The sequence below is a fragment of the Mixophyes fleayi genome, chromosome 2, assembly GCF_038048845.1.
Source record: "Mixophyes fleayi isolate aMixFle1 chromosome 2, aMixFle1.hap1, whole genome shotgun sequence".
NCBI lineage: Eukaryota > Metazoa > Chordata > Amphibia > Anura > Limnodynastidae > Mixophyes > Mixophyes fleayi.
In genome coordinates, this window is record NC_134403.1 from 152303086 (window position 1) to 152447264 (window position 144179).

General features: G+C 40.1%; 2 protein-coding genes and 1 long non-coding RNA gene across 10 annotated transcripts in view; 2 read left to right on the forward strand and 1 right to left on the reverse strand.

Annotated features, from left to right (window-relative positions):
* Positions 1-2989: 2989 nt before the first annotated feature.
* On the forward strand, positions 2990-64499 carry GCC2 (GRIP and coiled-coil domain containing 2). 2 transcript variants are annotated; one of them, XM_075200256.1, is made up of 23 exons: positions 2990-3048; positions 7519-7575; positions 12460-12544; positions 14081-14148; positions 14509-14613; positions 16292-19042; positions 21364-21436; positions 24169-24269; positions 27366-27464; positions 37847-37966; positions 38949-39113; positions 40560-40664; positions 40897-41059; positions 42348-42448; positions 42527-42604; positions 42973-43110; positions 51955-52076; positions 52434-52610; positions 53709-53926; positions 59305-59487; positions 61628-61791; positions 61979-62180; positions 62351-64499. In XM_075200256.1, exons 1-23 carry the CDS (start codon positions 3043-3045, stop codon positions 62419-62421), a joined length of 5352 nt encoding a protein of 1783 aa, XP_075056357.1. In that variant the 5' UTR covers positions 2990-3042; the 3' UTR covers positions 62422-64499. The 2 variants fall into 2 exon arrangements, with proteins under 2 accessions (XP_075056357.1, XP_075056359.1); XM_075200258.1 differs by having other exon boundaries at positions 61646-61791.
* A 30405-nt stretch (positions 64500-94904) lies between these two features.
* LIMS1 (LIM zinc finger domain containing 1) overlaps positions 94905-144179 on the forward strand; it is a 63217-nt gene continuing 13942 nt past the window's right edge. Inside the window, exon 1 of one of the 6 annotated variants that reach the window (XM_075200261.1) lies at positions 94905-95037. In XM_075200261.1, the coding sequence (XP_075056362.1) occupies positions 95009-95037 (29 nt within the window). In that variant the 5' untranslated portion in view covers positions 94905-95008. Of the gene's footprint in view, positions 95038-117519; positions 117621-117651; positions 117749-127686; positions 127934-140062; positions 140397-144179 lie in introns of those variants that run through there. The other 5 variants (XM_075200263.1, XM_075200262.1, XM_075200260.1 and 2 more) reach the window with 5 other exon arrangements.
* On the reverse strand, positions 105038-134228 carry LOC142141611 (uncharacterized). Of its 2 annotated transcripts, XR_012688693.1 has the most exons (3): positions 133832-134228; positions 106272-106326; positions 105038-105566 (listed from the first exon to the last, which is right to left on the reverse strand). It is a non-coding gene; the product is annotated as an uncharacterized LOC142141611 (long non-coding RNA). The 2 variants fall into 2 exon arrangements; XR_012688692.1 differs by having other exon boundaries at positions 105038-106326.

Consider the following 144179-nt stretch of genomic DNA (forward strand, 5'->3'; position numbering starts at 1 on the left):
CAAATAATGTTTTAATCAACCCATTGAATGTGACCCTTTTATTTTTAAAAAAAAAAACAGAGAAAAAAATTCTTGATACAAATTAATATGGGTCTATATATTTTGTACAATACATAATAATGGTCAATGCTTCTCCCAAGGACACTGGCCAGGATGTAGTTTTATCACCTGCTACTCCAGGAGCAGGCATGCCTAAGGTAAACACATTATTGTTTGTTTTGTATATTGCTTTACAGGTCTAACTGGAACTTATGCTCTTCCCTTAAGGTACTTTGTGTCAACTGATGAAATCCATAATTGTCAGCGACAGCAAAGCACATCTGGATATCAGGATTACCTCATACAAGAAACTTAATTTGTTTCAAAATAACACTTGTGTGTTTTAAAGAATAATATAAGTAAAAATAAATTATTAGTCACTAAAGAGTTCTGCATTGACTTGTGCTTATAGGTGTTTATAAAAATACCTGGTGGCATTTGATATACAGTTGGGGGTGCATTAATCCCGTTACATATACCCTAATAAGTAAAGGCACAGCACACTATATCATGTATATTGCTTAAAGCATACCTACCACCTGTATGCAAAAATGTGTACTAAGAAAATGGGTCTGTGGCTGGATGACTTATAAATAACTTATTGCAATAATATATTTCAATTATTAGCACAGTTTGCCAATTTATATAGTTGCAAATGTACTGATTCTTTATACTGTGTATTGGAAATATACTTATTTTACTATATTGTGTGGCACTTTGTATATGAAATGCATTCATTTCTAAAGTTTGATGCAATAAGCATTTGTTGAGGAAATCTGTGTGTAGCTTCAAAAGGAAGTCTGTGTTAAGGCTAATTAAGTCTATTCATGTGAGTAACCAACATGTCCTTTTTTAGTCTAAATGCACCACAGGAGGTCATTACTGTGTGGTCTTTTGTCCAGAGTGTTAGAACCTCTCTGAACATTATAAACAGCATGTGAAGTAGGATATCACAGATAAGTGTAAATTTTGTTAAGTATAAATTGCATCTAAATCCATGTTTGGGGAAACACATTGCATTCTGATACTAAAAATAACTTAGACTTCAGGGGGCTGGCTTACCCACTGGGAGGCTGTGTCCAAAACTGTATAAAACAGTACTGGTGTGAACCGAAATGTATCATTCTTGTTTCTTCTGACCTCTTGATTACTGGTACCTTAAAACAGTGTGAAAGCAAATAAACATCACTTGCTCCAAAGACCTGCTTGACAACTTGTCCAATACTGAAATTCATGTGACCTACAGATTAGACCCAACTCTAATCCATTCCCGGCTGTACTGAGGTGTGGACCCAGCTTTCCGGTACCACCGCTCTGCCCGCTACCCAACAGCTCTGGCCAGTGTGATAGGCCAGAGGGGATCCATTTACAGCAACCCTGATCCAGGGGCGGATCTAGACATTTGTCCTACCTGGGGCGATTTTAGGGGAAGGGGCGATTTAGGCCCCGCCCCCTTTCTGATGTCTAATGCTGCCGGCGGCTGCACAGTATGTGCAGGTCCATCCAGCAGTGGCAGTGTGCTGTCCCGCTGCTCTGATTGTGTTTAAAACACAATCAGAGAAGCCACAGTGTGCAGCTGTCGGCAGCAAGCCCCTGCTAGGGGGGGCGATCGCCCCCCCCCCCCCCCCCCCCCCCCCTGGATCTGCCACTGCCCTGATCTATAGGACGAGGTCAGGGGTACCAGCCCAGGTACACCGGCAAGAGGTTACCCTAGCAACGACAGTTACCCAGAAGGAACGCGGTTCTGGATGCCGTGAAGGAGTCCAGTGGGTGCAGCATTTGTAAGCCCCTCCTAATGCGGTTCAGTTAGAGGGCTCATTTGGGATAACGAAAGGGAACAGTGGCAACGAAAGCCCAGTCGTTTCCCAGCAACCACAGACAGGGTGGCATAAGCGGTCCATCCTGTCACAGTCTCCCATCCATATTCCTGCAGCCTTAACAATTGTAGTTATCTAACTGTCTTTCTGTCCCTCCTCCAGCTTCACTGATGTCATACTTCATCTCCCAAGAAAAGGGTGAAAATCTGACATTACTGGAACTGGCATAATTCTGTAATCATTAATACTGGCAGGCATTAGGTACAATTTAAAAACACCAATTGTGATTGCTAGCATGCTTTTTTTGGAAACCATACATAATCTTTAGGCTACTAGATCAGCCATGTAAATAAAGACATAACTGAATCACACATTCCTGTGGATTATTTTATTTTTTTACTATGCATGCAGGCAGGCAACAAAGCCCCTAATTCCACTAGCCCAGAGGTGCTCAAACCCAATCCTCAAGAGCTACCAACAGTTCATGTTTTCAGGATTTGTCTGTAGAAACAGGTGGGATAATTACTGACCCGGCAGGTAGAATAAGTCACCTATGTATGATTAAAGAAATCCTGAAAACATGAACTGTTGGTAGCTCTTGAGGACTGAGTTCGGGCATCTCTGCATTAGTCCTTTACCCGTTCCTCTTCTGGGTCTGATGTACAGATATGCATGGTTTACATGCATACAGATATATCTCCATTGGCATCGCCATGATATTATAAAACGTGTATCAATATGTGTTATATGGCTTTATGGTGTTTGTAACAGTGTTTTTCAGTCGCCCTGTATAAAATTTGCCATTCTCTTCTCTTATTAAATACATTTCCCTTTCACTAAACACTTTGGTTTTGTTGCCTCTATAAACAATTATAGATAAGGTGTGTAAACTGGAAGTTAAAAACGTAGGATACCATAACTGTTACAGTTCGGCCAAAGTAAAAAAAAAAAATAACCCATCGTGGAACTATGAAGCACATTACAAGGTCTCCGACATGTCCTGTAACAGTGTTGCTATAGATGTACATATAACAGCTCGCTGTTCTGGCCGTTTGGGTTCAAGAAGGGCGGAAGCGTGATGACGTCAGTGGATGGGCGTGGCTCTAGGGTACGTGCCGTGTGACGTGCGGCTGGTGACGGAGGCGGAAGTGCTGGGCATATTGCTGCTGTTGAGTATATTGTCTACATGGAGGTGAGATTCCCGGGGATATAGGAGATATTATTGAGCTGTGTACCTCAGCTGGAGGCGCAGCACGGGGGAGTTACGTGTTTCCAGGCTTATATTGTTCATCTATGTGGAAGAATAACACTACTGCCATGTACTTGTCTCCTGCTCACTAGTAACACTTGAGTTTTTTGTGTACAGGGTAAACGTGACTGGTGTGATGTGCTTCAGTATTCTGCTGGGACATATTATATATATATATATATATATATATATATATATATATATATATATATATAATTTCGTGTGATGGATGCTGTTTATTTAGGTTTTATTCCATGTAATTGTTACATTCATTTTTTTTGTGTGTGTTTGTAATGGGTATGTTTATACTGATGATTGCTTATGTGTTGAAATGTTTTTAGTTGGTGTGTACATTTTCTTTTTTTCCCCCAGAAAATAGCACTTTGGAAAACTTGATATATTGCTTCTGTTAATCATTGAGGGGTCTAAGCATCAACAAGATGTAGTGCTCCTAAATATGCATTGCTGCAAACCAGGGTGATGCATATATATATGCTCCATGCTGGGGCTACTATGGACCCCCGGTGAAGTGACGTCTATGCTGCACTCTTTTTTACCAATTTACTAATACGCTCAGCATTTCCACTGTACTGGATTCTGTGAAGTCAGAGAGTCTTAAGCAGAATCTCATAGGAAAAGACAGGTAACCTGAGATGACGTTACCTGTCTGCACAATGCAAAGCTTTATGCATTGCAGAACATCGGACTCTCCATAGTAATCTATGGGGACTGCGATGCTGAATGGTATTTGCTTAAATGGAGATTTCTGTGAAATCTCCTCCGATAGGCAGTTAATGCATGGCAAGCATACGGAAAGAGCAGTTTTAAGTGTTAAAAAAGTTGATGGATAGACTCCTTAGTTTTTAGTTAAAGCTTATTTTGAGAAAGCAACCATGACAAGATTTTGTTTGTCAGAATCTGATTTGTTTAAGGGGAAATTAGTGTGTTAACTGAGTAACAAATCATTATTTTATAAAGAATTGTGACCAAACCAGTTGTCGACATTGGCGGATGTACAATTGTATGTCATATTGCCACTTCTACTGCTTCTAAATTTCCAGTTCAACTTGAATATTCTTTTCAGATGTCTGCACAGGACTTATGTGAATTAAACACAAAGTAGAATAACAATACATTAAATTCATTTTAATATTTAAATCTCCATTTTCTTTACAGATACATTGTGTTTGAATATTAAAAAAATATGTTGCAGATAATTAATAAAGAAAAAAGAATGAGGCCAATTCTTTGTATAAATGAGTGGTTATTTTCCTCACTTTTAGAACCATATATACCTTGTGCATATGCATGAAACAAATTCTATGTATGGAGGATATTGCGCATTCACAATGTGGATATCGGCAAACTACTTATAGGGCTATCCTTATATAGAGATAAAATATGCCCAGTTTGTATATGTATATCTATGCTAATACCATCATTTGCTATGTAATAGATATTGGGTGCCAGACTAAATGACTTAATATAGATGTTATATAATATAACACACTGCACTATAGCAGAATCACATATGTGGAATAATTTAAAGATGAAAGAGAGGAGAAATTGGACATTTTTATATATACATGTTTGATTTACCATTAGTAAAACAACAAAAAACTCTCTCCCATTATTGGACCTACTACAGAGTTGAAAATATATATATATATATAAAGTGAAAAGACAAACAGGCGCTTAGTGAACAATCAGAAATATCACGTGACCGTGTGATTAATAATTAATATATCACATACAGTAGGCAGCTCCGCTATAACATCAGATTGCAGATGTAATACCTAAATAGAAACGACACAAAAAGAGAAGCGCCAAACATAGTGTGATAACATCAAAAAAATTAGTCACATCCAGACATTCCAGAGTTAAGAGAATATAATGATTCGTATATCAGAGGTTAATTTCCTCAAAATTTCAACACCTGATTTCAATAAGTTCCTCCACCTCAATAATAAGTGGCATTTAGACTCCAAATAATAGATAAAATAAGTATAGTGCGTGCATAGTAGAAACAACCAATTCAGAGGATAGTACAATGATTAGCCTCTCAAGGGTATGATTCCCCAGGATTACAATAGCTGCTTAAACGTAAATTACACAGCAAGACTCAATATAAATAGAGGCAATAGTAAGCGCATAGAAGACAGGCTTATTAAAGGATATAATCCATTTTAATTACAGCCTAAATCCATAAAAAACAATAAAATGCGGCTTTTGAAATAGCCCCTTTTATATAAATGTATTAATCTACCTCTTTTTGTCTTTTTTTGTCTCCCCTTTTCTATGTTCTGCATTTTTTTACCTCATGTGAGGTTATGTATATACATCCTAGGATGTTTGGCGTAAATATGTGAACTTTAATTGTCTAGTTTTTGCTGTTAGACCCTATATTCTATTTATCTGATTGGGTTGCTCATTGTTATTAATTACGGTATTGTTCGATTAATGTATGTACTGTTAAGATATTTACCTTGGGTGATTATTGGGGGGTTTGTTATTGGGGAAGTAGGATATATTGTATATCTCTGCTAATTGTCCCTAGCTCGTATTGGGCTTTATTACATATTTAGTAGCTTGTGGCTTATTGGCCTTGATTGGGTTGCTATATTTTTTTACTCTATTTTGAAGGGTTCTTTATTGGTGTATGTACCGCCCAGCTAATTGACTCCTTTACTTTTGGGCGGAGATATACAATTTTACTGCTGACTGTTTGTCTAGTAATTTATCGTTAGTGTAGTGTGTATGTATTAGTGTTCTGTACTACAGTATATTCCTGCTGGGCTTGTCATTTGACATCTGTCCCGGAGCTTATAGCGGAGGTGATGTCGTCTTCCGTAAACAGGAAGTGATGCGGATAGTCGTTGTGGGCGGAAGTACGACTATGGAACTTTTGCCCATACCTGATGTCATGCGATTTCCGGTGAGACGGACACAGATTGTATGCGAGCGCTAATGTGGACTATAAAAGGATGAACTGTCCACCTTTGAACATATACCCTTTTGATAAAGTCTCGTTTGAGACAAAACGCGTCAGTGGTTTTAAGGGGGGCCTGTACTGTGGTGGAAGCAGAGGCGAGGAGGTTCCTGTTGCCAGCTCCAGAGAGTCATTCTGAGAGGACCCCTGCAAGCGTTTTCTATACAGATAAGCTTGTTTTAATGTACCCGATGTACGGGCATTTTATTGTTTTTTATGGATTTAGGCTGTAATTAAAATAATGGATTATATCCTTTAATAAGCCTGTCTTCTATGCGTTTACTATTGACTCTATGTATATTGAGTCTTGCTGTGTAATTTACGTTTAAGCAGCTATTGTAATCCTGGGGAATCATACCCTTGAGAGGCTAATCATTGTGCTATCCTCTGAATTGGTTGTTTCTACTATGCACGCACTATACTTATTTTATCTATTATTTGGAGTCTAAATGCCACTTATTATTGAGGAGGTGGAACTTATTGAAATCAGGTGTTGAAATTTTGAGGAAATTAACCTCTGATATACGAATCATTATATTCTCTTAACTCTGGAATGTCTGGATGTGACTAATTTTTTTGATGTTATCACACTATGTTTGGCGCTTCTCTTTTTGTGTCGTGTGTGTGTGTGTGTATATATATATATATATATATATATATATATATATATATATATATATATATATATATATATATTTTATTTTTTTTTCAGTAGGGCACTCAAAATACATTGTCAATAATCCAGTCAATCTATACAACAACTATTTACAGAGCAGGGGAAGGTGCGCAGTGTTCCCCAATTGAGTAAGAGAAATCTTCTTTTCTTAGTTACCTCAGGTGTAATTGAAGTAGATCTTTACAAATTAGAACCATAAATTAAAGAACCTTGTAAAAGAGTATCCTCCTTGAGCAAAGGTCTTTAAAATCTCAGCTCGTAATTCAATATCCATATATAATATGCAATAACGTCTCAGCCTTCCTAATTGTCCCATTGGAATATTGTTCACCCATGGTTTGTAGCTGCCACAATTGTAGTGTAGATAAATTAATGGAGTCTACTGGTTTGTTGTAATTAGTGGAGATGATATCTTTGAGCAATGTATTTTTCTGTGCCACACATTCTGCGTTTTATTAGTAAACGTTTTTTTTTTTTATGTTTAGTGTGGGGGAATTTTATAGTGTCTGAGTCAATTTATGTTGATTTCATATACATAATATCAGATAGTAAATACTTATTGTCTTACAAATGTGTCATATGGGCAAAAATTTGAATTCCATGGGATTTGTTTTCATGGAATATGACAATTTTTTTTGTTTTTTGTTTTTTTGTTTGTTTTTAAATAAAAGTAACTTCTTGATAGAAATTAATATGGGTCTGTATATTTTTTGTACAATACATAATAATGGTCAGTGCTTCTCCTTAGGACACTGGTCAGGATGGAGTTGCATCACCTGCTACTTCAGGAGCAGGCAAGTCTAAGGTAAACACATTTTTGTTTGTTTTGTCAATTGTTTCAAAAAGTTTAACAGAGCTTTGGATTTTGTGTTGTTTCTGTATACACTCAATATCATGGAAACTGGCTGGTTGTCTTTAATGGAATGTGTACAGCTTTTCTATGCACCACTATCATCACTGTGAGTAACCACATTCCTTTTCATATGATTGTATTTTAATTGTTGTGCTGCAGTCATCTGTCTACTAACAATCCTTAATTTTCTAGACATAGGTGTAGCAAATTGACATTTATCGCATCACATGCCATTGAAATGAATAGGTTATGATGTATTAAATGTCAGTTTAAAGTTTGCTAATCCTGTATTGTGTATTTAATAATTTTACTTTCATGCTGCAATGTTTTTGGAAACATCAGTTTTGTTTTTAAACCACTTTTTTTTTTTTTTTAATGAAACATTAAGTACATAATACATAGGTACAATATACATTGCATATTGCTGAAATGTTTAATAATCATATTAGTAGTTAAATTTCTTAACACTATTGAAAACATCTTTCAGATATGTTACTACAAGTTTGTGAAAACTATTTCCAAGGGAAAAATAAACATTCACAATGCATAACAGCAAACAATGTTAAGCATGTTATCCTGATTATTTTGAATGTATATTTTCTTTAATAAGCCAAATGTTTAAACTCATATAGACCTTATTTCTAGCTTGCTTAGAGATAAAAACTGCAATGTTTAGGAGTCGCTCACCCTTTCAGTAGAAATTCTACACAATGCAAGTGTCATAGAAGTATTTGGTGGATATTGTGCACATAAACGTGAAAATAGACCAAAACCTGTACTTTTATGAGTACAAGGAGAACATCAACAAAACCCCCATATTTTAAAACTCTTTTGCATCTGTTTTTCCTTTTGTAGTGAAGCTTACAGCCATCTATATGAAATACATGGAAACGTTTCTTCTGGAATAGCGTTAGAGATGGAGGACCGTTCTGGATTCTCCTCCGGGGCATGCTTTTTCTTACGGAAGTAGATAGAGATAGTTTAAGGGTTTTTTTTTGCCATCTTTTGAGATTCTGGTACCCCAAGGTAAAATGCTAAATATTGCCCATTCCGGGGAGAGAGGGAGATAATTAACTAGATGTTCATTGACAAATCTGCAGACTATGGTCCAGAAGTGTTTGATCTGCTGGCAGCCCCATAAACATTGGGTACGATCCACCACCATGGAGTATCCACGATTTCCGATTTCATTCGCCAGTCCAATTGTAAATCTGTGGTGCGGGGGATAAGTAAGCCCTGTGATAAATGTTTAGAAATGTTTCCACATATGTCACTGCTGGGAGAATTGATTCTGCTAATTATCAAAGTTAAAAACAAAATCTATGGACAACATTAGGAAAGACTTCCTGTATTGTGACATTCCCAATTCTTTGTCAGTCAAATTGCTAATGCATGAAATTGTAAATGGAGCAAAATGAATTTGTGTTTGTAGCTTATTAGATGAAACTGTGCAGGGCATTGTGAAAGTATCTTTGTCACACTGCTGGCATAATGTTGGGCCAAAAAAAGGCCAGGCTAAATGGCCTAATGGTTTAGTGTGTGTCCTGTGCCTGTGGGAATGTCAAGGGTTTCTTAGCTAATATATATAATTTTTGTCCAATAGACTTAATTCCTGTATTCCACCAAAGAATAAAAGGGTAGGCTGCCACTACCATCTTTAGAATTTGGGCTTCTTAAAAGAGGAGGGTGTGTAGTTATATTGGGGTTAAGCTTGTATCAGTGTCTAAAAACGTGCTAAACCTTTCTCTTGGTCTGTAAGAGAGTGTTATGGAGGTTCTGTGTGGGTACTCCATGATCATGTAAGTGAAAAAAGGCAATTTAAACTCATTTGGGGTAAAAAAAAAAAATGTTTTAAAGTTGTATTAGCATGAGTATGTTTGCTGTGCAGCCAGTCTCTAAGGTAACTCAGCTATGCTGCTTGATTCTTACAATGCTACGTTCCTCCATCTGATTTGGCTGAAGCCTTATAACTTATTCTAGGTTTTTGGTTTTTTTTCTCCCCGCAAATAAACTTAAGAAATATAGAGACTATGCTTGAGATGCCCTCAAGCGCTGGTTGGCAAACTTTAGCCCAGAGGGTGAGACTCCACTTAGCAGCCTATTAGGAACATTTTAAAGGAAAGAAAAAAATGCAGGAAGCCCAGTGACCCAGCCCAAAGTTGCCCACTATGGGACGGTGCTGGAGGCAGATGCTGCCCTGCCCCCAGCCCAGCCCCTGAATTTTCACATGTGTTAATACTATTGGTAATATTTTGAGGGGGGTGTTAGTAATCTAGGCAAATAATTTTAACAAGATTCACCCTAATCAGCAAGGAAGTGATAGGTGTATCACAGAAAAATCTTATCAGGCCAGTAAACGCTTTGCCAAAGACAGTCAAGTATTTCATTAAGATATGGCCATGAAATCGTACTAAAAGCTTGCACGTCTAGGTTAAGGCAAATGTTGGCTTATGCAGTTTGTAAAGATGATGCTACTGCTGCAATTGCCATGAAGATGCCCCTCACCGAGTGACAACCGCATTCAAAAACTAACAGGTGTGCTGAAAGAGAGGGAGGATGGTCCGAAGCTCTCTGGCCATGATTTTAGCCAATATTTTGAAGTCCAAGTTAAGAATGGTGATTGGACGATATGATGTTGATATGGGATTTTTACCTATCGTAAGTTTAAAATGGTATATGCTTTGTTAAAATCTGGGTGACGCTGTCTCAGGCTGTGAATTATTTAGTAAAAGTTTGAGCAGTGTGGGAATAATTTCTTGTTGTAAACTTTTATAATATTTAGATGTAAGACAATACAGATAGATTTATTTATTTGCATGCCTGAAATAGCTAATTCCCGAGATGTTCTCTATCTGCCTCAAGCATGTGAGTGTTCATATTGATTGCTACAGTGTGATTTTTGTGTTTCACAACTTTTGTCATATGGACCAGGAGTTTTCTGGCATGGTTTTCCCACCTGTAAAATTTATTTTTGATATAATCTAATTTAGTTTTGTGTTTGGGATAGCTGTCCTCTAGCAGACATGCATGAGTATATTTTTCCAAAGACTCCTTTATTGGGTTAGAAGTGTACACATTATAACCGCTCGAGATATCCTGTTTCAGGGTTCTATATTTATCCTCTTCTCTTTATTATGATTAAATACATAATTTATATTATGGCCGGGGTAACAGCTTTTGATCCAAAAGGGAATTTTGCTGTCCCAATGCTCTATATTGTTGTCCAAGTATTATGTCCATTTGTTCTTGCTGTACTGTTGGAAATGCTTGGATCAGGGTCGGTAAGAGGGAAATCTCCAGAGACAAACATGTACAACAGTCAAGGGCATTCAAATTTCAACAAATGTTAGGGCATGAACTGATATTAGGATGTTATCTATTCTTCTTCTTTTTTTTTTTTGTATATGTTTGCTATTTTCTATACCACTTCTCATGGAAAACTAATAAGCTTCTTTGGAATTTAGTATCATCTCTATCCAGGTGATACACAAATTTATCCTATCCTGATCTCTCATCATCTGTGTTGTCTCACATGACTGTCTTTCTGCCGTTTCATCTTGGATGTCCTCTCGCCAACTCAAACTCAAGCTTTCAAAAACAGAAATAATATTCCCACCCAACAATAGAAACTTCCTGCCCGACATCTCTATTTCTGTTGACAACATGACCATAAATCCCACCCCGCAAGCTCGCTGCCTAGGTATAATCCTTGCCTCACAAATATCCTTTGTTCCCCACATTGACTTTATATTTAAATCATGCTGCATACATCTAAAAATCATTTCCTGAATACTTGCATAGCTCACACAAGACATTGAAAAATCTTTAGTTCATGCACTCATCATCTCCTGCATTGACCATTGCAATTCCCTCCTTACTGGTGGTATTCCCAAAATCGGACTCTAGCCCCTACAATCTATTTTGCACACAGCGGCTTCATTGATTTTCCTTGCAAATCATTCTTCCTCTGCTGAGCCACTCTGTCAGTCTCTACATTGGTTGCCTGTTTTTCAACGAATCCAATATAAAATTCTTCTAACATACAAGGCCATCAACAAAATTGCACCAACATACATTTCCTCACTTGTCTCAAAATATCTCCCACCTCGACACCATCCTTCTGCACAAGATCTACGTCTCTCTTCCACTCTCATCTCATACTTCTATTCTCGGTTACAGGACTTTTTTTGGGCTGCACCCACTTTGTGGATTTCATTCTCTCACACAATAAGACTTTCCTCTAGTCTTCAAACCTTTTAAGCGTTCTTTGAAAACTCCCCTCTTCAGGGAAGCTTATAATATTACTCTTACACCCTCTTAATCTCCCTAGGTTACCCTATTACCACCCTCTACACAGCTAACACAAAACAATAACCCTCTCGCCAACAAAGTTGTGTGACTGAACATACAGCCCACTAATTACTTTTAACCTTTTGTGTTCTAACTGGACAAATATGCAATATGATGTAGCACTTACCCTTGTGTATCAAACCATTGTCCCATAGATTGTAAGCTTACTAGCAGGGCCCTCTTACCTCTCTGTATGTATTACCCAGTATTGTTTTATTACTGTTCATTGCCAGTTGTAAAGTGATATGGTATCTGCTGGCACTATATAAATAAATGTTGATGCTGAGCTTATCATCTATTGGCAAAACACATTTTAATATGGTGGAAGATCCACGTTAATGTACGCAATCTACACCTAATCTCGGCAGGGAATTGCTTCACAAGTTGCCTTCAGCGCATTTTTGTAAATATGTAGGTTGTTATCCCTGCAGTTGTCGGTAACATTGTTTTGGTAATTAAATTTAATGTGTCATTGGTGTTTTACAGCTGGATTCGCTGCCTAAAGAAGATCTCATCAAATTTGCTAAAAAGCAGTTGATGCTTATTCAGAAAGTAAAATCAAGGTGTACAGGTATAAATGCAGTGTTCCATGTAGCATACTGAATGAAATGAAAACAGTAATTGTTTGCATATTCTTGATATGTTTAGACATACTTTAATCTCTCTACAACTGTCAGGTTTTAGTCTTGGGTTCATAGGGTGACAAACCCTCTATCTTATGATGATTCTAGTTTATGTGTATATCCCACTCACTAAAAATATTTTGGGGCATTTAGGTTATTGTTCCATGTTTCACATATTAATGCCCTATGTTTTGTGTGATTGGTTGCAAAGTCTCTTGTATAAAACAGTACTCTGTACATACTGCAAATTAGTGGATTTATACACAGGAGCATTGTCAGAGATGTCACAGCAAGCATAACATGTATACAATGCTTTATTATTTTTTATCCTAGAAACATTCTTCGCAATGTAGCGTCTGCTATATAGCATTATGCAGCAGAGAGGAATGAAATACATTTAATTAAATATAACTTTAAAAAAAAAATTGCAGGGGAAAGTCAGCTTGTGACTGAACATTGTATTTAAAGTGGATGCACAACCCTTCCCTAATATAACGTAGTGAGCTACGCTCATCCTGCATCCTGGGGAGTTGCAAGTACTACAATAAGTATATAGCTCATCAGTAGAGCGGTGTTGACGTAGTTTTGAAGACGTGTGACTGGATTAAGCTCTTCAGCATGTGCCAGCTCTGCTACAGGCACCAGGAGGGACTTTCCTGCTTGCCATACAGGGAAGACCTTTTTTATTGTCGTAAATCACTCTGGTTTTCTGTAAAAAGTTACATGATGGTGATTTATTTTGCTTTTCTTTAAGCTGCTTTTGAGGGTTTTCAGTTTCCCAAGTGTCATGTAACTACCATGGCAACAGTTGTGTAGTGAGCAGAGAGGTTTGAGAATACCCTTCTTAACAGCATGCTCATTGTCCGGACAATCGGCCGTCCTGTACATGGAGGGAGGAATCAGGCGATTCTCTTCTCAGTAGCAAGCTTGAGTGCTGAAACTCAAATGTGTTCTTGCTGAGAGACTTTACAGCATTCTAAATCTCACACAGAGAGAGCTTTTGCAATGGGTAGGTGGAATTGTAGGAGGACATTGTAGATTTTTGTAAAACAGGTACAATAATTTGCTTTAAATAAATAATAAAAATGTATAGAGTATGTGTGACTGCAGCTTTAAAGTCGGGTTATCCTCAAATAGGTAACCCCTTTAAATGTTATACACTTGCTTATATGTAAAAGGTAAAGTTTGTCTTTTAGAACAAGTAATTTAGCTTTGCATTTTTTTCATCCCCCTCCCCCCCCCCCCCAATTCCTTGTACATACGGTTAACCGCAATATTTTTAAATTATAGAAACATTTAAATATTTAGAATTTTATGAGAATAGTAGTTTAGTTTAGTTTTTTATCTGTGATTTTCCCTTCTACTTGCATTGTCTTTAAGAATACAGTTTACACCATGCAAAGAGTTGATGAATCCTTTATTTCTTCATCTGCTTTGATTCTGTAAGGTTTTCACTCACTGCTTAAATATTTATATTTTTTCAGATTTAGAGAAAGAAATCGAAACCTTGAAATCAAGACCAATTACCAGAGAGACAGATGACGTAGTACAGGTAATATATCATTTGTTGTAAGCTGTTCATACAGCGCTGCTGAAATCTTGTTGCACCTTATAAGTAAACGATGATAATATCATAAGTATATTACGGTAGATCAAACAGTCATTTTTTTTATTTGTTCTAGCTATTATATTCAACCTGCCTTTTTAGTAATAACCATTTTATCAGGACACTTCTTCGGACACCGTAAACTAGGAATTTTGACCTACTTATTTAAGACTAATCTTGCTTTAAAAGTAACCGTGTGTAAACCATTCGTAAAGTGATATCCTGGAAAACTAAGCTCAGGTTCACAATGCTGATGTCATCTTGTGGTGCTGAATAGAAACCATAATATGTTTCTCTCTCTTTTAGGCGCTCACTGAAAGACTGGACGCTGTTCTTTTAGAAAAGGCAGAAACTCAACAGCAGTTGGTCTCTCTGAAGAAAGAGTATGCTAAAACAAAAGAAGATGCTCAGGTAATCCACTGCTTTCTTCATCTAAATAAATAGTATATTTCAGGTATTTCAATTAAATATCGACTAAATATATACATCATGTACTTTTTACTTCTCTGCAGATACCATTTTTAGGGGTGGGAGGCCTGTGTTACTGAGCAGACACAGTGTGATGAACAGCCATGCAGTCTTGCTGTGCTGAAATACACTGTCTGGAGTGGTGAATTAATATAACTGGCAGTGTTGTGTGTTGGTTGTGGCGTTAGATTTCTGCAATGGAGTGGGGTGGTAATACTCTAGTTTAATAGAGTGAGCTACAGTGGATTGTCATGTTTTATATATTTTAATCAAATAGATTTTTTGTGTGTCAGTTGGTAAACATTTTCCCTTTCTTGAAAGGACCACTAAACCTAAAATACAAGCTGCCGTTCGCATTCGCAAATATTCTTATAAAAAAATCTCCATACCTTAACAGATCTGGAGGTGTTTGGCATTTTGTTTTCATTACATTTTCTGGGCAGTTGTTAACAAGCTATTGTTTTTGTCTGTTAATTTCTGACAAACATGGTTAATATTCTGTCTATATCCTTCAAAGGTGATACTGACAGGAAGTCTTGAAAATGTTCCCCGCGTTCTGATAAGTTCTTGAAATGTTTGCATATTTATAAATGTTATTAGTAGACCTGTTTTATAAGCCACCTTTAGGTTTATTGGGTCTCTTACCATGAGTGCTGCTCTAGTGGGAACACTGTACCAAGTCTCTGATATGTAGTAGTACAAGCGCAGTAGTGAGTGCAAATCCTGTATCCAATTTTCACTTTCATTCATACATTTATGACTTCGTGCTGTCCTTTTTCACAAAGGTGAGCTTCAGTTTTGTCAGATTCCATTTAAAAATGAGTGAATACAACAGACTCCACATAAGTTGTTTAGGATGGCATCTTAATGCACACACTATTCGTTTATTGCTTTTGTATTTTTAAACTTTAAAATATGGTAAGACTCTACCTCTTAATAACTGGAATAGATAACCCTCTTATATATAAAATGGAGCAATATTAAGTAGTGGCTATTATTCACACAAATGCGCAATACATATGAGTAAGTAGCTCAATCTCAAAACAATTTGGTGGATATTCCCCTAAGCCTTTGTGTGCTTGACTTTAGGGAGTATAATAGTTAGTGTTTCTTTTGTACCACTCTTTTAGAGCACTAGATCTAATTGTGTAAAGTGCTTCGATAATGCTCTGTGGAAATTGGTATGTATTTCTAATAATTGGGATTCTTGAGTGGATTGATGCACTACTGCTGTACTTAACACTTCCCGAAATTTGTTACCAAGAGGGGTAGTGATGATCGATTCATTAACCAAATTTAAACTTTGAATTGTTGAATTGATCCCTTTCTTACAAAAAATGGCATTTCTATCTATAATTATTATGAGGCATTACTGGGATGATTGATCCATAGAATTACATCCAGTTACCATTTATGGAGCCCGGAAGGATTTCTTACCCCTACTGTGAGGGCAAATTGGCAGCTGCTTTGCTGGGGTTCTGTTTTGACTTTTTCTGGCTCAACATTGGTAGAACATATAAGAATATGTTGAACCTAATGTTCATTTTTTCCAACTTTTCATGCTATATATAATCAAAATAAAAAGTTCATGTGATCACACTTTGTGTTTTATATTTTGTAGGATGCTGCCAATAAAGCTGCTGAACTACAACAACATTTGGAGCATTCAAGTAATGATTTTGTAAAGGAAATTGAAGTATTAAAGAATGAACTGGTGCAGACTGGGGACAATCATAAAGAAGATGTGGATACTTTAAAACGAGAACTGCAAGATGCACTCCTGAAACAGAAAGAGCTGACTGATAGACTGGGCTTGCAGGAAAACCAAGCTACATTAATGAAAAAACTGGAGGAACAGCTGCAGCTTATCCCACAAGGCTATGAAGACAAGATATCTAGTTTACAGGAAGAATTACAAGCTGCCGCTGAAGAGAAAAAACGCAAAATAGCGAAGTACAAGGATGCTCAGGCAGCTTCAGATCAGTACTGTTGTGAGATCCAAGATCTTCAGGACAAAATTCTGAAAATACAGAATATGCACAAAGATGACGAATTAAGTCTACAGCATCAGTTTGAAAATTCCATGAAAGAGTGGGAACAAGAGAAAAAGGTATTGCAAGACTTAATAAACCGGTATGTGGAAAAAGAGAATAGGTGGCATGAGGAAATCAATGCAAATAATGAGAAGAATGGGGAAGAAATTGAACTTCTCCGAAAACAGTTGACAGAAAACTGTAGTGTGCATGATGCACAAAACAGCTCACTTCAAAGGGATGATGGTAAAGTCCAACAATTAAAAAGTCTTGTGACGGAGTTGGAGTCTCAGCAAAGCCTGTTAAAAGATGAACTAACCTATATAAACCATTTGAAGATCAATCTCGAAAAAGAGGTTCAACATCTAAAAAGTGACTATTTCCATGAACGAGAGGAATTAGAATTTAAGATAAATGAACTTCAGCTTGCCATAGAAGAATATAATGGTCTTATAGAAAAACTAAAGACAGAGCTTCAATGTTCGAAAATAGACTATGAACAGCTGGCACAACAAAAAAGTGATGATATTCAAGCTATTAAAGATCAGCACAAGAAAGAAATGTTTGAGCTGAAACAAGTCATGGCATCACACTTTGAAAATGAGAGATTGTCTTCTGTGCACGAAATACAACTTTTAAAAGAGCAGTGTAACAAACTTCATCAAGAAAAAGAGGAAGCTGTGAACAGTTATGAGAGTTTGCGGGAAACATTTGTTAGCCTTCAGGTGGAACTTGGAGAGTCTGCTGGCAAGATCAGCCGGGAATTTGAAGTGATGAAGCAGCAGCAGGCCACAGATGTCCATGAACTGCAGCTAAAACTACGCACTGCATACAAGAACAAGAATGACCTTCATGAAACTGTGAATCAGCTCCAAGGTGAAATCGAATTGTTGTCCTCCAAACAAAGTGAATGTGAAGAATTTCAACTTAGGATTGTTCAGTTGCAACAGAAGAATGAAGAATTTATGGCATCTTTGCATCAGAAAGAGGAGCAGATAAAGGATCTGCATTTGCAAGTGAGTGAAAATGCCACTGAGATATCTTCTACTGTCAACGAGGAGATCCAGAAGCTGCAAGAAATGTGCAAAACTGAGCAAGCCAAGGCACTGATGTTACAGGAAAAAGCCGACAGCCTGGCTCTGCATAATGCACAATTGAAGCAAACTGTTGAAGGACTGACACAAACGCTCCAAGAATCTACGGTACCATTCAAACAGAGCGATTATGAAGATCTTCAACATCAGATTGCTCAATTGCAGCTAAAAAATGAAGATTTTATCATATTTCTACATGAAAAAGATGAGTTACTAAAAGATCTCCAGATTAAAATAGCAGAGACAGCCATGGAAAATGCTGTGATATCTTCTAGCATAGAATGTTCAAGTGAAGAACTTCAAAAATTACAGGAAATGCTGAAAAGTGAGCAGGCCAAGGCTTTTACTTTCCAACTAGAATGTCAAGGCCATGCTAAGCTTAATGTGCAGCTGGAGCAAACCGTGGAGTGCCTGACACACCAACTACAAGAATCTGTGAGCAGTAGGGACCAAAGCCTTGGGGAAATGAGAAGTCTCCAGCAACAAGTAGACATGCTTATTCTTGACAACCAGAAGCTACAGACAGACTCAAGAAAGTGGCAAGATGAAGTGTCAAGACTTGATGAAGAAAAGGATATAATTTCTAGAGATTTTGATAGGCTTATGTCTGAGCACAAGGGTTGTCTAGCTTTTAATGAGGAGCTAGGTGAATTAAGAATGGAATTACAACTGGTAGCAAAAGGTAAAGATGAAGTAACAGGTCTGCTTGAGCATAAAGAACGCCATTTAGAAGAATTAAAAATTCAGCTTTTTGTTCTCCTGGACATACTGGCAGTAGAGTGCACAAGCCAGGATATCATTACCGTGCTTCAAGATATTAATAAAGCTGTACTCCAGTTAAAAGAAGAAAAGCAAAATGTGATGTTACAGAGAGAAGAGACATCTGTGCAGTTTGAGGGGCTACAGGAAGAGTTTGAGATACAGGGCTCAGAACTAAGAGCTCTCTTGAGTGACTACTCTAAGGAAAAGGTGCTTTTGAAAGGAGAATTGGAGGAAACACTTAGAGACAAAGAAGCGCTGCAAAGAGACCTGCTAGAGATGAAAAATATACTTGAAAAATCAAAACTGGATAATCAAGACTTACTTTCTCATATCGAAAATGTAACTTCAGAACTGAATGTATTAAAGATAGAAAAAAAAAATGATATAGAATCTACCAAGCAAGCACAAGAAGATTTACAAATTGTGACGGAAAACAAGGAGTTGCCTATTGATGCTCTAACACTAGAACTTCATTCTGCTCAGGTGAGGCATTACTAACTTAAGCTTTGGTTACATGCATATTGTGTCATTTAAGTTGATGGGTTCAATGCATGTTTGAGGTGTGAGTGAAGTGCATAACAAATGAAAAAGCATGTTAAGCAGTTTCTCTGTGCTCTTAATTGCACATTTTTATAGGCATACATTCAGTTCAATTTTAACACCTCGTCATATGTGTCCATATACATTATTTGTTTTCCCTGAATGCAAATAGTAAAGTTGATATTAAGTGGGGAACAAATTGGTTAGGAGTACAAATCAATAAAATGAATATATGTGTATATGTATGTGTATTTATATGTGTGGCTGTGTGTGTAATATATATATATATATATATATAAAGTGTTAACCCGTGCATGATACTCATGCTTTCTAGTCAAATCAAGCTACTTAAGATCTTAAAAAGGTTCTTGTCATGTATTTGGGCCTAGCCCAGGCCTCCTCAGGGGAAGAGCGTTACTTCCCGACGCAAGCGCCCTTTTTAATGTGTGTTCATGAGGTAAAATTACCTCACGAAAATGAGTTTGAGCCCTCAACTCGTAAATTTAGCCTTTACTACCCCTCCCACGGGGGGAAGGGGGGATGATGGAAGTTAACTGACTTCACTATTCTAATTTTTTTGTCAAATATCAGTATACAAATTTCAGGTCAATTGGATGAGCCCTTTCTGAGAAAATAGTTTTTTCCACACACACACACACACACACACACACACACACACACACTAAGACACGCCGCTAGGCTTTTACTTTTATATATTAGACGTGTTAACCCGTGCATGATACTCATGCTTTCTAGTCAAATCAAGCTACTTAAGGTGTTAAAAAGGTTCTTGTCATGCATTTGGGCCTAGCCCAGGCCTCCTCAGGGGAAGAGCGTTACTTCCCGACGCAAGCGCCCCTTTTTTTAACGTGGTTTTGTCCACATTTCACCACCTCATCATTTATCTCCATCACCTCATCCTTCATCTTTATCGCCACATCTATCCAGATGTCTATTCAGACACAGGGATCTCTCTCAGCGGTCCTGAGTATCACACTCCTCTCGCTCTGTCACCCCTGGCATCCACCAACCACTCCCAACTGTCACTTCTCCTTCAAGAAATATATATATATTTTTTTAAAATCTTTATAAACACTTTTAACAATTAACAAATTAAAAACATCTTAGTAGACCAAATTTCAGCCCTTTCTGAGGTTTTTTTTCCACACACTAAGAATTTAGTAGGTCAGTGTATAACTTCGCCCAGCAGGTGGCGCTGGAGCTTGTTTTTTGTTTTTTTTTTTCCACACACGCCACTAGGCTTTTATATAGTAGATAATGCTAAGAATTTAGTAGGTCAGTGTATAACTCCGCACAGCAGGTGGCGCTGCATCTTGTTTTGTTTTTTTCCACACACAGACTAACACACGCCGCTAGGCTTATATATATTATATATTTGATGCCATTTTAAATAGGACCGGTTCGTATTTTAAATGTACTCATTGTTGTTCTTGTTTGTTTAGTGCCAGTTATATTACACAGCACTGTACAAAGAGTTTTTAGTTATTCATTTTTGTTAGAAGTCAGTTACCCTTCCAGGATATTTTTTGGACTGTGGGAGATGAAACCCACATAAGTTTGGGGAGAATATACAAACCTGCACAGATAAGGCAGATAAGTTGGAATGCAACCCATGACCCTCTGCACTGTGAGACAGCAATGTTAACCACTATGCCACCATGTAGCTCATATGTTCAGGTGATTGTGTCCAATATTTGGATGAATGCAGTCACCAACCTGTGTTCTGTACTAGGTTATAGTCACAGAGAAAAACACTCCCTGGTCTATTACTACTAACACCTTCCAGGAACCGTTCACATGTATTTTTAGTAGCTCTTCTGTATGAAGAAACATGATGAAAGCTTTAGTGCTTTATTAATGTTAACTAGCCTTCTGCTGCAGTACTTTCCTGTCATCTGACTTTTTTTCATGATGAGAACACACTGTTTATTGATTGCATCTACAAGGAAAAGAACGTGAGTGACATGTACATTTTGAACTTAGTCTTTCTACAAATATGCTTTTCAGTTTTTGCTCTGCCACTTATTACAAATATAAATCCCTTACATATACACTAAGAACTTAAGTACTTAATGCATCCTCAACAATTAAGAGCTTTAGATTAAATGTTTACCGTATATTGCGAAATCTGAGTGTTAATGGGTTTTTACGCTGTGAAAGGCAATAGAAAGCTACACACACTTTAACACCTGGTTGTGTATCTTAAAAACTGTAATTAAGATTGTACTTATTTTTCATTTTAGGATTTGCTTTCAAAATCAAAAGCATTGGAACTTCAGCAGCAAACTCTTATATTAGACCTTCAAAAGAAAATAGGTACAGTAATTATGTCAAATGTCATCTTGCTATGTTCAATTTATATCTTGCAGCTTCATTTATTTAACGTCCCTATTTTTATTGGACCTGTCGCTAAAATCTTACCATGATATTCCAAACATTGAGATTTTAGTAGTGTATTTTTGTATTGAACAAGGTTGATAAGTTCCTTCTTTAAGGAATGCCTTTGTTATATCAGCTCTGTCCCCAATCTTTTATCTGTATGGTGGGAGTCCCTCCTCAGGGGCTCCGGTCTAGATGTATCTGAAAAGAATACATTGATCCACCCCGAAGGAACCATGTTACACACAGCTTTTACATATTGCTGCATACAATGCTCCAGTATATGCCCCTCTATATTTGAGGGAGGGCATTAATATACATTTAACTAAAAAAAATAGTTGTTGCAAGTTAGATATGTATAGTAGATTCAGTTGTAAGTGGAAACAATACTAGTTTCAGTCCTTAAGAAATCCTTATATTAAAAATATCCATTTGTGAACAATAAGGGACATTATTTTTTGTAATTGACTCATTTGATAAAATCGTTATATTAGACCCATTCTTTGCTTAATAAATGGTATTTTCTTATGTCTAGAATTGTACAAAATGTAATTTATGTTCTGAGTAAGAGTCGACCATGTTTCTCATATAACAGTGCATTTTTCCATACTTCCTAGCTGTTGCACATGTGTATTCATTATGACATACTGTATATTAACATATTCACAACTGGTACTAATTATTTCATATGATTTTGTGAGAAGACCTGGAAAACATGCGTCTGACAGGATGGACCGCCCATGCCACACTGTCTGTTGCTGCTTGGAACCGGCTTGGCTTACTTTGCCATTGTTCCCTTTCGTTATCCCAAATGCGCCCTCTTGCCACAGTAGGAGGGGCTTAGAAATGTTGCCACCACTGGACTCCTTACCGGCATCCAGTACCAGGTTTCTTCTGGGTAACTGACACTGTGAGTGTACCCCGTTACTGGGCTGGTACTCCTGACCTATTACTATGGATCAGGGGTGCAGTGGTTGGATCCCCCCCCTGGCCTATCACACTGACTAGAGCTGCAGAGTAGCAGCCAGAGCGGTGGTACCGGCAAAGCTGGGTCCAACCTCAGAAACAGCCGTAGAACGAATTAGATTTAGGGTCTAATCTGCAGGTCAAAGGAATACAGCAATATTGAAGATGTTTCAAGCAGGTCTTTGAAGCAAGTGATGTTTATTTGCTCTCACACTGGTTGAAGGTACCAGTGACCAGGTCAGATGAAACAAGAAGAACATTTCAATGTTGGACCTACACACATCAAAAGATCATGCGATTAGCATGGAGCCCCTCTTCAGACAGTCCAGAATACACATTCCCAAAGAAAGATACAAACCCCAAACAAGCCACTTCCCCCACATCACAACACACAAAAGACTTCCATCCACAAAGGCTTATTGTATCTGTTATATACCTTAAGAAATAATGCATCGCCTCTAGCAAGGTTGAACAAGAAACAAATTTCTCCTCCTGGTCTCAAAAATTAAAGAATTCCCTTACCAAAATATACACAATATCAAAATAAGTGCATGTGCAATTATATAAATAAGTGCCCTGCGCTATTTCCTTTAAATAAATTTATACCGGAAGTTATTTATCAGTGATCCAGTCACAATGCGCTGTTAGCGAATCCTGAGGACTGGATTTGACAAACACTGATCTTTAGTATGACTAATACAAGATAAAAGAAATATTTAATATTATTTCTCTATTATCCATTTGGGATATAGAGCCTCATTCAAGAGTTAGTCACTTAATTTGAAATCTGCACAAATGTTGAAGTCTCTTCCCCCTCCATCCCCTCCCATTAGGAAACTTCTGTGTAGTCTAAGGGCCTAAAGGAGTAGGGTTGTTCTGCACCAGTACTGCATCCGGCAGCTTCAATTAATAACTTTTATCATTTATTGGCTTATTTAATTTTCAGTTACCAGTCCTCTCCCACTGCTACTGTCAGCTGTTCATTATTATGCAGGGTATGGTGAAGTACAGAGCGGACTGAGAAAGTGCCGTTTCTGGCACCTCCAGACGTGGACTGGTCATTACCGCTGCAGGTAGTGACTGGGGAACCCTTGGTGCTGTGTCATACAGACATCTGAGCGATTTACTGAGGCGCACTGCTGTATGGAGCGCAGCTGAGTGGCTGAACCAACCTTGACTAGCACAGCTTTCTAAGCTCACTACACATCGCAAGTTAGGTGAGCAAGTGTATTCCTTTTTGTACTTCCCATGCTGAAATCTCAGGAAATAATCCTCTCCATAATAGGATGCTTTCCCATTGGTCTTCAGCCGTTGTACTATTTAGCAATGGCACCAGACGAGCCAGTCTGAGCACAGGGCCTGGCAAAATAGATGTAGGACTTGGTACAAGCTTCCTCCCATTGCTTGGTAAATAACTAGTTCACTGAGGGAAGGGGATATAGAGAGGGGAGTCTTCAGAATTTGTGCAGATTTCAAATGAAGTGCTTAACTTCTAGATGAGTCTGTACACCTCAAGGTTGCAGTGTATCCCAATGGCATCGGAGAAAAGGATTTAATGTAGAAAAATCCTGTGTTTCCTGTTTGGTGAGAATCTTATGTGTGCAGTATGCTAAATTACCTTTTAACATGTCACATTGGCATACTGGATACTCCAGTTCTCTTTGTCACATGTAACAGTTTTGGTTCTCTGATTTCCATAATAGAAAAGCTAGAAAGAGAATCTAAAGAAAAAGAAGAAAAATGTAACAAAATTAAAGGAGTTGCTGTTAAAGCAAAGAAAGAACTGGACGCTAATAAAAAAGAGGTAAGACATTCTTTAAAGTTGCTCATTTTTGATCTTGTTATGAAAGCTTTTATGTGCTATACTGAAAAGCATTGACTGGTGCTATTTGTGAATCATTGTGTTGAACAGAAATCCTTTTATATCTTGGTGACAAAGAACAGCATTCCACAAATCTAAACCAATTACTAGCACTTAGCTACGCACCTTAATGTGGCAGGTTCATAAACTAATAATTAACACCATTAAACATATGAATAAATTATCTTAAGAACTGCATATAAGGTGAATTATGGATATGTTTCATAACATAAGCACGCCAAACATTGGGTTTAATAACAAATAAAATTGTGTGCTGCTCTGGAGCAAAGCATAATGGTTTCTTTAAACTGGTCTTTACATCAAGTTGGGCCATATGGCATTCTTAGAGACAAATACTCTAATTGTTTTAATGTAACGTTTCCGTACAACAACCTGTCTGTTTGCATAGCCATCAGTATATGTCTATGGACAGTTCTAGTGGTTACTCCATAATATTTTTGGGAATCCAAACATGGTCAATTTCGTTGTCATGGTGATTGTGATAATTTCAGAAATCACTGTTGATGGCAGCTAAAACATGCCCCTGGTGACCATGACATGTACCTTCCAAGCTTCTCCCACACAGGAAGCCAAAAGAGAATGCTTGACTATAGGGTGGCAGGGCAGCACTTCATAGCACTGTACATCAGAAGCGTATTCGCTGGCAATTAAACTTGGTGAGCGACAGAGGTTGGCAAAGTGAGCAATGGTGGGCCCAGGCTGCATGGTGCTGTATGATGTTTGGGATAATTATATTCAAACCATTATTAAGTATGATGCTAACTAACCTGCCATCATGCTTCATCACACCCTGAAAAATGTTTGTGTTGCTCACAAATTGTTACAAAATTGCATTTGTCAAACATTTTGTACAGGTGCGTATCTATCATTTGCATCAGAGTGGCTAATGAAATTTAACTACAGTGATAGTTTTGCCAGGTGATTATTGTTTTTTTACATATCCTGCAGTATGTGATTTGAAGCAGAAGTGCAAGACTCCTTTTGTTGTGGCCGCTGCACAACTTATTGAGGCCCAGTTTTGTGCCTGTTGGCATCCATGTTAATTTATACCCAGAACAGATATTTAATAAACAATCACTAAAATATCCTTTAAATACATCATCTATTTCTCTAGCTATGAATGGGAGGAGGTTTATGGTGGTCTCATAGATGGTGCAAGAAAGCTTGCATTCTTTTGAGCTTTTTGATGTGAGACCTGAACTTCATCTTCACCAGCACTATTGCTCACTGGTCTTCCATGATGTTAAAACTTTAGTTGCACAAATAGTGTCCTTGTATTTATTTAATTGATTCGGTTTCATTCTGTGTGCTAGACTTGCCTCAACTTGGCTGTATGAGTTGGTTTATTGTTCTTTACACTTTAAAGAATAGCAAGAGAATTACTTAAAGGATTTTAAGGAATGCGACTTTCATTTTCCTTAAATGGGTTATATTTTGAAATAGCATTTTGTTCCTCCAATGAATTTCTTTTCTTTTCCATTGCTCTGTTCTTTATGGTACGTGGGCGTTATAACAGTCTCACTATTATTCTGAGTGCTCTTAAAATGTTGACCTCTAACCCCCCACTTAAATCACATTTGTAACTAAAATCTCAAATAAGGACTTATATTATTTGACTTTGTATCAGCCTCCAGTAGCACTTTTTTATTTCTAGAATGTCTACTGATTCAGCCTCCTCCCCCTCATTTGTAATTCCACTGGCAGCAGTAAAAGAGGACAGGGATAGATGACACTGTGCATAACTAAAATGTTACATTTTCTGGAATAAATTTCTAGCATGAGAAATAACTAATTTTTGAAGTGCTGTTGAATCAGGTTAGAAATGTTGGTGCTTAATCCACTTTAAAGAGGAACCTTCTTGCCTTTTTTTGAGTTGTTAGATCAGGTTCATTCGATAACTGGAACTGAAAGGAATTGCTACGCACATACATAATGTACCCACACAAGCTGGGATCCCGAGTCCAAAACATGCACCTGTACCGAATGTTCATACATAATAAATGTGCTGTTTTAAACATAATGTGCACCTGAAAACCAAACGAAAGAAGAAAAACAAACTAAATCTTCATTCCATCCATTTCCATTTCAAAACATTTAGTGTTATACTAGAATTATACCCCAAAAAATGATTATTTGACTTTTTTTTTATTTGACATTTTACTTTAATAGCGATACCAATATGGTCACTATATTAAATGTTTTCTGTACTTTTATGGGCCATAATATGTATGTGTATTCAGGAAAAAAATAAATTTCTAGAGGCCCAATGCTTCCTGTCAGCCGATTAGAATTTAACATTTGGTCTGATCAGAATGCTGTCAGAATATGATATAGATTGTAAGATTACGAGCAGGGCCCTCTTACCTCTCTATCTGTATATTTTACCCAGTATTTTATTAATGTTTGATCCCAATTGTAAAGCGCTACGGAATTTGCTGGTGCTATATAAATAAATGGTGATGATGCATGGGTCTACATGCAGTGATTTTAGACCAAATTGCCCACATTTATCTTCCTTAATATCCCTTAGGACTAGATTCAGATTTAGGTTTGTACACTTCTGGAAGGATCACATCACATTATATAAATGTATCAGTTTGAATCTTACATTTAGTCCACTTATTTTGGCTCCATTTCACAAAAAGTAAAATTGAAAGCACAAACTGGAAATTATTTGCAATACTTAAGCAAAAATGTGTAAAGTTGGACTTTTGTAAATTTAGAATCGCTACTTTATTTTGTAGATTTGTTTTCCGCAGTGGTATATATTTGTTTGTGATAACATTTTCTAACTTTTGAATAAGCCTGATATAAAAACTTTAAATACTGATAAATCCCTTTTGTATACTAAATCGGGTGTATATTGAAACAATATCTTTCTATTCAAGCTCCAGTGCATTGGCATAAATTTATACAAGCAAATGTGTCTAGGCATTTCTCTTCGAGAAAACAAGTAGCCAGATTGCTTTAGTCCCTTATTTTTCTCTTTTCTCACAATCATCTCTGACTTCCGTTAAGGTCCAGTCAGTAAGAGAGGAGTTGGAGCGGGTAAGAGCAGAAAAGGTCCAGTTGATGTCTTCTACGAAGGACCTTGTTCAAGGTGCAGAAAGCTATCAGGTACAGAATATTATTTTTCTGAGGAAACTTAGGGGTTGAATCGAATTGTGTGCAGAGTGCCGCCGGATCCTCGTGTGATGGTCTCCTGCGTGCACTTCTGGGTATTACTGTCAGTAAAGCATCCCAAATTTTTGCCCACACTTTAGAGATGCAAGCAAAGATCAGCAATGATTTAGCACTGTAACATCCCGCTGAGCCTCATAACGCAACACAAGAGAATTCCCCCTTTAGTTTCATGATAATACTTTATTTCAGAAAAAAATAAAGATTTTTCCTACCATTGGGGACACTGCGAGACATTGGGGTATAGTAGTGGGTCTAATAGTTTAGGCACTTATCAACTTCTTTGATATTCACTCTCCTCCCCTACTATGCCCCACCTCTACTGTAGATACCTCAGTTTTTTTTGTTTTTTTTTAAAGTGCCTAGGAGATAGGACACGTTGATATAGGCTCCTGCCTATTCTTAGTTTACTTATAGGTTTTTACATGTTTGTTTATTTTATTTTCCCTTTCAGGTGTTGCGATGGGATCGATCCAAAGACCCAGAGGAGTGAATAGCCTGTTGGTTCTATTCACCCTGGGTCTCTGCGATGGTAAGCAGCAGCATAAGCTCATTTACCTTGCGGCTCTTGACCTGCAGTCATCCCCTAGAAATGAGCTTATGGGGCCATATTTTGTATGCCTGCCATTAGGGCTTTAGGTGCCCCACAGAGGAAAAGGGCTGGTTTTTTCAAGCCCACTGTAAGTTAGTTGCGTGGGAAAGATGCAGAGATCCACCTCCCCTGCCTGATGGACATGCCGGCAAGTCCCTCCCCCTAGACTACGAGCGGTGCTGGGCAAGGTATCGATCGCGCTCCTTTGAAGGCAAATCGTATACTAAGGAGACACTGCCTGGGCACTGTAATTCTAGTGTGGATGCAATACACGCCGACAGGCATTTTCGGTGGCGGCCGTATTTGGGGGCAGTTCTGGAGGAGAAAACACACACACACACTCTTCCTACTTCATGTCACGGAAGTGGCCCTATTGGGACACAGAGATCTTCATGCTGCTCCTCTGCTCTGCCTCTTCATTTACTGGTATCGTTCCTTCTGTTTAATATTGTACTCCATAGAGACATATTGAATGCCTTTTTAAGCTTTGACAATCAGGACTATTGCTTCAGTGTCCGAGGATCGGTGTTTACTCAAGACTTTTGCCTATATGTATAAAGACTTGGTAAAAAATCTTGCTGTACTGTGTACAGACTTTAGTACTCAGACATTTTTTTTTTTCACAAAAAAATAAAAATACAGTGATATAAAGTGCAAAAACAATTGCAATAAATATGTTTAGCAGCCACCTATATAAATTGCTTCAATCCACCAGAGCAAAAGACCTATTGTAAAAAGATAGTGTGTGTGTATCTCTCTCTCTCTCTCTCTCTCTCTCTCTCTTATTCATATATATATATATATATATATATATATATATATATATATATATGTGTGAACGGCGCTCCACAATAATGAGTACGTGCAAAGACTAAATCACTTAGGATGTTAACTCAATGCCTCCCTTATGTGGGGGATTTTTGATGCATATATACATTGTAGATAAAGTCAGACTTATAGTGCTTCTTCTTAATAAAGGTTCTCCGTATGACAATACACATAAGGTTCCCGATGTATGTTCGGAGATTATTTTTATCTTCTCTCCCAAAGCGGTACACAGAATGGATCCGGAATTCATAAAAAACAAAGGACAAAATCATAGCGCAGACTGATGCGACATATTGTGTTATATAAAAAAAAATTAAGTGTCTTTTAAGCATGCAGCACCAAAAAATACCAGGTGTAATATCCACAACCCAAATGGAAAAATTCCCCTCAAAGGTATGCACTTACAAGAAGGTGAATGCACGTAATATTGGAAATGTATTCTTTTGCTGTTAATTCCTTCTATCGACACAGCTTTCATATGATAAACCAGGTGAACTCCAGAGTTAGAAAATGGATCACCAGCCTGTGGAATGTTTCCTTACTTTTCACTCCTATCGGTTTAGAAGTTCAGAATGGAGTCTCTTCGGACGGTCATCGCCGGAATGGAGCAGGGAGAGTTTCTGACTTTCATAGACATCAAAGATGCCTACCTGCATGTTCCTATATGGAGGGGGCACCATTGCCTTCTCTGCTTTGCAGTAGGAAATTCCCACTTTCAGTGCAGGGCCCTACCTTTCGGCCTAGCCAAGATCATGGCGGGCTCCTGCGACAGAAGGGAGTCACAATAGTGCCCTATTTAGATGATCTCTTTCTGAAAGCACCGTAGGCATCGCTCTTCTTAACTCTCCACATTCAGACCACTATGCAGTTTCTGGAAGCTCATGGGTGGTTTCTGAATTTACCCAAATCATCTCTCATTCCGGCACAGCGAATGCGCTTCCCGGGTCCCATGTTTGACACAGTGACCCAGAGAGTCTATTTACCGTAAAACAAGGTCCTCGCCCTCTTGCACAGAACCAGGACCCTACTTGTGTGGAACGAGGTATCTCTCCTCAGCTGCATGAAACTCCTGGAAACCATGGTTTCAGTGTTCGAGGCCGTGCCCTTTGCACAATTCCACTCTCGCCCACTTCAACAGGAAATTCTTTGAAGGTGGTAGGGATCTCAGAAGCATTTAGACAGGCAGATTATTTGCCTGTCGATACCCACTTGTCTTTTCCTGGCATGGTGGTTATCCAGACAAAATCTGAACAATGGTCAGACCCTTCACACCGGCCCATGGACCTTGGTTACCACAGACGCAAATCTGCTAGGCTGGGGAGGGGTAACTGGGTCCCTGAGATTTCATGGCCCCCAAGAGGCCACACTCTCGATCAATATCCTAGAACTCAGAGCAGTGTACAGGACATTGATAAAAGCTCAGAGATTTCTGGCAGGGAAGCCTCTTCAGATTCAATCAGACAATGCCACGGCCGTGGAATATCTGAATCACCAAGGGGGAACTCGCAGTATAGAGACCAGGCGGGAGACAGCCAAGATCAATACCGGAGATCGATCTCATGGCATCCAGGCTAAACCATCAAGTCCCCCTGTACTGTTCAAAGTCTCGATCCTCAGGCACATTTCATGGATGCCGTGACAGTTGCATGGCACTTCCGGCTGGTGTACCTGTTTCCTCCGATATCCATACTCACGGGTACCAAAAAAAGTAAAAAAGAGAGCAGGTTCCCTCTATTCTTGTAGCCCCTCATTGGCCATACAGGGCATGGTTTTCAGACATTCAGAGACTGGCAGCGGATCCACTCTTCTGCCTGCCAATGTGATCGGATATTCTTGTTCAAGGTCCTATTCTTTGCCACGATTTAGATCATCTAACGGCGTAGCTATTGAGACCTTCATTCTCGGGCCCAAGGGTTTCTCTCAAGAGGTTATTGGTACTGTGATCAAGGCCAGGAAATTGTCCTCCTCAGCCATATATCATCGAGTCTGGAATACATACATTCTTTGGTGTGAGGCCCAGGGTTTCCCCACATCCAGGTTTAGCCTTCCTAGGCTGCCGACCTTCCTGCAGGCTGGCCTAGATAAAGGGCTCTGTCTAGGGTCCCTTAAGGTTCAGGTCTTGGCGCTCCCCATTTATTTTCAGCGGAGGCTGGCGGTCGTCAGGGATGTTCAGACCTTCCTGCAGGGGGTCCTTCATGTGCAGCACCCCTTCATTCACCCGGTAGAGCCTTGGGACCTCAACCTGGTGCTCAATACGCTCATCCATACGCCGTTTGAATCTTCAGATTCGGTGGATTTGCACCATTTCAGTTAGAAAACGGTATTCCTCTTGGCTATTTCGTCAGCTCGTAGAGTGTCGGATTTAGCAGCGCTCTGCTGCACTTTTCCTTTCCTAATTTTCCACGAAGATAGAGCGGTTCTTCGCACCAAACCCTCCTTTGTTCTGAAGGTCGTGTACAGGTTCCACATCAGTCAAGAGATTGTGGTCCCGGCTTTCCGTCCTACGCCGCCTTCTTCGTCGTCCTCTTCTAATGACGACTTACTGTTGCTGGATGTGGTTCATGCTCTTTGGTGTTATATTGACCGCACGACCTCTGTCCGTGAGACCAAGGACCTTTTTATTCTTTACGATGCGTAAAAACAGGGTTGGCCGGCATCCAAGCACTCAATTGCCCGCTGGATCACTTCCACCATTAGACTGGCTTATGCTCGAGCATCACTGCTTGTCCCTATATTGTTGAAGGCTCACTCACTATCAGAGCTGTTGGAGCCTCTTGGGTGGCATGTCATGGGGCCTCGGAAACAGCTATGCAAAGCGGCTACATGGTCATCTGTCCATATATTCTCTAAATTCTACAGGTTGCAGGGCTTTGCATCCTCTGATGCGAGCTTTGGGCGCAAAGTATTACGTGCAGCCGTTCAAGATCATTCCTTTCCTTAGAGACAGCTTTGGTATGTCCCCAATGTCTCGCAGTGTCCGCCAATGGTAGGAAAGAGAAAAGAAGACTTTAACTCACCGTAAAATCGATTTCTCTTGCTCCATTGGGGGACACTGCGCGCCCTCCCTTGCTCTGTAAATAGTTCTGTTGTGTGAATTTTATGCTTACATTCTTTGCCCCTTTGGGCTCTCCTTCCTCATACGATTGGTTAGTCAAAGAAGTTCATAAGTGCTTAAACTCCTAGACTCACTACTATACCCCAATGTCTCGCAGTGTCTCCCAATGGAGTAAGAGAAATCGATTTTACTGTGAGTAAAAATCTTTTTTTTGCAGTTGTGTTTGTGTCAGAGAATTTTCTGAAGGTTATGATCATTATTATTTTGAATAATCTGCCATATATTGTTTATGATTTACAGCATTTTTTTATCCATTCTAAAAGAAATGTGTTCAAGTTTTTAGAGATTACTGTAATTGTATTAGGTAAAAAAAAAATACAAAACTGTTGAAGGTAGTTTCTGTAATCTTGATCTCCACTGTGCAATTATTTCAGTGAGAGCAGAAGGAGGAAACACTCAGTGCCTGACAGTATATTTTCTCTTTCATCCAGTCTGGGGGACACTGCTTACCATGGGTTGTGGAGGGAGCTTGGGGAGTTGGCACCTAACTAGTTTACTTTTAGTGCTGCCGACAGACCCCTCCCCTCTACAATCCCCCTGCCTCTTCCTCTTCCTGTCAGTTTTTTTCAGGTGCCCATGGAGTTGGGCAGTGTTTTTAGTGCTTAGTGTAATTTTATTACTTTTATTTTATTCTTTTAATTTTTACTTCATTTTTTCCCAGTAGCAGGCTGGAGTGTGTTCTAATATAGAGGACACACTCACAGCACAGCAGCGCAGACGCTCCCCTGTCAGATGAGAGCCAGCGGTTCTCCCTGACAGGGATGAGAAAGGAGATGAAGGAAAGGGTGTCTAAAATTGAGAGTGACAAGCGGTCTCATGGACCGCTGTCACTCCTGAGCCTTCCCGATAACCGGCGCTGCCATTGCAGGCATAGAGTGCTGGTTATCGGATATGTCAGTTTTGGATTTCGGGAAGGAGATCCTAGGAAGAAGGGGGCTATTCCTGGATCCCCCCTCATGCATAGGACGGGGCATCAGGTATTATCCACTGCGGAGACCTCCTCTGGAGGTCTCCATTACTCTGCTACAGAAAATTAATTTTTATTTTTTAATCGCTGCAGAAGCAGCACTACTGAAGGGGGGGAGTTAACACATAGAGCTCCCCCTCCTTCCTGAGAGAGATGGTCTGTCCCAGTCTTCTGGCGCCAAGGAGAAGCCCGGGAACAGAGAACAGATCTGAGGGAGCAGGCACCAGGATACTGCTGTTGGACTTCTCCCCTGTTTAGCCTATGGCTAAGTATCTGATTTATTTAAACACATATGCTGTATTGCTGTGTACAAGAGGGCCAGTAGGAGTTATATTATAGTTCTCCTACCTGCTTAAATATTAATTTGTGTTTAGAATATTACAAGTACAAATTTTTATCTAGATTAGTTGATTCTTGTAGTTACACTTCCCTCTATATATATATATATATATTCTCTCTCTCTCTCTCTCTCTCTCTCTCTCTCTCTCTCTCTCTCTCTCTCTCTCTCTCTCTTTCTCTCTCTTTCCCCCTCTAAAAGCCAATTTATTAACGATTTGGTTTTAACAGTAAGACAAGCGTTGGATCTCCCAGAACCGGAAGATCCGACTCCCAGAGACAGAAATCTTTTTAAGAAAGCCAAAAGAAGGGCTAGCCGTTTTCCCCCTTCTGTAGAACTTAGAGATATCTCAGAAGGAGCCTGGAAACAGCCGGAGAAAAGGTTCTCTGTTCCCAAAGGTTCTCTTCCCTGTATCCATTGCAGGAAGAGGATGTGGTTCGCTGGGAGAGCATTCCAAAAGTGGATATTCCTATAGCCTGATTGGCCAAGCACGCTTTACTCCCAGCCCCAGGTTCTGCATCCCTACAGGATGTCAATGACCACAGAGTGGAATCCCAGCTAAAATCTATATTTGCGGCTGCGGGTTCTTCCTCTAGGCCCACATTTGCGTCAGCTTGGGTTGCTAGAGCCATGGAAGCATGGGCAGACCAGCTGGCAGAGGCATTACAGGACTCTGATTTACTTCCCCTGGCTTTGCATTTGAAGGAGGCATCGGGGTACCTGTATAAGGCGGCCCAGTATACAGCGGCTGTATCCTCTTCTATTCAGGCTGCATCTATCTCAGCAAGAAGAAGTTATGGCTGAAATCATGGGAAGGAGATGCGGAATCAAAAAAGTCAGTGGAAACCATTCCTTTTTCAGTGGCAGGTTTGTTCGGCCCGGAATTGGATACCCTAATCTCTCAGGCAACCGGGGGCAAAAGCACTTCCTTGCCAGTATTCCCTAGCAGGAGCCGGAACCCTCGGGTCAGCTCTTTTTCGGCAGCCTTTTCGGGGGACCTCCTTTCCTAAAGGACAGTCCTTTAGAGGCAGACAGCCCAATTCTCGAGGCTCCTCTGCCAGGGGGAGATCCTCGTTTGCAGCTAGGCGCCAGGCCTCCATGTCCCAGGAGAAGCCTGCGTCATGACGACCACTCTGTTCTGCAGGGGGCGCCAGTGGGGGGACGTCTGTCTTTGTTTCAGGAACAGTGGGCAGCGTCCTCCTAAGATTCTTGGATTTGGGATATTATAGCAGAGGGGTACAGGATAGACCTATTGGGCCCCGCTCCACATCGTTTCTTCCAAACTCCGCTACCCCGAGATCCATCAAGAAGGCAGGCTATACAGGATGGGGTCGCCTCTCTTCTTTTTCAAAAAGTTATCTGCAGGGTTCCAGATTACCAGAAAGGGCAGGGGTTTTATTCAAACCTGTTTCTGGTCAAGAAACCGGACGGCTCCTTTCGTCCCATCCTAAATTTAAAAGGCCTCAATGTGCACTTAAGGGTGGACAAGTTTCGTATGGAATCCCTGAGGTCGGTGATAAACGGCTTAGAGAAGGATCAGTTTATGGCGTCCATAGACATAAAGGACGCATACCTCCATATTCCCATATGGATTCACCATCAGTCTCTCCTAAGATTCTTGGTGGGATCCTTCGTCGGGCCCTCCCCTTCGGCCTCTCAACAGCGCCAAGGGTTTTCACAAAGGTCATGTCAGTTATGGCAGCATGTCTTCACCTTCAGGGAGTTCAGGTCGTGCCTTATTTGGACGATCTGCTCATCAAATCCTCCTCAGTAGATTGCTTACGTCATCACTTGTCCCTCACCTTGGTGGTCCTCGAGGGCCACGGATGGCTGATTAATTTAAAGAAATCTTAGATGGTTCCGTGTCAACGCATGGTTTTCCTAGGCCTCATCATGGACACCAGCCAGCAAAAGGTGTTCCTGCCTGTGGAGAAGATCGCTTCAATTCAAAGCATAACATCCCAAGTCTTGTCTTCCCCCCCAGCCCCTCAATGCACTTGTGCATGCGGCTGCTGGGAAAGATGGTGGCCTCCTTCGAGACCATCCCCTTTGGTCGAGCCCATTCTCGTTGTTTCCAGTGGGATTTGTTGACAAAATGGTCAGGATCCCACCTTCGCTTAGATCTCCAGAGGATCTCTCTATCCCCGAGGACGAGACAATCCCTCCAGTGGTGGCTGATTCGGGATCACATGACGGTGGGCAGGTCCTTCGCTCCATGGTCATGGATCATAGCCACGACAGACGCCAGCCTGAAAGGTTGGGGGCGGTGATCCTACATCTCCGGCTCCAGGGCTTTTGGTCGGTTCAGGAGTCGACCCTTCAATAAACGTGCTGGAATTGAAGGCTATTCTTTTAGCCCTTCGGGGGCCCAGTCCCCCCTCCAGGACCACCCCGTCAGTCCGACAATGCCATGGCTGTGGCATATGTCAACAGACAGGGAGGAACCAGGAGTGTAGCTGCAATGAAGATTGCAACTCAAATCTTGATTTGGGCAAAACAATATGTTCCAGCAATATCGGCAGTATTCATTCCAGGAATAAGAAATTGGGAGGCCGACTACTTAAGTCGAAATCAGATGATGCCAGGAGAGTGGTCACTCCATCCAGAAGTGTTCCAGTCTCTGGCTCAGAGGTGGGGTCTTCCGGATATAGATCTCATGGCCTCCAGACACAACAGAAAGGTTCGAACATTTCGCGCAAGTGACCCCTTAGCGGTGGCAGTGGACGTAATGACGATGTCATGGGACTTCAGGTTGGGATACCTGTTCCCTCTGATTCCCATGCTTCCTCGTGTGCTCAGACGAGTAAAACAAGGTCTGCCAGTAATTCTGATAGCTCCCTCATGGCCGCGCCGAGTCTGGTACGCGGACATACTCTCTATGGCAGAAGGACCGGGGTTTCGTCTTCCATCTCGAGTCGATCTCCTTCTGCAGGGGTCCCTTCCGTTCGTTACCAGAATTACCTCAGATCAGTTAACGGCATGGCTGTGGAAGCCAGCCTCTGGAGGGCTAGAGGTTGTTTCCTCCAGTGTGGTGAACACTATGATGCGAGCCAGAAAGCCAGTCTCAGCTCGCATCTATCACCGGATTTGGAAAACCTATATCAGATGGTGTGAAAATAGGACATGTCACACGTCCTCTTTTCGTCTCCCTCGTTTATTGGCTTTTCTTCAGATGGCCTGGAAGCAGGGCTTCGTTTAGGTGCCCTAAAAGTTCAGGTTTCGGCTCTTTCAGTCTTTTTCCACCTGAAATTAGCGAACTTGGCAGACATTCGGACTTTCCTTCAGGGAGTCTTGCATATTCAGCCTCCCTATGTAGCGCCTACAGCGCCGTGGGATCTCAACCTGGTGCTGGACATGCTTAAAGGGCCTCCCTTTGAGCCTTTACTTGTGGCAGATTTGAAATGGTTGACATGGAGGGTCCTCTTTCTTTTGGCTATTGCATCTGCACGTAGGCTTTTAGAATTGGGAGCTCTGTCTTGTCGGGAACCATATTTGGTTTTCCACGAGGACAGAGCGGTGTTAAGAACCCTCCCTTCTTTCGTTCCTAAAGTAGTTTTGGTTTTTCCATCTGAACCAAGAAATTGTAGTTCTGTTCTTCTCATCTACTTCCCATTCGGATCAACAGTCTATGGAAAAGTTAGATGTGGTTAGGGCTCTCCGCATTTATGTCAAAAGAACTTCTCAGATCAGACGTACTGATTCTCTGTTTGTTCTTTATGATGCTAATAAGAGAGGCTGGCCAGCCTCAAAACAGTCCATTGCAAGATGGATTACGGCTACTATTAGGCAAGCTTACATAAGGCTAACCGTCCGGTGCCAGAGAGACCTGGTCCTCTGTCTACACCTTTACAAAATTTTACCAGTTTAATGTATTTGCATCCGCGGATGCAAATTTCGCTCGTAATGCTTTGCGAGCGGGATTTTCAGAGTAGTCCCACCCTTAGGGGGCTGCTTTAGAACGTCCCCATGGTAAGCAGTGTCCCCTAGACTGGATGAAAGAGAAAAGAGGATTTATGTACTTACGTTAAATCCGTTTCTCTGATTTCGTCTGGGGGACACTACGATCCCTCCCTTCTGCTTTTCTTCTGTGTGCTCTTGTCTGACTGCCCTTTTTTCTCCTTGGGCTTTTTAATTAACTGACAGGAAGAGGAAGAGGCAGGGGGATTGTAGAGGGGAGGGGTCTGTCGGCAGCACTAAAAGTTAACTAGTTAGGTGCCAACTCCCCAAGCTCCCTCCACAACCCATGGTAAGCCGTGTCCCCCAGACGGAATCAGAGAAACGGATTTAACGTAAGTACATAAATCCTCTTTTATTTGTGTAATATCAGTGACATGCTTACTTTCGGCACCCAAAATAATGTCCTGTCTTTCTGTTCATAGTTTAAAAGCCTCTGATGTATTAACTTAGAAATCAGAGTTGCTTTCAGTGGAGGGCTCAACATAGCATGTGCTACAGTTAATTGTTGGATTTGTTCTTGCAGAATCTCTTGTTAGAGTATGACAGACAAGTGGAACTGCTGGAAGGGGAGAAGGAGCGAGTCAGATCAACAGGCCACCAGTTAGAAGAGTTCTCTCGGCAACTGCGAGCTGCTACTCTTGAGGTAAATTTCTCCCACCATCAATCAAGCATTGTCCATGCCCATACAGGTCGTACTGGCCACTATAACTGGTTGATTTTATAGTGGTGTCTACATTTATTTTTTTTCTGTCCTCTACTTGTATCTAACTTGGTAATCAATAGGTTATTTTGCCCGAAACAGGTAAGGTCAAAAACTCTTGAAGTTATTACATTTATGTTCTAAATAACATTTAAAGCTAGTAAAAAATAAAGTAAGCTTCACTGTAAACAGTTATTATTTCATTTATTTTTTGTTGGTTTTTTTTTTTGTTTCCTTTTGGGGTTTTTTTGTTTTGGAGGGAGTGGGGGGGGTGTCACACCTCACCCAAACCCTTTATAGGCTAACTGTGGTATTATATATGCTGCCCACATGATATCTATGAAATAGTCTGCAGAAATTGACATTTGTGGATGTTTTCAGGATAGTATTTTTTAAATGTAATGTAAGCAGCCTTAAACAACCAGGAATAACATGCAGATTTTAGTACGATTGTAAAAATTCCTTTTATATCACAGAGATTCTTTGACCTCCCATCTATGTATTTTCCAAATGTTTTAAATTATTGTATATCCTCCAACATATAAAGTTAGTTTTTTTTTTTCTCAATTGACCGGACATATTCTTTATACTTTTGTTATCTGCATTTATGGTACATTTCCACCTCCTATGTATATCTAAAAATGGATATATTTTAATTTGATGTTACACCTATGATGTTGCAACTATGTGTAACTGTTAGAACATTCCTTTGACACAGCTGACTTCTGACCTTTCTAAGGGACTGATTTACTAAACTGAGCGGGATATTATAGAACTGATAAAATATTGTATTCACTAACCAGCAACTCTCTTACAGAGATAACCAGGAGAACATTTTGGATTCACACATTTAAACACATTATTAGAGTTCAGTGCTCCTTTAATGTCTTTTTGGTCACTTAAAGCAATGGGCATTGTATTTCAGCAAGAAAAGATGAACTCTGCCAATGAAGATCTGGTGACCCACATGGAAACATTGCAGTCTAACAACAAGCTAATTGAAGCACAGTTACTGGAAATGCAGCGAGCTAAAGTTGCATTGGAAAAAGACTTGGAGGCTGAAAAATTGATAAAAGAGCAAAAAATAAAGGTGATTTTTGTGGGTCCAGCTTTGACAAAATGTTATAAAAGTCGACATTTTCACATAATAAGATCGTATAGTAGTCTGTCACACTTTTCCTATTAAACAAATATGTCCAAAGGTTCCAATATGTGGTAAAGATTTTTCAACAACTGCAGACCTAAAAACGTTTAAGGCATCTTCACTAATCTTGCATATATATATATATATATATATATTCAGTGACTTTCTTTCTAGCTTGTACATTAATTTCAAGGTTATTTTTTTGGGTTTCGTATTTAGTTTAAACTATTATGTTTATGTATTTATTTATATTATGTTCAGTGTGGCAAATGCAGGGATATTTAAAATATTATACTCCACCCCCCAGCCTCTCCTACACACATTTTCAAACCCCTGGTAAGGTGATTGGTTGGTGTATCTAGTAAAGCGGCCTACTCTATTAACTCATGGGCCTAATGTGTGAGAGGATGGCCCTGTACAAATCCTCCAGCTGTTTTGTGCTAGAACCAATATAAATATATTAACTTAGTATTGTAGTACTTTATATTCTTTGATCCTAATGAACTTTTCCCTTAATTTCAAAGTGGTTGGAAACAGGATTTTGTTTACATTTGGTTTTCTAAAGTTGTTTTTTTTTTGCATATTTAAATGTTGAAGAGTTAGAGCTGCCATTTTGCTTGCTTAGCTGATGTAAAAGGAGATCTATAGACTCCAATGGAACAATGCCACACAGTAGTCAAATTATCATGACACATTGTAGAATACTTGCACATCTTTAACAAGCATAGCCTTTTGGAAAAAGTATATACTGGACATACCAATTCATGGATAATTTAGAAAAAGAGATGTATATAAAAAATTTTTTTTATCTGTGATGACTTGTTTGCTAAATCTCTTTGTAATGTACGTGAGATACTTTTAAAAGAAAAAACAACAAAAACGTGTATTTGATATTTTCCATGGATTCTTGAGTAATCCAAAGCTGGCCACACGTAGTGTCTGCATTGATCGATCTGGCTGTGGCCTGCGTGTGTATTTGCATTTTGTAAAATTGAGTCATTCAGTATTGTGTGATAATTTGCTGACCTGTTGCCACAGTTGGTTTTCCATATAGTGGAATACAGTAGGAGCTGTGTTAACATGACAAATTGGGCTAGTCCTGCCCTGCACAATAATATAAAGGTATGTTTATTATACAGTATCTGGCTAATAAGATATTGCCAACACAAAAAAAACATGAGACCAGGACTGTAGTTAGCTGTTACTCCTTAAGGCCACAAATATAGCCTGTGCACTTTCCACTCTGTCTTCCCTTTACTATATATTGTATGGATTTTATTGATGCATGGTGTCTAGAGCAGATCAGCCAGGAAATCAGAAGGTTGGAGAAATTGAATCTAAAGCAGTACTGTTGCTTACATGCTATCCTTACTGGAATCTCTTTAATTTTAGGATCATAATTATGCACTAAAACAGATTGAAGAACTTCAGTCGCAGCTGCAAAAAGAAAAAAAACAGATTCACAAAATCACTGAAGAGCTTGGACTAGTCAGGAAGGTAAAACACTAAAGTATCTACGTAGGAATGCTAAGTGGTATTATTAACAGGAAATATTCTTTGATGCCAATGTTTGCAGGTGTAAAGGACGCTGCTTACTTTACAATTATAAATACAGCATATTTAGGACTTTTCTGCTTAGACATGATATATTTCACAATTGGAAGCATTAGAGAGGTCTCTAGTCAACATATAAGTCTATGCCCTATCTTGACACGGATCTTTAATTTAGGATGCTCAGAAGAGCACGCTGATGGATATGGAAATGGCTGATTATGAACGCTTGGTCAAAGAACTCAACAAAAGCATTACCCATAAGAACAGTCAGCTGGAGGACTTGGAGCAGGAGATCAGTGTCCAGAAGCAGAAGCAGGAAATGATGCAAGAAGAAATATGTAAGACACGCATGTTAAATGTTATGTATGTTGGCTAGTGAAATTCCTCTACTGTTATTACAGGCCGTTCCCATTTAACCGTATGCACTGGGCAGTCAAGTTGTTTTTTTATGGGTGTAAAGTTTGCTTTACAAGACAGTTTATTATTTAGTGATAACTGTGTGAATAGTATAAGTTTCTGTATACTATACCAAATGCAATAAGATAATGATTTGTACCTTAGCGTCACCAATACAATTAAGTTTATAACATTTTACCTTTGCCAACTCTCCAGTTCATTTAAGTAAAGGAAAATCAAACCCACAAAGTTATTGCCATTGTGAAATGAACAGGGAATAATGTCATTATAGACTACATAAATCTCTAAAAAATAGAATTACACTACAAATAATGTATAATAACTAGTAATTTTCTACACTTTTATAGTATTCCATTGCAGTTTGAAGCCCGATTACAAATTGGTTTACTGCAGAAAATGAGTGAATAGATAACGAGATTTTTACCAGCTTTGTATATGCCTGCATTTTGTCCCACTGATTATAGTAGCACTGTGTCCCATTAATTATACCATTGTGTGTCCTCGCTGAATATTCCAGACTACGATTTCCTTCAGCTTCTAGTTACTACACTCCTAGTACGCACACTGCAGGAGGAAGCTCATATTGATCACATTACTCGCAGATTACAGGTCACTTCCTTTTTTGCCTCTTGGTATTAAGCTTAATGTTATATACAAATACTATGTTTTAGTGATACTACCACAACCAGGGGAGGGCTGGCAAATTTTAGCCTGGGGGGCAAAACTCGAATCAGCAGTCCATTATGGACATTTTAAAGGGGAAAAAATGCAGGTGACCCAGCCCAAGGCAGCCCACTATGGGACCGACGGGGGGGCAGAGCCCAGCTTGCCCCACTTGCCCCTGACCTGTTTAGTTCATGTGTGCTTTATGCTTTGTAAGACTATTCTGTAAGTGCTGCATGTTTTGTACTTGTACCTTACTATATGTGCTCTCCTTACACACACACACGGGGAGATTCAATACTAAAACAAAACTGTGCGCGGTGTCTCTGGAACAGCCGCAATACACCTTGTGCGGATTTGTTTTTCACAGAAATATGCCTTATTTTTGCTTGCGCTCCATATAGGTGTGAGCAAAAATTAACAGATATTTTTACCATATAAATGGTAAAAATGCTCAGCCGCCATGTTCCTTAGAACATCGCGGCCAGTTCAATTCCCCTCATAGAGTAAGAATTTAATCTCCATCTCCTATAATTCTCTGTCTAGCATTACTACAGACCACAGTGGAGCAGCATGAGGAGCGCAGCAGAAAGATGAAGCAATTGCTGATTAAGACCAAAAAGGAGCTGGCTGATTCCAAGCAGGCTGTGAGTGTACCGAGAGCTTTAGCCTGTTTCTTTCGCCATGTTCACCTTACTGATATACATGTTTGCTGTTCTTCTTAGGAATCGGATCACTTAATACTCCAGGCCTCATTGAAAGGGGAGTTGGAGGCAAATCAGCAACATGTGGAAGCTTATAAGGTATAAAGTAGAACCATGACTTGTTTTTCTTTTTAGGCTAAGATGTTCTTTGTTATGCTGTTACATTGTGCATTCTTTTTCTGTGTATAGCTGTATATTATTAGACTTCTGATAATTAAGAGAAACTAATCAACATGTCTTCTAATAAATTATTGGAAGACATAGTTTATGTAGTTCTTTTTATGATGGCAAATAAAACATTGTAGACGATACATTAAGGAGGTGGGGAGATGATAATTGCAGGTAGAGAATGGTTCACAATGTAAAGAGCAGTGGGTATATATTTATATACAAGGTTCATCATGTCTTTATACCTCTTTTGATGCCTTTTCTTTTTATATCACATGTTTTATCTTTGCTGTTTTTAGATCCAAGTTGCGGAACTGACTTCAGAGAAGCACAAAGTACAAGAGCAGCTCAGGACATTGACAGAACAGCATCAACGAGTATCAAACACGTACCAGCAGAAACTACTAGCTCTCCAGGAAGAGTGTACTGCTGCAAAGGTACCAAATCACTTCTGTGCTGCAGATTCTGTGTATGCCAGTGTTCACACTCGCACGCTGATCTGACACGAGCATATAATATTTGTCTATCCGGTAGAGTTCATCATCTTGGTTTCTATTTTAAGCACCTAAGAAGTCAAAACATTGTTTGCAGTTTCCTCTTGAGTGTTCTAAAGATCACTTGTGAGATGTGACAGTGGTAAATATTGCCTCAGTGTGCTGAATGTGTGCTGAGAAACTTTTTTTTATTTGTCTCTGGTCATTAGTTCTTAAGTTGCTGATGATGTTTAGCAACTCATAGTTTTCTATTTTGTCATGTTTCCAAATATCTCCCCCAGCCTAATAAATATATTGCACACTCCATCAATCCCTGGCAAAACTGATGTTGCTGCAAACATTAAATAAAACCAGGGAAAAAACAAGCCCGCCCTCGGTATATCCCATATTATATATGGTACCAGCTGCTTGGCAATAAGCCCGCGCTCTGTATATCCCATATTGTATATGGTACCAGATACGTGGCAATATAAATGCCCATATATGTATACAAAACAAAAAGATAGTTGTCAGCGCTTATCCTTCACACTGCATATCTGTGTGTGTCTAGCAAAATGAAAACCTGAGGTATTGGATCATATTTTGATCAAAACATTTTTTTTTCCTCTGGTTTTGTTTCAAAATATTGCCTTATTGTCATAGCAGCTGTCCATCAAGCCTATTTAAGGCACATTTGGGTGTGGCTCACAAGCAAGCCCTTGCTAGATGTAAACCCTTGTTAGATGTAAACCCTTGTACCTGGGAGGTGAGTGCATCTGGTTGTGAACTGCATTTTAATGGTGTTTAAGGCATATAGGTCAGTGCAGCACCTGCATATACTGAGGTGCTCTTGACGCTGGGATGCAGGCTTAAATGTTGAACGAACAACTCCTGTTTCTCTTTCATCCAGTCTGGGGGACACTGCTTACCATGGGTTGTGGAGGGAGCTTGGGGAGTTGGCACCTAACTAGTTAACTTTAGTACTGCCGACAGACCCCTCCCCTCTACTATCCCCCTGCCCCCTCTTGTTCAGTTTTTTTTAGGTGCCGCGTAGTTGGGCAGTGTTTTTTAGTGCTTAGTATAAATTTTATACTTTAATTTTATTCTTTTATTTTTAACTTTTTGTTACAGGTGGCAGTGCTGGAGTGTGTTCTACTATAGAGAACACACTCACAGATGAGCAGCGCAGGCACTCCCCTGTCAGATGAGAGCCAGCGGCTCTCACTGACAGGGACAGGAGGAACGGGTGTCTGAATTGGGAGTGACAAGCGGCCTCATGGACCGCTGTCACTCCTGGAGCCTCCCCGATAACCGGCGCTGCCACTGCAGGCATAGAGCGCCGGTTATCGGATGTTTCAGTTGGCGGCGGCCATCTTGGATTTCGGGAAGGCGATCCTAAGGAGAAGGGGGCTATACCTGGATCCCCCCTCATGCATAGGAGGGGGCATCAGGCATTATCCGCTGTGGAGACCTCCCCTGGAGGTCTCCACTACTCTGCTGCAGAAATACCTTTTATTTTTTTCATCGGCCACAGAATCGCTGCAGAAACAGCATTACTGAAGGGGGGGAGTTAACACAGAGCTCCCCCTCCTTCCTGAGAGACAGATGGTTTGTCCCAGTCTTCTGGCGCCAAGGAGAAGCCCGGGAACAGAGAACAGATCTGAGGGAGCAGGCACCAGGATACTGCTGTTGGACTTCTCCCCTATTTTGGCCTATGGGCTAAGTATCTGTTTTATTTAAACACATATTCTGTATTGCTGTGTACAAATGGGCTAGTAGGGATTGTTTTATAGTTCTCCTACCTGCTTAAATTTTAACTTGTGTTTAAAATATTACAAGTACAACTTTTATATCTAGATTAGTTGATTATTGTAGTTATTTTCCCTCTACACACCTCTCTCTCTCTCTCTCCCTCTCTCCCGTTGGCGCTCTGTTTGTGATGTAGGAGTCCCCCCTGCACAATCCCAATAGGTGGCAGCCCCTCCATCGGAGGAACCGCCCTGGGTGGCCTCCCTAACATAGTCGGTTTCCTCTTTAGCTCAGATGGTTTCTCAATCCAATCAATTGTGGGCTAGTGTTGCAACTTCGGTGACTAATAATCCTAGTACACCGTCGGCCCTCCCTGTTTCCTCTGGTTCTAGTGGAACGTCCATACCAGGACCTTCCTCATTACAGACGGACCAAGCCCCTGTTCCCACAGAGCCGCCATGGTCCGCAGCTTTTATAAAGGGTTTGAATAAACTGAACCAGTTACTCGAATCCCCAAACATTCCGCCTGCTAGAAGAAAGCGGCCTAGATCTGATAATACCCTTATGGTCCTTTCAGATTCTGAAGAGTTTTCAGAGGAAGAGGGGGAAATTAACTCTGATTCTGACCAGGTTCTACCTTTGGGACAGGATGAAAGCTCTAAGAACCTATTTATTAACGATTTGGTTTTAGCAGTAAGACAGGCGTTGGACCTCCCAGAACCGGAGGATCCGATTCCTAGAGACAGAAATCTTTTTAAGAAAGCCAAAAGAAGGGCTAGCCGTTTTCCCCCTTCCGTAGAACTTAATAAAATTGCAGAAGGAGCCTGGAAACAGCCTGAGAAAAGGTTCACTGTTCCCAAAAGATTTTCTTCCTTGTATCCATTGCAGGAAGAGGATGTGGTTTGCTGGGAGAGTATTCCAAAAGTGGATATTCCTATAGCCCGTTTGGCCAAGCACACTTTACTCCCAGCCCCAGGTTCTGCATCTCTGCAAGATGTCAATGACCTCAGGGTAGAATCCCAGTTGAAATCCATATTTGTGGCTGTGGGTTCTTCCTTTAGGCCCACATTTGCTTCAGCTTGGTTTGCTAAAGCCATGGAAGCATGGGCAGACCAGCTAGCAGAAGCCTTACAGGACTCCAAAATACTCCCCCTGGCTTTGCATTTGAAGGAGGCATCGGGGTACCTGTACGAGGCGTCCCAGAACACAGTGGCTGTATCTTCTTCTATTCGGGCTGCATCTATCTCAGCAAGAAGAAGTTATGGTTGAAATCCTGGGAAGGCGACGCTGAATCAAAACGGTCCGTGGAAGCCATTCCTTTCTCAGCAGCAGGTTTGTTCGGCCTGGAGTTGGATACCCTGATTTCACAGGCAACAGGTGGCAAAAGCACTTCCTTGCCTGTATTTCCTAGCAGGAGCAGGAACCCTCGGGTCAGCTCCTTTCGTCACCCCATTTGGGGGACCTCCTTTCCTAAAGGACAGTCCTTTAGAGGCAGACAACCCAATTCTCGAGGCTCCTCAGCCAAGGGGAGATCCTCGTTTGCAGCTAGGCGCCAGGCCTCCAAGGCACAGGAGAAGCCTACGTCCTGACGACCACTCTGTTCTTCAGGGGGCGCCAGTGGGGGGACATCTGTCTTTGTTTCAGGAACAATGGGCAGAGTCCTCCTAAGATCCTTGGATTCGGGGTATTATATCCGAGGGGTACAGGATAGATCTGTTGGGCCCGGCTCCACATCGTTTTTTCCAGACTCCGCTACCCCGAGATCCTTTAAGAAGACAGGCTATACACGATTGTGTCGCCTCTCTTCTTTCTCAAAAAGTTATCTGCAGGGTCCCAGATTTCCAGAATGGGCAGGGGTTTTATTCGAGCCTGTTTCTGGTCAAGAAACCGGACGGCTCCTTTCGTCCCATCCTAAATTTAAAAGGCCTCAATGTGCACTTAAGGGTGGACAAGTTTCGTATGGAATCCCTGAGGTCGGTGATAAACGGCTTAGAGAAGGATCAGTTTATGGCGTCCATAGACATAAAGGACGCATACCTCCATATTCCCATATGGATTCACCATCAGTCTCTCCTAAGATTCTTGGTGGGATCCTTCGTCGGGCCCTCCCCTTCGGCCTCTCAACAGCGCCAAGGGTTTTCACAAAGGTCATGTCAGTTATGGCAGCATGTCTTCACCTTCAGGGAGTTCAGGTCGTGCCTTATTTGGACGATCTGCTCATCAAATCCTCCTCAGTAGATTGCTTACGTCATCACTTGTCCCTCACCTTGGCGGTTCTCGAGGGCCACGGATGGCTGATTAATTTAAAGAAATCTTAGATGGTTCCGTGTCAACGCATGGTTTTCCTAGGTCTCATCATGGACACCAGCCAGCAAAAGATGTTCCTGCCTGTGGAGAAGATCGCTTCAATTCAAAGCATAACATCCCAGGTCTTGTCTTCCCCCCAGCCCCTCAATGCACTTGTGCATGCGGCTGCTGGGAAAGATGGTGGCCTCCTTCGAGACCATCCCCTTTGGTTGAGCCCATTCTCGTTGTTTCCAGTGGGATCTGTTGACAAAATGGTCAGGATCCCACCTTCGCTTAGATCTCCAGAGGATCTCTCTATCCCCGAGGACGAGACAATCACTCCAGTGGTGGCTGATTCGGGATCACATGACAGTGGGCAGGTCCTTCGCTCCATGGTCATGGATCATAGCCACAACAGACGGCAGCCTGACAGGTTGGGGGCTAGTAATCCTACACCTCCGACTCCAGGGCCTTTGGTCGGTTCAGGAGTCGACCATGTCAATAAACGTGCTGGAATTGAAGGCTATTCTTTTAGCCCTCCGGGGGGCCCAGTCCCTCCTCCAGGACCACCCCGTCAGTCAGACAATGCCACGGCTGTGGCATATGTCAACAGACAGGGAGGAACCAGGAGTGTAGCTGCAATGAATGTTGCAGCTCAAATCTTGATTTGGGCAGAACAATATGTTCCAGCAATATCGGCAATATTCATTCCAGGAATAAGAAATTGGGAGGCCGACTACTTAAGTCGAAATCAGATGATGCCAGGGGAGTGGTCACTCCATCCGGAAGTGTTCCAGTCCCTGGCTCAGAAGTGGGGTCTTCCGGATATAGATCTCATGGCCTCCAGACACAACAGGAAGGTGCACAGATTTTGCGCAAGGGCAAGAGACCCCTTAGCGGTGGCAGTGGACGTTATGACGATGTCATGGGACTTTAGGTTGGGATACCTGTTCTCTCCAATTCCCATACTTCCTCGTGTGCTCAGACGAGTAAAACAGGGAGGTCTGCCAGTAATTCTAATCGCTCCCTCATGGCCGCGCCGAGTCTGGTACGCGGACATACTCTCTATGGCAGAAGGACCGGGGTTTCGTCTTCCATCTCGAGACGACCTTCTTCTGCAAGGTCCCTTCCGTTACCAGAATTTACCTCAGCTCACTTTAACGGCATGGCTGTTGAAGCCAGCCTCTGGAGGGGCTAGAGGTTTTTCCTCCAGTGTAGTGAACACTATAATGCGGGCCAGAAAGCCAGTCTCGGCTCGCATCTATCACCGGATTTGGAAAGCCTATATCAGATGGTGTGAAAATAGGACATGTCATACGTCCTCATTTCGTCTCCCTGGGTTATTGGCTTTTCTTCAGGATGGCCTGGAAGCAGGGCTTCGTTTAGGTTCCCTAAAAGTTCAGGTTTCGGCTCTTTCAGTCTTTTTCCACTTGAAATTAGCGAACTTGGCAGACATTCGGACTTTCCTTCAGGGAGTCTTGCATATTCAGCCTCCCTATGTAGCGCCTACAGCGCCATGGAATCTCAACCTGGTGTTGGACATGCTTAAAGGGCCTCCCTTTGAGCCTTTACTTGTGGCAGATTTGAAATGGTTGACATGGAGGGTCCTCTTTCTTTTGGCTATTGCATCTGCGCGTAAGGTTTCAGAATTAGGTGCTCTGTCTTGCCAGGAACCATATCTAGTTTTCCACGAAGACAGAGCGGTGTTAAGAACCCTCCCTTCCTTTGTTCCTAAAGTAGTTTTGGTTTTTCCATCTGAACCAAGAAATTGTAGTTCCGTTCTTCTCATCTACTTCCCATTCGGATCAACAGTCTATGGAAAAGTTAGATGTGGTTAGGGCTCTCCGCATTTATGTAAAAAGAACTTCTCAAGTGAGGCGTACTGATTCCTTGTTTGTTCTGTATGATGCCAATAAGAGAGGCTGGCCAGCCTCAAAACAGTCCATTGCAAGATGGATTACGGCTACCATTAAGCAGGCTTACGTAAAGACTAACAGTCAGGTGCCAGAGAGACTTACGGCCCATTCCACCAGATCGGTAGGGGCGTCATGGGCAGCGAGAAATGGGGCTTCTGCAGACCAGCTTTGCAGGGCAGCCACCTGGTCCTCTGTCCACACCTTTACAAAGTTTTACCAATTTAATGTATTTGCTCCTGCGGATGCAAATTTCGCTCGTAGTGCTTTACGAGCGGGGCTTTCAGAGTAGTCCCACCCTTTAGGGGCTGCTTTAGAATGTCCCCATGGTAAGCAGTGTCCCCCAGACTGGATGAAATAGAAAAGAGGATTTATGTACTTACGTTAAATCCGTTTCTCTGATTCCGTCTGGGGGACACTGCGATCCCTCCCTTCTGCTTTTCTTCTGTGTGCTCTTGTTTGACTGCCCTTTTCTCCTTGGGCTTTTTAATTAACTGAACAAGAGGGGGCAGGGGGATTGTAGAGGGGAGGGGTCTGTCGACGGTACTAAAAGTTAACTAGTTAGGTGCCAACTCCCCAAGCTCCCTCCACAACCCATGGTAAGCAGTGTCCCCCAGACGGAATCAGAGAAACGGATTTAACGTAAGTACATAAATCCTCTTTTTTATTTTGCTAGATACACACAGATATGCAGTGTAAAAGATAAGCGCTGACAACTATCTTTTTGTTTTGTATGCAAACATTAAATATCTGAAAATGTTCCATAAACACTTCTAGGGTGCAGCTCAAAAAGGTACACTGCACCCTCCCCAGACACTTTCCACGTTTGTACCTGCCAATCTCATGAGAAGAGAAACTAGCAGTCCACAAACTCTTGATTTGAGTGTGACTATGCCCAGTGGTTGTTGTTAAGATGCCAAGTCAGCCAGACAGGGCTTGCAATGCAAAAGTGATCCCCAATTTATTTAATAAAAGGGCTTTTCCACTTTTAGGACAATACTTTCTATTCTTCTTCATTACCAGCATCAGTTCTTGGTCAGCCCTATCTCTACAGTACCTTAATTGCTTCAGAAACTGGGGTGGACTTGCATTTTCTGTGTTTGGAAATTGTCATAATTTTGGCATAATCAGGATAATTTATTATTTACATATTACACAGCATTTTAAAGAGAATAGTTAAATATTCACATCATCATCATCAAATACATCAGTTCTTGCTGCTGTGGAGCATACAATCCATACTTCCTACGACATGAACAACCACACTAGGGTTAATTATGTCAGAAGGCATGTAACCTACAAGCATGTCTTTGGAGTGTGGTTAGAAACCAGAGCACTCAGAGGAAACCCATATAAACTCCACACAGAAAGGGCTCTAGTGGGTAATCAAACCCATATACAGGCAGCAATGCTAACCTCTGCATCACATGCTGATTATGAATATGTTTATGCTGTCATGATCAATCCTAATATCTGAATTTACTTTAGACGTAAGGTTTACTATCAAATTACTGTGGGTAAGCAAACGCAGGGTTAATGTAATTTCATTAAGTAAACCAACATACTTCAGGGGCCTTTTCCCTATTTATTCAGATATGCCTCGTTATCACAGAAGAGCAATCAACACCTTTTTATTGCCGAGTTAAGAGTTGCAAGGAAATGATTGGATAAATTGTCTATTTGGGACACTCAATGTACAATCTTTGTGGGAAACCTAATCATTCAAAACAATATGTTCCAAAATTCATGTTTAAGGAGGACTGTATACATTTGTAAACACTGAAAATAGCAACATGACAGTATTGATAACAATCCCTGTAAGAAGCCTATAGGCATCCTTCCACGAGGAATCAATAGAAAATAATCATGTTTCATATGTATATGTGTGAAAAATAATACCGTATTTAGTGTAATTTATTCCATATTTCTACTTTGTTCTAGAAGACAGTTATAATACATTTTTCAGAACCCATTACTAGAACTGGCTGGGTTTTAGGCAACCGCTATTAAACTTGCAAAAATAGAGGGATATGTGGATTATTATTATCATTTATTTGTTGGGCGCCACAGGATTTTCGCAGCGCCTTACATAATACGAACAGTAGACCAAACAGGGTAAAACATCACAGAACAATAAACACTAAGTACCAATGCTTCGGAAACTCCGGGCAGACATATGGAGTGAGGGCAGAGCAGAAGAGTCTGTATGAAGACAGGAGGGGAGAGGGGCTATCATTTTATTGTGCAAAAATAAACTGTAAAAAGAAAACTCCACCCAAAACTTGGATTTCATCAATATATCACAAAATACAAAGTTATACTTTACTTCAGTGCATTATTCTTCTGACAGGTATGCCCCTTGACAATCAAGACCTATTCCTTTCCTACAAAGGTGGTCCATATTGATATACATAATGATGTTATTGAGGTTTCCCTTCCTCAAACTTTCCATAAAGAAAGGCTTTAAGAACACCATTGCTTGTCTAAATCAGGGAGTTGGTAGTAGGAGAGAAGGGGACACTGTTGGATTGTTGACATTTTGTGGGAAGTGGGAATGCCGTATTCAAGGGTATTTAGAACTAGTTTTTCATATAATAACTCCATTCAAAACTACATTTTAAGCTGTGGATGTTATGTTTTTAAGGTTGTAGTATATATGCGCTTTTTTATATTCTTTATCTTCTGCTAGCTCATTATGTATTTGGTTCATTAGTTAATCAAATGATCAGAATGTTCAGCACACTCGCCGAAATTCTCATCTATTTTGATCTTGTGTGAGGCAGTGATTGGCATTTATCTGCATTTGTACATGTTGCATTTTTGTCTTGGAAAGTAAAACCAGTTTTTATTTATGTTACAGGCAGAACAGGCTGCAGTGACTGCTGAATTTGAAAGCTACAAAGTCCGTGTTCATAATGTATTCAAACAACAGAAGAATAAGTCTGCATCTCAGGCTGAACATGAAGCCTTTAAACAGGAAAGGTACTTTTTCTTTTCTGGTTTTGCAATTAAAAATTATATTGGATTGCTATCCTGAACATGTAATTAAGGAACCTTTACTTTTTTGTAATGATGCTTTATTTCTACTGACTTTGATCACATAGTGTAAAATGTAACATTGGAGGAAATTTAAACAGTTACTTTTTGCATAAGTACACTGCCGTTATCTGTACAGTAACTGACAATATATAACAAAGCTACTAAAAAGTAAATATGTAAGGACACATGCTAATTGTAACACCAACCAAACATTTTATTTTGTTGAGGCAGCTTTGGCTGCTACTGTATATATTAGTACATATTCTTATTCTGCATTGATGCTATTTGTATTGGCTTCAGGGAGCACCTGCAGACAATGTTGGATCAAGTGAAAACCAAACTACAAGAAACTCAACACAGTCTGCAGATGAACACAGCGGAGCTACAGGCCTTGCAGTCTGAACATGACATGCTGCTGGAGAGACATAATAAGATGCTAAAGGAGACCGTTGCAAAAGAGGCTGAGCTGAGAGAAAAGTGAGTCATTCTTCACCTTTCTTCACCTAGAAAATAAATCAATGTGTGAACTTTAAGAGGAATTTTAAATAGCAGTGTTTTTTTCTGTACTACATGGATTAAACTACAGAACATGTTATTATACAAGTGTCTTATTCTCAGGACAGGGAGACGCACTGACAGTACATTCCCAAGCTGGCATGCTCTACTTGATTTTGCCAGGTTGCTAAGACACTTCACAACAGCAGTCTTGGCTCCTATTCAGCACGAGAATCGGTGGAAAACAGGAACACAAAACTAAAAGCACATACATGTAAGGGCCATTACAAATTATACATAGGATTAGGTTCAGCCATTAGTTCCTGTATGATCTCCGCATGATGTTTCTCAATGGGATGTTATAGGTACAAAAGCCAAATATTTGCTAATTTTTGCTGTATTGTAAATGCTGTTAATTTGCGCAGATACATATCCTATAAGGTTTCTATGACCAAAACTAAAAGTGGTGGAAATACCCTTTTCATATTGATTGAGACGCATATTCAATTTGCATAGCTGAAAAACACTGTTCAATCTGCTTGTGAACACTAGGGCTACAGGTAACAGACATGAAAATCTCAATACATTAATATGTTCAGTCACATTTTATCAGTTTATCTGTTGTGTACATTCTGTTTTATAATTTTATTATGAAGCAAATATGCTTATTTGTAAAGCAGCATTTTTTTTTCTTCTTTAAAGTTAAGTACCTTTTTTAAAGCGTGCATCTGGGGTGAATAGTATGGCTACCAGCAGCACACACAGGCTCAAAGCTGTTAGCATATCATGTGATGACAGTGGGGAGAGAAGGAGGGCCAGCATTCTGCAGTGCAGATAGAGCTTCCCTGCTCACTAGAACCTATGCCATGTGACTGTGGTTGCCATGATGGTCACATGACATAGTGGAAACTATGTAGAAACAAACCAAGGGTAAGCTTTGTTTTAGATAGATTTATGTTATATCAAAAATTAAAATCTCCTTTTTTCCATGAGAATGCTGCTTTAAATATAAAGTGGACTGTTTGAGTTATGAGCTTGTTGTAAATTTGTCCTTGTATTTTGAACTTTTCTGTCTTTCAGGCTGTGTATGGTGCAGTCAGAAAACATGGTCCTAAAGACAGAGAATGCTCAAGCAGTCAGCCAGCTGAGTGCCCAAAATGAAGCGCAATGTAACAGTTTCAGAGACCAAGTGAGACATTTGCAAGATGACCATAGGAAGACTGTTGAGACTCTGCAGCAGCAACTGTCTAAAGTGGAAGCACAGCTCTTCCAACTTAAGAATGAGATCACTGTTACAAGTAAGCTTCAAATAAATACTGCATTGATCTTTCTATTTTTAAATTCTGATGTCCGGTTTATTTAAATGTGTAAAAATACATTCTTACAAGACTTAATGGTGAATCCTACATTTAAAATAAAAAAACTATCCATTACCATTAAGCAATACTAAACCTATGTTTACATTTACTGTGATTTTAAATATTCATGAGTATTTATCAATCCATATGACCATCCCATGCACTGATTTGAAGCATGCTTTCTGTGCTTCTGAGAAACAACCTACCACCTTTTATTATGTAGGTTCTGAATGACCACATGAGATTAGCATTACTGGAACATTTGGCCACATGAACAGCTCATTTTAAATAGTTACTTAGGCTATTCGAACAAAGAAAAAGGAACTGTTTTATATTACAATTATACTCTTACTCAACTTTACTCTTTTTGAGACAAACACTTTTTTATTGGTGCTATATTACTAAGAAGGTTTGAATAGCAGCTCTCCAGTGACTTCTATAAATAAGAGTTAAAAAGCAAAAAAACAAAAATAGTTAAAAAATATTCAGATGAGTAACATAATTTTTAGTGCAGATGAATGGTTGTCAAGTCAATTCAGTATGTCCACAGTAATATAAAACATAAACATATAATAATTGTCAAGTTGCTTGTTTAAGTAGACAAAACTCTTACTTATTCAATCTTGATAAAAGAATACGTTTGTTTAATACCACAGATATGTCCTGAATACATATAATCGCTAAAACCTTATCCTATCACCCACCATATACAATCCTCTGAAGCAGTCATTGAATGGTAAAGAAAGTGGTGCTCATATAGGACACATTCTATTTATCTAAAAAAAATGATGCATTAACATCTTCTACAATTTTTCAAATAAGCATTGAAAAATTGCAAACTGTGGAGAAATGTGTCAGACGAGTAGCTAAATATTGCGGCACAAATGGATTTCTTTGCTCCACCATTCTGGTCGCCCTGTATCTGGAGTATATGAATGTAACAACTTTCTCTATTCACATAATCTCTCAGTTTCAGAAAGTATCTTTAAGAAGCAGCGGCTTCACTTTTATCATCACTGCTGGGTGTGTGCATTTGTATATATAATATGTTTATTTTTTTTGCTAACAGTAAATTTGTTTTGTTTGACTGATTACAAAGAAATATGTAGTAGTTTTAAGGTGACAGTAATACTGCGCTTGGCACTTAAGTGTTAAAATGAAAGTCCTTGTAACAAGGTGTACTCAGCTGGAGGTCTGTGTGGGAGACAAATGAGAACAGCATGTGTTTGTGAATATAGAGATTAGAAAGTTTCAGTGTTAAGGGTTTGTGAAGCCTTCAGTAAAAATATGAGTTGCACAAGTTAAGAGGTGTGTGCTTTTTTTTTTTTTGTTATAAATATATCAGCAAGAAGGAAATGCTTTGAGGTATAGAGTGCGCTGTGCTGGAAGCTAGGCACTTAGAAAATAACAACTTGTCTGGTCTATTCCCCTACCACTATGCCCTGTGTACAGATTTTATTGAGTTTTTAACTAACAAAGCCCTAAGTATAGGACTAAAGTAACACACAAACAAGAACCATGCAACCAAAACCAACAGAACATAAGGGTGGGAGCGTAGTCTTCCCCAAATGGATTCCGAGAAATGGATTTTACAGCGAATACAAAAAAATCCTCTCCTCATTTATTCCATTTGGGGGACACTGCTCACCTTGGGGGCATTCCAAAGCTGCCCTTAGCGGTGGGATCGCACAGCCAATGCTGCATGCAACAGCTTGCTGCCAAAGCTAGTGGAATTTTTGAAACAGAGGCGTGGAACCTTTACAAATCTAGTGAAAGTGTTGTACAGAGGACTAGGTTTCTGCCCGACACAGTTGTTCAACTAAGGCACCATGACACGCTGCCTAGGACTAGTAATGTGATTTTTCCACTGCAAACCGAAGAAGATTGTGGTGGCATTCCCATATTGGAATGTGAAGATATGCATCTTTTATATCCAAGAAAGCGAGTTTCGTTCCATGGAATTCATTACTGACCGGACTCGGGATGGAACAGAAGGACAGGTTTGTGTTTCTGTACATAAAATAAGTTTGAGTAATAACCCAAACCCTCCTGCGCTTTCAGGACTGGGACAATCACCCCTGATGACAACATGTATTGAATGACCACTTGCAAAGCCTGTCTCCTAACTTTGTCTCTTGGAAGGAGGGTGACAACTACTGCTTTGATGGTGGCCCTAAGAGTTCCAGTATGTAACCTCCTTCCACTATGCCGCTCATCCACTCTTCCAAAGACGAATGGATCCATTTGGATGGTTCCAAAAGAGCAGAAGATGGGGTCTCCACCATGGAGCTTTTTGGGTGGCGAATGGGGTAGTCATGTAGTTTGTTTTCCAGCTGGATTGGAACCAGCACGTTTGACCATCCAAGCTGCTTACCTCCTCGATAATTCCCACGTGGGACAAAGGATTGACCACTTGTGGAAGTTCTTCTCGATTTAGCAAAAGGACTGGAATCTTCTGCCTCTGGGTCTTGGGTCATTAACGGCAAAAAATTAATTCTACCCTCCTGTGGCCTGAGAGATGATCTTGTCTAGTTCTGATCCGAAAAGGACAGCCCGCCCCAAAAGGTTTACCTTTTAAGTCTTTTTAGACTCTGCATCTGCCTCCCAGGATCAAAGCCAGATTGTATGCCTGGCTTCGACTGCTAAAGCAGAGGTTCTGGATATACCTATACCTGCATCCAAGACCGCATCAACCAAATACTCTGTTTCTTTTACACAATCCGCGAATGGAGTCCATTCCGATCTAGGACTCCTGGAATTGTATGCCCTCACTTAGTTGGCTAGCCCATTTTTCCACTGCTTTAATTACCCAAGCAGCTGAGTGATGAGCCTGTTGCAACAAATATGGATCTTAATATGCCCACACATTTCCTATCCTGTCTTTTAAAGAAGCAGCAATAGGTTTAGTAGTTGATTTTGTAAGATGTGCAATTGAAGCATCCATTCTTAGGGGAAATTGCGTTTTTTCTGTCTGTTTTAAGAAAAAGCTAGTTGAACCGCAATCTTCTTGGGATTTGAAATCTCCTATCTGGTTTTATCCAAGCCTCTTACAATAATTCAGACAGTTGTGAAGTAAAAGAAACTGCTTCATTTGCGTTTTTAATCGTGAAACATAAGGAACTACTGGTTCTACATCTTGAATATTAAGAACCTGTAGGACCACTAAAATTAGATCCTCCACCCCCTGTCTGCTAGAGGAATCAACTTCCCATCCAGTGAGGTCCTCATATTCAGAGTTCCCCTGAATCTCACCTTCTTCCTGGGAGGTGATTTCCAAATCTGAGTCTCCAAAGAAATGTACCTGAAGGTGAGACAGACGCTTACGAGGTCTGATGGATGATGAATTCTTCAACAACCTTTCAAGCGAGGAAGACACATGAGTCATGTCCTGTACAGATCTCTTGAAATTCTGAAGCAAGGGTGGTTCCTCTAATATATTCAAAGGATTCGAAACACCCCCAACTGAGGTATCTAGAGAAAGTGGGGTCACTACAGGAATCACTGCAAGGATTAGAAAATGTATGTTCAACTACCACAGCATAACACACTGCCCATTGTAATGGACTGCGCTAACTCTTTAATACAGGTATGCTCAGTCATATCGGCAGCGCCCCCCTGTGGACATGCACTGACCTCGGACCTCAGTATCTCAACTCGCACAAAGGGTATCTGGCTTCGTACTTCCATTTGGTCATTTTGACTGGCATTTGGAACATGTGAAGTACAACGGATTGTCCCCCAGTAACTTTGGTTTTGGGTCTCGCTCCTTTCTCTGACACGTGTCCCCCAAACGGAGAACGAGAGAAAACCAAAAAAAATCACAGAACACATCTATACAAGAGCGAGTTATATTGTACCATACTGAACAGTACAACCTATAGTGGTAAATAAATTCAGTACTCAATTCAAATTTGATAAACATAAATGAATACAGTGAATAATATACTTTTCCTCTTTGCTACCATTGGGGGACACTGCGAAACATTGGGGTATAGTAGGTGGGACTGGAGTTTAGGCACTTAACAACGTCTTTGTTCCTTACACTCCGCCCCTGCTATGCTCCTCCTCTCCAGCGCAGTGTCCCCCAATGGAGTAAGAGAAATCGATTTTACGGTGAGTAAAAATCCTTATCTCAATTTGAACATAATAAAATTAGGAGAGTATGCTAATAGTCTCACACTCTCAGATAACATAGATTAAAAAGGAAAATTATAATTTTTCACATGCAGAGCCAGTGTATAACAACAGATAGCAATACAGAGGTGAGCAGTCTGTGAAGTAATGACAGTTCTCCTCTGTAAAGCCCTCCTTTTCAAAGAGGGAGGAGTTGATATTATAATCCCAGTCATGTGTGGAAATCCCTTAACTGCCATACATGTCAGAGAATACCTTATGATTGCTGATAGTCTCTGTCTTTTTCCTGACTGAGACTGACACATCTATGTCATAGCCGCAGCTTCCCAGACTGCGGTCCGGTGTAATGCGAGCTACCCATCGTGGTTATCTGGTCCCTGGAATCGGCCTTTTCCTCTTGCTGACTGGTTGACCCGTCTGGGAGCCATAGTAAAATAGAGGTATGTGGCTAATAAGAATCAAAAACAACGCTTGTAACCTCTATTATAGCGGCAGTGCTCACACAGAACACCCCTGGTTAACTTCTTCTCAAAAACTAAAAGTAAAAAATAAATAACTACACTCTAAATGGTGCCCTACTCTGTGGGCACTAAAATAAAAAAAGGATAGCCTCCATACTTGCAGCACAGCACCCTCTATACCCCAAGGTGAGCAGTGTCCCCTAAATGGAATGAATGAGAGAGAGCGATATAAAGGGGAAATTCAATTGCCGACGATGTGGTGCTCGCACGTTGCGCCTCGAGCATTGCTGGCAGTTACGGTAGAAATCTCCACTGAAATGAGCAGAGAATTCTGTCAAACCTCCGCAGAGAAGTGTCTCGCAGACCTTCCGTGGACACCTCGCGGCTAATTGAACCTCCTCCTAAGAGTTTGTAAAGTATGGGAGCATGACATCACTGTGGGTGTTTCTGATATTAAGTTTGTTAGTACTTCACAATAATAATTGTTCCCAATGTTTTATATAATACCCAGCAAATCATACCTGACCTGTCCCCAACACGTTATACCAGTCCGAGCTCTTAAACCTTTGTTTTCCTTTCTCCTCTTCAGAGCATTTACTGAAAACCATTTACGTCTGTTGCTAGATTTTTAGGCTTCACAGGCAGAGCTGTTGCACTTTTTCCTAAAAACTGTATATTTTATTAGCTATGCATAGCTGCATATATTTCTCATCTTTTTTTCAGGCACCCCGCAGCCCCCTAAGGGTTCACGGGAAAGAAGGCCAGCTGACCTTCCTATCCTGGACTTGTACTCTGCCAGAGAGGAAGGGGAAGGAATGGAAACCATGGATTCTGAATCTGTGTCTTCTGCCAGCACTCACATAGCTACACTAGAGCAGCTTCTCAGTTCACCTGATTCAAAAAATGGTAAAGGTTTTATTTCTTTTAGGAACTTGATACAAAGACAACTAAATGAAAAACAAACTATTTGAAAACTGTAGATTTGTAACTATTTTCATGTTGTAAAAACACGGCCAAGTCAGAGAAATGCTAGAAAGTACAATGTTTTAATAATGGTTTAAAACCAATTCATCATGCAACACATCTATCTCAAAAGAGCAGTCAGTCTGGTAACTCTCACACAATTCAAAGCTAATATGGAGATAAAAGTTGATTTGCAGTAGAACATTACTTTTTGTGAGTGCTTTGAATGCGTGATACAGGCTTAGGTTTTTTTGGTGTTACACTATTACTTATAGTGTAATATATTGCAATAATACTCTGAATCATCCTCAGATAAAAGTTTATTGGATCAGCAGTGTTCAGAAGAGTGTCTGCATAGTTTGTTTTTTTTTAACTTTTGGTACTTTACCAATTGTTCTTTCTAGGTTTCCTTTACTGCAAATAATGTTGTTGTGTTCAGACCAAATCCCTTCAAATTGAATGGATCTTAGTGGGTTATACAAGGGCCTTTAAGTGTGGTCTGCTGATGATTACAGTCATGGGCCAACCTTCCAATCAAGCAGTCCCACTCTACATCTCACTCAATTAAAATCAGATGTTGATCAGGCTTGCTGAAGAGCGTAATGAGTTTATCTGTTTTTTACTTGCACCTCATGGTGGTTTGACAAAAGTGCAAAGTTTTCATTGGCATAGTTGCTGGTAAATGTATGTATAAATATAGCAGTCACGTTACTATGGTGGCTAATTGAATTGGCCCCTGATGATTGCAAGGCGTCCAGGTTCTGTGACTGCAAAACAACCTAAATCACCACCTCCACCATTCTTCTTGATGCTTAATATGACATTCTTGTGGGAGGGAGTGACACAGAGTATATGACTTATCATAGTAATGGAGTTATTGTAACACACACTACAGGAGCAGACATAGTATGGTAAGTCTAGAGCTTAAATAGGCAAGAATAGCTGTGCAATTATTGCCATATTGAGAAGGGTGACAATGACAACTTTATCATTATGTATAAAGATCCTGTATTGCTTGGCATAATCATACAGAAAAACAGTAGTGGGTGTTTTTGTGACAATGGACAGTTTAGAGCAATAGGAGATAAGACTAGAAATAAAAACCGTCAAGCAAACAAAAGACATGTATAACAATGTAAGTCTCAAATGTCCACTCACTGATTTTACTAGGGTATTTCCAAACCCACAAAGTAAGTGCACTTTTTAATGTGCTTAGTGGACAAGAAGGTGTATATGTGCAAAAGAGAAGCAGTGTGGAACCGCATATTTTGTTCCTCTGGCATAGTTTCTCGGAAGTCTGGTGTTTTGTTCAGAAACAACTTTCCAAACCTATACCTTACTGCAGTATATTCCTTTTGGTGGAGGGGGCTTTCTCCTGTCTATGTTTCCATGAGAGGGTATCCAGCAGAGACTGTAACATTTACTTGTAGCATCATGCAGTCTGATTCTTGGGGAAACGTTGCTGGAAACACACTCCTGGGAAGTTTAACAACTGACTTCAGTGTTTTCCATTTGTAAATAATCTTTCTCACTATAGAATGGTGGACCTTACATGATTGAGAAATGGCCTTATAACACTCTCCAGACCGATGAGCAGCAACAATTGCTTCTTGGGGATCATTGGAGATGTTTTTTCTCCTTGGCAGCGTGTTAACACAAACCTGCATGCTCCAGACTGATCCGCAAAACGGTTTTACTTTTATATATGGGTAGTAGCACTTCCAGATAGCCAAATTCTGAAGAACAGTTGATTAGAAGTTCCTGGCTCAAATTACTAATTTGATATAGAAGCAGAAAGTGTGCACTTACATTTTCTTCATGTTGCTTATGTTTTGTTGAAAATTAGTCGCAAAGTAATATCTGTTTGTCACACAAGATTATTTTTATCAAATTTTAGGACTATTTATTAGTTATGTCCTAATATGTAAGAGCACAGATTTGAAATACAGTTTACTTCTTCACATGATTGTAAGTGTCTATATAGAAGTATAATTTATTTTTTGCTATTAGACAGAGAACATTTGGAATCAAGATTCACTCATTAACCTTATGCAATGTAATAATTGGGTTATCCTTTTATTAGTGACTCCTCTGATTCCAGTTGCAGAGTCTCCCCAGTGGCAGCCAGAACTTTCTAAGGAAGAATTGGTGGAGAAACTCAACACAACTTCAAAGAGTGTTGATCATCTGAGTGGTCTGCTGCATGAGACAGAGGCAACCAATGCCATGCTGATGGAACAAATAACAGTAAGTAACTTTGGGCACTCCTTGGGAACAGCATTTTTACTATATTTTAAAACACTGTACTCAGGAGAGCATGTTGTGTTTATTACCAACTGAAAGAAATAACACTCATAACTTTATTACACTAATACTAGACATGTTTACAAATGAAGAATTAATAGGTGTCATTAAATACACTTATCTTTGATAGCTCCTCAAGAATGAAATTCGACGTCTCGAAAGGAATCAGGAAAGGGAAAAGTCAGTGGCAAATTTAGAATATCTGAAAAACGTCCTCCTGCAATTCATTTTCCTGAAGGCAGGCAGCGAAAGGCAACGTCTTCTTCCCGTCATAGACACAATGCTGCAGCTTAGTCCTGAAGAGAAAGGAAAACTGTTTGCCATTGCTCAGGGTAGGTCAAATATGTGCGACATGATAGCATATGTACAAAAGAGAAGCCGTGTGGATCTGCATTTTTTGTTCCTCTGGCATTGTTTCAGAAGTGTTTACACCATCATGTGCTTGTTGAGTACACAATGTGGAAATTTAGACCTAATGTTTTCTCTATTTGTCCTTTTTAAGGTGAGGAAGAATCTGCTTCACAACCTGCTGGTTGGGCATCTTATCTCCACAGCTGGTCAGGACTCCGGTAGTACTAAGGACACAAATGGAGCTAGACCAAACATTCCAGATTTGCACTATCAAGTTTAACAAATGTTTTAGTATGTTGAAGTTTATTCCTCCTTATTAATTTGTATAGTTTACAATGCCATTGTTTTATTAAACTGGCGTCTCCCAGATGTCTCTTCAGATTAAAAGATTATAAAGTGGATATATAACTTTGATTATTGAACTATTTAAGGAACTTTGCACAAAATATTCTTATTGCATACTGTATATTGAGCTTTCATTTATGTACTATATTCACTCTTGTTCGCCAAGATAACATTATTATCCATCTCTATGGAAAAAACACATTTTTATGTTTAGCATCATTTTCATTAGATTTTTTTTTTGTTCCTATAGAAAATGTAAAGTGACATTCTGTGTAACTTATTTTATGACCTAAATCATTATACATATTCCAGTATAAACCAAAGTATTTGTAAAACCCTGAACATAGTTTTAGTGGATTACTAGAATGTTTATAATGTACTTGATGTAAGATAAGACTTTGTGACCTGTTTGTGTCATTCCACACCATCAGTCCTCATTCTATATAGATGAAAGCTTAAATACAGTTGGGATCCTTTATAAAAATTGGTGCAGAGGAAAAAATGCTGTCAACCATATTAGCAAATATAATTGTTACTGTACTATGGTTTACAAAATCAAAGCAGACATCTGGTTGCTTTTGGCTATAGTACCTTTTCTTGTCCTTTTTCGTAAATATCTCCCCAATATGTTTTCTGTCTTTATCTATCTCTCTGAACAGTATATTGGATAATGTTGATTCCCTGTCCATTTCGAATGTAAGTTTAGCGCTGGTACAAAATTATCTATTAAGAGGCCCATTTAGGGATGTTTTTATTGACTTGCATGGTCTGTTTTCTTGAGTTGTTGTTATTTAAGTAACCCGAATTAAGCACCTTGATCCATTAACACAACTGCTGGGTATACAGAATATGTAAAGCCAGTTCTGTCTGAGTGCATGTCACTGCAGTTTGCATGTGTTAGAGGAAACAGTATTCTTGGAAGTGAAATGAAAGCTGAGAATACAGGAATTTACTGCTTCAATGAGAGGAGGGATGACTACCGTCTCTAATCCACAACCTGGTAATAAAAGATTGTTATACCTCCATTTTCTTAGCAAATGTGAAGATTAGTGTAAATAGAACTGCTGTAGTTGTGCAAACAATTCACTTTTTAAATTCACTACATAAATGTTTGTTATAACTGTACTATATAGGAATGCGTTTCTCTACTTGGTCTGCTACAGTTAAAATATTGATAGTTTTAGCATTATTCACAGATTACCAGAAATAAAGCACAGCCAATGTAATGTTGGAAATAAGTTTTGCATTATATTAGTTTTGGTTTTGCAGTTTGCACAGTTTGCATTGATCAGTTATCAGTGTTTTGTGCAGTGTTGACAACATTGAGGGCAGAAACTTGTTACCAATGGAAGACTGAAGCTCAGCACAACTCGTATAGATATATACGCTGCCTTGTTGTACTGTTTGAGAAGTGTAACATCATTAGTAGTAAGAATTGCAGCAAAAAGTGCCTTTTCGTTTCAAGTGAATCTTCATTTTTTCCCGGAAGTAATGAAACTTAGCACTGCAATCATATCTCATAAGGTCTGCTTTATGGGGACAAATGTTTTTGGGGATTTGTCAGTTTGTACCTGCAAAAATGTCTAGTCTAACAGAGGCAATTATTACATTTTACTGTGAATAGTTGCTTTACTCTATAATAGAGAATGTAGACCACGCTGCATTGGTACAACAACAATAGCATATACATGCTTTGGAATAAATTATCTGTTTTGCTCATTGGTGTATAAAGTAAATTTAGCCTACCGATGGGCTGTGCATGTCTATTGTTCTGGTAAGAGTGAAGACTGACTTCTCAAACACCTTCTGAACACAACGTTTTTCTAGCTCGAAAACCAGTTCTTTAAAAAAAAAATGTGTTTGTGACCAGGCTAAGGTTACTGTAAACTGTGAATAAAATGAGCAATTTCCGTAAATTGTAATCTGCTCAAATAAAGACAATTGATTTCGCTAAATGTTTTATGTATTTATTTGTTCTGTGATGGGTTTAGTGATAATTTAGGTGGGTTGTCCATAACATTAGTTTCTCCGCCTGAAAACCGCACTGGATTGGGCCACTTCCTGTACACTTCTGCTGCATTGTATTATGTTATGGCAGGCCAGTGACGCAATGAGTTATGGTGGTCTGTCATTTACTAATATTGGTAGTTCACGTCCCCACTCCTTAATATATGCAGTTTTGTACTGAATACACAGCCACATCTTGTACTTGCCAAATTTTCTTTCTGTCTAATTTGATATTATTGAAAGTAGGCGTGGCAAAATTGTTTTTCCTTTGTGCCCTGAGCTTCAGATCATGGGAAACAAATGGATAGTTTTCTCCACCGTATAACTTAAATGAGCAGTCTATTACATGTACAGCGTGAACGTTACAAGGAGTTCCGTGCTTATTTTAAAGGCATAATCCTGCGCCCTGACTGCTTTTATATGGAAGCTTACTTGCAGACAGGTTAACATTCGTCTGTGGTACCTGGCTTGTGAATGTTTCCTAAAATCTTGATTGATAATCCTTTTAAGTATTTTTATATCACAGCAGCTTTAACAAACTGATAGACCATGAATGCTGAGTACTGTAACCATGTTTGTCACAATGGTTAATCACTATTTTCACAAGTATTCATGCTGCAATTAACTTCCCAAATACAAGGGAGGTTAAATGCACTAGTTGGTTTTTTTTTTTTTTGTATCGTTTTTTTTTTTTTTTTGTATTGAATGTTGTACAAATTTATACAATAAAAGTACAAAAAACAACATTATGTCAGTGCCTGGCAACAAGATTTGTACATGGAGACTGTCTGTATCTCAACTCAAGGATTGTCGATGAGCAGTCTAAATTGAATGCAATGAGAGAAAACTGCTGGCGCAAAAGTGCAGGGTAGAAATCTATTAATCTATGTTGTGCTATATGTGATATTCACATAGATACTGATGGACTGTGCAGCACACAGGAATAAGAGCATTATGTGTTCACTTATCTTGCAGTGTGAACTACAGGGATTTCACTGCTGTACACATGGTTAAAAGATCTGTGACCTGCCCTATTTTACCATTTTGTTTTTCCCTCTTGAGTTCATCTGAATTGGTCCTTTAGTGCTTTTTCACCTCTGAGTTCATGACCTGCGCAATCATTTTCAGCAGAGCTGTTGATATTGTCTAAGGCATTAACAAAATGTTAACTGACCAAGGCTCCTTCCAAATCTAATTTGGTATTGACATGTAATTTCCATGCATATTAGCTTGGTGCACCATTAATAGCTCTGTATTTAATGAACCCCCACTATAGTTCTGCATATTAGACTTGGCCCTGGGTATGACTGCATATTTGTCATGTCCCCAGGTCTGGATCTGCATATTGGAAAAATAGTGACTTTTATCAATGCAGCAATGATTCCTCTCCAACTACATTGGATGAAGTTGCATAGCTAAAAAAATATATAGTTAAACAAAAAATGGTGGACCAGGTTCTTTGTAATGGGTTGTTTGTGCAATAATGCCTCATTTTTACTATTATTCATAGAGCTCCACAAAGAGTCTGCAGAGATGTACAGAGAGCATACTACAAAACAGTACATAGCATTACAGGACAATACGATAAACACATAGCAGTACATTTGCCACTGATTGAGTTGCGAGGACCAAGCCGATGTGGAGACGAAGGGCAGAGAGCCCAGTCTGGAGCTGCAAAACATAGCTGGCATGCAGAAGGCATAGGTAGCCAAAAGTGGAGATTAGGAAGGATGAGGGACCTGCTGGTAAGCTTTAAATTTAGAGGGGAAGGAGCAGACAAACAGGGTGACACGTAGGGATGAGTGAGTTTAAGGGGATCCAGAAGTAAGAAATGAGCCGTGGTTACCAGAGGGGAGGTGAGATGTTGGTCGTTGGCTGACCAGAGGTAAAGTATGGATGGAGATGAGGGTGCAAATATAGGGAGCAGAGCAGTTGGAGAGGGCTCAGTAGGTTAGAGAAGAGGATTCTGTAGGGGAAAAGAAGGCAGTGTAAGACTTGGCAGAGAGGGTAGGCAGAAATGGAGCATCAAGAGAGGAAGATTAGTCTTTCCGCAACGTTGAGTATAGATTGAAAAGGAGCGATACAGGTGCGAGGGAGGCCAGTCAGGAGAAGGGAACAGTAATCTAGAAATGATCAGAGAATGCATGAGCATTTTGGTGACATCAAGGAAGAGGAATGGCCTGATATGAATGATACTGCAGCATTGGAAGCAAAAGGATTGGTTGAGAGAATGGATGTGTAGGGTGAAAGAGAAGGAGGAGTCAAGGATGATGCCCAGGCATTTGACAAGGGGATAGAGGAGATGGTGGTGGTGGAGTTGGGTGTCGTCGGCAGATGTGATACTGGAGACCAGAGGAACTGATGAGTTTACACAGGGAGGATGTGTACGGAGAGATGAGCACAGGGCCGTGGATGGAGCCCTGAAGGACTTCTACAGGAGTCATGGAGGGGGAGGGGGCGTCACAGACAGGTCAGTGAGGATAAGTAGGAAGAATTGGCTCTTGGACTTGGCAGGTAGAAGATCATTAATAACTTTAGTCAGAGCTGTTTATGTGGAGGGGCGGAAGCCCGATTGGAGAGTTTAGAGGAGGGAGTTGTCAGTGAGGTATCTGGTGAGCGCTTGTAGATGAAGCACTCCAGTATTTTGGAGGCAAAGGGGAGGAAAGAGAGAGGACAGTAGTTTGACAGGGAGGTGGGGACAACACTGACTTTTTTTTTTATTATTTTTTTTTATATTTTTTTTTAGAATGGGTGAGAGGAGAACATGTTTGAAGGATAAGGGGAAGATGCCAAGGAAGAGGGAAAAGTTGATGAGGTGGACATGGTGGGAGTAGGTGTTCGGGGAGTAGGAGTGAAAGAAGATGAAGGCGGATATGTTCCAGGGAGCAGGTAGAGGTGGGAGGGAACAATAAAATGGAATGGACTTCATCTCCTGAGGTTGGGTGGAAGAAGCACATGAGAAAGTGGGTGCAGGGAGAGCGGGAATGTGGTAATATGGGAATGAAAAAGATGGCAGGAGGAGATTTTGTTCCTGATATGAATCGGTTTTGGAGGCAATAAGGGAGGGGAGGAGAGGGAATTGAGTTGAAGGTAGGAGGAAATGAGAGATTTGAACGAATTGTTTGGAATGGGAGAGCAGAGCTGTAAGAGGATAGGATGAACTTGTTGTGTAAGAAGTGTGCCAAAGGTCAGGATTTCCTCCAGTGGCCACAGTGATATGTATTGTTTAGAGTGTCAACGTTGGTGCTTGTAATGGCAGAGACAGACAGATGTGGTGGCAACAGAGTTGAGGGCAGAGGAGTGACTATGGTTGTAGAGGGAGGCTGCCTGGTTGGGACATGTCAGGGTGGTTATAGAGGAAAGAACAGTTTCAAGCAAAGAGGAGAATATTATGTTTGAGGGATGATGTGAGCGAGGGGAAGGGTGAAGAAAATGAGATGGTGGTAAGCGAGTGGGGAAGTCAGAGCACATAGGTTTGAATCAAGGGATTGACCGAGACTGTCGGGAAGTGGTCCATTGTGAGAGGCCGAAGGAGGAAGAAATGGAAAAAAAATTGATGGATTCTGGATCAGAGAGATTATCGATGGGAAGTATTTAAAATCTCCATTATAACGAAGACAGGTCTGTGAAGAGTTAGTGGGGGAGCCAGTGTACAAAGTTGTTAAGGATTTGGGAAGTGGGGCCAGGCGAGCGGTAGATGACTGAGACATTGAGATTTATAGGGTAAGAGACAGAGGGAGTGAACTTCAAAGGATGTGAGAAGGTTATGACATTTTGAAAGGGTGTGCAAGCTAATGCACCCAGGGTATTGTAAGTTTTTTCTTTATTTTCACAGGTCTGACACAATTTATCTTGATTTCAGGCTTTTCATTGCAAACATCTGAAATTTCAATAACAGTATGTATGCTACTTATATCCACTGTATATGAAAATGTTGCAGTAAACGGACAGGTTTCTGGCACAACAATTTTAGTAGCACAGGGATTATATATTTTAACAGGAAGTGTGCCTCCACTTTATTTTTATTTATACAGGGTGAGTCAAAAGTCGCAGTACACCCTTTTATTTAAAAAATGTATATAGGAATTGGGAAACCTGAATACTCCAGTAAGGTATGGGTGACGTGGTCCATCTTTTACGGTATGTACCAAACATAGGCGCCATCTTGAAAACGGCCTATCTGCCCAATTCCTGTAGAGTTTTTGAAATAAAAGGGTGTACTGCGACTTTTGACTCACCCTCAGAGCTGGATTAAGGCTCTGGGGGGCCCGGGGCACTTTAGGCAGGGGGGCCCCTATGATGTAACATGGTTATCATTTTAGACAAACACCCAGGCAATGCTGTGTGCACTACTGTTAGGTGCACGCAGCTCTGCCTTCACAAGCAGTACAGGGTGAAGCAGGACATACCTTCCAACTGTTCCTGTAGTTGGACCCAATCCTGACTACGCGAGACAGTCACCCAAATTCAGGACTGCCGGACCAGATTCAGAACAGTTGGAAGACTGTCCTGCTCTCTCCTACCTGTTCTTGACACTTTCTCCACCTGTGGCTGCTGGTGTCTTTAGCTCAGTTGCTGCTTGTCTGGATCTTGGAATGTTGGGGGCCCTATTTGGTAAAAAAAATGGGTACATGAAAATTAGAAAATTCCAACCAACCCCGAAGTTAAATCAATAGTATTCCCATTTAATATATAAACATATTTCCCTCCCTCGAAAAAGCCCTATCAATAAATTAAATGGCATTTATGTTTAAAATATATAACCATTTTCCACAATCATCCACAGCATTAAATAATTCATATTCACATTTAATAAACAGACCTAATTTTCCCCAAAACGCCCCACATTCATTTATGAGCTTCTAAACCACCCCAGCATCAAATTTAAAGGTCCAATCACCCCATCTTAAATTGATAGCCAACACTATTAAATGAAATTGCCCCACCATCACTCCACAAATAAAAGATCACCCATTAAATAATTAGCATCCACCTGCAATCCAAGTTAAATTAAGAACCCCCCTTCCCTCCCACATTATATTAATAACCCCCCTTCCCTCACACATTATATTAACATACTACCCCCCTCACACACACACATTATATTAACATACTACCCCCCTCACACACACAATATATTAACGTACTATCCCCACTAACTTTGTTTTATCCACTCGCTGTATGACCTTGTTTCTCTTCACAAATGGGACGGCACCTGTCACATGGGACGTTGTGCACGTCCCATGTGACACCAATAGCAGCCACACATGGGGGAAGGGGAGGACGGATCATAAGAATCCGCAGCCAATGATAGAAGGTGGGTGGTCTCTGAGGAGGGGCCAGCCACCAAGTAATATAGACTTGGGCCAGTGCAGGGACCGGCCCAAAAAAGTCCTTTTTTTCTGCCCAGCGGGCGTATGCCCCCCAGCTCCCCGTCCCAGCCCACCTCAGAAAATAGTATTGATACGGCACATTAAAAAAAAAGAAACACTGAAAAAATTACATCAGTTTTAACATAAATATATATATATATATAATCAATCAAAATTATTGACATGTTATAAATGTTTCTTTCTTTTTAATGTGCGGTATGTGTATGTATATATATATATGTATATATATATATATATATATATATATATATATATATATATATATATATATATATATATATATATATATATATATATATATGTATATATGTATGTATGTAGACACACACAACAAATATGTTATGGGATCCCCTATTATGTTAGTAATTAGAGTACTTATGCCATTTCTATTAAAGGTTTAATTAACATATACATACACACACACATATACATATATATATATATATATATATATATATATATATATATATATATATATATATATATATACACATACATACATACATACATACATACATACATATACACATACATATTCCAAGTGAAGGTGTGACTCACCTTGGCAGCCACGTTCAGCACAGCATCCCAGTGTCTTTTGGTATGTGAGGAGCTGCTGCTGCACAAGCGCAGCAGCTCCATTTCGGCCATCTTAGAATAGCCTGATGTACAGCACCGCGGCTGCTGTACATCAAGCCAGCTGTCAAATTCTGCGGGGGGCGGTGCGCCTGCGTCAGGGGGGCCCCACAAGCAGCAGAATCTGATCACCATACTGACAGGTGATCCGATCAGCTGGCGGCCGGTGGCGGGGGGCCCTCAGAGAGAGGGGGGCCCGGGGCACGTGCCCCCTGTGCCCCCCCCTTAATCCGGCCATGCTCACCCTGTATATAGTAAGCATGCTTACTAGCTGCTCAGGACAAAGCCTGCATCTTGCATTCTGCTAATTAAAAGATAAGAATGATGTTTTTGGTAGAGATCCAAATAGACATTTATAAAGCAAAAGTATTTTCAAAGTCTTCTGAAGTAAGTATGAAGTCTTTATCGCATTCACATCACATGTGGACACCTCTCAAGCAGAACGAAGTGTCCCCTTGTGCATACATGTACAAGCTTTTAACAGCATCTGTTAGAGAATGTGAAGATCTGTACTCTTATTTAGTTTCCTAATATGGTAAAGAAGCTTCTATTAAACATTGTCTACCTGGAGATAAAGAAACCACATAAACAAACATTGTTATAACTGTTGGGATGGTAAATCTCACTTTACTTTATTTAGCTTGTCCTTTCTCATTGTTCTTTAAACCTATAGGTAAATAAGATTGTCCTTCTGCACTAAGAATACATCTGTTCAGACCATGTCAACCTTTGACCCCTTCCAGCTGAATTCTGAAGAGAACAGAATTGGACACATAAAATATAAGAATATTGTATTGCTTAATTGATACAATATTAACCATAAATAATTAATATTGTGTCAATCAGTATGGCTTCCAGATCAACATACAATGCAAGTAAATTTTATTGGAAGGGAGAATCGGACTGCATTTAATGGAGCATAAAACTTTTGTCACAGTGACACCTGGCCCGGTTCACTTTATTGTCTACCATACTTTTTCTATTTTTATTGTACACTTGTATCCTGGTCATTGCCTGTGGCATAACAGTTTGGCAGTTGCGGTTAGTTTTAGGTGTGGACTTGAACACACATAACTGATGTCCAGTGAATGAAGTTTGTCCTCATTTGTACTTTAAAAAAACAACAACACAAAGTTGTCATGGACAGGAGTGAAGAACACTGTAATATGTGAGGGTTTGTGCAATGTGTTTTTAATGTAGTCAGCAGCAGTATCATCATCATTTATATAGCACCAACATATTCCGTAGCGCTTTACAATTGGGGACAAACGTAATAAACTAATAAACAAACTGGGTAAAACAGACAAAGAGGTGAGAAGGCCCTGCTCGCAAGCTTACAATCTATGATATGTAATGTAATGTGTGGGTGTATAAGGGTAAGCCCCTCTTGCACTGATCCATTTGCCAGCCACAATAGAGATGATCAGACTTCATGTGACACCCATAAGAAGGCAGGAATAGTTGCAGCACTCTGAGGGAGTGGGGTTTAGTGGGAAGAGTCATTGCTTCAGTACGAGAGGGATTGAGTTGAGAGTACAGAGGAAACAGAGTGCGGTGGAGATGGATGGGAAACTGGTAATTATCATATATTTTGTTTGTTTTTTGTAATGCAATGTGTACCTCTCTGTTAGTGTTTGTGCGTTAGTGAATGAGCATTTATTTACCAGACATGTCTTTCAAACTATGTTAATGAAAACAATTGTATAATTAGCCACATAGCCTCCTCATTGAGTATAGAACCCTTTTGTTTTCTTTCAATAATGGCTCACTTGCTACATTTGCCTCTTTGACAGATAAAATGTAACTTTTTGGCATCAGTCAGTTTAATAGAAATAACTATTAATAATAATATTATTATTTTCTGTGTCTTATATTTAACGTAAATTGTTTTTTTTATATATATATATATATATATATATATATATCTATATATATATATATATATCTATATATATATATATCTATATATATATATCTATATATATATATCTATATATTATTTGACACATTCCATTGCTGTATGAGATGTCATTTTAATTGAAATGTCTGTGGTTAAAAAAAAAACAAAACGGGATAAATTATCAGAACAAAGGTTACTCAGCCTCTAGTACCACCTCTACACTGACGACACCGAAATCTACCTCTCTTCCCTTACCTCTCCATTTATCTACTATATAGTGTGACTGACCAACTGTCCCTATATTTCAACATGGATACCACAACACTACCTAAAGCTCTGTTTGTCCAAAACAGCTTATCTTTCCTCTTCCAAGAGTCACCATCTGGCCTCAAATTTTCTTTAACCTCAGCAACCTCACTATTTTCTCAGTGTCCCGAGCCTGCTGCCTGGTTGTTACCCTTGACTCCACTCTCTGCTTTACTCCTCACATTCATACTGTCTTCCATTTCTGTTGGCTCTAGATTGTCACCCAAGATGCAGCCAAAACTCATGCATTCTTTCATCTCCCACCTCAAATACTGCAACCTCCTGATATCTGGCATTCCACTCGTCCATTAATCCTTCCTAGATGCTGAGGAAAAACTGATCTTCCTCCTTTGCCACATCACTTTTCCAATGCCTACAATGGCTCCCTATATTCTCCAGAACCCAATTTAAATTACCCTCACCTACAAAGCCCTCAATACCCCCCCTAACCAGTGTTCCCTCTAAGCTGAGCAATCTGGAAAGGAAAGAGTTAAAAGGTCACTCTAATGAGGGCTCCACCCAAAAGGTTTGCAAGAGACAGGTTTAACTCTATCATTTCCAGATTGCTCAGCTTAGAGGGAACACTGCCCCTAACTCATCTCAAACTTCATGTCTGTACTCTTGTCATGCCCTCTTTGGCGTGTGCCACACCTCATCTCTGAAATCACCACTCGCTTCCGCCTACAATATTACTTCTGTGCTGCTATTCACTTATGCAATTCAGTACCATGCCTAATCAGACTCTCCTCCAGTCTTCTAATGTTTAACTGCTCTCTGAAACCCCTCTTTATATAGCCTACCCTACGCCCTTCAATCTCCACTCTGAGCCATACTTGGCTTGTCTCAGCTGTGCCTTTTTCACAATAGATTGTATGCTCTCTCATGAGTGGGTCCCTCCCTACCATTTGTATTCACATCCACCTTTATTTTGTCAACCTTGTGTTTTTATCTATGTCCTGTTTTCCCACTGTCTGGCATTGCGGAGCACTGTGGTGTGGTGCTTTACAAAATAACATGTAGAATGGGGGAATCTGCCCTATTGCCTATCATGGAAAATAAAATATTTGTGTCTTGACTAAGCAATGACCTGACCAAAACATTTTTCAGACTACTGTTGTTTTTTTATTGGCTCTACACAGTATATTGTTTGAGTTTCTCATATTTCACTCTAATGTCCCTTTTAATGAGTGGTGTGGGCATTTTAATGTAGAGTACCTTTTATCTGTGTTGGGACTCTGCCTGTATTTTGTATGCGGCTACAGTACCTCAATTCCACCACAGGTGCTGCTGTTTGCACCTGAACTTTACACCTTACCTGTAGGAGTTAATCCCCTTACCTGATTAGTACCAGCACCTGTCTTGCCGCTTCATACACATGCCTTAATCTGTGTTCTGTGCAGTTTATTGTTTATACCTGGCTTATGCTTGTCTCCTGTTTATCCCTGTTCCAGTTTTGCTTTACTGCTGTCTGATCTTCCGTTGTGACCCTTTGCCTGATTAACGGACCCTGCTTGTACTCTTGTTGCCTTGACCTCTGCCTGGTCACTGGACTCGGCTAGTCCGTCTGATTTCCTGGACTGCCTCGTGTTTCTGGCAATCTAGAATCCTGATCCCTGCCTCCTTAGTCTGGCGCCCCATGCCTCCTGGCCATTTGGGTAACTCAATCTATTTGTTCCTGCATATAAACTGTTTTTGTCATTGCTTGGAACCTGTTGCTTCTGTGGACTATTTCTGCCATTCATCACACCTGTTCATAGTTGTGTATTGGAGTATACTTGTTAATTCTGCTACCTGAAATCTGCATATTCCACTAACTGAATCCTTATTCACATATTTTGCTTAAATAAAGACACTTGGTTTTTCTACTGTTATTTCTGCGTCCTGAATTCACTAGGAATCATAACAATCTGTACACAAATTGACTGATCCAAGTCAGAACGCAAAATATGCGTATTTTACTTGGTTAAAACGTTTATGCAAATCTCGACTTGTGTTGAATCCTAAACATACGTTGCTATGTTAATAGGGCTGGAAATATGTTCCTTTTTTCCAATGCATACCTTCACCAAAAAAAGTAGACAGACAAACATACAGTATTTTCTATTTTTTTGGAGCAATTGCACTTTGTCTACTGCATTTGTATTCACAATGAATTCACACTGTTATAAAAATATAATTGAGAAAATCCACTCAATTCTGATTGTCTATCATCTTAGCTTAAAATAACAAATAGTACAATATAATAAACCAACTGAAAAAAAAACAAAATTAACTATATTGTTTTCAGTATAATCCATATATTGCGATTTTGTTTTCAAATTTCATCTATTTTAAAATAACTAAATAAACAAATACAAACATAAGCTACTTGTCAAAAATTAACCTCAATGCCAAATACAAACATTTCACATACCCTCTAAACAATGAATAAACGGAGTCACAATCATCCATCAGAGGTAATGCAGTATTGGTCATCATTATAACCCGGCATTTACATGTGCCCTGCAGCACGTGCAAAAGATACGACTGAAAAAATGTGTATTTACACTAAAAATAGGATTTGAATTGGCCGCATCTGCATGAACATACACTTACAATATATGGCATACATTAGTCCGCACCTTCTTTCCCCTGTTCCGCCTCTCAAGTCACAAGGAGTCGTACTTGTCAGATGCATGTGAGTAGGATTTCTGTGCAATTGTGTATGTTTGGTTCTGGGCATGTGTAGTGCGAACTCACATAAGATACACTATGTAAACAGTCTAGACTTGAATCAAGCCTAAGTGTTTATAAAAGCTATAAGTTAAAATCACAAAGTGTGTGTTAATTATGCATGTTCTTTTCAAGATCCAGTGATAGTAGATATTTGAGAGCTCCACAGTGCAACCACAAACTATGAAACAGAAATTTCAAGCAGCAATTCCATTTAAACAATGAGTGTTTTTTTTTTTTTTTTTAAATTTAACACAGATCACTGTGGTGGGCTATAAGAAGGATCTTGGTATTTACCATTTTCTTGATTTGTTTCTTCAGGCTGCTAATAATGATTTATAATCCTGCACATGGTGTTGACTGGCAACCACAGTCACATCGCACAAAACTCAAAAATCAGGATAGGGGCTGACCTTGGCCCTGCACATTGAGGACTAATTGTCCCCAGGTCTCGTAGTCTTATAATCTGGGTACAATAAGTTTTTATGTGAATGGAAGTTAAAATTTGTCTGTAAATGACTATTGCATGCTATCTGAGTGATTGCCACATTAGTGGATCAATTGCAGGGCCTAATATGTTGCTCCAAGTTTAGCTTGTAGTTCGTGCTGAAATAGTAGGGAATCTCGCACATTGGGTGCCCCTTAAACTGATCTGTGAATGAAGACACTTTTGAACACTGAACATGCAGACAACTTTTCAATTCTGTGCTTAAGAGTAAAAAAGAGTGAGGCCATGAGGTCATTATGCATGTAGCTTCCATTATAAGGGAATACAGAGTACAGTTGAGCATGTCAAACCCATTGAGTATTATCTTGTTTGTATGCTTGCAAACTTATTGGAATTGCACCAATTTATATCACAAACGCCCCCACACACAGCCAGGGGGAGAGAGACTGTTACTCACCCAGCCCCAGCTCAGGTTTCCCTTTATAGTCATGAAAATTTTACTCTGTTTTAAAAAATGAAAAAATCATTTAAACCCCGGATGGCACTTATGATCTTTTAAATATATAGGTAAGTTAATGTGTTTAAGGATTGCCAAACATATTGTAGGAATAAATAAAATGTAAAGCTCAAAAATAACATTTTCCCACCGTCATGGTCTATCGCTATCCACCGCATTCAGGCACCACAGTAAAGTACATAAGAGCCAGACCTATCACCGCCGGTGAGAGCATAAGTCATCAAAGTACTCCCAGGCTACAGTGAGCTGGCTGTATACCAGACACACACTAATCTTAGTGGGCTCAGCACATGCACGCCATTCACGGATGTGGCAATTAAAAAATATTGCACAGTTAAAACCCAAATCTTGAGTAATTTAGAGTAAATATTTCTACAGAACCCAGAAGTAAAATTCTTTCAGAAAACATTTGTCAAGACTCAGACGTGATTAACTGTGGTTAATTATTACAGTCATCAATAAACTGCGGATCAATAATCTACTTAATACATATATATATAATCTACTTAATACATATATATGACAAAGAATGTTTTCAATATTTCATTGTTCTATATTCTTCCAGTGTGATATCTTTTGTTTAAAAACAGTCTGTTCTCTGGAGACAGTTTGGGTAAGGTTTTGGTCTTTAAATAGTCAATCAGCTCTATCTGGGCTTCGGAGAGAGATGGGAAGGAAGTTAGGTTGTATAAGCATTCATAATAGCTTTGAAATTATTTTAACATTTTCTATGGAATTGCAAGTAAGTGAGTTACTGTTTTCTAGTCTGATCTCCGCACTCAGGCTCAAAACTTATTTTTTTTAATGTGGAAGCAGCTCTTCTGCACAGTAAAGTGGTCAGCTAGCCTTTTGTTGTTTCTGAGAGATCAGAGGATCTTACATTGAGACATCATAGAAATTAGCGAGTTTCAAGAGTAGAAATTTCAGACACTGCAACCCATATGCAGGGTGCTGTAGAGATGTTTATTAGTTTGACGTGTGTTTGATGTAAAAAAAATAAAATCTCTGTTTACAATAAATCTTGTGTGTCATACATTCAAGCCTTTTGTGTTTTGAAATTGCAATAGACAATGCAGAGTCTAATGTTAACTCTGGTTCAGATAATTAACTCTTTTAAATACTTTCAGTGTGCATTACCATTGCAAATGAGAGACCCACTCCAAATTGACAGTGTTCAGATAATCGTCTCAACTTAGCTGCATATGCAGAAATACTTTCACCATTAAACTGATTTATTTTATGAAATCAAAATACTTCCGCAATTACAACATTTTTGGGGTTCAAACTGTTGATTAAACTGTGCAACAAACTGAATGTCTTTGCACCATTACACTTCGTAAGACTGACACTTTCTTTTCGCCACTAACATTGATTGCATCACAATAAAGTTCTACTGTCTTTACATATTTAGCCCGATATTCTATCATCATCATCATTTATATAGTGCCATCAAATTTCTTAGGGCTTTACAACTGGAATAGTGCCATTGAAGGCCAACACTGTGCCAGTGTATCCTGATATGTTTATGAACTTTTAACTGTAAGGCGGTGGGGCTGCTACATTCACTGTACATTTGAGCAATGCGGTTTTATCCCCGTAGCCACTTGTGGTGTATGTAGTTTTGAATAAACACGCTGACTGCTGATCTATTAGGAATATCAGCCACTGAGATGCTTACTTTTGAGCCCCTGCACATAATACAAAAGATGACAGTTGGGCACACAATTCAAATATATTTCTTAGAACACTCTCCCAATGTCTGTCTCCATGGAACTATAATATTATCCATTTGTTCTACAAGAAGGTGGATAGATTTGTAAAAATGATCTATGGGACATGTGCAGATACACCTACATTGTGTGCAGCGTGACTTGTTACAGTTAAACTGACATTTCTGTTCTGTCTGTGGCATTTTGACTCACAGATTAATGTGACAAGCTTTTAATTTATCATATATTATTGTGAGTCTTTGGTTACAATATAAAGGGAAGAATATAAGAAGGGAGAGGGATAAAAGAAAAGATTGAAAAAAGGGGTGAAAGGAGAAAATAATTATATGAAACTGTAATGTTAAACGTTGAGAACAACATAATAAAAGCATTGGGTCAAAACAGCTACTCTTACCCAAGATGTGAGACCTTCCATCCTGCTTTTATGTACAACCACTTATACATTAAGGAAAAGATAACAACTGTTAATCCAATGTCATTCAATACAACTGGTCCCTGATTGATCCAACAAGTTGCAATATTATAACATATAATTAATATATTTTTTTTTAATTATAAAACCCTTACTTGCTAAGTTATTAGAATGGATCTTTACGAGATATGTTCGCCGGTACTTGTTTGTTCCCAGGACTTAATCACAAGTAGAAATAATGTAACAGATAGGTTAGTACAATAGGATACAAGCAAATGTAATAGAATGACATGTGTGCCACTTCAGGTATCCCGACCGCTGGGATACATGATGCACCAATAGGATGCTGATGTAACAGGTATGAATGATGGAACAGGAATGATACAGTACCCAAGTTCAACCAGTACTTGGCAGTAGAGAGTACTGAGTATTTTAGTAAGCCACAAAGTAATGTCCAAGTTGCAATTCCAGTGTTTGGCCAGCACTACTGTGGCAGTGTGGAGCAGCACCTGATAAAGAAATAGTGTCAGTAATGGAACAGACACAGCAGGAGTGAACTTACCAGCCAGATGACTGGTCAGCTGAACAGCAACCACACAGAGAAAAGTGTGCAGTGTAATGAGGGGCAGAATCTGGGGAAGGGATAACTGGGGTCACAGGTTAAGGTTTGGTCCATACAGTGAACACTATATTTGGGGTCACAAGCAAGAGTCAGATACTAGTAAGCAGACAGGGTTTTACACAGCAGCATGGAAATGCTAGTGTGTGAACGCTGTAACAGGCAAGGTCTGAATAAAACAGGTTACCATTTAAAGCAGCCTACACCAATGAGCATCAGCCCCCAGATGACAGGGAAAAGAATGTGACTGCAATCACTACAATAAAACACTGCTTAGTTATCTGCTGTTCCTAACAAAGAGTAACTGTTCTTGTATTTTGTGTACTATTTTAGCTCTGAAGATCACCTGCATGAGACTTTCATATTTAGGGCATGAGCATACAGTTAAAAATTCAAAATGATATCAACAGTCTTTCTGAAATAGTCTACCATATCTTAAGATCTATAACAACACTAAATAGTCTGCATAGAAAATTGCCATTCAGTATAGTGGTAGTAACATATTTATCTCACCTCCTCAGATCCCTCTCGCCCACTGCCTGCTCCCGCCTGGCCCACCTCTTCAATTTATCCCTCTCGTCTGGTACTTTCCCTTCATCCTTCGAAAATTCTCTAGTCTCGCCAATTCTCAAGAAGCCAAATCTTGATCCCAACTTCCTGTCCAATTACCGCCCCATCTATCTCCTGTGCCTCTAAATTACTTGAACCGCTAGTCTCATGGCTCACTCTCCCGACAACTACCTCCTTGATTCTGTCCAATCCAGTTTCCACCCCCTCCACTCCACCGTTACTGCCCTAGCTCAAAATCACTAATGACCTCTTATTTGCCAAATCTAAAGGCACTACTCCCTCCTCATCCTCTTGGACATTTCTGCAGCCATCGATATAGTCGATCACCCTTTCCTGCTGCATACCCTTCGCTCCTTTGGCCTTTCCAACACTGTCCTCTCTTGGTTCACCTCCTAACTCTCTAACCGTTCCTTCTCTGTCTCTACATCTAACTTCTCCTCTGCCTCTTCCCCACTTCTTGTAGGAGTTCCTCAGGGCTCCGTCCTTGGCCCACTGCTCTTCTCTTTGTACACCTCTTCACTGGGTGATATCAGCTCCTTTGGCCTCCATTACCACCTCTATGCCGATGACACCCAAATCTTCCTTTCTTCTCCTGTTCTTACCCCTTCCATCCTCAATAAGGTGTCCTGCTTCCTCTCTGCCATTTCCTCTCGGATGGCCCAACATCACCCTTACCTTTAAAGCCCTCTCTAACTCCACTGCTCCATTTCTCTCCAACCTCATCTCCACTCATATTCCTTCTCGCCCACGTCAGTCTTCCAATGATCGCTGCCTTACCTCCCATCTGGTCACCACTTCTCATTACCGCATTCAAGATTTCTCTCATGCTGCCCCCTTCTCTGGAACGATCTCCCCAATTCTATCAGGCTGTCACCTAGCCTGTCAAGCTTTAAACGCTCCCTCAAAACCCATCTGTTCAGGTTAGCCTACCCTTCCTCCACCTCACCCTGCCTTCTTACAACTCTATTCTCTATCTTTGTATACTAATCTTTCTATACCTCGCCCCTTCTACTTACTCCTGTGCTTTTTTCCACTCAGTGTTCTCGTCCCTCACCCCATCTTGCCACTCTGTGTCTCCTGTCAGTCTCCCCCTCACCTTTTAGATTGTAAGATCCCTTCAGCAGGGCCCTCTTTCCTCGTGCCCTCCTCCTGTTTTACATTTAGCTCTCCGCCTCTTATCTCCATTTCGCCACTTGACTTGTGTCCCCATCTATCCTCGTCTCTATCTCCGCCTTAATTCTGTGTGCCCACTCTACTGGGCACTGCGCAAACCCTTTTTCACTCTCCACCTCCCTACTTCACTTCCCTCTCTATCTGTACACTGGGAGTCACTTTTACCTCTTTGCACTGTGCACCTTTCTTTGCCAAGTTGGTAATTATTTATTCTTTTTGCACTTTGCTTATACTTATTGCACTTTGCTTTTAATGCTGTTTGTTTCTGTACTACCCTGTATGCCTTGTATCATAACCCTGTACTGGTATCCCTTGCTCTATGTATGGCGCTGCAGACCCTTTGTGGCGCTTCAAAAAAATTAATAAAATTATATATATATACGGTATATTTACACATACACATTGTAGTGGATTCATTCTATTTGTTGCCACTAGAAGGAGTTATTTCACCTTGGTTGATTAGATAATAAACAGAAATTACTGAAGAATGGGTACGATCAATAATAAAATCTAACAGCTTTTATACATGCAGAGCAGCTTTTAAACAATATAATCCCTTCCCCTCTCTTACCTTGTGTCACTGTCTAATCTAACTGTTTTTTATTTACTCATCCTTTATCTCTACTCTCCTAACTACCTCACATACCCTTGCTCATCCTTTTACATCTTTTCTTCCTCTCTTCTCTTCTACTACTCTCTCACTTTACTGACCTTTTGTGTTCTTACTGTTAGGAACCCCTCCAGCCGGCACAACACAACCCGGAGTCTACTCTGCCAGTCAGGTGTTCACTGGAGCCCCTGATGGTGGGGACAGACTGGGCTGCAGACTGACAGAGGGTCGTGAAGTGTGTACCGGCTGGGGAGAACCCAGGCAAGAAGAGTCAGGTCCACGCAGAGGTCAAAGGCCGGCAGCAGGTAACAGTAATGATGAACAAGCTGAGGTCAGAGGTCACAGGCAAAGTAGCAGAACGGGTAAACAAGCCAAGGATCAGGGTCACAGGAAACACAAGCGAAGTCCAATACGAAGCCAAGAGTCATACATGGGAAGTCAAACGTAGATACAGGATACAGGAACTGGAACAAGCAGGTCAGCAGACTGGAGCACAGAAGCTATAACCGGCAATGAGGCAGCAGACCTCATTGCCTTAAATACAACCCACAACCAATCAGAACCTGCCCCTAGACAAGGCCACACTTGTAGGCTAATTGCCAGCACCTAGCAAGACCAATCAGGGCTTAGCCCTGAAATCCACACCTGCAGGCTAATGCCTGCTAATTCAGCCACAGGCTAAATCTGCCTGATTGTCCCTAGAGCGCATGCGCGCCTGGCTGCCAGGACACGGCGCTGAGGAAGCGTCCGACCGTTGCCTTGGCAACGGTCGGGAGTTGGAAGGAAATGACGTCCCGGTCGTCATGGTGACGGCCGGGACGTTGGGACCGACAGGAAGCGAGCCGCGGCGGCTGTGAGTACCGCCGCGGCTCGTGACACTTACCATTTCCTCACCTCCCTTCTAACCTCTCACTGTCCTTTCTTTCTGTCACTTTCAATTGTCTTTCATGCTTATCTCTAGCATTATGTTTTGCTCCTCTTTCCCCTTGTAAAACCTTCCTATTTTCTCCCCCTCTTCCTTTCCATCCCCCTCACTAGCCCCCTCCTCAATTCTCTCGTCTGCTTCTGTGCCCTTAATCACACTCGCTGCCCCTCCCCCTTCTTTTCCTCTTTTTTCCTATTCCCCCTCTCACCCTTTACACTGTAGTCTCTTTCGCGACTCCTCTCTCAGCTTCATTTTGTTCCTACTTCCCCCCTCCCTCTTATTCCCCCTGGAAATTTATTCCCTCCCATCATTCCTTCCTTCTCCTGCCTCTCCCTCTCCCATTCACACTCTCCGCCAAATCAGCTCCATCTCAACTCCTCCCCACCCCCCTGTCTGCTGACAGGTCCCCTCCTAGTTCAGTTTCTCGTCCAATTCCATCCCTCTCTCCCTGTCATGCCCCTCGCTCAATATCACCCACACCCTTGCAATCCAGCAACTCCAACAACCTCATCCACATCTCTCCTCTTCCCTCTCTTCCTCTATCCTGTGGTCTCTGGACTGTCAGGTCAATCTGTAACAAACTCACCTCTATCCATCTCTTTATCTCTAGATATTTCAGTCTGCTTGCCATCCCTGAAACCCGGTTGGTGTTGAGGACACTACACCTCTTGCTGCTCTCTCTTTTGGGGGCTTGTCCTCCCACACACCCAGACCTGGAGACTGGCAAGGTGGTGTTGTTGGCATACATCTCTCCCCCTGCTGCTCTTTTTGGGTCCCCCCCCCCCCTTCCCGATCGTTCCCTCTCTTTCTCCTCCATTGAGGTATACTCTATTTGCCTCTACCTTCCAGTCCACCCCGTGTTGCCATTACCTACACTTCTCCTGGTCATGTCTCTCAATTCCTTGATCACTTCGCCACTTGGATATTAAAGTGCCCCAGGGTGAGAGAGGTAAGGTCACTTTCTAGTATCTGACCTTCCCTCCCTCATCTTGGAGGACTTTAATATCCCTATAGACAATCCCTCAGACCCTGCTACTTCCAAAGTTATTTCCCTCTCCTCCTCCCTCGGTCTATCTCAATTTACCTGTTCTCCCTCCCACTGCAGTGGCCTCCCCCTTGATTTGGTCTTTTAACACTTCCAACCTCATCAATTCACCTTTTTCCTATATCTGACCACCATCTCTTCTCTCTTAGCATCTCTCCACCCCTCTCACACTCCCCATTCCCTTAGGTTACGCTCACCAATAATCTTAATCTTGACACCATTGATCTTATCATGTTCTTCTTCTCCCTGGTCTTGCTCCTGTCCCCCATCACCACTCTATCTTGCTCCAATGAGGCTGTCTCCTTGTATAATCACACGGCACTTGACTCTATTGCCATTAAGCTTTGTCAGTCCCCGCCTCAACCGTGGCACTCAAAACTTACCCACTATCTTCAAAAATGCTTCCGCAGTGCAGAAGAGCTATGGAGAAAGTCACGTACTCATGATGACTTCCTTCACTTAAAGTTCATACTTGCATTTTACAGTTCAGTCCTATCACTCTACAAACATTCTTTCTTTAAAGCTCTCATTTCCTTACAATCCTCCAACTCCTGTCGCCTTTTTGCCATCTTCAACTCTCTTCTCTCCCCTGCATTACCATGTTACCTGTATATTTATCATTCAGTATGTATGGTATGTGTATTTTATGATTCATGTATCATGTAATGTGTAATGGAGCTTTGATTTCTTTGTGGTGCCTTATAAATAAAAGATAATAATTAAATTCACACCCTACAATGCAACATGGTTTGTCGAGGTACAAATTTACTCCATTTTTTTTTTTGCGTTGCTTTCCTTAATGTATCAGGCCCAGACACTACAAATTTTACAGGAGATGAAAAAACAAGAAAGAGAGGAAAGACAAGTGTGAAAAGAATATAAAGGAAACAAAACGGAGAGCCATGTCTCAGAAAAACAAATGAGGTGCTCAACCAGAAGTAACCCAATTTAAAAATAAAATAAAAAACGTTAACAAATCAAGAAGTATCTGACTCTTTAGATTCCTCTGTGTCTTCACCAACACTAGATGGAGAATTAAGCCCTGGTGCTCAGCCACAAATCTAGTGTAAGAAATGAAAGCAACAGATCATTGAGAAGTTGAGTGCACCATAAATAACTTTAAAAAGAGAAGTTGCTTCTCTTGGAACCAGAAGTTATTATCATGAATCTAATACATACAAATTATGTTGTTCACAAGCTATTACTGACAGAGAGATAGTAACAATTCACCCAGAACTGCAATCTATAAAAGAAAAACAGGAAGACTTAGAAAAATAGATCAAGAAGAAACAACCTTCGAATCGGAGGAGTTCCTGAGTCTATTAACATACAGCCAATTCTGGATTTTGTGCAAAACCTTTAAAATACATACTAATTATCCTTTCCGAGACAGATAATATTATGGGTAGCGCACAGAGACCATTAAAATCAAAATCTCCACCAGACCAAAAACATATAGACATTATACTTTAATTGCATTATTATAGAACAAAAGAGAGAATTATGTTGGCATGACCATTCATATATCGATTTTAAGGTCTTTCAGATTCAAGTCTTTCAAGGTGTGGCATCATCAACAATTCAAAAGAGGAATAAAATGCAAGGGATCACCAGAATTTTAAGAGCTAACAATTCTAAGCATAAATGGTGAATTTTATTCCAAGTTCAAGTGCTAAAAGACACCAGGGGGTAAATGTATCAAACTGCGAGTTTCCGTCGGAGAGCAACCAATCCGATTCTAGCTATCATTTTGTAGAATGTACTATATAATAACTACTATCTGACTGGTTGTTATAGGCAACATCTCCACTTTTTAAACCTGCCGGAAACTCGCAGCTTGATACATTTACCACCAAGCCTCTTTATGCTAAATTATTAGATAAATGGCAAGCCACACTTTCTAAACTGGGAATACTGTATGAATCCAGCACCTACATCCCCTGCTCAAAAGCCTTTACCACCCAAACCCAATAAATCTGCTCAACTTGAGTGACAAACATTTGACCTGTTCTTTTCCTTTGACCTTACTCCTCCCCCTCTCCTTTCCTCTTCCCTGTCCTCCAATTAACTCCCCAACTCCCTCCATTCCTTGCAAGCACTGATCTTTAATTATGGATTAGAAATGACTTTTTCAGGCATAAATTTCAGAATGTCTGAAACAATGGATTTTTTTTTCCAAGTTGAAACCTTAATGATGTTGTTTATGCAATTTTGGTTATAGGTATTCTATATATTCTTCACCTAATTCCCTTTCCTATTGTTCAAAAACTCCAATACACAGTTCTTTCCTTTTGACCTTGCTCCCACCTCCACCCCCACTCTTCTTCCCCCACTCAATCAAACAACCTTTACCTGCTTCACCTATTCCTTCTCCCATAGTTGCAAACACTGTTCTTTAATTATAGTTTAGGAATGATGACTGTTCCCCTCCCAATTAAACATCCCCTACCTCCCGCAATCCCGCACTCCCCCACTAGTAGGCGCAGGTTATTATTTAATACTCTCTATTGTTGTTTATCCTCTATTGTCTGTCACAAACCCCTGAGGCTACCTCCATTGTTTTGCCCAATACGCATTATTATGATTGCCCCTTACTCAAGCCCTCTTACTTCAATAATCTTTTTTAGGCTTTTAGAATACTTAATTTTCCTAGATCTCAATGAGGTCTTGTTTTCAAAGGGGTTTTGCTCATTTGGGAAGTTCCTCTACCTCCCCACATTCTTTTTAAATAAATCTCTGCCTTATGATTTTTAAACTTTTTCCCTAGATCCAGGAGTGAGTCACCCTTGTATTTGTTACACCTCCCTGAGTCAGACGATTGAAAAAAGTATTATGATTTTATTATCATGGCTCGGAAAGTTTTAACTGTTAATGTAAATGGTTTAAACACTTTTTTCGTGTAATTTTAACTATATAGAAATATTTCCTACTCCCCTCTTCATTAAATTGCAGATCCAGATGGCCGTTATCTCACTATTTTGTGTACCTTTCATTCCAAATAATTAATATATGCCTATTAAAATCACAATGATACTCCAAAATCGCAAAATTGTTTAATCACATTGGGCAAGTTATGAAAGGTCATCTGGTTTTGGGTGGCGATTTTAATCTAAACCCAGATTCAAGACTAGCAAAACCTAACTCCACACCTTCTAGATGCCCTGTCTCTCCCTAAGGAGTCTAAGCATTTGGCAGCTTTATTAGACCTTTATAACCTACATGATACATGGTGTCTCAAATATTTTTCAACAAGAGACTATATACCTTTTTCTGTTGTAATTATTCTCACATTGATATGTTATTTGTCTTTGTGATGCTGGTGCAAACAACTGAGACAGCAGAGGTTACACCTTATTCGTGGAATGATTATTCCAGAGTATGTATATACAATATATTGTTTTATTTTATAAAACCAACACTACGTAACTTGTGTTGGTGCTTAGATGACTGCTTGCTCTTATATGACTCCATTGTTTTGGGAAACAAAAACCCCTACATTGAATATTTTACTCTAAATCAGATGATATTGCAGCAACACTACATGGGAAGCATATGAGACCACTATCAAAGCGCTATCGGTAGTGCAGCCTCTACAATAGGGAAAAAAATTCAGCACAGGACATATTGAATCTTGAAGCACAAATTAGCTCTTTATTAACACTACACATGCAAAGCCCCACACTATTGATACAAAGGGCAACTCAACACCCTCCTTTCAAAAAGAGCAGCATACACCCTTAGTAAACGTCACCAGTTTTTATGATAAGGTGGATAAATTCAGTACTATTCTGGCAAATAAACTCCTACATGAAGCATATCCGCATTTAGTAAAGATGATTAGACACATATGAGAATGAAAATTTATCCATCTCAGATAGTAGAGGAGTTTTGCCAATTCTATGGGTAGCTGTATAATCTTCCAAAAGTTTTCCTTTCCAAAAGAAATCTAGTTATAAGTTATAACTATAGATGCCTATTTGGAAAACCTACCCAAATTGTCACCTGAAAATTTAACAGCTGTTAGCTGCTACATTGGTGTGGAAAAGATCCTAATTGCGATTAAAACATGAAATCTTCATCCACTCCAGGCCCTGATGGCCTAACACCCCAGTTTCATAAAAAATATGCTTACTTATTCAGGGCCATCTTAATAACATTATTGGCCCCAGGCAATGCAGTGCACTTGGGCCCCGACCTACACAACCACACACAGGAATAAAAATGTAAATTAGCAATAAAATTAAGTTTATATTTATTGGTACCTGCAACAAATATCAGTGTTTAAACATTAAAAACCATGCTGTGCAGCTGTGTCTTGATACATGCGCTCCTATGGTTTCAGCAAAAATTGGGATCACCTTCTCATGCACCAATCAGCCATCTGAAGGGTTAGGTAAGCCATGCAGTCTCATAAAAAACAACAACCTGGGATGGATAGATAGATGCACAACTTCCTGTAAAGTATTTGGACACAAGATGTTCTGTGACCATATAAAATGATATACAGTAAAAAAGTTATTTCAGGTGACTTCTAATAGCTGCAATAATTTAAAGTCGAGGTGCATTATTTTTTATAACACACAGGTTTGCATAATAAATATTTAAGTGCTAGCTTCAGAACTCACTCATTATAATCAATGACATCAGAACTCATAGGTACAGATATATTTACAGGAGTTTATACATACATTTACATCACTTGTGTATTAAAGATAAAGTGTGATTATTCAGTTCACTCCAGATCATCTATACGTAAACATTCACATGGATATAAAATGTTTACATGGCATAAACGTTAATGACTAAACAAACTTTGTCTGGACAAAATGCATTAAATTATGAATGGAAAATATAATGTGGATGTAAGTGTGTTGTATATACATACTATTGAAGCATAGATGTCACTCAACTGCTCCTATTTGGTCAGTTTTAGGGTCTTCCTGAGAAGTCTCTCCAAGCTGCACCACCAACTACCCAACTGCTGTCCATCTTGTGTCTATCTTGTCTAGCAGACACTGTCTCCTCTCACACGCGCAGTGTAGAAGCGCTAGAAGTGCTAGGGGCCGGACTGGGAGGGGCCGTCTGATATTCAGGGGGAGGAGGGAGGGGGCCAGGCACTGTAGTGAATAGATTTACCTATGGGGCCCCTATGATTGTGGGGCCCCCGTGCACCTGCCCAGTGTGCCCAGGGGGAAAGACGGGCCTGAACTTATTAGTCACCAAACTTATAGATTTGTTCAAGTTTATCCTAGATGGGCAGCCTTTGACTCCGCAACAATGAAGGATAACATTGTTTTATCCTAAACCAGACTGTGATCCATGCTTATGAAGCAGTTACAGGCCCATATCGTTATTGAATATTGATTTTCAAATTTATGCAAACATTTTGACCTTTCATCTAAATTAAGTTCGTCCTCCTCGGATTTATACCTGGTAGACCAGCATTGTGTAAAACAAGGTGAAGAATAGATTTCACCCATAATATTCACAGTAAGAAACATCCAGCCCTCTTGCTGCCTCTTGACACCAAAGGGCATGTGATCGCATTGTGTGGCCATTCATGTTCCGCACCTTGGCTTCAATGGGTTTCTCAGACAAATTTTTAGGATGACTAAGTATCCTCAACTTAAAAATATATTGTTTAGCTGCACAACTTGCCCATTGTTTTCAATGGAATCTGTCACCTTCAGATAAAGTATGGACAACCATAGAGGCAGAGACTCAAACTCCCCTCTCATCTATCCTCTGGCTCCTACGACATCATCAACCCCCTCTTGCCAGATCTCATCCAGTGATAGTGTTCTACATATTCATTAGGGATTACACCTCTAGATATTATACTCTAGCACCATACCCATCACCTATTGTGCTCCTCTGAAGTAACACTTAATTTCCTTCAGTCAGAAGGGGGACCTTCCTGCAGGTTCTTGGCTGGGTGGTAGTATACACATTTTTTATGGTAAAAAAATAACACATTCCCTGTTTTATGAGCTACAGGAAGAATATTATATTTCATCTAACTGCTTTTATCGTTTTTTGCAGCACAGACACTTTTACCAATCAGCCTAACCAACTTTTCATAGTAGATCACTAACCACATATAAAAGCTCTGCATAAACTACAATGGGAGGCTGACCTGGAAGAGGTCTTGGATGAGGAGGAAAGGGCTGACAGGAAACTATTTTGTGTCAAAGTTATTGAAAATACCTATTAAGCTATTTTATCGCTTGTACCCAAGAAATTGCTTATGAGTTACCCTACCATCTTGGAGAGATGTTGGAGAGGATGCAATGTATTAGGCTCTTTTTTACACATCTGGGGCCTGATTTCATTAAGGATCTTAAATTGCGAAACTTCTTATTTCAGTCTCCTGGACAAAACCATGTTACAATGCAAGGGGTGCAAATTAGTATTCTGTTTTGCACATAAGTTAAATACTGACTTTTTTTTTTGCACCCCTTGCATTGTAACATGGTTTTCTCCAGGAGACTGAAATAAGAAGTCTCGCAATTTAAGATCCTTAATGAATCAGGCCCCTGGTGCAGATGTCCTAAACTTGCTAGCTTTTGGAGAAAGACAAAATACCTCATTGCATCTGTGTTACAAATGGACATACCTCTACTTCCAAAATTCTTCCTAATTCCAACTCCCATCTCATCAGCCGCTTTACAGCAAAACAAACTAAATAGGGTTATCATTGCAGCTGACTGTAAGTTCCTATCAATTCCCTCTCAACAAGCGGTACTCAAGCATCATTATAATCAGCTATTTATATACCGCCACTAATTCCATAGCGAAGTTGCTTTATCAACAGATTCACTAGGTAAGGTTCCCATTCTCACTTTAATAGTATTTGCTAAATTGTCGAGACTCTCATTTTCTGATATGGTGACTCCTCCTGGAACTCTCTCTCTCTCTCTTACTCCACATCTGAACACCCCCCCCCTTTTTTTTTTATTAATACCATCCATATGTGTAAATTTGGATTGTTGATTGTTGACCTCTTTTATTGTATTTAAAAATATGCACTACTATTTATATGCTTTCATAAACATATTCAACATTCCTTTAATAAACAAAATATTTAAAACAAAAATGAAACTAGTAACCTGTTGTCAACTTGTCTACTTCCCAAAGTACTATAGTCTACTCTACTATTGGAGTAAGTTTAGTCATTTGTTTATTTTATCTTGCGCTCAAAGACTCAATGGGGCATATATTTAATTCCGATCCGCGGGATCGCGCCGGAACGGGCCGCGAGACTTATCTGCGGTACCATAGGGCTGCGTACGAAAATCCGCGTTATTGAGGTACCGTATTACCAGCAGTAGTGCGCATTTTCCGCGGATCGGAATTGAATATGCCCCAATGAGTGTATATTTACTATTGAAACAGTCTGTCCGTTTTATTTTTTTGATCAGCATGCCCTGTAGACCTTCTAAAGTCCTCAATAACATTATATGTGGGATAATGCACTCCCTACTGTAAATTATAAGGATATTAGAAGTTACTGAGGAGCTATGTGACCATATAAAAGTACAAGGCTGTAGGCAGAGTGCTTTTAGGGCCTTTACCCACTGATGTTTAAGCACTGCGCCTGTCTTTTCAAAATCATTTGCATTAATACTTGTGTCTGCATGCATTTCAACTGTGGTGCAGTTTTTTTTTATGTTTAAATGCATTTTAGTGCACCTGAAAACAATTTTTCACCTCTGAGTGGATTATGAGCATACCCACAAAGCGCTAGCAAGACTGGTTACCTCGGCATTGTGCCCCCCCATTTATTTAAATTTACAATTGAAATGAATGGACCATTGACATGAATGGAGCTCCATAACATTGTTATTTTTTTCCAGGCATCAATAGAAATTCAGTCAGTATTCTAATTAGCATTGTAAAGGGTACAGGATAGGTAGAATAACATCCCAACTGTCACGGCGCTTACCTGTTTCAGCGCCGATCCCCCGCTTCGTACCGCCGCACTTCCGGGTAGGTACCGGCGGAGGTCAGCTGATCTCTGGGCGGGGAATTCAAATCCTACTTCAGCCCTGCTCTGACACACTGTCTGTATCAGAGCAACGTGTTACCTGCATCTGGCTGCATTCCCTGTGCTCCTATCTCCCTTGTGCTTTCCCCTTGCTACTCCAGACTTCTGTGTACCGAATCGGCTGTATTCCTGACTACTCTCCTGCTTCAACCCTGGTACTGCATATTGGACAGACTTCTGTGTACCGAACCAGCTGTATCCCAGACTACTCTCCTGCTTCAACCCTGGTACTGCATGTTGGACAGACTTCTGTGTACCGGACCAGCTGTATCCCAGACTACTCTCCTGCCTCACCCTTGGTACCGCATATTGGACTGACTCCTGTGTACCGATCCGGCTGTGTCCCTGGCTACACTTCTGCCTAAATCCTGGTACCGCATATTGGACTGACTCCTGTGTACCGATCCGGCTGTGTCCCTGGCTACCCTTCTGCCTAAATCCTGGTACCGTATATTGGACTGATTCCTGTGTACCGAACCGGCTGTATTCCTGACTACTCTTCTGCCTCACCCCTGGTGCTACACCGTGTATTGATTCCTGCGTACCAACCAGCTTCCACTCCAGGCTGCTACCTTCCAGATATACGGTTAGTGAACCTGGTTATCAGTTCCCTGTAGACCTGTCTGTGCCTTTGCCTGTCCATCTCATAGAACTCTCTCCTTATGTCAGTAGGCTAACCTGGGGGCCGCGACCTGCGGTTCTCCAGCAGCAAAACCCACCCTGCCTTGCGGCGGTTCTTGGAGAAGACCGGGAGGGCCGTTAGACTCCGCGCCCTAGGGAGGACGGCGTAAATACTGACTAAGGTAACCTTGAAACCTAACACCAACAAAGATTGGTAGAGGCAAATACAGTAACGGAATTTAAACATGTGTGAGTCTATAAACACAAGTCTATCCTAAAATGAAAAAGCTAAGGATTAAATAATTCTGAGGAATAAAAACATGAGCTGTCCAGATGGCCCAATGCTTCTTGTCTGCTGTCAAATTCAACGGATCTATCATGTGCTACCAAAGCATTGTGTTCCCAGGAGTCCCACACTACCAGCCAATCCCTTTGAGGCTAGTGTGAGAAACCGTTTGTGGGTGGCTGGGTGACTAATGACACTCCCAATCAATAAGTTCTGCAATAGGTCGCTAATCAAGCAATTTGCTGCATCTGATGTTTTATTTTATTTTTATTTCCATTGTATTACAATTAGAAGATATTTCCCTTGGATTACAATTACTTTGTATGTTCTGCCTGTGTTTGTGTGGGTTTCCTCCGGGTGCTCCAGTTTCCTTCCACACCCCAAAAACATACTGGAATTGACTTCTGACAAAATTGATCGTAGTGTATGTGTTTGTGGGGTAGAGAATTCATCATTTAAGCTCTAATGATTCAGGGGGGCTGATATGAATGATCTAGGGGCACATTTATCATTAATCGGCAAAAGTGAGAAATAGTTATCAATCCTTATCGCAAGGATAAGGATTGAACTATTTCTCAAATTTATTAAAAAGGGGTCACAGAAACAGCAGTTCCGATAAACTGCTGTTTCTGTGATAGAAAAAATCACACTTACCCCACTCTTAGGATGCGCTGTCTCGGGATCTTCTCTTCGTTCATCTTCTTCATTCAATTGCGCATGTGCAGTGCACATGCGCACAAAGTCCCTGCTCTGTCTCTGCAACGATAGTTGCAGAGAGAGCGCGCTGAGTGACAGGGAGGGATCATGTGATCCCTCCACACATGCGCTGTCCAGCTCTGCTCTCCGGAGCAAAGCTGGACATAACGAAGAAGAAAAGCTTCAGCAACAGTTCCTTTAGCTGGCGTACATTTACATAACAAGTTCCCGAAAAATATATTTTTTCGGGACTTGTTAAATGGCGGCCACGAGCAGTCACCATTCTGTTGTATGGTGACTGCTCGCAAAAACGAAGTGCAGAGAAAATGACTCCTTTTCAAGATTCAACAGTGCAATGGGCCTTTCATAAATGTCAATTTGACACTTCGTTTACCTATTTACAGGGTAAGTGCACGATAGTGCAATACCGTGAATTGTTAAATATGCCCCTAAATATTCTCTGCAAAGTGCTGCGTAATATGGTGGCGCTTTATAAACAATAATAATAAAGCATTTTTCCTTTGAATTACAATTAGATAATTTTTGTCTTGGCTTAGAAATCAAATATGTTTATCATTATTAATAAAGTGGTGAACAAGAGTATTTGGGGAGTTTTTATTTCAATAAAAGTTGACTTAACAATCGTGTGTGTTTTACTTACATGTTTCTTCTATTTTTAGTTTAACGAAAAGGGTGCTTAGAGAAGCCTTACCATTATACTGGAGCAAAATTGCCGCTTCAGGGCACCTAATATTTCTTATTACCCAGACCCCCAAAATTTAATTAGGGGGGGGGGAGACTGATATTTTTTTAAAAATATATGTATGTATGTAGTAATGGACACACACATACTTTACACTTGCAATGATAACGCAAACACAATGCAGTGGGTAAATGCTCTTGTATTGGTCTCAGAAATCCAAGGTGGTGTGCCTTATGTCTTATAATACATACATTCTCCTAATGACCATTATTTATTGGCAGGGGAGGACTGGCAAATTGTAGTCCGGTAAGGGGCAAGACTTGACCGAGTAGCCTATTAGGAACATTTTAAAGGAAAAAAATGCAGTTGGCCCAGTGACCCAGCCCAAGTTAGGCCACTATGGGACTGGACCGGGAGTCATATGCCCCCCAGCCCATGTTTATTGGTGATAATAAACATCACCTCTGTATATTAATTGTGACCAGTGATCTCCATGTTCTGCTGGGAAGTGTAGCTCCACAGCAGCTAGAGTCATAGGTTACTTAAATATTCCCTAGACTGATACCTCTGCAAATCTGTTCCCTAGTATGAGATCCAAACTGTCAGCCAAAACTCTACATACCTATCACCCTACAGTTACCATGCTGCTTTACACAATGTAAAAATGAATAATATTTTAGAAAAGGAGATGTCATGCCTTAGGTGATACCCTGCCCTGTGCCAGATATCGTTACAGCACGGCATGTAAGGGGTTACTGATGAGCTAATAGCGCGGAAATGGGATTTATATGACATCACCATTAGAGGCAGGAAACCATGGGGCGCTGACAGCCCAGACTAGTGGGCGGGTGGAGCGGAATGCCCGGATGTAGTAGACTGTGGTTAGAATAACACGGAGTATTAACCAGAATGGGCGTGTTGTACATCTTTCCTCCTCCTGTCCCCATGGCAACCCCTCCTCCGCGAGTAATTGGCAGCCACGGGTGGGTGGAGGTGAGGCAGTGGCGGGGCGTGGCCCAGGCTGGAGTGGGAGGAGGGACTGCGCGCTCCCGGGATTCTGCCCATCCCGCTCTCCCTGTGCTCCCATCATAGATCCCACCAGCCGACCCTCATGCTGGGTGTCGCGGGGATGACGAACAGGTAAGAGCACCGTGATGTCCTCCTGTCTGGCTCTGTAGTTAGTTCCTGCCGCAGACTCCGCTCTCTGCACGGCTGCTGTGCCCGGTGCACAGTGTCACATTGTTACTGCCTGATGTGTGCCTTATAGTACTCTGTAGCCAGAAAGTGTCTTCTCTCAGCTCTCATGTCCTCGGCCGCACTGACTCCTGCACACAGCGCCTACAACATGTGCATGCTCAGCCACTTCTGTGCAGCCTGGGACTTTGTATCCTGTGATTCATTTGCGGTGTGATGGCATCTGGACTGTGTCATGAGCGTCATTCCCCACCAGCAGCATCTGATGTGTCTCCTGCTGCAGGGAAGACGTTATGGAAGACTTTGCATCTGTCATTTGTGCAGGGCCCCAAATTCCCCAGAGCTCCCTCTCCTCCCCTCCAGAGAGCTCAGATAATGATAATGGGTCTCTGTGTGTGAACACTTGGAGCACATTGTTTTCGTGCTGGCTTGTTGTCAATTCACATGATCTTGTTCTTATATTTTTGAGTATGTTCCGTTCTCTTCTGTAAGTGTTTGCTTAAAATAGAGCAGGTACAGATTATTTGTTGGTCTATAAATCTGATACATCAGACATTATATATTGTAAGTTTTAGTAATGCGTTGTACATAATCTAAATTATATCCACACACAGGGAAACTAACTTAGATTGCAGCTATGTATGACATGTTCACAAAGGCTTCCCCATCTCAATGGGAAATATTCTTGCTTTATAATATTTTATAATAGTTTTAAGAGTCTGTGCTGACACTGATGATGTTTTAATTGCCTGACATGAAGTTGAGTCATTGTCTTGGAGGGTTCTGTATGGGCATAGAGTTCTTGATATGTTGAAGTCTCAGGCTAAAACCACACCCAACATAAACTGGCAAATGACCATAACATTGTAGTGCAGCGATCAAGTGTGGTGATATTAAGCTACATTTTCTCACCCACTAAATTACAGTACTCTGTTATGGAGCAGGTAATTGTAAAAAAAAAAAATTCTCCAAAAATATTCCTCTAACATCCCTCCTGAATATATCCTTTCCATACAAGGAATAGGAAAATGTACCAAACAGGAAGATCCAATGAATGTGTGGAATGTCCCTGATTCTTTTACTCTGTTGTGCAATGTGTGTTGTATCACCCTCAGGAATTGAGTAGCAATTGTAAAACCATATATTAAGTATAGCAAATGGCTTGAATCTGCAGGGTTATGTTTTGGTTAACACTAATCTCTTATGTGACCTCTGTGCACACTGACCATCTGTTCTTGGGAAATGTGTGTTGGCCTCTATGAGAACATGCATTAACTCTAAAATAAAATGCATCACTATATGATACTATATATGTGTTATTGAAGTAGGTAATATTACTTTGCATATATTGTTGTAAACTTTTTTTTATATATAGGCCATATTTGTTCACGTGGATTGTGGTAGAATCACTCATCCTGTCCTTTTGCTCGAAAAAATAAGTCTTGGCCGAAGTCGAGAATATTCCTATAAAGTATGTTTAATCTGGGGTTAGAGTGGTACTGGATACAAACATGGTGGTGATCTTTGAGTGGGTAATGTGTGCAGTGCATTCAGAGACAAAAGCTTATATTAATGAAAATATCTTGCTTTTGTTGTCTATCTTGTTATCTGTCATCTTTTAACATGGATGCTTGAAAGTGCTACTACAATATGCATTGTTTGTACACTTGCATTCTATGTAGTGACTGGGGATGTGGCTCAGCTTTAAAGGATAATTCCATCTCCTAAAAAAATATTTTGCTAATTAACTTCCAGCCCTACACTTGAATGATCATGGTACCTTTGCTGGTACCTCCTTTATCTGCACCATGGAGGGTCCTGACAAGCTGAGTTTTCTAGAGTGGTGATGAATGTCTGGCCCTACTCTTTCCAACACTTCATCCTATCAATGGGCTGTCTCTGTGCTCTAAAATGCATTTAAAGCTACACTACTACCTAGGACATTTTTTTTCCTAATGTGCTCCCTCCTCCTAGCTGAAGCCCCATCCATTCATCGCAATGCTCCTCCGTTCCTCTGAAAGCTCCAGCTGAAAATGGGAGTGTGAGCAGGAGAACCAATCACAGCCTGCAATCATGAGATTCTATTACAGAACAAGCAGAAGACCAGGAGAAAAGGCTATGTATCAGCCCCTGGTGATCTGGCTAGGGTGAGGGGCACTTTTTAGGAACTTTTATGCTAGATAGTAGTTCAGCCTTAAGATAATGGGTTCAAGCAGTGGAAGGATGCAACAGTGCGCGGGGGCATCATTATGCCAGTTATCGTTGTCGGGCTCTGCTTGTCTTGTCGCCTTAGCAAAGGAAAAACTTTATTGGCAGTTTTTCCATGAGGGAGACATTTAGCATTTAGTACTAATAATCCCAGGAGGCTTTTAAACTTCTACTTTCAATTCTCTTTACCTTCTCTTCTCCCTCAAAGTTATGCCCCCCTCCATTCCTCCACCACCCCCTTCCCACACACACTTATGTCAACATCCTTCCCTCCTCAAACGTTCTTTTTCCCTCACATAAAGAAAAAACCGACAACATGGTATCCCCCCTCAGTTTGACCTTGGGACTTCTTTATGGACTTACAACGGCGGGCATACTAGATAACACCCGGGAGCATGTCTTTTGAACACTGCTAATTAATGCTGCTTTGGCTCTCTACCTAGTGCATTGTTATCTTATTGTAATGTCTCTTGCTAAGTGAGTCAGTTTCTGTAATAACCTTATTTAGCCGTTGTTTTTAATATTTTGCTATCTTATTTGTTGTCGAAAATAGACAGATAAAATTAAAATAAATAAAATGATTATTAATAATAAACACTAATGTATCAGAATGTAGTGTATACTCAGTGGCCACTTTATTAGAGACACCAACCTAGTACTGGGTAAGACCCCCCTTTGCCCCCAGAACAGCCTGAATTCTTCTTGTACAATGAACTCATTGTCATGTTTGTAGAACCAGCTTGAGATGACGTGTGCTTTGTGTCATTACATGTTATCTTGCTGGAAGTAGCCATTAGAACATGGGTAGAGTAGACTGTGTCCGTTAATGGGTACACATAGTGAGCAACAATTCTCAGGTAGGCTGTGGTATTTAAACAATGCTGGCATGCAGTGGCGGAACTACCATTGGTGCGGCAGGTGCCGTACATCGGGGCCCATGGAGATAATGGGGCCCGCTACATGCAGATGCAGAGGATCGGGGGCCCCAGTTCCCGGCTCCCTGCACTGGGGCCACAACTCGCTAGTTCCTCTGCTGCGGTATTAATGTGTGCCAAGAGGACATTCCCCATACACCACCACTAGCCTGCCTATAACTTTGACAAGGGCAGGATGGATCCATGTTTTCACTAAATTCTGATCCTACCATCTCTGTCACAGCAGAAATCGAGATTCATCAGACCAGGCAAATTTTGGGGGCCTGTGCCCAATGTAACCTCAGTTTCCTGTTCTTGGCTGAAAGGAGTGGAACCCAGGTGTTGCCTTCTGTTGCTATAACCCATCGACTTCAAGGTTCGATGTGCTGCACATTCAGAGACGTTATTCTGTATACCACTGTTGTAACACATGGTTATTTAAATTACTGTGGCCTTCCTGTAAGCTTGTACCAGTCTGGCTACTCTCTGACCTTTCTCCTAATACATACATACACAGCATTCTCATTTTAATCTACGTTGGCCAAGTCAACTCGAAATGGCATTTGCATTTTCAAATATTTTATACATCAGTGGGCATAAATTTTTGGTTTTGTTTGTACTTTACCCTTTTAAGTGGTATGTGTAATTTTTTGCTGTATACAATAACACAAACATCCATAGACTAATATCACATCACGGCCAGGGTATCGTGAAAAATGCTCCTATAAGTCTATACAGGTTTTGATAGCTGAACAGAGGAGAGATGGAAGTTCACACAGAGATCATTTTATGGAAACTGTCTCCTGTATATTGCACAGGGCCGTCTGAGCAAAGCAGGTGATCTACAACAGCTGGGCGGGAAATACAGCATGTTCTACTTAGGTTAGTCTTTATTCCATTATACTCTTTATGGATAGACAGCTTCCATCCTCAGAGATCCATGATCTCTGAGCTTCAGTCTCCTCCATTCACTTGTAAGTAATGGAATGTAGGTGTGGTAACCTTACCCAATGACTGTGTTTAGCCTAATCTAATTTTGTTACATATTATGGTCTATCCATCCCTTTTAAACAGTGTTCCTGAGCTCTTCAATTTAATGTACAACCTCTCACCTTGTTGTAGCTCTTACAGGAAACATAACCTTGCATTTTGTTCCTGTCATGAAGTCCGTGTTTAGAATTGTCTTTGATGTTTGTTCAGTTTTTGATATAAGCTAGCTCCATAAGTTTAAAATAATAAGAATGTTAGTCTGAAACCTTGGTTGATGTTATGTAAAAGTACATATTTGTGTTTTAAGGCCCTCTTCTTATAATATAGAAATGGATGATTTGAGAATAACATTTATGATATAATCAGTGATTCTGATGGTAAGTTAGTTCCCAAGTTATACTGTGGGAGTAGCTGTCCTGAGAGATCTCCTTCCAAAGACAACTTATTAGACAGAATATTTAGTCTTTACAGCAGATGTGTTGCAGGGAGTGTTTCATTGACTCTGTTCCAGCGTTGAAATGGCTTAGCTTGGTTTTATTTGTGTATTTCTAGGATGTCTAACAGCAGCAAAACAAAATCAACCAAGAATACCTCCTATTAAAATGTTCGGGGGTTTTTAAGACATGGTACTTGTTTAATAAAAAGTAGTTTTAAACCTCTGTGATATATTTTGGTTTCTAACACAGCCTTTATTGTATAACATTTATGTTCAATGTTACACACTATCTGCATCACATCAACCCTTTGTAGGAGAGATCATGTGTCCTCACAACATTTTGTGTAAAGTACAATTGGTGTATTGTGGTAGTGTGACCAAATTGCATCTTAAATTAGCAAAATGGGGGGGAGGGGCAACTATAAGACACTGCACCAAACATTTGGCTGCACGAGGTAAAAAAAGGCAGAGCATGATACTGGTAAAGAGAAACGGGCAAATTCTTTGGTGGTTGCTGCAGCCTTCCACGACTCTAGGAAAAGGCACATCTGACAGAAAAGTGAGTCAGTTTGCCAAAGTAATCCCATTATGTGATTTTTGACCCATTATCTAGATACCAAAGGATTATTATAATGGGACAGAATGTAGACAATGCTGGCGTAATCGTCAAGGGACTTGATCCCTCAGACACCATATATATAACAAAAGGCTGACTTTCATGTTTTTAGCAATACAGCTATTCACTTTCAGGAGGTGGATTTTCCCTGGTTGCCTATGTTCAAGTTGGTATTTCCGCTGTAGTGTTATGTTATATTCTGACTGTTTGCCCTATTTCTGTTGACAAAGACTGTGTCTCCCTCTGTTTTTATTTGTGGGGTGCTTGTCAGAGTTGTCTCCAGTCCTTTTAGCCATAACGATGGAGCCATTGGTGATTTTCATTAAAACTTATCTGGATATTTCAGACCTGCAGACTTAAATATCTGTCTGAGGTGATGACACTCTTTATTTAGAGATCTTGGAGCTGTGCCATCCTCCTTGTTGAGTGTAGTAACCATTTTTGTCCCTGATATTTCCATTGGATAAAGGTGTTCGGGAGATGCTGATGTGGACTGCCCTCTCCAATGGGTGGGTTCATTAAGGTGCCTGACAGGGTCTCCTGATGGTCCTATCCAGAGACTCTACTGGTTTTTCTCTCCTTAATGTACCAGCCATTCAGCAGATTTTCGCTAGACAGTCTGGACCCAACTGCCACTTGTTTACCAGGACGAGTTAACCTGATTTAAAATTATCTTCCTCCATAAATTTGCAAAAATCTTCCATGACTCGCCAGTCTTGTTGTCTAATTCATTTCTCAAACATATTTATTCCCCCAACACTATAAAAATCCCAAGTGCCCACCTGGTCTCTGTGTATACCTCAGTGGCCTAGAAACAACTTCCCACAAGCTAATGTTAATCCATCATGTAGCACAGTTGTCTCTAAGGAAATTGAGGATTTGGGGGGATGTTATGACCTCTCTTTTTGACTAGATAAAATCTAAATTTAAATTTTCTGATTTTGCTGCATCTTCAACTGAGACACACTTGCCATGGCTGCGGGTAGAACCGGCTGTGTACTCTTGAGTGAAATCTGGATTCTGGTTCAGGTCGCATTAAGGGTTGTCACAACTATCTTCCCCATTAACTTTGAGAATGAAGCTCACTTTCCTCCTAGGCGGCAGTGAGAGGAAATTAACAAGTGGGTACTATATGTATTGATTCAAATAAAAAAAATATCCACAGGTCCTGTAGGAGTTTGTTGAAACTGTAATAAATGGATTTTAACAATTGTACCTAATGCAATTCACATTTGGTGACTGTATTTCTCAACTTTTTTGTTTTTAACGAAAACATTTTTTTTCTTTTGCTGTAAAGTTACACCATATATAAAGGTTTGGCAGCATTTTATATGAGGCATTTTGAAATTAATTTAAGATTAAGTCTATGAACAGCCTTTGGGTTAGTCACTTTGGTGTGTTGCCTTCTATTTCAAGTATAAACAGCACTTTTTGTGGAAAGAGGCCGATGTCTGTGATACAATGCTGCTCTTCTAAGCTACTATATTATAGTTACCCAAGCATGTAGTTCACTGGCACTGATGTTATGACAGGTGTGTGAGCAAGATATAGTCTGGACAAACTGCAGGAAGTTAGGGAACCTAAAACTTTATGCAATCACTTAATAGTTTGGTTATTTCTGTTATTGGTGCACCTTTTCTACGTCAGTCTTTGATTTGTCTAACTGGCTCCCACATATAACATTATTCAGGTTACCACAGTTGTTATGTAATTAAACCCTTTTAGTCATTAAATTATGTACAATTGTTAAATGTGATAGAAAATCTTTGAGCGGCCAATTTACAAAAAAAAAACCCAAGAAGCAAAAACAAACAAACAAAAAGGCCCCAGCCCGTACGTGCACAAGTTCCAGATTACATTAAAAAACAAGATCTGATAGTAGTGTATCAAGAATACAATACTAAATCCAAAAAAAGGACCATATCTTTCTATTTTATCTACTCTGTACAACCTGACTGAAAGGTATGGTTCATTTTGCAGTGGGTTTGTCTAGTTAATGTCTGTCCCTTATAGACCAGATGAGGGGTGCGGCCTGACTGACTGCTTGTTGTATTTGGCTTGTTGGACTGTTGCTAGATAGTGTTGATGCTCCCAAAGTTTTCAGAGTACTTTTTAGATATAGAGATTAGATCTAAAATTCTCAGTTGAAGAGCAGCCATTTAGGGTATATTTATTAGCCAGCGGCGCTAACATCAGCCAGTGTGCCTCTACGTATGTGTGACCCAGCATTGCCACTGGCAGTAGTCCCTTGATGTATTGGGAGAAGCCTTAACTCCAGAGAAAGGGGTTATTTCCCAATGAAAGGCACCACAGTCTTGTGATGCATAAGAACCAATCATACTGGACATTCTATTTTTTAGTGACAGCAATGCACACATCTTAGCTTTTGGGTATTCCCAATTAAAAGGAGTTCTGGCCATATTTACACTTGTAGGGCAAATGTGGCTTTGCGTTTCCGCTGTAAAGCTGAAAAAGTTTTGTATTGAACCTTGAATTTGAGATTAAAGGTCACAATATCACAATACTATACCTTTATGTTTTTTTTTTTTGTTTCTACTGCATTCTGTCTCTGACTTTCATTCTATACAATCACTCTAAGGATAAAGGTATACAGTCATTATGACACTTGCCAGTTGACCCAGATACTCATAATATATGTCTCTGTCTAAACCATTAGTAAATAATATACATTTCCTCTGAGTGAAATCTGACAACCTGAGCATGAAGTATCATGGAAAGAAATGGGGAAAGGGGAATAGGAAAAACCGCTCCGCACAGGATAGTACCCTACCTCACTAATAGATATACTATAACGTGGGGGGGGTGCCAAGGTCATGTGTACAAACATTTATTACAATCCAAAGGAGGAGAAAAAGAATAATGACCTAAGTAAGCACTCCAGGTACATATAGATAGTGAATTAATACATATTATTTTTATTGGTATACATTAAAAATGGTACATGCAGATATACCATACAAATAAAAAAGCGAAATATAAAAAAGAGATTATAGTGTTGAGAAATATAGAGTTTAAAAAATAATAAGTTGACCCAGTGGTGGAGCCGATCAGAATTTATAGTATTTCCAAAAGGAAAGTCACTGATATAAAATCTTTTGTGGGAATATGCAGCACAAATTAGTCCATAAGTGTCAAAATAGAGTGGCAGAGATTAAACGTGTTCTGCCTAGTGACAGCGTATCGCTTATATAACTCTCAATATTTAGTGTTGTGTATATAGTATAACTGATACATGGCAGTATTGGCCTAATATATTCCCCACATATAGAGATTGTATTAGATTATCATGTATCTTAACAAGTATTAGAGATTCATAAAGCACGAGCCCTATTTAATGTATCACAAAGTAGCCAAAAGTCTAATGGCTGATTATTATTTGTGTGCACCTGTTTGGGCTGATAAATAGTGTCTCTAGGAGTAATTGGGTAACTCGTATTTAATAGATAATCTCTATGCCAATGGTCTCCTCATTAAGGCGCTAGGTTGCTAATAATATGATATTTTATTAATCTGCCGTATTAAGATGGCAAATATAATGACGCTGATGAAGTGTTTATAGCGGAATCTAGCTTAGACATATTCTGCCTAGCAACAGCGTGTCGCCTATGCAGCCCTCAACAATTAGTAATGTGTACAGTATGAGCTGTAGATGGCAGTATTTGCCTAAAATATTTCCCACGTACAGAGATTGTAATAGTCTCTATACCATCGGTCTTCTCATCAGAGCGCTAAGTCGCTAATAGTATGTTCCCTTACGCTATTACATAGATCTACTGTACTGGATAGCGAGTCTAATAGCGCTAATAAAATGTTTATGGAAGAATCTGCATATCAGTTAGTGGATCTGTGTTAGCGGCAGGACGCCGCGGTCGGCTCCACCTACTTCCGGGTCTGATGTCACACAGCGTGACGTCACCCCGACGTACGTTTCGCTATTGCTTAATCATGAATCTAGGTATGGAGCTTATGATAGGCCTTGGGCTGGGTAATTGTCTATTTTTCCTTTTCTTTTTTTTTTCCCTCAAAGATATTCTGATGTTAATAAAAACAAGCACTGCAATTCTGATTTCTGGAGTGGAGAATTGCCATGCATAGCATACAGTTACTAATAGCTACTGTCGGCAGGGCCGCCAAGAGGAATTTGGGGCCCGGGTACAGCAACCTTCTGGGCCCCCCTTCACTCATAGCAGGAGAAGGGATGCGAGCCGGCGTTGTAAGTGGATGTGGCTACATAATGATGGTGGTGGGGTCAACATAGGCTGTGGCTGCGCCTCTTTACACATGACATTACGGGGGGAATTCAATTAGCCGCAAAGTGTCTCCACAAAGTCCGTGCGACACTTTACGGTGGAGATTTTGGCAGAAATTTCTACCATAACTGAAGGCAATCTGTGCGGTGCGATGTCCGCGTGCCACATTGGATTTCCCCCCATTATGTATTAAAACGGTTTTGCTCTCGCCTACCTGTTGTTGCAGCTTCACAACCTGGTACTGGATTATTGTACATGAAATATGGAAAATGATTAGTGAACCCAGTACACAGCACAGATCACGCAGTATATAATATATAACAAGCAAAATATGGATGATAAAAATAATCATAGATATCTATATGTTTGGAAATAATGAAACAATTGTAAATGTATAAGAGAAATGGCTGCCTGTAGGGACTCTGCAACCCCTTACAAAGTTAAATATACGATAAAAGGCACTCGAAAACCCTTAAACATAAATTCAATAGTAAGAAAAAATGACATAAAATTTTAAAGTCCAAACTAATTTATTCATAAAGTAACAATATGGGGAAGATTCAGTTGCTGGCGATGTGGCTCACGGACATTGCACTGCGCACACTGTCGTTAATTTCAGTAGGAATCTCTGCTGCAAAGTGTCTCGAGGACGTCCCTGAGTCACCTCTCGTCTAACTGAATTTCCCCCATGTCTCACAATACAAAAAATTATAATATATTAAATATATATACAAAACAGCCACAATTTGGCGTTACACTCAATAATCCGGTTAAATGTCCATTAGAGCAATGGATTCCAAACTTTCTTAGTTCGAGGCACCCTTAGGGTCTCCATAATTTTTTTCAAAGCACCCCTAAGCCAAAATAATTACCAAGTAGTCACCAGCCTTGCTTACCACCAGCCGTGGCCGCGGCACCCCAGGGAGCCACGGCACCCAGTTTGGGAACTACTGCATTAGAGTATAGTATACAGAAAACACACCACATGTACTGCCAGCCGCCTCACTCCCAAAAGCCAGGGGGGGTAAGTCCGGAAATATCTAAAATGGAAAAGAAAGGGGAAGGAATAGGCACCTGATAGTGTAGTATGGTCAAAAACACCTTTGTCCCACCAAGTTGTTATATATGCGTACCAGATAAATAGATGCAAGCACATAGCAGTAGATCTATCCTGTAGGTCTGATGTATTTCTAAACGTATATTTTAATCTCATGGAAAAAAGAAAGAGACTGCATAATAGTGTAGTAATATAAAGAATGTGGATTCCAACACCACACCATCCACTCCGCTCATGCGTACCAGAGATGAGCAGCTGTGTTTATTTGTGTTGTCTGCTAGATTTGACATCTCATTGTCCGAGTGCCAGAGAGCCACCAATGGTGATCAAGCAATATTGAAAGACACAGATAAGCCTTTTATTATATATGATACATAATTTGTACACCCCCCCCCCCCCCCCCACTCAGTGCCCCTGACTGTCAGGACCAGCATGGATACAAGAACATCTGTATCCTCCAGCCATTTTCATCTCTACCTGTGGTATCTTAAGATAAGAATTCACATCTGATTAGTAAATGAGTTGGCTATGTATCTTCAGCACCATTGAACATATATGCAGTTGTGAGTATCTTTATGTTGCAAGTCTTTTTAACTTGTAAATAAAAAACAATTTTATTACTTCTCAGAAATCGAGGGCTATTGGGGTCTGTGTGTGTAGTAAATGTTAATGAACGGATGGAACCTACTTTCGGGTGAGCAGCTGTTCTTATGCTTCCTCTATCCAAGGACGTCCTGCGGTTTCTGCAATGAAAAATCAATGCGTGTGTTTTTTTTTTCTTCAGTGTGTAATGTTAAGATGAAGAACTAAGTACATTTGAATTATTAATACAAAAACACATTTAGTTTGTCTGAAAGGAAAATGATTGCAGCACCCTTTATTGAATGCCTGTCCTATCGCACAGGATTTGTGTGTATAATGTATGCAAAGCTGAAGGCAGTCCTGTTTACATGCAGTACATCCTGATATAGCACTTAACATTTAATTACTTGTGAGCGCATTATTTCTAAGCAGTGCTGTGATGTATTGCAGCTCTCCTCAGTGTATTTGTAAAAGTAAACCCTGGCAGATGGATCTGGAGGAACTAGAACTTCTGTTTGCAAGTTTGTGTCTGTTCAGTCAAGTCTGTAATTTGTGTTTCTATTTAAAAACATCCAATGTTGCTGTATGTATGCGCTTGTGAACTGCATGTAGCAGCCAGACTATCCGTTTTTGACTATATGCAAAACAGGGAAAGAGAATTCTGATGACTGCCGTCTTCTCATCCAGCTATACAAATGGCCAGGTTGAAAATATGAAAAAAAAATAAAAATGTTGCATTGCAAATATCATTGTCTTGGGTGATCTTTGAAGGACAATTGAATTTCGTTGTTTTACACCAATTGTCAAAAAAAAAATAAAAAAATCCCACAACACTTTTTTTTCTGTGAACAGGTGAACATATATTATTATTACCATTTATTTATATAGAGGCACTAATTCCGCAGTGCTGCACAGAGAACTCACTCACATCAGTCCCTACCCCATTGGGGCTTACAGTCTAAATTCCCTAACACACACACACACACGTACACGTCAATTTTGTTAGCAGCCATTTAACCTACCAGTATGGTTTTTGGAGTGTGGGAGGAAACCGGAGCACACGGAGGAAACCCACGCAAACACAGGGAGAACATACAAACTTCTCACAGATAAGGAAGGCCATGGACGGGAATTGAACTCATGACCCTAGTGCTGTAAAGCAGAAGTGCTAACCACTTAGCCACCGTGCTGCCACACTGTTGCACAGGAAAATAGTGGTGTAGCTAATAGTTGCCAGTATCATTGCTTTCATTTTTATTAAACTGCACAAAATAAATGCCTAACATATTTTGATGTTATACCCCACTTCCTTTGCTCGTGTTTGTACAAATGTCCCATTGATATATGTGTAACAGCAGGCGTGCACTCCAGTGATGCAGCCATTGTCAGTGACATACTGGGAGTCCTGTGTTCTGGCCAAGAATCATATCTCTTGGCTCCTGGCCAGTATATGAACTGAACCCTATGGGTTTTTCCATGACTAACTTCTGTATTGAATAGAGCAAAAGCTATGATGTCACAGGGAGTTTTCTGGCTAAACAGAGATTTTAATTGGTGAGAAATCAGGTCTCCCATGCATGTTAGCACAAAGCATATCTTGTGTAACTGGGAATGAAGCGGAAACCTTGTTTTTTGTGGAAAAAAAACATGTTAAGGCACAGTGGTTAGCATTGCTGCTGCATGGCGATTGGGCCATGGGTTTTAATTTAAGCAAGGCACCATCTATGTGGAGTGTGTTTGTTTGAGTTACCTCCCAAAGTCCAAGAACATGCTGTTTACCGACGCCAACATTATAGTTGTATGACCATTTCTAGTACTGAGGGTTCACTCTCACATTTTTTTTGCACACTAATAAATGCATGAAATGTGATTAAAACGGCATGGATAAGTCAGTTCTGTCATTCTCACAATTGTATTCTAAAAAGTTAATAGTGCATTTTAGAATGCAGCACTCCCTATTATGCGTTCACACGAGCTATCACATCAATTGATATATTGGTACAAGTGAAACGCATAAAAAGTAAAAAAGCATGGCCTACATATCTGAAGTGTACAATAGTTTTCATTCTTTGTTATCCATTCTTTCAGCATATATGTGTTAAAGTTTACACCCTTGGCTGCTGACTACAAATGAAAATGACCGAAAGCAGGGATTAAGCTAAAATCTCTGTCTGCCTAGTTGGCAGAGTGAATCATCCAGCCAGACACGAGTCATGTTTATTCAAATGCCCAAATTAGATGAGATATGTAAGGAGAAGAAATGGCAAATCTTTAAAATACTTGCTTTTTTTTTCGCCAGCTGTACATACTGGTCTTGGCAGGGTATGATCAAACAAGCCACAATCCTTTTCACACTGGCTAAACTAATTGCACCATGATACAGAGGAGACATTGGACATTTGCTTCGGACTTAGGAAAGCTGGGGTGGGTGAATTGTTAATTACCATTCCCTGATACAAATACATGTGCCCAGGATCCATACACAGTACATTATGTAGGGATGTTTTTCCTGCTGTTCTTTCCCCAATCACCCCTTTGTAATCACATGTCCTTATTCTTTTATTTCTCAACATATTCTAAATCCTAGAATATATTTACTAAACTGTGGGTTTGAAAAAGTGAAGATGTTGCCTATAGCAACCAATCAGATTCTAGTTATCACTTTCTAAAATGTACTATATAAATAAAATCTGATTGGTTGCTATAGGCAACATCTCCACTTTTTAAAATCATTACATTACAGCACATGGAGCGTGGGTGTGTTTGTCATCCCAGTGTGTCAACATTGTAACTGTATTACACTTCAGCAACATTCTGTGTACATGCTTAGAATAAATGTATTTGAAGACGCTGTCTTCCTTTATGTTTTTCATGTGATGTTTGACCTGAAGTGTTTACTTTTGTGTTTAGCCAATTTCATTTCTGTAAAGTTGTGTGTTGTGGTTGCTTCCTCCTGTTTGATTTTCTTTGGGGTTTGTCTAGACTATAGGTCGGTGTTTGTTTAGAAGAGTCCCACAGTATTGTGTTTCACTTCAGCAAATATACAGATTTTTTAGAGGGATAGTCCTATAAAGTGACTTTTATTTGTATAGAACATGTGTAAGATGTATTAAAAGTGTCTTTAATTGAAACTTGACATTTCTTTTTTTATTTCTGCATTTATTTACATTTCTTTGAACCTCATAAGTATATTTAAACTTGTGCAGATGTTACTGTTTAAATGGTGAAGGCATGAGGGGAAAAACTGACACCTGCAGACTATAACTTCTTTTTTTCAACTAAGCTGTTTGGGTTTTTACTCCATATAAACGCATACCTGACTCCTTACACCAGTGTGACACCATCCCTTGCAACCTCACAAAGGGTGGTGTAGAGCACAACCATGTATACTGCAGTGTATGGCTACACAGTTTGCAATATCTGTACATAGTCCTGATATCACTACATGTGGTCACAAAATTAACATTATGCCCAGTAATGATCCAATTACAATAGATTGCCATACCCAAAATCTGGTCAACACATGACTGCTGCCGTAGTCATCTGCCGACTGCACTGTTAGGTTCTACATATGATCTGTCCAATTGCAGCCACTCATTTGTGGCAGAACTGGAAACAGATCCTGAAGCTTGGACTGCGTAACAGGATTGGGCCATTTCTGGCCAGTGTAACTTGTAAAATGTTCTTAGTGTAAATGTGGTTAGTATAGGCAGTGTTTGAAGTGGGTGGGGGTGTATACAGTGGTATGCCATACCACCAGTTATCCTACTGCCTTTATTGTAAAACTATAAATTTCCATTCACTTACATTCCCATTACTTTTTCATACAGCCACTTCTAAATTTCTTCTTCGACCACTTAGGAGGAGATTCAATTAGCCGTGATGTTCTGAGAAGATACATACAAGAAATCTACGCTTTCTAGCGCCCCATAGAAGTTCAAGTAGAAAAGCAGCGGATAACTTATCGTAGAAATGGGAAAAATGTGCAGCCACAAGGCACATCGTGGCGAGTGGACTCTCCCTTTTAGTGTAGGGTAATGCATCGCTAGACCTAATGTTCCTCACCCGGTGCAGGCTGTGATAAAGCATAGGTTTTGGGCAGAAGATATGGGGTGTTCTGGCTCTCCTTTTTGGTACTTTAGATCTTGCTACATACTGGTAACATCGAAACATGATAGGCAACTATATAATGAAAGGAATATCGCACATGTATTCGATTAACGAAAGTACGTTGAGGAAGGTCATTTTGATTGTGGGGTAAAAACAAAAAACAATGGCACATGTTATATTTCCTTTTGTATTTTCTTGGAATTGCGTGTTCATTAATAAGATGGATATTATCCCCTTTAAAAGAGACATGCTCTGATGCAGGAAATTCAACGAAATGTGGGCTACAGAAAAACTGCCAGGCTGATATTGTAGTTATGTAAATTATCATAGTATTAATTGGGAACTCATGACACTGATCTTTTTATCACCGGAACGGGGGAAAATTGATGCTTAATTCACTTGCTTTCTTCATCTAATTGACTTGTAAGTATATAATCTTCTATTGCCGTACTCTATTTGTATGTATGTTTTTTTTTTATTTTTTTGTTTCAATATTTTAGTAAACGATTATTAAAATCTATGGCTATAATGCTGGACAAGTGACTCCAAAAGTTAAAAACCAGTCATTTTGAAATGTAAAATGTGCAAGCTACATACAAAAAAAGAAAATTGTCTGGCTTTGCGAAATACTTTCATTGCATAGCCTGCCAACACAGCAGATCATGTTTAACGTGAACATCAGGCCATTTGTTGTAGGTTATATGTATAAAGCCACACATAGACTGCTATGTCACCCTGTGCATCCATTCTGGCACCTAGAGATTGCATGCATAGTATAATACTATTACAAGCAGCCTCTGCATTGTCTGTGGGCAGAGAAGCAGTTTCTATACACAGAGACCTCGGTTACCAGGTTATTAGGTTGCTCTGGTGAGCAGGATTTTCCAACCCTGCTAATATCTATACATAACTGCTTTCATTGAGTTTCCTGACAGAGGTAAAACCATCAAAAAGACAAGAAAAAAGGGTTCTAGTGTTGGAGGCACATTGTTTTAAATTGCCAGTTCTAAGGCTCTAAAGTACTTTTCAAATTAAATCAATTTTGAGTTAATAAAAATGAATTTTATTTCTCATTGTTAAAATATGTATCCAGTATATGTCCTGTGATGTAGACTCAGATTGACCACATGGACCCTAGTTGACAGATTTTCATGTAAAAGGTAGATCACTTGTTTGAGTTTGACAGGATTTGCTCAAAACATCTTCCATGGCTAGTCATGGCAATGGCCTAACTTTATCATGCAAGAGAAGTACAAATCAAATATAAGGTGGATTTCACAGAGCGGTAGCTTGGCAAGGTGATGTGGAGGCCCCAAGGGCTGGGTGTCTCTCGCAAGGGCCTCGAAGGCTGCCCTTGTCTATGGGCCCAGAGTGGCCGCACCCATTGTAGTACTGCCACCTACACAGTATTCTGCCTACCAGGGGAATTAAGCATTCTCAGTGTAATATACCAACTCAACCTCTTGTTAAAGGGATTTTGTAAATGGAAAAAGTTCTTTTATTTTTAATCTTGGTAGAAAAACCCATATGATCGCCCCATCTTATTAATTAGAGCAGCAAAGTGGAGTATTCACATTTCCTCTGCAGAATGATGTGTTCTAAACATTTTCTGTAAGGCTAAGTGGACATAGTTTTGGTCATCCACATAGTAAATATGGTCGAAAAATCAGAGGGATGAAATTGTGTACGAATATAAGATGCAGGAACACACTTAATTCAGAGAGCATAAATGTAATATGAAATATGTTACACAGTAAAGTCTACAACATTGCAACATCCCTTGTAAGTTTGAATGGGAATACCACTTAAAAAGGTAGATTTATCCAGAAATGTGCAGTAGTAATTCCAGAGGGACCAATCTGATCTAACCATGACTTCATAGAGAGACATTCAAAGAATGTGTTATAAAAGCCTCTTTAATTTCAGATATTATTCTAGACTATATAGCAGTGTTGCAGAACATTTTATTATACATATATTACCTATTGTGCTTGGTATGTTAAGTGGGCTTTTTTTCTTGTTCAGCATAGTTTCCTTCCCTCTGTAAAATCTGTCCAGTGCTTTTAGACTGTTTTAACTCCATATGTCTTTATGACAAGGGTTTTCCTAAAAATACTGCAATAGGTTAATGAAAGTAGTATTCCTTTTTAAAACAGTGAAATTTTGCAAATGATCTAGATAAATGGAGATATACTGAGGTCATATGGTCTCTTTAAGAAAACATTAAACATGGTTAACTGTTTAGTAACTATTTGACATTGCTGCTGGCACTCTTGTAAATCCTTCCTTCAAAAAACGACCTTCTGTGAGCACCAAACCTATGTTACGGCATGTTCAAGAAGGACAGACTGCCACCTACTGGGTAATGTTTGCATTACCTTTTTCACTTGCCGCCCAATCTGTTAAGTGCATTTATTGTTTCAATTTACAGGGTAGCTTCCCATACACAGGGTTTCTAGCCATTCTGTCATTCTTTTCGTATTAACATTTTCAATACTGAAGATTTAGGGTAAGTATGGGAGGTGTGGTTGTTATAAATTTACCCCCCATTGTTAACACTCCTAAAAAGTTGTTTTGTTTTTGCAACCTGTAGCGTAGAAGTCACCCTAGGGCCCAGGTGGGGCAGGCAATGGACAATGGAGATATTTAAGAAACCCCCACGAAAGCAGATGGTACGGGTAATATGTATTCTGCACAGGGAATTTAGCTTATCCCATGAAGGCAACCTGGACAGTTGTGTTTAGCTTAGGTAAAGAGATATATTTGGTGCCTAGTCCGGCGGTTCCCAAAGTGTGCGCCACGGCTCCCAGGGGTGCCACGGGACAGCCATAGAAATAACAAACAACACTAAAACTTACCAATCCATGCGACGCCGGGACCCAGCATCCACCTCTCTCACGCAGCATGTCATCAGTGACAAGCTGCGTGTGAGAGAGGTGGATGCTGGGTCCCGGCGTGGCGCAGATTGGTAAGTTTTAGTGTTTGTTATTATCGTGGCAGAGGGGACCGAGGAGGGGGGGGGAGCGACCAGCGTTGCAGAGGGGACAGAGGAGGGGGGGGGGACCAGCGTTGCAGAGGGGACAGAGGAGGGGGGGGGGACCATCGTGGCAGAGGGGACAGAGGAGGGGGGGGACCATCGTGGCAGAGGGGACAGAGGAGGAGGGGGGGGGGACCATCGTGGCAGAGGGGACAGAGGAGGGGGGGGGGGACGACCATCGTGGCAGAGGGGACAGAGGAGGGGGGGGACCATCGTGGCAGAGGGGACAGAGGAGGTGGGGGGACGACCAGCGTGGCAGAGGGGACAGAGGAGGTGGGGGGACGACCAGCGTGGCAGAGGGGACAGAGGAGGGGGGGGGACCAGCGTGGCAGAGGGGACAGAGGAGGGGGGACGACCAGCGTGGCAGAGGGGACAGAGGAGGGGGAGGACCAGCGTGGCAGAGGGGACAGAGGATGCAGAGGGGGCAGAGTGTCTGGATGCAGAGGGGGCAGAGTGTCTGGATGCAGAGGGAGCATTTTTGCATACAACTAAATAAGTATTTCTGCCCTGACCTAAATACTTATTACAATTTTTTGACACAACTACTTCTAAAACAGGACTGCTCAGTAATTATTTTGGAGGGGTGCCTTGAAAAAATTATGGAGACTCTAAGGGTGCCACAAACTGAAAAAGTTTGGGAACCACTGGACTAGTCACTTATCGAAAGTGACAAGGATTTAGCACTGGGATTTGTACCAGGATTTTTCTGCAAGTCTCCTGGTCTTATAGTCGTTATATCAGTGCATTTATAGGGACATTCTCAAACCTGTATATTTGTTGATCTTTAGGCAGATTGTGTGTTAGTAATTTGTATGTAGCTGTAATCTAATTACCTCATGGAAATACAAAGTAAGTAGAATTCAGAAGTCAGCAAGTCCTATCTGTCTCCCTTTAAGGAGCCAGCAAAAGATGTGCATCTATTGACATAAATGTAAATGACTACTACAGTAAAATGTAGACTTATTGGCTGGCTGCTGGGATTTGCCCAGCCTTAATTATACAATGAAATTGTTTGAGCTACATATAAAAAGTGAATGAAAAAAGATGTACAACTGAGACTCTGCTAAAGTGCAATGATATTGTAAAGTCACAATGTAGAGCATTTCCTGATCAACAGTATGGAGAAAAACATTATCTTGACTTTAAAATAAAAAAATATATATTTTATTTCTGCTATAAGTACCTCAAGAACTTTGACCTTTCCCTGATCCATAGGCCACACACCCTGTACTCATGGTAAAACTGGAACCAGGGAATATCATGCGAGTTTAATAAAATATCAGATCCAATGACTACTGGTGGTAACTTAATGCTGTTTAAAACAGTGTTCTTTGTTCTGAGCTGCTCCTTGTCTTCTGCAAAAATAGAAGCAATGTAGTTCCCTCCACATAAGTAATTATCAATATTTCACACATTACTCCACAGCTACTTAACATAACGGTGTCTTCCCCAGGGTGGTGGTGAGAGCAATTTCTCCTTCTTTGCATGCCCAGTTCACCTAGGAAATTCTGCCCAGTGCTGAATGGTTTGGTTATTATAGAACAAGGAAACCCCTGGTGTGTTCCAGAACCAATCAATCCACCCCCACATTGGATATAAGAACTTGTGCTGGTTTCACTTTTGGGGGAGGGACACTTGTTACACATTATTTTTTTTTATCATTGAAACATCAATTTGCTGATGACTGCTATATACTTACGCCAGCAGCAGGCTTTCTTCCTGCACAGTAGTTACTGTGTCTAATATTTCCTTTTAAGGATACTGATACATGCCAAGCTGATTTTCTTCATCTGCAGGATTTGACACATTGTTATGTCCTGTAGAGGGCAGATCTGTCTTAGGAAAAGCAGCTCCTTTCAGTACTAGGTGTTCCCGTAGTTGTTTGGCAACAGACATTTTGAGACTTTAATAGTAAGCTATATTTTCTTTTCTTAAATTAGTTGCTAAAATGGCAGCAAAGAAACCATCAAAAGCGAGATAACCTTTAATAAGATGATAATAATGCTCGTATGAAAGATTTGCGTCTCGTCTTTTGAATTATGCTAGTGTCAGACAAACACTTTATGCTCCAGTCTTTTTTCAGCCATTGAAATTTCGCTTTCAAAAGCTTGTATATACTATGTGAATATTAAGTGGGATCTGTGTGTTGTAGTCTCACATGAGAGAACACACATGCCATCATTTCAAATGGTCAAAGCGGGGGGCACACGTGATTTGATTGCATAATACCCCATTCATACTGCACCAAAAACCCGGGTTTTTGCAGAGGCACGCTGAAAAACCCGGGTCTTAGTCCAACCACAAAATCCCGGGTCTAAAATCCCGGGACTTAGACCCGGGATTTTGTGAGGGGTAATTCCCGGGTTGGACCCCGCTCGCCTGCAGTATGAATGGTGCAACCCGTGTAATTCCCGGGTCTCACCATTCATACTGTAAAAAAAAAAAAAAAAAATTGCAAAGTAAAAAAAAAAGATTTTAATTACTAAAAAATACAAAACAAATGTTTACTTAACTTATTTTCAGCCAGCGGTGTCTCCGGTGCAATGCCGGCTGTCAGGGGGACCTCAGGGTACTAAAATGATGTCATTTCTAATGGACTAGAAATGACGTCATTTTAGTACCCAGAGGTCCCCCTGACAGCCGGCAACGCACCGGAGACACCGCTGGCTGAAAATAAGTTAAGTAAACATTTGTTTTGTATTTTTTAGTAATTAAAATCTTTTTTTTCACTTTTCACTTTTTTTTTTTTTCTAAAACCCGGATCGGGCAGGTGCAGTATGAACCCGCCCAACCCGGTAATCTTATCTATACTGCCCTGTGCCCCGGCAATATCCCGGGTTAACAACCCGGGATATTGCCGGGGCGGCAGTATGAAAGTGGTATTAGGAGACACTTCATCAGCCTTTAGTACATCAATTAACAAACAGCAAATCTTACTATATAGAGAAATACTACAAAGCATTACCACTTTACACAATCCACAAGGTGCTGTTATACTTTCTGCATCCAAGGAATGAGCTTGTTCATGCTGCAGCTTATTCCTTGATAAACTTGGTGGCGTTTTTCCATAGGGGCATATTTAAGACACACCACAAAATCACATCGGTAAGGATTGAACTATTTTTCATATTTATTTAATAAACCTACACAGGAACAGCAGTTCCGATAAACTGCTGTTCCTGTGGAAAAAACAAAACAAAAAAAACTGACTTACCGCTCCGTCTTCGTAATGCGATCCTGAGTGGCTTCTTCGTTCCTTCTTTTAATTCCTGTGCGCAGGTGACAGCGCTGTGCATACGATGTGAAGCTCTGCTCTTTGGAGCAGAACAGTGCAGAAAACTGTTAAAAATGATAATTATTGCCGTATGTGTAAATACGTTTTTGAAAGTTGTTGAATCGTGGTATATAACAGTTCCCTGTGGGGACTGCTATGTATTTCGGAAAAAAATGCAAAGCAGCAGATATCTGACATCTGCTGCGATGCACCAATAATTTGCAGGTTTTTATTTGAGGCTATTTACAGGGGAATAAAAATGTTTAATAGGCCCCTTAAAGAGCATGTAAAGCCAATATTTCATATTAGATCAAGCATTGGGATATACCACTAAAACAGCGCTATTCCACTAATTTTAATATTATTGTACCTATCCTAACTGTCACCTGTCATCTTTCCACAAACATAGAAATTTGCTGCAGAGGAGTGAAAGAGTATGGTGGACATATTTAGTATAAAGTTATTTCATATCTCTGTAACACCCAGACATTGATATGTAATAATGTGAAATAGTGGCTGTAATCGGACTTTTTAAGCTCTTTGGTCTGGATAAGTGTTCTTGATCCACCAGTAGTAGGTAGTTGGCCTGTCTTGAGGCTTAGCAAATTAATCCTTACCATTAAGCAGGCAGGAGGAACAGAAAAAAAAGGAACGTACATCAGTCCTACGGTAAACACCTAAAACACCAATGTGTTATGTACATAACCATCACTGAATATAATGACTGTTTCCTGGTTACTGCACTCTGTGGTCTGACCTGTGCTTGACGTTTGCAGTTATGAAAAGCCGCTGTACAGCAACACATACTAATGTAAATAAAGATCTTTTGTTTAAGCCCTGTAAAATGTATAAGGTCAAAGAAGGAAATACTGTACAGGAAACACATGTGTGGCAATAATTAGTAAGAAAACGACTTTGGAGGCCCTTCCTGCTTTGCTCTAAGCTGCAGTCATGGTAAAAGAAGATAACTAATGTGGGCACCATTATTGCAGTAGAAGGATTGTTCTCTGTAGCACAGAAATATACACTGGAAGGTATGTGGTCAGCATAAAGTTGTATGCCATATATGTCAGTCTGTCGGTGGTCTAGCGACAATGGAGTTCTATTCGCTTACTGAAGGTTAATGGGAATTCCGAAACACCTGTTACCATAATTTCAGAAAGTAAGTAGAATGGCAGCTTCTATATCTATACATCTCAAAAGTATTTAAAAGAAATATGTTTTAGTCAAAATGTATCTCAGTGCATGCATATTTGTCTTAATCTGTGTGTGATACTGTTTTCCTTGTGTGTATGATTTCTAGCAACAAGTCCAAATTATAGGCCTGACATATTGACCCTGAAATAAATTATTAATAATTAATGTATATGTAAGTTTTCAAAAAGAAGTTGATAAAGCCTTGAATAAATGTGAGATTTTTATAAAAAATAGGTATTTCTGCATAATTATGGTTACTTAGTTCAACAATGAATGTCCCATTATGCTTAGCATCATGTATAAAATACTTGGCAGGCCAGGTTCCCCCTCATATTGGCCACCATAGTTAGAGGAAGAGACCTCAGTGACTTTGATATAACTGTGATTGTAGGGGCACATTTTTCAGGAGCAGTCTTTATAAAACAAAAAAATGCTTTTGTCTCATGAGGAACCATAGCTTAGGAGATGCTGACTTTGAAGCCTGAGGAAAAGACCTCATAAGGTGGAGCAGCCAGGGTGAGATATGGGGGGGGATGTCTGTATGACGGAGCAGCCTGGGGGAGATTTGGGGGGATGTCTGTATGATGGAGCTGCCTGGGTGAGAGATGGTGGGGGGGGGGGGGGGGAGTGTCTGTGTGATGGAGCAGCCTGGGTGAGATATGGGGGATGTCTGTGTGATGGAGCAGCCTGGGGGAGATATGGGGGTTGTCTGTATGATGGAGCAGCCTGGGGGAGATATAGGGGGTGTCTGTATGATGGAGCAGCCTGGGGGAGATATAGAGGGGGATGTCTGTATGATGGAGCAGCCTGGGGGAGATATGGGGGGGGGGGATGTCTGTGTAATGGAGCAGCCTGGGGGAGATATGGGGGGGGGTGTCTGTGTGATGGAGCAGCCTGGGGGAGATATGGGGGGGGGGTGTCTGTGTGATGGAGCAGCCTGGGGGAGATATGGGGGGTGTCTGTATGATGGAGCAGCCTGGGGGATATATGGGAGGTGTCTGTATGATGGAGCAGCCTGGGGGATATATGGGAGGTGTCTGTATGATGGAGCAGCCTGGGGGATATATGGGAGGTGTCTGTATGATGGAGCAGCCTGGGGGATATATGGGAGGTGTCTGTATGATGGAGCAGCCTGGGGGATATATGGGAGGTGTCTGTATGATGGAGCAGCCTGGGGGATATATGGGAGGTATCTGTATGATGGAGCAGCCTGGGGGATATATGGGAGGTGTCTGTATGATGGAGCAGCCTGGGGGAGATATGGGAGGTGTCTGTATGATGGAGCAGCCTGGGGGAGATATGTGTGATGGAGCAGGGTAGGAAGCCCCATGTCCCACTCCCTTAGTACTTAAGTTGCCACTCCAGGTCCCGCTGGATTCCATCTCCCTGTCTCCCCCAATGTATTTTATGTTCCTAAACCATACCAATTTGAAATGTTGTTATTGATAATTTTCTTATTTTGAGCATACATGTATATGATTTTTGCTCCTATATTTCCGGTTACTTTATTATGAGAAGACCTATATTGAAAGGAAATAATGCATGTTTCAATTTGCAACAAATAGATATTTATTGTTTTGTCATTTAGAACAGATGTAGCAATTGAAGAGCCACAGTGTTTAACTGGATATTAATTGCATCCTTGTGAGTGCAATGAGCACAAGAGCTAACAATCTACCCTGGCTGGTGTCACTCTATAAACTATAAATGTATGTCCCAACACAGTATTGTTCCTTCATGTTTTTTTTGTTTGTTTTTTTGTTATTTTCCTTTGCAGATCTGTTTCGGTATTTTGCTAGATGTTCAGATATAGGGCAACTACTGCCATATAAGGATATGTGTGATTAATATAAATTGTGAGATGGCCAAAGCAGCTTGACACTTTCTCTTATATGTAGTTTAATATGTTTCTACTTGATATATGCAAAGATGAAGTACATTAGGAAAAAATAAAATGTGTGTGTAATATGTATAAGAGCATACCTCCCAGCTGTCCTGATTTACGCAGGACAATCCTGATTTGAGGAAACTGTCCTGCGGTCAGGACCTTTTATTTGAATACAGATGGGTGGCATGCCAATCGCATGTACCAGTGGCAGGCATGTGGCATTGTTGGACATGCCCATAGGGGATGTACACACCACTTCTGAATGTCCTGATTCAAGAGAGAATAAAAGTTGGGAGTGTGTGAGTGTATATATAATGCAGCATTGTGTAGCACTAGTAATGATTTTGTCAACAAAGTTCATATGCCATACATGGTTTGGGGTATATGATATTACAATGTTCCCTCTTCGTGCCATCAGCTTAAGCTTGCATTATAGTGACTGTGGTGTTATTAGGTGAGGTGTTTGTGTAATGTAACTACAGTAGTACATTTTAATGCACTTATGTTAAGTGAGTACAGCTGGCAGCATGTAAGGAAAATTGTAAAGAAAATAAGGACACCTCCCTTTCTACACTCCATTTTATATATGTGACACATCCATAAGGGGGAATTCGGTTACCTACAAAGTACTGTCAGAGCCCTGCGTGATGGGCGCTGTGATGTTTTAGATAAATCTAGAAATGGGCAGGTTCTGGGCGCTTGTGGGGGGGGAAGTATAAAAATGGTTTATTGGTAGTGAAACTTTATAAACAGTGTGTTCCGGCCGGAACAAAACAGCATAAACTGATATTGTAAATGCAAAAATATACACACATGTAATTGCAGTAGCAACGAATAAAAACAAACGGTACATCAAACTCCAATTGAATTGCACATGAGCCTATAACTCACTATGGAGCCGTGGGAGTATAAAGTGCAACAATGGATATGCCACCGTAATGTACAATGATGTCAAATGAAAATGTCCATAGTGTTAGTGGTACAAAACCGATTGGCATGTACAGTGTGGTCATACAGATAGGTCTAAAGACACATGGTAACTCCCGGGATACGGGGGTGTTGGATTGTCTATGATTGATCGGTGGTGGTCCCGCAGTATTCCTTAGTAATGTCGTATGGTAAATGCGTACTGAGCGCTGGAAGTGGTATGATGCGACTAGTATCGGCAACGATGAAGTAGTAATGTCCGGTGTTGTGGATCAAAGAAAATACGCTGATAAATACAATGCAGGCCTAATGAAATAGCAGTTACTCACATAGTGCGGGAACGTCTGAATGTCTGTGATTCAGACGGGCGCTCGGCGGTCCCGCAGTCTAGTAGTAGTGATGTCAATTGTTGGGTGCGAACTAAACGCTTACCTCCGTTGGTAAGCAGGCACCTGGCAGAGTACCAGTGAATAGATCCAATTTGGGTCCTCCTGATTTCTGGGAAATCCTCCCTCCTTCTCGTTACAGATTGAAGCTGGACAGGAGAAAAGGGATAGTCCCGCTGTAGAGGGGCGTGTACACGCTGCAAGCTGGTCTCCGTAGATCAGTGTCTGTGAGAGATCAATAGGAAGTCCTAGCATGCTAGATGGTGCCGACAGAGCACTGATGTATTAAAGATGATAGGTAGATAAGGGACAGTCCAACGCGTTTCGACCGGGGCAATAGCCAGTGGGCTTCCTCAGGGATAATAAAAATGATGTGATGTTTCAGTACCCCAACAACCTGTGAAGCCCCAACTGGACTTCACAGGTAATCGAACACTATGGGGGGTATTCAATTGACTGCAAGTTATATTTAAACACCCTGGTAAATCCATTTTAACACTTTTTTTTCATTTTGGAGCACGTTAACTTTTACCCACTATTCAATTAAATTTTTAGCGCACCATTTTTTTTGCTCAAACAGTCCTATCGCGCTCAAGTAGAAGATATATTGAAAGTACAGGGTGTGCGAGAGGCAGCCGCAGTAAAAGCTATTCAATTGTTTAATGCGGCGCGTTAAACAGGCCAATATGGTGTTTTATCTCGCACCTTTTTGGGGTGTGCTAAAAATAAAAAAAACTAAGAAAACTGTTTGAAATCATGTAATAATGAAAAAAAAAAAGATAAAAGTTATGTTTATCACTAATCCAAAACAGAAAAAGTTGATTTTATTTAAAAAAAAATAAATTATAAAAACAAAAATAAAAAAACACATCACTAATTGTATTTATGTATGTTTTTTGTACTAATATGTATGTACTAATGTGTTTTGACATGGTATAGATTATTCTATAGTTTAATAAAAGAAAATGCCAAAAGAGAGTACTGTATGTAGATATTATAAAACAGAAAGGTTGTGTAATGCAATCTAATGTATGCCAATCCTTCTTCTTTTTTTTTTTTTTTTTTTTTTTATACATGACCGCGTTAAACCCTTCCCTTCCCTAAAAATTTGCAAGCACCAATGATTAACATGCGGGGGGAGGGGGGGGGGGAAGCACCTGTTTTTCAATTGAATTGCACGAGTTTTAACGCTGCGTTAACTAAAAACAGTCGCTCTGGCAGGTAAAAACTTTTTTTTTTTTTAACCCGGCTGGGAAAGAAAAATCTTGCGTTCAAATGAATTCCCCCTTATGGGTGCATTTGAAGAGCTAATTAATGCAGGAGAGCAAAGGGTTTATCCCTAAGCAAGCTTCCCGATTTAAAAGCATTTACAATGTTTATGAGATTTCATCATCAAACTTTAGACAACACAGAACAATTTTCATGCTAAGTCATGTGGAAATACCGAGCAGAGGCAGCAGCTTCTCAGAAAGAGAGGTTTGTCTTAAGACTGTAATTAGGAAAAAAACTAGTGATGTGTAGTCATAAGCAGGGTTATTACTACTTGAGGAAGATTGACATAACTTCTCTTCCACCCACCATAGCAGGGCCCTAACGGTGTGCGTGTGAGATGTAAATGTGTGTAATGAGGTTTCTGTGTGAAGTCTATGGTATGGCAGATGGTTTGAAATGGTATCTTGGCTCATTACTTGCCAGAATACTTACCCTCTTTGCATCATGGAACCAGAGACGTCGAGCACAGCAGCTTCTGTGTTCAGCAAATGGCTAACAGGGCAGGCTAGAGAGGACTAATGAGCAGAGCCATACCTGCCAATGTGTGTTCCATTTATGCTTTTATATATTTAATTCCATGTTACAGGGGTTACAGCTGTTTGTGGATATTTAGGACATACTGAATACACCAGAAATAGATCAGGTAGATCATGCTACATTCAAGTGCACACTCAACTTGTGTGTAGTGATCAATGAAATGCCACTCGGGCTGTGTTTAGCATGAGTTAAATGCAGGTAACATGCTATTTTTGTTTTTTATTATTATTTATTTATTTTAGTGTGTAGGAGCCCTCTTATTATATGACCAAGAAGTAACTAAATGTTATTTGACTACAGCAACCTTCCACTAACCTGCAATTAAAAGACGGCCAAAGGTAAAGGGAATAGTTCCAAGAGATTAATTGTTTTCTGCCTCCTAATTATTTGAAGGTTATTTTACCCTAATGACTTTTCAATTGTGTGAAGTTTCTAAAGCCAGTAAAGCATGTTCGACCATTTTTGCTAAGCCTGCTCCTATGCTAAACAGTGGTTCAGGTGTGTACAGCCATATGGTTAAACGATAAAGTAAAAAATTTGCATATGTCTTGCCAATTCCGAAATGTTAAAAAGTCAGTTATGATATAAGTGCAGTATTGGACCCATGCATGCCATGATTTAGGGTTCTCTTCTCAGAAGAAAGTATAATTTAGATAGATGATTTTGTAAGCAATCCTACTCCCTTTTCATCACTTTTCCCATACCTTCCACCATTTGGGAATCGGACATCGGGACGGGGTATGGTTACGTCAGGATGGGCAAAAATTTAAGTGCTAGCAATTTCTGAGAAAAAGTCTCCACCTGTGCTGTAGTTCCTGAGTGGCCAGACAGCAGCTACAAGCCTGCTGCGGTGTTGGCTAGTTAGATTCAAGATGAAAACTTTATCATGTGCCTCTAATGCGACGAAGCTCTGCAGTACTGCGAGTGACAGTCTGGCAGCGAAGTGGAGCACAGAACAGCTGATTCATTCTGTTTTGTTGCCAGACTCTGCTTTACTAGTCATTCCCCCTCCACACTGAAAGGATGTTCCTGGGCAATGCAGTGCCTGCAGTCGGGACAGATGAGATTCAAGGGGACTCGGGACAGCCAGTCGCCCTCTGTAGACAAAGAGCCTGGATTTAGCCATACTTCAGGAACTGCTATAAGGAATAACAGTAAATACCTGGCTGCTACTGCTACTTTAAAATGGGTAAACGCTGGGGTATAATAAAGTAGCCTATTGCTGAATCTTACCTACCGGAAAGTTGAAAGGATATATGCCAAGGACATTATGGATGGCATTGTAAATGTATTTCTTAGCATAAATTAGCACAATGTTGCTCTGGATCCACATAGTAGAGGGCCAGATATAAAATATGAAAGGTCCTTTCTAAAATATATAAATATTATAATAGAGAGCGAGAGAACATGGACAGATCACAACAATTATATTTGAAGCATAATTCCACCCAAAATTAAAAATGTTTTTGGTGGAATTGGGCAATATAAGTTAAACAAATACCTCTACTTAACCTACATACTTCACATCAGGCAGGTCATGCAATGTCTGCACAAGCCGATAGCTTCCTATTGGTTCATAGCTTCCTATTGGTTCAGCAGGCAGCTCCCCGAGGCTGCTTACATCGCACCAGCTTTTAAGACTGTGTGCAGCCTGAGTGGGAGAAGCGACCAAGAAGCGTCTGCACCTGGTTCTGGGGTTTTTCTCTACAGCCCTGGTTGTTCATGCATAAGAACAGACATCAAAAGCTGCATCCTCTATGCAGTTGTCTGTGCATAAAGAATAAAAGCATACTGAGAATCACTTCTATAGAAGTGGCACTGTGCATTTGACACTGTATCAAAGTCAAACCACATACTGAAAATACCAAACTGAACGGAATCGGCGACTGTGTAGTTGGTCATAAACAGAAAAGGTTCGGATACATTAAGCATACTGGACAACAGAAGTACTGTAGTGCTGTCTAAACAAAGTAAAGCCATTTACTGAAAAAAAACATCTGAGATATACAAAACAAAGGTTGTGAAATGATGTCCATGTATATACAGAATAAAAAGTACAAGTGAGATGGGAATATTGCAGATATCCGCGCATAAAGTAAGATGCACTGTCCTTTAATAACCAACTGGTGGTTATTACGTTTGTTAATGTCTCCCTTGATTTAAAAAATAAAATGACCCTTTGCATGGTTTTCCTGCTTTCACTCTTTCAGAGGTCAATGAATAGCACTATACATATTGTATAATATTAATTTGATTGTAATTACAGAGCATGCATATCCTCCTCTACTCATACTTTTGCATCCCACACATTACCAGTTACCTCCAAACATTTATCCCTACTCACTCTCAGCCATGACATTCTCCTAGATAAAGGTAGTCCTCCCTTTCTTATACCATTTTGATTCTCCTCTAATTTTGTTTTCAGTGATCTCTCCGAACTAGAATTTTCCTATTTGTAGGAATTTTACCCTGTTGATATTCTCTATTCTAGGCCTGGCCAACCTGTGGCTCTCCGGGTGTGGTGAAACTACAACTCCCAGCATGCCCTGCTAGCCATCGGCAGGCTATCAGCAGGAAAAGCATACTGGGGCTTGTAGTTTCACCACACCTGGAGAGCCAGAGGTTGGCCAGGCCTGCTCTATTCACTTGAGCATGTCAGCAGGAGCTGTTTGAGCGGTATGATCGTTGGCACTTTTTTACCTGGAAATCCCTTTTGGAACTACACATAAAACAGCAGATAATGATATGATTATGCCTGACCATATTCTTCAGGCCTGGGAATATAGTGGACTTAAAGGGACATATTTGCGGAAAAAAAAGTACTACTCTGTTTTTAAACTAATGTTTCAAAAATAATCATGACATTTCTGGGTTTGTTTCTATAGACACCACTTGCAGCTTGCTAGAAATACTTATAACTACTGTGTGAAAATTCCAGTTTACTGATGCAGATAAAGATGATGTACAATAATACCTGCAGTGTTCTTATACTAGTTTATTGTGCTCAGTAAACATATAAGACAAGATTTCACCTCTGGTTAATAATGAAAGTGCTGGCAGTGGTGGTGCTTGTACCTGTTAATGGCTGCATGGAGTACTATAATTTGTTCTTAATCAGAGTGATGTATATAGTATATAAATACAGTAAAGTCACCCAAACATAAAACAGAGCTATTGATGACAAACCCCACACTTGCTGATTAATGTGGGCATACACCATGCCTCATCCTCTGTAACAAGGGACACATCATGTGATTTGAAGCTCACCAAGCAGTACTGATAGTGCCCTTGTTGAGACAGGAAGCTTGTCATAGCCTCTGAGTAACTGTCACCAGAGAGGATGACGTGTACAAGGCTTGCATTAAAACACTGCTTCGCAACTAGACAAGTGCATATATGTGAAGCTGTTGGACTGACCTATTAGAATATAGTGTATGTATTGTTCAACTTTCTTCCCTACACATGAATTTTGTGATCCCCAGCATCTATGAAAGTCATTTACGATATACAGTGTATATATAAACATTTTTAAGGAAGCTAGATTGAGAAAACATTCATTGCATAAGATGCGATTGCATAAGAATTTGAAATAAATATTTCACGTTTCTCTTGGTCTATACACCGTTCAAGTGCAGAGTGGGATTTAAATGTATAATTGTTTAATTACTGGTAATTGAGACAAAATATTTCACGGCTAGTGTATAGTGTTTATACTCTATACTTTGCTAAGCTAAATGGTTTGCATAATTACATTTGCTTAATTCAATGAAAGGGGGAGTCAGTAACATAGTTATTTCACAAACTTGTTTTGGATATGCACATGCCCTGAAGCTAGTGTTATTCAATATGGTCATTGTGACACTGTTAGACCACCTGTATGGTACTGAACCAATGTTCTCAACCTGTAATTTTGTACTCAGTCTAAGGGAGACTTGTCTGTTAAAAATAACTCAAACTAGCATTGCATTTATTATTGATTTCACAAACTAATTAAGGGATGTTTGCAAACAATTTGTTTACATAAGGAATGCATTTTTATAAATGATCTCAGAATAGGGGCAATCTTAACTAGCTCTCCTCGGATCTGGGAATCTCCTACACGTTCCATCAGAGTAGGCAGAAGAAAGTTGGAAGTAAGTGACCTGTAATAGTCCATTTTTACCAAAGTGTAGCTCAGTCTAAAAGTTATTTTTTTAAGTGAGGTGGTAAGTTATGTATAAAATAGATCTTCAGTATTGCAGTTAATTTTATATTCTGTTAAGGGGTCATCTTGTTCTTGGGGGAACAGGGTTAGTAGAGAACACTGTTTTTTGTTTAGCAAACTACATTGTGCATAAGGTACTGCGGGCCACATTCAAACAAGTGAAATAGTTCAGAAATGGTGTCACTGTGTATTAAAGCAATACACTAATATATCTGATTACAGTTCCACTTTAAACAATGCAAATATCTATGTGCTAGCAAATCAATGTTCAAATAGTATTTTTCTGTTTTTAGTATGACATCAATCACTACATGAGCTGCTTTTGTTTTATGTCCCATGGATGAAATTCCCTTTAGCACAGTGCATTCACCCACTTAACATGCTCTCATGTCAGCACGGAAGCTGCATGCTTCTGAACAGTGCTGGGTGTGTGATGTCTGTAGTCCTGGTAGCTGTTTATGTACAGCATACTCTGATGCATAGATGTGACATTATGGTGTGTGGGTTACTGTCCACTTAGCACAACAATGACACTGTGTACACAGTTTCAGAGGACAAAAGCCCCAGCAATCCCGCCTCCAGCCAGCTTTTCAAATAGCTCACGTTCCTGGACCGTCCCATAGGTGTGTAGGGCTGTGATAAGGAGAGCATACCGGAGTGGCCTTGTTGAAGGGTGTGTGCTAGTGAGGAACAGGAAGCGGCTGTTGGTGCTTCTGGCAAAGGATTCTCAGTCTGTAATACTGCAGGTGTGCAGGCACATAACTGCTGTCTCTGCAGGCTACGTCAGGATTTTTTTTTTCTATAGATACATTACATATTTTTGCTTAATATGAGCGCACTGCAGCTGAAAGAGTTGTCACAGTCAGACTTATACAGGAGGAGAAAGGAGCGTCCTGACAGTTTGGGACTCAATGGAATCCATGCAGATAAGCTGAGGTGAGTCCATAGTTACCCTACTTTTTTGAGCAATGCAGAGAAAAGTCAGGTTTATGCAGACAAGAGATCAGAGAGAACCTATTGTTTTATCTTAATGCTATTTTGTATATTTGCACTTTTTGTAACAGTCAGGTTCTGACTACAGCAGTAAAAAGCAGTTTCCAAAGGAAATGCACAGTGTTTATATTGCTGTTTCTTGTCCTAAGATGAATGTAAATCAGTGGTAGATCAGCTAAACATTTGTTTGTGATACCAGGTTCATGGTTAAGCTGTCAGGGTTAAAACTTGGCTATTGCTTTACAGTATTGTACACACGTGCACACACGCATGTGAAATGTCCAGCAGTGAGATGTTAGTGGAAAGTTAGGAATGTGGTATATCTCTGACCCCCCACTGCTGTCTTGGTCCGTCCTCTTTGTGTATTGGTATCCTGGTGCATGTTGGATCTTGTTTGTGTTCCTATCTGCTCCACACAGGCTGGCTGTGCTGACTGAAGGGCTTTAGGGAGAAGAATGTGGTAGAACTACTGTAACCTGTAATGGGCAGGTAGCAGCCAGGACTGATCTTTGTAACCTAGATACTTACTACTACACTGCCTGTCTGTAGTGTTTGTAGTTTTAGCTTATAATGCAGTGATGGTCATCAAGTGGCCCTATGGGCCCCCAGCTCCTTTCCACATTATTGTCAGATTTGTTTGTTATAGCTTGTAACACTTGTTTTAAAATGCCTACTCATATGTTATAGATGTTTACAGGTGTTATTTCTTTTGAATACATGTATTGTTTTAACTTATTAGTGAAATTCAGGGTAATATGCGGCCCGTTTAAAGGTCAAAGGATGCCCATGAAGTGTATCGGGGTTGTCCATCACTGTTTTAATGTCTGTGGCGGTAATACAGGCTTGAATGAATGTCCAAAAGTTATGAGACCACAATATTGTAATTAAGTACTTGCATCCCACCAAAGAAGCCTTAGAGGTGAAATATATGCACATTGGCAGTAATTGCACACCAGCCCGTGCCCTCACAAAATAAACCAGCCCCTGTTATGTTCTGGTTATATCCACCTTTGCCCGCACAAAAGCATTATACAGTACATTAGCCTGTATGCAACACAAAAGCTTTACACACCATCCTGTGTGCCACCACAAAGCCATTACACCAGGTTGTGTGATTCTATAATACAAATCTCCACCTGCATGTTCCCCACTAAATACTTCCCATGCCAGAGTATCTGCTTCTCTGCTTCCAGGCAGTGTTGAGCTTAGTTAACCACATTATTAATGCAACTAGGGGCATATTCAATTGTTGGAGTTACTGCCTAAAGTAACGCCTCACGCGCACTATTACCGCCATTACGGTAATAGTGCGCGTAAATACCGTTATGGTACCTTTCTTGCTGGATTTCAGCTCAGGGAGCTGCGAGCTGAAATCCGGTAATGACGGTAATAATGCGCGTGCCGCGTTGCTTTAGGCAGTAACGCCAACAATTGAATATGCCCCCTAGAGTCTATTTTGCTCCTCTTGGAAACCCCAGGCATGACATTGCATGAATTTCCGTTAATATCTGTGTTGACTGCAGTAATTGCTGTTTATCACACTGAGCACTGTATCTGTAAGTAAATGTCTGAACCATTAGTATTGGTATACCCGGAATTTACCACTTAGACAAGTCTCTGATGCCACGGAGATGTGGCTGCCGTCCAGAGCAGGGGTTGCAAGGGTTGAAGGCACTAAATGGGGACTTCTTCCAGTCACCAGGTTGTATTTGTTTTATTTATTTTGGTTACTGTGGGTTCGGATTTTGTTCAGTCCTGCTGTAATGTCTTTTATGCACTACAGTCTAGTAGAAGTTGTTAGTGAACAACACAGTCTTTTTATACATATTCCTCACTTTTGTACTGACTTGTCTGGGGATCTCCTACATTTTGAAGTAAATTAACACTTTAATGTGAGTTTTATAGTTTGCTTGAGAGGGATGTTAAATATCCTACAATAAGACGGCTTACCTTTTAGGTATTTTGGTTATAAGATGCAAAATGTTATTTTGCATAACTCCCGTCGAAACAGGATACTTGGTAGCTTGTGTGTACATGAGTCTGTGCTTAATCATTCTTGACATAATATAAAGTTCTCTGCCATGATTTGTTTCTGCTGGTTTTCTGTCCATGATCTTTACGATCACCGTGATGTTTTACTGATTTATGATGCTTGCAGATTTTTTTACCTAGGTTACATTCGTTAAATGAACTTTAATGTACAGGTAATTGCCACAATAGGAATCTGAAGCATTTGAGTTAATGGGGATGTGACATATATTTTACAATATATGCTTTTCCTGAGTAGGCAATATACATCCGTAGTAACTTTGGGAGAGGGGTGATTGTTGGGGCACGTTGGAGGTGAAGACGACTACTCAACATCCTAATCAGTGGCGGAACTAGCAAGCTGTGGGACCCGGTGCAGGTAGGCCGGGGAAAAGGGAACCTGGGCCCCCAGTCTTCTGCATCTGCCATGCAGTGGGCCCCAATTTTTTTTTGGGCCCCGCTGCTCCGATAATAGTTCCGCCACTGATCCTAATGTTTGTGCTCCCCTCCCTCCTTGCATCTTGCTATACCTGAAAACATTAACTAGGACTGAAATCCTGGGTAGCCTCTAGTAACTTATCCTTGCAGAGCTGCAGAGACACAGCAGGTGCTTTGTAGGTATTGCCACTTCTACAATTTAAATCCTTTTTCAAAACGGTTTCATTAATGTTCTTTAGTATATTGCACTACTACAGCACCACTAAACTTAAAATATATTATCAAATACTTACTACTTTGGTGCAGATTATGGGGTATTACGTATAAGGAGTTTCTCTGTAATTTGAAGCACCATGCCTGAAATCGACTAAAGCACACATAGAAATGCCCCTTGTCTTTTTCCACGCTGCCCCTTACAGCTCCCTCTTCATTAAACTGTTTAGCATGACAACTATAGAAAGAGACTGTGTGACCAAACGTATGTCACAGAGCAGCAGCAATAATTTACCAGGGTCCGAGCACCTTATTATATTCAATCTTTGGCGATTTAATTGGCCTTGAGGTTCCATAATAACCTTGTGGCTATGTTACCGCATGATACCGCTCAAAAATAGTTTTGCTGTAGGTGGGGGTAGAACAACTTGAAGCTAATCAGATCATCCGAATGGTCAAAGAAGGAGATGGGTGTGATGATCTTATTGGAGGCAGTGATCTGTCTACTCATTGGATTATGTTATTGGAGAAACCACATGTGACACAGTCATGAAAGAAGCAGGTATAAGATTCATAAAAGCACAGGGTATTGATGTGATAGGCTTCTATGAAACTATTGCAGGAAGATTGTGGTGTCAAACGCATCTTTGTAATGAAATGCATACATCCAACTGATTCCTTTCTGGTTCAGGAACCCTGAATATCTGGTTCCATGTAAGATACCCCATACCTGTAGTTGACTGATTTTAGATTTGTTATAGAGCTGAGCTGTCTTTTCAGATTCTGATCATCTTATTGATTTTCAGATTAAAGCTCGGGATAAACAGATGTAAGTTCATATCATTGATATCCAGCTATGCTTTTACTGCTCCTAGTGATACAATTCCAGCATTGGTGTGATTCTACAGCTGTAAGGCAGTTTTTATTTCAGTGGACATTCATGCAATGTGTGCCAGCTGTATAGGCCGAAAAAAGTCCTGTAACCGAGAATGGGAGGATGTGATGATGGTGGAAGAGAGATGCAAATCTTGTGCAGAACGGAGGTGTCTAGTAGGGAGATATTTTGAGACAAGTGAGGAAATGTATGTTGGTGCAATTTTGTTGATGGCCTTGTATGTTAGTAGCAGAATTTTATATTGGATTCGTTGAAATACAGGCAACAAATGAAGAGACTGACAGTGTCTCAGCAGAGGAAGAACGGTTTGTAAGGAAAATCAATCTTGCCGCTGCATGCATAATAGATTGTAGGGGTTCAAGTTTGATTTCGGGAAGACCAGTAAGGAGGGAATTACAATAGTCGATGCGGAAGATAAGTGCATGAATTAAGGTTTTTGCAGTGTCTTGTGTGAGATATGTGCGTATTCTGCAAATGTTCTTTTAGATGTATGTAACATGATTTAGATATGGAGTTGATGTGGGGAATAAATAATAGTTGTGAGTCAAGGATTACACCTAGGCAACGAGCTTGCAGGGTGGGATTTATGGTTATCAATAGAAATGTCAAGTAGGAAGTTCTGTTTTTGGGTGGAAATACTATTCCGTTTTTGAAAGATTGAATTTGAGTTGGCGAGAAGACATCCAAGATGAAATGGCAGAAAGACAGTCAGTAACGCGAGACAACACAGATGGTGAAAGATCAGGAGAGGAAAGATATGTTTGTGTATCATACGCATAGAGATGATACTGCAATCCAAAGGAGCTTATTCGTTTTTCAGGAGATGTGGTGTAGATAGAGAATAGCAGAGGACCTAGCACTGAGCCTTGTGGTAACTGATAAAGGAAGAGGAGCAGAGGTGGATCCAGAGAAATTAACACTGAAAGAGCGATTAGATAGGTAGGATGAGAACAGGACAGGACAGTGCCTTCAAGACCTAGGGATTGTAGCATTTGTATGAGGAGAGAGTGGTCAACAGTGTCAAATGCAGCAGAGAGATCCAGGAGAATTAGAAGAGTAATGGTTTTTACTTTTTGCTGTAATCAAATCATTGAGAACGTTGGTCAGCGCAGTCTCTGGAGTGTTGAGAACTAAAGCCTGACAGAAGAGGATCCAATAGGTTGTTTGCTGTAAGAAAGTGTGTGAGGTGAGTGTAGGCAATTATCTCGAGAAGCTTGGAGGGGCATAGGAACTGACAGATGGGATAATTTAGTTTGTGTATTTCAATAAATGTGTTTAGTTGTATTTATAGTTCTATATAGTAAGCTATATATATGTTTGTGTGTGTGTGTATATGTATGTATATATATATATGTGTATATATATATATATATATATATATATATATATATATATATATATATATATATATATATATATATATATATATATATATATATGTACAAAGCAATTGCATCTTTTAGACGCTCATGTGATTAATGGTTGATTCATCTTTTTGGAGTACATACAAACTCCATTCATCTCCTGCTTCATTTGATGGTTAATAGGGCACAATACTTTGCATCATAAGCACTTTCACTAATAATTTACTGTGCTATTAAAACCAGCTGGTGTGTGGTGAGAAGAGACAGCAAATGTATTCAGAGTCCCTGAAAGGGGACCTATGTAGACTGAATAAGGTCATTGCTGTTGCTATCTTCACCGCTTCCTTGGTGTCAGCAGCTGCCTCTGAACATGGGGAGCAAGTGTCCTGACTCTGTTTCCAACAGCGAGCATATGATGCTACACACAGCTACTCCATGCTGGCGGATGACCACCAGAGTGCCTGTGTAGCACGAAAATAAAAGCCTTCTCCACAACTAGGACAGTTTTGCTTGTCATCAGCTGACTGTTTTAACATTCCTCCAGTTACTGGTTCATGTTTCATGTCTCCACCTTGTGCTGTCTCTCCTCATCCCAATATACAACATCACCAGTGGCTGCACAGAAACGCCAGTCGCCAATGACTGCTGTATTATTGGCAGATGTCTCACACTTTCCCCACCAGCAGCTACAACTGTTATACTGCTGCCTTATGTATCAAGTGTTCCCCACACTTCTAAGATTACTTTGGATAGGGACCTTTACCTTATGTTTCATGTCTTTTTATGTGATTTGTTTTGTATCATGATCATTGTACAGTACTGTGTTACAAGTCCTTGCTTTATAAATAAAAGATAAAATTGTTAGTAGTTTTTCACATGACTACAGAAAGCAAATAGACTTACCTGTGCATTGCATTGGATCATATGAGGGTCTGCAGACTCTCCAGCTCCTGAGCCGCAAGTTGTCTGGTGCAGTGTAAAATGCAGGAGACATGCTGGTTATGTACCACTATCTGAATTGTTATGCACGATCCAGTTTTTCTGTAGCCTTAGGGTGTCAGTATGTGAAGCACGCTGCCTCCTCCTCTGCATGCCATGCCTTATTACAAAGCAGCTATTTGTCAGAGTCTGTGCTTTGACATAGCGACTAATATGTAGAACTAGTTTTCCAGCTCCTTTCCATGTAAAAGAGCCAGTAGGTTGCGATTTAGGTACAGAGCAGTCTAAACAGTAGTGATAAGGAACTGTAGTGTCCCAAGTTAGGGCATTGTCCTATTACATTATTTACTAGCAGCATGAATTGTCCCGGACTAATATTACATGTTTTATGGTTTGTGGGGGAGTCGTGCTGACAATATACTTACAGCTCTTTTGTTTGTAAAAAAAAAAAAAATCTCAAGCAGAAGCTACAAAAGTCATATTTCTCGTTATCGGCTGGTTTCAGAGATATTTTAAATAGACTTGTTAAGATAATTTAACAAATCTAACATTAATAGGGCAGGCTAAGTAAAACCTGATTACAATGTCCATACATGTATGAATACATACTTAATTTTTAGTGAAAGGAAAGAAACAAAGCCATGGAACTCTGTTCCCAATCTGCCTAGAACTTCCACCAGCACTGCTTTTAGCATTATTTAAGGGTACTCCATTTTTTTTAACGCTTTCCCATATGATTTATGTAATACAGTAATATAAAATGTGGTACTTAAAGCTGCTTGTACTTTCTGTGACATGTCTGCTGCAAACAACTGCATGTGCGGACACCCATGCGACTGTAATCTCTGTCAACATTTAAAGGTATTGGGTGGATTTTTTTTCTTTTACGTGAGGGAAAACAAAAACTATTCCTTGCACACAACCATGTTTAAGAGTCTCCCCACTCTCGGTGCTCATGGAGACAACCATTTTTTTCTGTGATGAGGTCTTAAATGGTGACATTGTGTATGCCATGCGATCTTTCAGAAATGTGAGTTCTCCTGTATATCATATTTAGATATGGGTTTGGGGATGTGTGCACAAATTGTGCAGTGAAAATAGCCAATAATGCCCTGGCCTTCAACTTTTCCAGCCAGGACAATTATTGGCCTGTAATAGCCGGTTCCTCAGGGATTGTTACTAAAATACCACCCACTTTAGAAGATGGCTGCACTCGGTCAGGGGAATCTTTGATTGTTTCACATTTATGAATAGACACATTATATGTTTTAAAAAATTGTGCCTTTTACTAAACCACAACTTACCGGTAAATATGATGAAAGTTGAAAAAGCAACTGACATGTATATTATAATTGGTTACACAGGTAACATTAATAAACCTCCCAGAATAGTGGGTTCCCCTCCCCCTGTCCAATTTTACAATTTTATTTAAAGGTCAGACTAGGATGTGAAACGTGTATGCAGTCATTTCTATAATTAGTCGCCATTTAATGCCAGGGAGTCTAGTGTTGACAGAGGATATAGCCCTATAAGGATTTTTAGGCATGTATGAGGATTTCCAGTAGAGGTTGTCTGTCTGTTATTAGACTGTTTATTACAGCTTCTGCTTTCCTTCTACATGTCACATTGTAATAACACTGAAGGCTGGCCATGAATTATCTAACAGAATATTTTAGTTAACTGTGCTTTTTGATTTCTGAGCATTCAAATGTCCCAGATGTTTAATGTCTATCAGTCCATAAACTTACAGTAAGTAGTCCCTTCTGGCTCTCCAACTTGTCATAGAGAAACCACTGTACCTTGGGATATGTTTTAGAATCTAAATAATAATGGCTTCTACTATATTGTATTTATTTGAAACCTTCACAGCAGAAGCTGACAGTGTTAACAGCACAATTATTTCAGTGGTTATGTCATTGTAAGTTGCTAGTTTACCAAATGCTATAAATGTCGAATGTTGTGTTTTTGTTTTTTTTTGTTTTTTTAATACTACTCTGTTTTAATGATCACTAGACACATGCTGGTCTGAATCCTCCATTTGTCCATGCATCTACCTACAGGATGACCATAAACTAACTAATGGCAGTTATGTTTTGTCATTTGATACACTATTTAAGAATCAAAGCTGTTGGCTTTGTTAAGGCAGAACGCTTCAGTATTGTATATTATTTGGCTAAAATAAAATCTTGTGCTTTTTACAGTTTCTTTGCCAATGACCTCAGAATATGGGCTTTTACTAGCATTTTGAACTAGCTAGTACAAGCTTGTAAATGGGAATGGAGCACAATTTTGTTCAACTACCACCTACCCAGTAGCATTTTCGCTGTTCCATTTTTCCGACGAGGCCTGATCCATTTACTTGTACTCACTGCAAATGAAGGCATCAGGGTCCTCCAATGATTTTTATACCAATGAGTAATCAGCCTAAGGTGTGTTTCACTAGAGTCTGAGTGCCTTATTATATTCAGTAAACTGCTGCTGATCTGAGATTTCATCAGTGAAACGATTGCATTGGAATGTCCACGGAAACACACAATGTATCGGTGATGGAGCTGATCTTGTGGGAGTCCATAACCTGCTCACTCAGGACAGGGCTGCATGTGACAGGTGCAGTCTCATGATGTGAGGAGGAGAATGAAAACAAGTGGGTGGTCTCAGACTGAGCAGTGTGCCAGACCTTGAGCATTTCTTACAGCCAGTTATATAAAAATGTACTGAGCTCTAACAATTGTTACTAACCTAATATATACATCAGAATTCGTGCACAACTGAAAGAACCAACAAACGGTGGTGGTTAGGAATTCTCAATCGGTTCACACTATCTCAAAATCATTGGTGTGACATTTTGTATTGTATGTCACTAAATACTGACACTTTTTTTTTTTTTTTTGTTTGTTTCTGGTAAAATTTTGTTCTTCTTTTTTTTTTTTTTTTTTACTGCCAACCCTGAGGCTTAGAGTGCTAAATAGCGAAAGGAGAAGAGTTACCCAGCAGCACGGTGTTGAGGAGGAATAATTGGTGTCAAACGCACCACTATATGAAACAAAGTTTATACATTTTGGGTTTTTTTGTTTTTCTTTTTTCCTAGCCTGGTCATTTCACAAAATATGACCTTGTGTTGATATCATAATGTTCCTGTAAACAGTTGAGCTCCATTTCACATTATCTACTGTTGAATGCCAAATAATGCTTGGTCTGCCTCCAGTATCCCTTATCAGAAAGTAAGAAATAGTTCACATGCCTGCAGAAAATTCAGCACCCAGTAAAGCTATTAATTTTTAATTTCATTTTTTTTTTCTTGCTAAAGTTGAACATAACGCCTATATTTGTACCATAGAAAAAAGGGTTCTTTTCTTTTTGCACAAGATCTAGAAGTCCCTTGTTACAGGTGGAATACTGTTTGACACATTCTGTTTTGGTGAGTCAGAATCTGGTTATTCTAAGTAGAGTAGGGGAACTAGTGGATTGGATGTGGAAGACAATATTAAATGGCAGGTGGATTTGGCCACAGTGCAACTGGTTCATCTAATGGAGAGTTATTTATTTAGTAGTAAATCAGCAGTTCCACACAGAAGGTTTTTATCTATTTATATAGGGAGTTTTATATAGGGAGTTAAGTACTCTCTTAAGCATACATCCTAATTTTTCTTAGTCACCATTCTACAAAGCTTTCTTTCCTTTTCAATATCTATCTGGAGGCTACAAACAGTGGACCTGATTCATTAAGCTATACAAAACTAACAAATTGTTTTCTTTTTTTAATCGTTCATACATCTGGCATATATACTTAGTTATTCAACAAGGAGCAGATGTAATGGTACGTCTGTTGATGAATACTGGTCTAGGTGTGCTCTGCTCCAACAGATAATACACTGCAGGATATGTCAAATACATATGTGGAATATGAAGTCGCAAAAGAAAGCACAGAAAAAAAAAATTGTCATGTGTTAATATAGTTATTAATGGGCAGACATTAAAAAAATCCCATAAAATACATTTATCAGGATGTTATTAATGTCTATTGTACATAAAATGCATTTTTACAGTTGCTCCTGAGTACAAACACATGTTCTAGCGTGCATACACAGCTGTCATCACTAGTAATCGGCACTTACACCTGCCCTGTAGCTGGTGCAAGTGATGAGACAGAAAAATACGTACCTTTTAGAGATGCCCAAAGCTTGAATCAGACATTGCTTCGTGTGCTGGAGCGTGGCACACCCTTACTGTACATTGACTAAGTGCATACACCCATTAAATGGATTAGTAAGGATCCTTTGTGCTTGATGATGAATTGGATGTTGCTGCGTTCTCTGGCATATGGTTTGTTCTGGGTATGCGCAGAGTTATTTTATATAAAATACGGCATGTATCGGCATTTCTGTCTGTTAATGCATCAGGCCCAGTATGGCTACCAGTTACACAGACGCAGGCTCGCAGCTCTCAGTATGTCATGTGAAGGCAGATGGGGGAGGATGTTACATTACACAGAGCAGACAGAGCTCAGAGGGGTGTTCCAAAGCCTCTCTGCTCACGAACTACTTCATGTGGCTGCCATAGTAGACTATGACACTGCATAATTATAAATCATTAATATCAGCCTACAGAAACCAAGGGAAATGTTAAGTATCAACTTCTTATAAACTGCCACATTGATTTATGTTAAAAAGCACACCTAATTTTCCATGAAATTGCTTTAATCTGCATATTTTTCGAACATCAACAACAAAGATCAGCAAAAAATTCAGGGTCATATCACACATATGCGATAGAAAAATTAGTGCAAAAACTTAAACTATTCAGTGATGCACTTTAATGTGATTTCCATTAACTCTACATGCCATGCACTTTTCCCAATGCAGTCTATTATGCTGCTAATATGCCTTAACATGAAAGAGAGCATATATTGAGAACGGTACAATTAAATGTTACTTGGCCTTTTTTAATGTGCTTATGTGTTAATGGGCAAAGAAGTCTTCACTATTTTGAATTACGTCTTGCTAAATATGTGTTGACCCAGTTTACAGAACATACAATACTTGAAAAACTGTTTATTATTTTTTTTACATTATCCATTGTGTTAAAGGGGAAAGTTATCAGAGACAAAAGCAGAATAAATTATCTGATGTGCAATTCATTATCTGTGTACTAAGAGCACCGACACAACACTAGTGCACAAAAGACACATTAGAAAATTAAGTTATATAGGGCTTCATAACCTAGGCAATATGTACTTTATTTCTCAGTTATTTTTTATTGTGTTTTAAAGGACCTTGAGAGCTAAAGTATAAGTTTGCTTACACAAGAGCTTCTAGTAATGTTCATAAATATATATGTAATCTCTCATACCTTTACAGAACTTGTGTTGTGATGGTTGACACTTTATTGCAGTGTTGGCTAACCTGTGACACTCCAGGTGTTGTGAAACTACATGTCTCATCATACCCTTCCAGCAATAAGCTGCTATATATTGGCAAAGCATGCTGGGACTTGTAGTTTCACAACACCTGGAGTGTCACAGGTTAGCCAACACTGCTTTATTGCCATGTGCTGTGTACTTTACTGCAGCTTTTGTTCAGTGTAACGAGTTTCTGCAAACGGTGGCTGATAGAGACTGTCTGTAGTGTTCTTCTGTAGGATGATGGACAGGAAGTCTCCTGGATGTAGGGAGTTATCCCACAACCTTTTCAGATATATTTTTCCCTCTGATATATATTTGTAAATGTTATTAGTTTTTGATATAAAGCTTACATTGATATAAAGCTTACATGTTAGGAGCAGTTGTCCTTAAAGTCCTTTTTTAAATATGTTCAATGGCAGTAAAATAATGTGGCCACTTCCTAAATAATACACAGATTACAAATGTTTGTGGTGCCCTATTCATAATTTCCTAAATGTTACTTGTAATGTGTTTTCATGTGAACTGGGCTTGACATGGTTCTGTAGTACATAATAGTTGTACAATGCAGCTACAAGAAGGGAGAAGATTTCACAAGACCAGAGATGTCTCTACAGAAGAACCATAAACCATTCTGAGCTCCGATTGTACTGTTAAGTCTGCACCCTTTGCAGGGAAAGGAATTTTTAACATCAACAGCAGTGAGCAGCTGAGTCCCACCTATCATAAGTGACGTGTTCTCTACTCCACAGCCTTAGTTGGAATCTGTGCTGTGGAATGTGGGCAGCATTGTAATGTATCCCGGTATGAGTCAGTGTGTCAGTCTGACACCGCAGTAGTCCGGAGTACAGTTTGGAGCACTTGTTCCCAGCCTGGCAGTCTTCTATCACCTCGAAGGTCTTGAGACCTTTTTTGGATTTCTGAAAATCTCCAAGAAAATAAAATGATGGAAATTCAATCGAGGATCCACCCTGACATTCCAGAGAATGGAGAACTGCCTCACATGGAGGTTACCAGCAATTGTGTACCCCAAGAATGTGGGGGAGAGGATGAAAAACCAGTGTCAAACTTACAGAGGCGCCGCAGCGATGTCAAAGTGTACAAAGAAATCTGTGACTTCTATGCCAAATTGTAAGTGCTTTTACGTGGATTATTGGCTGGAGTGTTTCATGTAATCACCTAATTTCACATGTTATTTTGGTAAATGGAACATGTGACTGATGAAGCAGGGGGGTCTCAAAGATTTTGTCATAAGCAGACCTGAAAGAGATATTGCTAAGGTGGTACAATGAGTATTGCAATGAATCATAAAATATATGCCAGTTGTGCTGTCCACCCACGCCGTGGAAAAGTTATTTTACATTTGTATAGTATGTATTTGTCGTATTGAATCAGTTGTCTGTGTATTGTAGCAGTGCACCTTAATGACGGATATGTGCAGTATATGAAAATCCTGTTCTTTATTATCAAGTATGCATGTAGTGAAACTGCTATTAATATCCTTTCTAGTCTAACCTAGAATCAGAGTGAGAATCTGTTTTTACACTTGTATGATCAAACCTAGATTATATTATGGACGTTTAATTTAATATGAGTAATCGGGCAATAGTAATTTTTATTTTAAAGTTTCATTACAAAGATTTACATATCCCTGACTTGGTGTCACTTTGTCTTGCCATGGTTTGTTTTCTAGATTTTTTTTTTTTTGATTTTTTTTTTTAAAGAATATTTTGAGTGTTACGATTTTCATCCAGTCCTATAGTAGAATCGAGATTTGCTATTTTCATTTAGGATTTAAATTGAACATAGAAGCTACTTTATGGGGTGTTCTGCTTTCCCTGCTCCTCTTCCCAAGTTGCTTTATATGCAAGTTTTCATATCCAGGACAATAGCTCAACATTGTGCTCAAACAAGTAGAAACACATGACCTTTCTGCACAGCTATGGAGTTTGTATATACTTGTAAATAGATGTCTAAAGTAGAGTAAAATGATACAAGTAAATGGTATTACTTGTTAGATATGCATTATATCACTTTCTTATAGAAAGATGTCTGACAGCTTTAAAGTAAATTAACCCTGAACTGGAACAAGTAATGAGTTGTCCAAAAAGAAACATGGAGTGTTACACACACACACACACTCACTTGTTTTTCGTGCACAGAAGACCCATGTCTAGAGCATGGCACATAAGAACACCCCTTTCCTAATGCCCTGTCAACAGGATAATCATATGTGTAGGAGCAGTTTGTCACCAGAGTTACCACTTGAGATTTACAGTTTGACTTTGCTCAATGTACTGACATGGACTGGATGGGGAAAGTTTAATATATTGTGGCCATCTAAGGACATCCACACGTCCCCATACACAGACACCTAGCCATGGATTTTACAGTTCTGGTCAACCACTGCACATGGTTTCAACAAGTTTCATCTCTCTTTAAAGCACTTATGCGGTTCTTTATGTAGAATTTCACCCCAACCATTTCCGATCTTTCAGTGCTGATGGTTCAACTACAACGCAGTCACGCTTTCTGGGCACTATTGATTGGATAAACTTGATCATGTGCTTCTCTGCAGCTTGGATCTCCTCTCTGTCCCAGGTTTTTCTCCACAATTCTTTACAACTTGAAAGGAAGCAGAGCGGTCCATTACGAATCTGCAAAATACAGAAAAGGCAAAGTGGTTTTGCCTAACAAAACCGTGTGCTACACCGACATGTGGAAGCCTTGGCTGGGCACTGGTTCCCTGTTGTCGGGTCCCTAAACTGCCTCTAATCTGACGTGGTAGTGTCAACCGAATGCTTGACCACTTGTCCCTCTGTCACAGGCGATTGCTCATCACCTGAGCTGTCACTATGTAGATGGACCGGTTCTGAAAAGCCAATATGTAAATGACCTGGGACCAAATGTGACCAAAACACCTTGTCGTGTCCTTATCGCCTGAGTGGTGTGTGCAAAGTTGTCTCTATTATGAAGATGTGCTCCTTTCTTTCAGGTACTTGGGGAATTTAATGGTGCAGGCTACTTGTCTCATCACAGTGAACATGCTATTTTTGAGAGGGGCTTCTTACAGTACAGGCAGTACTGCGTCTTGGAGCTATCACTGTTTTTGGATAGCCTTAGGACAGACACCGCACTGTCTTTCCAACCTTCTATGTTTAAGATGCAATCAGGTCGATAATGGTCGTGCATAGAACACATCTCTGGGTACTTGTACTTTGGGGCATTACCACTGATGTCTGAACCACTCTCCTCTGAAGTATCAGGAGCATGCTCCTCTTCGGGCTATAGTGAGAGCCACCAATGGTCTGTGTTATGGTCCACTCTGCCCACTTAACTTCCAGCAGCAGACTCCGTTTGGTGTAAAAAGGCCAAGAAAGCTGCAATCTTCTTCCTTTCCTGCTCGTAGTGGAACATATGTATGGATGGTCTCTTGACCTCTAGTGGTGGCGTGCACTTTTCCCTCTACATGGGACACATGTACACTTTTGGTCCGACAAAAGTCGATTGCGGGGACATGCCAGATTTTTATGCCAAGTATATCAGCAAGGTCCCCTGTATGGAGTACACACTCACACTTACTTTCATTACGAGTAGATCCTTGTGACCAATCAGACTGTTTTTTAGTGGAATATATTCATCCTAAAGTGTATGGATTGTAATCATGCACTGTGTAGTAATCCTACAAGTGTCCTATATTGCTTTCTAATTACATTCTGTCAGATCAAAGTTGTAATGTCTGTGAAGGAATCGAGAATTCACTAGGTTTTGTTTTGTTTACTTGTGATCCAATTAAAAACAGTTGGATTGTAATGTGAATCTTGTGTGTATTGTACATAAATCTTACCTGTTTTAATAATTCGGGACTGTAGGTACGTGTGAGTACAGTAGGAGAGATCTTCATGTGCTTACAACTTTTTATATTCAGCAATGGAAGCAGTCTTTTTATAAGATAATAATAAGGGCTTGTTAACGGCTATCTGTTTTTTTGTTGTTCTCCCCCGCCCCACCAACTGAGTGTACCAAAATCAAATCGTGCATGTGTTGGCAGGTTGAGTTGTTTATTTTCTGCTTCTTCTTTTAAACTCTCCAAATACATCTCAGTTATGTGATTTCTCCAGTCATAATGCATGAACAATTAAGATCTATTACGTTGGAATATGGTGCATTGGAATAATGCAATAGATGAAAAGGTTACATGAATATGCAATTGAAGTCCAGTATCTTTCATTTTACATGTGCTTTTCATCTGAAAATTGATTTTTGGGTAGAGTTCATGAACTAAAACTATAATACTGAATAGTCCCTGAGATCAACTAATCTGCAGGTCCCCCCAATATCCAACAGTTATGTGATGCTCTCCTTGCTGCGTCTGTTGCATGAACCTCCTATACACATGTACATCTTGGCAGTAGTGAGGTGTATGTAGCTGAACTTATAAATATCAAGACACCTATCTCATCTAGAGGAACACTGATGGAATACAGGAACCCCATTTAAGTAACATTAAGTATTTTTATTTAACTTCATAATTGAACTCTAACTAAAATTGAATTTGTGGGTAGAGTTAATCTTTAAATATAACAACTGTATTTTAATGTGTACATTGTGCTGAAACACATTTACCTGACACAGGTTATTTTATTTTAAAGTCGAAGAGGATATATTGCATGCAAGGAAGACAATGTTGTGGTCCTATTTTAATAAAGCTTTGCAATAGTAGTTCCTTTATAAATTTATATATATATATATATATATATATATATATATATATATATATATATATATATATATATATATATATTACACTTGATTCTTGTACTTCTGGTACTGTCATCCTTCTACTAGAGGTCCCTCACCTATTACTGATCTCATGCATGCTTACATAACTAGAGCACATCCATGGGTAATACT

Coding starts and splice junctions, on each gene's coding strand:
- GCC2 (XM_075200256.1), top strand. Junction 42,449..42,526: donor TGGCTGATTCCAAGCAGGCT/GTGAGTGTACCG, acceptor TGTTCTTCTTAG/GAATCGGATCACTTAATACT. Junction 52,611..53,708: donor GAGGCTGAGCTGAGAGAAAA/GTGAGTCATTCT, acceptor TCTGTCTTTCAG/GCTGTGTATGGTGCAGTCAG.